The sequence below is a fragment of the Rousettus aegyptiacus genome, unplaced genomic scaffold (assembly GCF_014176215.1).
Source record: "Rousettus aegyptiacus isolate mRouAeg1 unplaced genomic scaffold, mRouAeg1.p scaffold_m13_p_11, whole genome shotgun sequence".
Lineage (NCBI taxonomy): Eukaryota > Metazoa > Chordata > Mammalia > Chiroptera > Pteropodidae > Rousettus > Rousettus aegyptiacus.
The window spans coordinates 33,589,720-33,733,898 of record NW_023416286.1 but is presented as its reverse complement, the minus strand read 5'-3'; the positions used below and the strand labels follow the sequence as shown (position 1 = coordinate 33,733,898).

At 34.4% G+C, this 144,179-nt stretch overlaps 1 protein-coding gene and 1 pseudogene across 1 annotated transcript; both read right to left on the bottom strand.

The window, feature by feature from the left end:
• Positions 1-27,529: 27,529 nt before the first annotated feature.
• On the bottom strand, positions 27,530-123,302 carry VEGFC (vascular endothelial growth factor C). Its single transcript, XM_016166031.2, has 7 exons — positions 122,675-123,302; positions 57,059-57,272; positions 55,433-55,623; positions 45,191-45,342; positions 31,523-31,629; positions 30,881-31,214; positions 27,530-28,035 (listed from the first exon to the last, which is right to left on the bottom strand). The coding sequence occupies exons 1-7, from the start codon at positions 122,822-122,824 to the stop codon at positions 27,921-27,923; spliced, it is 1,263 nt and encodes a 420-aa protein (XP_016021517.2). The 5' UTR covers positions 122,825-123,302; the 3' UTR covers positions 27,530-27,920.
• Positions 123,303-142,062: 18,760 nt separating this feature from the next.
• LOC118609783 lies at positions 142,063-142,181 on the bottom strand (annotated as a pseudogene).
• Between the last annotated feature and the right edge of the window lie 1,998 nt (positions 142,182-144,179).

The window sequence follows — 144,179 nt, the reverse complement described above, 5'->3', positions numbered from 1 at the left end:
AAAAATAGAAGACAGTAAGAAAAAAGGAAGTCCAAATACGAGATAAATTGACTCATAAAAAAAGGAATAGGTCTGAGTTTATAGGAACTAAGAAGAGCAGTTGGGGACAGGACTTTGTGGACATTATTTATAGGGTCTCCATGAGTTGAAGCTGACAAAATGGCACATTGAGGCACACACACATTACCCTATGTGATTGCATAATGCACTCTGTGTTGGGTCCTGCAAAGTATACAAATACAATCAGGGAATGAGGTATGAAAATACATATATTTATTAGCATGTCTCTATATAGTCACTAATGAAAATACAGCTTATGAGATATTATATATAGTATGATACCACGTTTAAAGTGTACACCACAACAAAAAAAAGTCTGCCAAAAATATTACATCAAAATGTTAACAATATCTCTTGATAGAATTAAAAATTTTACTCTTTTGTTTATTTTTGAGTGTTTTATAATAAAGTTATATATATTTTTTATAACCTAGTTTCATATAAGAATAGTTTTTAAGAAAATGTGGCATTACTAGAAAAGATAAGAAATCAATAAGGTAAGCAGGAATGGGACAGCCTGTCCCAAAGGGAGAATGGCACCAGGAGACTATAATGTTGGAAAAAGTGAAGGGATATTCAAAAAAGGAGGGCACAGTCCGAACTTGCCAACAAGCAGGTAGTAGTGGAAAAAAATCTTACTGGGATTCCTGTGCAGTGCTTTGAAAGTTAATGTGCAGGATTCTGCTTACAATCTGGAAGGTGACATTGTAAATGCTTAAGCAGATAATAAAATCAGAGCAGTGTTTAGGAACATTATTGTTCTTGTGGTGACTAACTTAAGCATAGTGAAAAATGGAGAGGAGAGTGAATAAAATAATTTGCAGTTATTTTTTTTTTTTTTTACTTATAAGAATGGAAGATATTTGATCATGTACATGAACTAATTTGAGAGTCAAGTTTACTTTAAGGATAAAAATAAAAAATAATATAATAAATAATTTCTAGCTGTACTATAGTCTTCCTGAATAAAAGACCTACATATTTCTCTGTGGACCCTATGAAAACAGCCTTATTTACAAAGGAGTTAGTGTCTATGTACTAGGGTCTTCCTTAAATAAAGTCTTTGTGTCATATTAACTAGTTTTAAGAACTAAGAAAAGTTCTATGTTAGTGTTTTGGTTGACAAAGTATTTTCGTGACTGGCATTTTGTATTGCTAGTGATCTGGCAATTGAAATGTAGCTCTCAACCCAAAGGAAATGTTATGTAGTTGAGTTCTTTTACTGGAAATACATTGGCTAAGTCACAGGAATGAGCAAAGAATCAAAGATAATTGGACAAAATACTCTAATAGGACAAAAATTTGCATTTATCTCTTGACAGCTAACTTTAAACTTTATCTTAATAAGCATGACTCTTCAATCCATAAACTGGCCATTTATTTATTTAAAATCATAATTCTAATATTTTAATTTACCTACATTTCCAAAAGTTAAAAAATTTCCAAGAATTTTAAAAAATTTCTTTAATTAGGGAATAAAATTTTAGAGTTCTCCTTAGTAATAGATTTTTTTAAACTATTTAGTTTTTTTTTTTTTTTTTCATTCCAAAATCCAATGATAGAAACCAGCTCTGTACTTCCAAATGTCTGGAGTAGTTTCAGATAAGTCAGTATAAATGCCAACTTTCTGGTCTGTTCTGGTCTATGGTGATTATTTTAGTGGTAGTTTTGATACTTGATGCTTTTAAATCCATTTATAAGAGAAATGCATTCTTTTTTCACTTTTGTTTTTTTGAAGAAAAGACACTTAAGCAAGGCATGTTTTTTCTGGGGTGTGTGTGTGTGTGTGTGTGTGTGTGTGTGTGTGTGTGTTTTCAGAGTTAGTGGGGGAAAAAAAACAACAGAAACATCTGTTTTCCTTCAAATCTCTGTGACTTTCCACATCCATTCTTATAACCAACAACTGATTGTAAAGTGAGTGATTTTTTCTAGGATGCTCTGTACCAAACAGGAACAAATAAACTTGGGAATATGGTATTTCTGAATCCATAAGATATGAACTTTGGATTGGCAAACAGTTTTCAGCTCTTAAACCAAAATATGACCTGGGTTAACTTATTTGAATCTTGTGTGTGCTTATCTCATTTCATCAGATTGTCTTCATGAATTTGAAGATAGTAGCATTTGGAAGACATGAGAATGACACTGAAGCATAATGGCCCAGCTGGGTCTGCAATAGAATAATTCTTCTGGAGTTTTTCAGATTTTGCTATTAATTTATTTAACCGCCCTGGGGGAGTTACTTAAATTATTCTCAAATTTTATTAGCAAAATGGAAGTGAGTGTATTTACCTACGTCATTGGAATTTTCCAAACTATGACAAATATAGGTATTAGTAACCTATTTTATAAATTAATAGAGAAAGAGATATGATTACTACCAGAATCTTCTCTTCTAAAAATTAAAATTGTTATAAAATTAATAGAACATTTCCAGGTCACATTAATTACACTTGAAATAAAATTTACCAGATATTTATTATTTTTTTGTCTTATACATATTGAATTCTCCTCCTAAATATACATTGATTTTACTAGTGTAGCCCAATTCCATACATGTTGGTACACCCAGAATTCATGTTCAAAATTCATCTTCTGGTGGCTCATTGTTTTGCCTTAATTTGAGTATTACATAAAGCAAAAGGTTGGCATGTAGTGGATGCCCAACAAAAGGATACTGATAAAAATGCTGATACCTGAGGTTCACAGGGTTTGAAGTAAACACCGTGTTTACAACCCACCTGCAATTTTATAGAGTGCAGTGAGAGTCTAGGGATTTTTTTTTGAGTGCTCTCTATGTAGAAAGCATAAAAGTACATATTTTTCCCCTTATTAGTTCATTTAATTTCTCACAAAAATCCTATGGAATGTGTGCTATTTCCTTCTTTTTCTTACAAATATAAAGCTTGAAGTTCAGTGTGATGAATGAGTATGTCATTATCAAAGCATTGGTCAAAAGCAGAAATGCAACTCAAAGTTTGCTTTCTGACTTTGAAACTCAGACCCTATTGATAGACCACAGTTTCTAAGAGTTGAAGTTGGCCATCTAAATAGGGAGGGATGAAGGTAAATTAAATAATTTTGTTGTTTTTAATAATGTGGTTCTGTTGATGTCTACTAGGTGTGGTAGGCAAAAATCTAAGATGGCTCCCATGACCTTCTACCACTGGTGTTCTCCCCTTGATTATGTGACAGTATATGACAGAAGGAATTTTTCAGATTTTAGGATTGCTAATTAGTTCACCTTAAAATAGGGAGAGTATCAGGGTAGGCCTACCCTAATCACATGAGCCTTTAGAAAATTTCTCCAGCTGGTTGCAGATGATTAAGTCATAGATATTCTAAGCATGCGAGGAATCCATGTGAGGAAAGTTAACCACTGCTGAGATGGAGGGTCCCTGGGGCAAGGACCCAAGAGTGGCCTTTAGGAGGAACTGAATCCTGCCAACAGCGTCAATGAGCTTGGAGCAGCTTCTTCGCCAGAACTTCCAGATGGAGTCCAGCCCAACCAACACCATGAATTCTGCCTTGTGAGACTTTAAGTAGAGGAGTCAGCTCTTCTGGACTTCTGGCTGAAGTTCGTAAATGGGTGCTGTTTTAAGCTGGTCGGGTTCTGGTAATTTGTTATGCAGCAATAGAGAACTAATACACTGAGTGGTCAGATTCACATTGTTTGCTCTCAACACAATTCTTAATTATGATCTTGGTTTCCTACTTGGGTAATAATATCAGTTTGTTATTGCTCTTTAATATGAGGAGATTTCCTCACATGGGAGCCTTATTCTTCATTTAAGCAGGTTGAGTTGTGCCAAATCAGAATAACGAATGGATTTTGTCACCATCTAGTTTTTCTCTTTTTAAACACCGTTTGTTTAAAAAGAAGGTCAACTTTAGTTTAATATTTCTTATATGCACAAATAGTGAGCCACGTTTTCCATAAGAGATGTAAAGGCCTACCTTGCAGTAGAGTGCCGCTTGTAAAATGCCCACGTCTGTTTGTGGAGGAAACAATTACCATAGAAAAAGCATCTTGTGGACTGTTAATAATTAAAAATGCTTTGAATCCCCTAGAATAGCTGGAAACTTTGCTATAAAGTCTTGTTTTCATTAAAATGGTTTGGGCTGAACCTTTCTTTGATAATTTAAAATTCCTTTCCACTTTCCTTTCTTCCCGCCTCCAACCCCCATGCTTAAAACATCATTGGTATTTTGGCAAATTGGGTGGACTTAAAAACAAACCACTGGCTTATATTTTGTGAAGCATCTGTCTAACAATCACACAAAAGCATGATGACAGGCAGGATTTCTCCATTAGGCTCTTGTGCACATATTTGATTTTGCCCTTCTTACTCATGAGCTGTGTATAATGAATGTAGCATCAACTGGTCTCATTATTCCTTTCCAGGAGCTTTATATCCCATCATGAAAATTCAAATTGCTGAAATCATAGAGGTGAGCATTTGTAGTACTGGTGTCTGTTCATCATTCTGACATTTCTTCAGTCACTTTTTCTTTGACTTTTGTGCTCTTTGTTCTTTGTTTGTTTTGGTTACTAGTGCTATGGAGCAAACTATTTGTATTTATTACTGTAAAATTGCAGTAATTGTGTTATATTTACTGATTGTACTTGTCAGGAATTCAGATAAGGTACAGCAGGGATAGTTTGTGCCTTACCCATAATGTCTGGGCCTTCGGAGATGAGAGTATCAAATAGCTGAGGCCTGAAATCATCTGGAAGCTTCTTCACTCACATGTCTGGTATATGGGTTGGTTCGACTCAAAGGTTGGACTCAGCTGGGACTGTTGACTAGAACATCTACTTGTGGCTTCTTGAGGTGGGTTATAATACACATGACATAGTGGCCAAGAGCACATACCAAGAGTCACTGTTCAAAGAGTGAGTATCTCAGATGACCAGAACCATACAAGGAGCATGGCAGTTATGACCCAGTCTAAAAGGTGCATGGCAGCCCTCCTATTATACTCTGTTGATTGAAACAACCCAAGCCCACCCAAATTTCAGGGGAGGAGATAGGCTGCGCTTCTTGATGGGAGAGTAGCAAAGGCCATTTTAGTGAAGCATTTTGGATAGGATATGTTTGATGGCCATCTTTAGGAAATGCAGTATGCTGTAATTGGCCCTCTGGCCACAAATATACATATCTCACAACAGGCACTGCAAAAAGTCTCATTCTATTTTGGCTTCCAGCTCAGGTTCAAGGTCCAGAATCTTGTCATCTAAACTAAGCGATATGTAGATGAGACACCTGAATGCAATTTTTCACATAGGATTTCTTCCAATCAGACCTGTGAATGAAAGAGACAGGTTATGTGTCCCTCAAAGTAGCAATATGCAATGGTCAAACTGATTTAGGATAATCATAGTAAACTTCACTATTCAGAAATAGCACCACTGTTCCATTGCAGTTCTGAAGCCCAGTAAGGGATGTGTTACTAGATTCTTAATTAAGGCTTCAACCTACAACCTGAGGGATGTTCTTGGTGGCTTTTAGATCCATCCTGGGAAATTCGTTCTACCCCCTACATTATTTTTCCTATTTCATAAGCTGTAGTCTATATTTACAGGTGAGTAGACTTTTGTGTGTTTCTTTATTTTTATCCTGTATCTTGTCTGTAAAAGTTCAGGGATTCAAACACCCTGTTTTTTTTTTTTTTCTTCCCATTTTGTATTGTCTGTCTCTTTTAGTCTCAGTGAATAGAATTTCTTTAAAAACCTTGTGGATTATTTTGTATGTGAATTTATTAATCTAATTATTTAGGCAAAATTTATATTCACAAATGTCTGAAAGATAAACATTTCTACTAAATCACTTGTGTGACATGTGTGGAATAATATCCTTAAGATTTTTAGAAACCCTACTTTTTTCTGAAACAGAAGCATTCTCTGAAAACCAGTAGAAAGCTTTTTATCTATCTGAACGTATCTAGAGGTCATGAATGTAAATCTTTCTGAGATCTTCATAAAATCAAGCCTAAGGTGGCATCTTTGCTCTGAGATATTTTTTCTTTTAGCAGTCTGGGTTTAATATTTGAACCAAACATTCTTTCTTATTTGAGAAGCTTTTTCTACCTGGAAATGTTTTCCTAAACCCTCTATACTTGCTCTTGAAAACTGAATATTGTTTGTTTTTCGAATCATCTCTCTACTCTCGCATTAAGAAGCCATATGCATCTCAGCTCTTCTCCTAAAGCCTACTTACCCAGCCACTGAGTTTGCTGGTATATTTCTTCTTTTCCACATGACCGTCAGTATGTTGCCAAGCTCTCCACCACTGCCCATCAGTTGCCTTTCTTTTGGCTTCTAGAACAGTCTCTTTCAAACTGTCGCTGACTTTTAGAGAGCTATTCTTTTCCTATGGTGGCTCTAACAAATTACCACCAGCTAGGTGGTGTAAAACAACAGAAATTTATTCTCTCACAGTTCTGGAGGACTAGTATAAAATTAATTTTACTAGGAAAAATCAAGGTGTTGACAGGACTCTCCTTACTCTAAAAACTCTAGCGTAGACTCCATTCCTTGCCTTTTCCAGCATCCGTGGCCTGTGCTGACCTTGCTCTAACCTCTGGCTGTTTTCCTGTTGCTTTCTCCTCTTTGTGTGTTAAGTTGTCCCCTGTTTCTCTCTTATAAGACACTTTCGATAGCATTCATTTTAGGCCCACCCCATCACAGATTTTTAATATAATCATATCTGCAAAGAATTTTAGATAAGGTAACATTCATAAGTCCCAGGAATGAATATGTTGGTGTCCTCTGAGGGCAATTTTTCAATTTTCCACAAGGACTTTCAGACTTTGACCCGGCACTTAGCCTTAAAAACAAATTCTGCTTGCTTTAGGTTTTGTTTTGGCAGTGCTTAATTTCTAGGCACCTAATTCTATTTCATTTACTATTACTACATAAACAAATACCTCAGACTTTGTAAAAAAATTTTTTCAATCATTTTATTGTTTTCATAGATATTGTGGTTAGGGAAGTCAGTGTACAGCAAGATGTCCAATCCATGCTCCATGATACTCGGGGCCTCTGTTGGGTTGATTTGAATGGTTTTGATTTGATTTAGAATTAAGGGGAGGGTCTGGCACCTGAGCTGGTATGGCTTGAAGGCTGTGCTCAGCAGCAAGCCCTTAACAGAGAGCCCACCTGTGGCTTCTCCATATTGTTTAGTCTTCTCACAGCATGGAAGTGAAATTTTGAGAGAGAGCATCCTCAGAGAGCATTTGGAGAGCAGAATGATTTCATTGTGCTTTACTGGTTGAATCAGCCACGGTATACCCAGACTCAAGGGGAGGAGACTCCTGATGAGGCAATTGCAAAGGGCACCGTAGCCCATGTGAGATGAAAGGGGAACCCAGCAGATTCAGCACTCACAATGAACAAGTGCTCACCCCCTTTTGTAGCTTTTATATGCAAACAGCTCCTGGGCTATGACTTAAATCTGCACTTAAGGAGACCAAAAGAAAAAAAAATACAATAGAAATACTTTTACATTTAATAACTGAGAGCTAAAAGAGTAAACTCAGAAACCAGGAGACCCAGTTTTAATGACCAAAGATATCATTTATTAGCTCTATAGTTTAGAGAAATTTGTTTCTCTAAACAAATTTCTGGGCCTTCTGGGCCTCAGTGTCCTCATTTCTAAAATGGAGATAACATTACTTACCTCATATGATATTGTATGAATTAGATTAATATATATATGCAAAGCACATAGAACAATATAAGAAATAGCAAGTACTTGACAAATAGTTTATATTAAAAACTCATTTTTTTCACTCAACATTTCTATTAAATGCCTAAGAATAAACACACACACACACACGCACAGACACAAACACCCTCCCCCACAACATACACACAAAACACATAAAACCCTTGAATCACTATCCAACAGTTCCTTGTGAAATAAAGAAAAGCTTGGTACTGTCATAAACGTGTGAGGGCTGAGCATTCATAAAAGGATTACTTGACACAATTTGAAAAGCCACTGAGGAAAAGTAAATATTTAAGAGTGAACTATATAGTTCTTTTTTAGTTCATGCCTGTGAGAAATATGTTGTGAGTTTACAGTGGGGAGCAGAAGGGACACAATCATGAATAGATGATAATCGTGTACTTGGCTATTTTAACAAAACTTACCACCATTTTGGAAATGAAAAGTAAATATTATAGTACCAGAATATTATCATATGAATGAAATTGAAGAAAAAAAACTACAGGGTAGGAAATACTGGACATGGCCAGGCCCAGAACATTCAAGTGCAAGGATGTGCTCTCTAAACACTTAGATTAAATTATTCCTTTCATAGGAAGTGACCTCAAACTTTCCTGTGTGCATGCAGTTTTGGACTGTCAAAGCTGGGTCAATAATTTTTGGTTTCTCATGACTTTTGACCTGTGGCAGCATAGGTTTGCTTAGACTCCACCACCTCCAGAATGATGTCAATGGCATCATGTTCTTTTGTGGAGGAATGATTCTCCCTTTCCCATCTCCCCCCACCACTGACTTTAATATGTATGTGTTTTTTAGCTGAGAAGTTTTCCAATTATCTCACAGAACCAACAGGTTGGTCACCTTCTTACCGTTGTAAAGATGTGGCTGCCACTCTCAGAGCGAGATAGTTAAGAAAGAGGTTTGTAACCAGAGGTAATTTTGAAACTTTTTGTCATCATAGTCATTTTATTTTTTTCCAGTTGTTATTTTCGTCCAATCAAAGATGGTAGGAGCTCTGTAGTAGCAAGTGATCTTGGCAACTTTATATCAGCTGGGGTTGGTTTTGCAGTGGGCCAGTTCCCAGGCAGTCCTCTGATTGTGTTCTGGATTTGTAGAATATCTTTCTACCAACAACTTCATTTATTTTGTTTTCATTGTTGACAAGTAAGAGTATTGTTATAGCCATGGTTATGTTTGGTGGTATGTGACCCTTAAAATGATCTTTGTGACTTTGCAGGCAAAACTCTGTGGGGTCAAAACTGAACATTGTTTTCTGTGATTTATAATGAAATGAGAGGAAGATTAGATATCTTACATAATTATTCAGGATTTGGCAGATTCTTGAACTGGATGTTAAGTGATTAGAAGAAAAAAGTCTTTTTTAAACAAAATACTACTTCCTTGCTCTGATTTTAGAGAGCTTTTGCACCCAAATCCGCTAAAATATGTATGTGAATATATCACTGTAGTCACTATATCTGAGTTTTTAGAAACTGCCTCTTATTTCTCTTAAACTTTTGAAGCAGTGGTCCCCAACCTTTTTGGCACCAGGGACCAGTGCTCCTATGAGAATCTAACACCTGAAGATCTGAGGTGGAGCTGAGGCAATGATGCGAGCTTTGGGGAGCCACTGCAAATACAGATGAAGCTTTGCTTGTTTGTCCAGCCACCACTCACTTCCTGTGTGGTCTTGTTCCCAACTGGCCACGGACCAGTACCAGTCCACAGCCCGGGGCGTGGGGACCCTTGTTCTAAAGTACATTTGACTTGCTGTCTTGACACAAAACCCTAATAATTAAAATATTTTATGCACTCCAATATTCTTTTTATCACCAGGGGGCACCTTTGATTTCTTTGGCTTCCACTTTCAGTTTTCATAACAGTCATAGAGGTAGGCACAATTGACATCTCTATCTAACTGATGAAAAGACAGATGTAGAAAGGTAAAATTATCATTTTGTCTTCAGAACATATTCTTTTAACCACTAGCTAAATTGCCAAATCTCTAAATGGGAACAATTATAACTAAAATTTTAGAATTCTAGAGAATTGTTTAAAATTGTATAAAACACAGAGTGTAATGCTTAATATATAGTAGCTGGCTCGTTAACAAAATAGCTAAAAAGAACTTTATTGAGATGAAAAGTTCCCTGGATTGAGAATGTTTTCATATCATTTAAAATGAAAGAATTGATTTGCCCTTTTTATATTAGGCCTTGAAAAGCCAACAAAAATCTTTTCCTGAGGACAGATAATACAAATGGCCAATAAGGACTTATAAAAGGGAAGCGTAGAATACCCTGCATTTTGGTAACAAGCAGGACCCAAATTTGAGTTGTTTTCTACAACAGAAGCATACTTTTCACTTGCTTATACCACTGCTCTTTCATTTCAGCCACTCTCCCAGACAGCTGACTCCTGTAGGCCTCTCAAATATCAAGGCACTTAAATGTTGTGGCTCTACCATCTTAAGACAAGTGCTTCTCCAGGACTTTTCTGGGAGAGAAAGAGAGTGGTTATAAAAGCACACAAAACTTTTCACTGACTCTGCCCAGAAATCATCCACGTGATTTCTACTTACATTTTATTGGCCAAAACTTGTTACACGGACTCAAGGGAGGGAGCTAGGAAGTGAAATACGTAAACTAAAGGGGAACTTAATATGGATGAGCACTATGATTATTTCCTATACTCTTAAACAATCTTAGCCAACATAGGGGCAAGAAAAGGGAGGTGAACTGCTATCATGTAGAGGCAACAAGGTGGGTAAGAGAGGATGGAAGTGCATTTATTTTAAAGTTGTTGCCTTATTGATGTGGGATTATGGGTCTTATTAAAGAACGTGGTTTTTATCTTGCCTTCATCTAATAGTAGAATATTTGTGACAGGGTGGAAATGACAGGGTAGAAAATGAAGTTAATAATAAATGGAGTGGATATTCGAAATGAATTTTGTTGATAATACCAACAAAAATAAGAGAAAAAGATAACAATATAAAATAAATAATTAAGGTAGAAAAATAAAACAAATTATGTCAGATATTAAACAAAATGTTAATAAATCAAACTCAGAAGACAAAACCTATATGTTGTTTTTAAGAAATAAGCTTAAAAAAGGTGGATCAAGAAATATTGAAAACAAAGAGATGATTACAAACTAAATGAAAAGATTTCAGATATTAATATCACCCAATGTAATTCTTTAAGATTAAAAGTACCTAATAGAAGAAAGAGGATATGGTATAAAACATGTCTATTTCAGTTTGACATATAAGCACATCACTCTAATGGAAAGAAATAAGTATGTTCTTCATAATTAAACAAGTAGTTGAAATCAGAGTCATTAACTTGTACGTTGATCATGTACACAGATGGGTGCTAAATACGTCTGTTCAGATAGTAATCATTTTGGAAAAGTTCTGATTCTAAGCAGGCTGATATTCTGGTGTCACGTTCTGCAACTTGGTAGATGGCTTTAAGTATAATATTTCCTATATGGAAATGGATGAATATTTAGAAGCAATATTTCAATTTATTTAATGCTATAAATGATAAAACTATACTGAATTTCCTTATTTGTCAATTGCTTGGTTTTTGAATAGTGCCTTAAATTAACTGTCAGTCCAACAAAGTTCTTGCACATCGGTGCAAGACATTCCAACATCCCAAATAAGAATGCTGTCCATCCTCTTTTTATTTGTTTTTTTCTCTTTCATTTTTAAAAAATTAAATTTATTGGGGTGATATTAGTTAATAAAATTATATAGGTTTCAAGTGTATAATTCAATAATACATTACATATGTATTACATTGTGTGTTCACCACCCAAATTTAAATTTTCTTCTCATTACCATATATTTAACTCCCTTTACCCTTATCTACCTCCCCCACTCCTTTCCCTCTGGTAACTACTAAACTTCTGTTTGTGTCTATGAGTTTTTGTTTGTCTTGTCCATTTGTTGCTTTTAGTTTTATATCCCACTTATGAGTGAAATCATATGGTTTTCAACTTTTTCTGTTTGACTTATTTTGCTTAGCATGATAATCTTAAGATTCAACCACATTGTCGCAAATGGCAGCATTTCACCTTTTTTATGGCTCAGTAATATTCCATTGTACGTATGTACCACTTCTTCTTATCCAATCATCTATCAAAGCTTTTTGGTTTGATATAGTCCCATTCATTTATTTTTGATTTTATTTCCCTTGCTTTTGAGATGAAATTAATAAAATCCTCTCTAAATCCAAGGTCCATGAGGTGAGTACCTAGGTTTTCTTCGATGCAATTTATTGTTTCAGGTCTTATATTTAGGTCTTTGATCAATTTTGAGCTAATTTTGGTGTATGATGTCAGGTGCAGACTAGTTTTATTCTTTTGCTTATGGCTTTCCAATTTTCCCAGCACCATTTATTAGAGGCATTTTTCCCTTCATTGTATGTTTTTGGCTCCTTCATTGTAAACTATTTGCCCACATATATGTTGGTTTATTTATGGGGTCTCAATTATGTTCCATTGGTCTGTATGTTTGTTTTTCTACCAATACCATGCTGTTTTGATTATTGTCGCTTTGTAGTATAATTCGAAGTCAGGCAGAGTGATACCTCTGCCCTTGTTCTTTTTTCTCAGAATTTCTTTGGCTATTCCGGGTCTTTTGTTATTCCATACAAATCTGATAATCTTTTTGTTCTATTTCTTTAATAAACACCGTTGGCATTTTGATAGGGATTACATTAAATCTGTATGTTGCTTTAGGTGCTATGGCCATTTTAACTATGTTAATTCTTCCAATTCACGATCATGGAATACCTTTCCATTTCTATGTGTGTGTCTTCTTCAATTTCTTTTAATAGTGTCTTGTAGTTTTCAGTGTATAGGTCCTTCACATCCTTTGTTAAGTTTATTCTTAAGAATTCTATTCCTTTTGTTTCAATTGCAAAAGGAATTTTTTAAAGTTCTTTTTCTGAAAGTTCATTGTTAATGTATAGAAATGCAATAGGTTTTTGTTCAATAGCTTTTTGGTGGAGTCTTTAGGATTTCCTATATAAAGAATCATGTTGTCTGCAAAAGTGACAATTTGACTTCTTTTTTCAGTAGTTCAACTGTTTTGTACTTTTTTTCTATGGCCTGAGCCAAAATTCAATTGTGATAATTTAATTTCTAATTGAATCAGACTTTGTGTCATAGTTCTATCAGACAATATATTGAAAACAGGAAATATTTAAACAAAACACTTTTTTTTTTTTAGTCTGAGGCAGCTGGGATTTTCTTTTTCAATATAATATCGAAGAGTTTACTTAGCTATGGAGAAAACATTGCAGACACTATGAAATTACATGGAAATGTTTGGTTTAATATAAATAGAACTATATGGCACAGAAGCTCATGAGGCTATGAGGAATTTAAAGATATTTTATTATTGAAAAGCAGACTATGACAACAGGCTGCACATATCAAAAAACAGTTAGAAAATATGAAGATTGACAACCTGGAGATATCCTTGAAGTACTTGATAGGGCACTAGACGAAGAAGGTGCTGTCTCAAGTACTGAAAGCGCTGCATTTCACTTGCAATAAACTTATGGGCAGAAAAATAATCAGATTTCTTTGGTGATAAAGAAAAAACTAGTGAACTATATTAAATATTGTTCAATGAATAAATAAACTAACTGAATATTTTAGTTTTTCTTAGGGATGACAGACACAAAAAAATGGTTAGAGATTTATTAAAAATTGTATTGAAAAAACTTGACAGCTTAAAACTACTTCAAGAAAATGGCTTCGTAGCAAATGGACATATTCTGAGGTTAGATGTCTCAAAAGTTTTCTCAGAAGATCAAAATACTAAAAGGAAGACAACAGGACAAGAGAGAGAAATAAAATTGGAGATTATTTCTGCTGTGGTCTGTGTTTATAACAACATTCTGGGAGAAAAATTACATGAAAGGTTGCCAGGTATAATGTTTAAGTTTACTGTTACCTACAACTTATTCTACTTGTGTTTGGAAAATGTAAATGGCTTTATAACTGGAACAACAATTTCATGGTTCAAAGAGATCAGAGGTTACATTCCTGTTTATTTATTATTTTTTATCCTGAGTAGCATAAGCTTTTAACAGACATCATTCAGCTTCCAATTGGTCACATTATTTTGAAGTCTCCTAGGGGTAAGCTAAGAGCTGCTACTTAAAAGTTTCGGAAAGAGAGTGTGGTTTCAGGAAGTAGAAAAAAAGACTAGGTAATTTAAAGTTTCAGAGAAACTTTTAAGCCTGTTAATCTTGAGCATGTACAGGAAAGTTACTGAAAAGATATAAAGTGAGAAAATACAGAAAAGGTCACTTACATGTTTACTCATACTTACACTATTAGTTTCATGTTCTAAATTTGCAAACATTTGACTTGGTGTTTTTGTTTTTATATATCTAATGAAAATCTTGAAAAGTGAGAGTAAGTTTTTGAAACATCATAGACCATAGTTTGAAACTTTTAATAATGCATGCATCTATTTAAGTTATAAAAATAATTGTTTTTTGTTCAAGCTTATGGAATTATATGACACAAACTTGGTCATTTTCACATTGTAAGTTACTATGCGAGATGAATAAATGCATATGTATTTAATGACTTCTATTAGAAATAATGATAACATATGGAAAAAATAAATATGAACCTCAGGAAAACTGATTAAATGCTTTGGAAAATCTCAGCAAAAAAGAGTTAATTTAAAAAATGTTGTTAGACTTGGGCAGCCAACTATCAATGTTTGGGGTAAATATAATTTACCCCAGAATTTTTTTTCATATTGTTTTGTAAGTGGCTTTAATTTCTTAACCCCTTTTAATAAAATAAAAACTCCAAAATGGACAAAACGTTGAAGGTATTGTATATGAAGAAAAGCAATATTCATCTCCAAAGAAAAGGTCTTGTACCTACAACAAAAGTCTAATGAATCAGTAAACATGCATAAAAAATAAAATTATATTTAAAGCATGATTATATTATGCTTAGTGATTCTCACTTTAACTTCTTAATCGATCACCAACTATGAGTTCAGATTATCTGTGATAAATCCCTTCTGTTCTGATTGATTTTAATCTTTCAACACAAATTGCATCACAAATAGACTCTAAAGACCTTCATTATTTTAATATCTTTAATTTTGGACAATGAAAGTCAAGTGCCTTATACATTCTATACCTATGAAAATTAATGCCAAGGGGCATGTTTCATTTGACAAAGAATCTCAACTGAGACTATGTTAACACCATCTTTCAGAGAGTACCATTTACTCCTTTTAACTCTCCTTTCACTAAAATTATTTTTGACTTTTACAGAGATTTTATATTTTTATCTGAAGATCAATAACCCAAAATTCCATTAAGGAGAAAGAAGTAATCTCATATTTTTCTTAGTAGAAAAATCATAAGGATTCCTCAAAGTTACCTGAGTCATGACTGACAAGTGCTGGTCTCAATTCTTCAACCATCTTTGAGCATCCCTCCCATGTATAAGTTGTAAAGACCATTGCCAAGTTAAATCATGCTTATCCTCTACATATTGAAAGACAAATTATAAGATGTGACTTCTTTCAATATCTTTGTTTCATAAACATTGTACAAGTCCCCAAGTCCCACTGCCTCTTAAGACAATGTTTCATAAACATTTATAAACATTGTCTTAAGAGGCAGTGGGACTTGGGGACAAAACACCAGCTTCCCTGGCTGGCATTTCATCACTCACTCCTCCCAACTTATGAACATTACCAAAAACTGACACATGATAAGTAATGTCTAGGAGGAGTTTACCAAAAGCAGAGGGTTGAAATGGTTAGATTTTTTTTTTTTTAAGGCTGTTGTTGGACCCAGTCTTCTGCCTTCTGACATAAAGTAATAGTCAGGTGAACCTGAACAAAATTGAAAGTCACAGTGTGACAGTTGACTGGACAGATCACCAAGGGACAAGGCAGCACTCTTCTTCTGTCAGTGCTAATTTTGAGGTGACTAGGCTGATGCTCTTCCCTTTTTCCATCTTTCTACATCATTTAAAGATTATAATTTCCAGAAAATGCCTGTCAGGCAGTTGGTGGGGTGATTAACAATAAGTCTTAAGAGAGAATCCCTGTGACTTTCGGGAGCTAAGAAAATTAAAAATTAAAAATGATTCAGACTAAAATATCACAGCAGTGATGAAGAATCAAAAACAGATTGATAAAAAAAGAGTAGTTGGTCTTGGAAGCAACCAAGAATACATAAGAAATAATACATAATACACAGCAGTGATGAAGAATCAAAAACAGATTGATAAAAAAAGAGTAGTTGGTCTTGGAAGCAACCAAGAATACATAAGAAATAATACATAATGACAGATATATAGAATAAGACACACACACAGAGAAAGAAATATTTTTTAAAAAATATTGGAGGGCAATTGACTAAATAATTTGGGCAAAAGTCAAATTAAACTATACACTAAAATAAATTTTTATTGGTTTAAAAAGTTAAATTTCATAAATGTGACCATTAAAGGACCATGTCATTGTTTTATAAAAAGATTTTTTTTTTAGAGACAAAATAATTGACATTTTAAGTCACAGATTCTCTGGCAAATTTATTTTTAAGTTCGTGTACTCTGGATAGTTTTACTGTCTATACTAAATATTCTACTATTTTAGGAATTTCATATTCTAGAAACAATGAATGTCCAGTGAAATTATCATTGGTGTTACAATTTAAAGGAGCATTCAAATATACCCACCAGGAACATCAAATGCCATTCTCGTAGGACCACGGAAGAAAAAGAGTCAAGAAAGACTTGCCCCAGGAGCATTCCACTCACTGCGAAGAGAGCACAGGTTTGATTCATATCCTGGCCTCGGTCTCCTGGTGCCTTGAAGATGTTCCTTTGTGATTAATGACACCATTTTCTTCATCATTTTCATAATTGTGAAATATCTTCTGACTACTACAAAGGGAAAGAGACTAAACATAAATAGAATGAAAAATAGCAAATAGAAAAAAACAATTTGACTTCATAAAGTGTTTGTACCTAGTTAGAGACAACATAAACTACATTACCAGGTCAAGAGCAAATAAAGAAAAAAACCTGTGCAAACAGTAGAAAATCAAAATTTAAACAGTATTATTGTTTTAAGAGTTTATAAAAACATTGATAAGTAGAGCAACTGAATAAAAATTGACAAAGACTGAACAGTATTGTCACAGAAAAGGTTTGTTAATATTTGAAAGCATATTCTCCCTCACTATGGATCAAAAGACTTACAAATGAGAACAATTTAAGATTTCTTTTTCACTCATAAATTAGCTGAAAAAAAATTAAAGATAGTAGTCAAGCTGCAATGAAACTTGAAGCTCTCTCAAAATGATAGTGAGAGTACCAAAGGCCATAATCTTTCCAGAAGGTAATATTGGGATTATGTATCAAGTTCCCTAAAAGATTAACAACTTTGACCCATAGAGCTTACAAATAGAAATTTTTTTTGAAATACGCTTTAATTTTTATCTATCTATCTATCCATCATCATCATCTATCTATCATCTATATATCATCTATGTATACAGATTTTTGGATTTCTACTATAAATGTATTTTTTTTCCAGAAATAATACTTTAAAAAAGAGACAATAGGTAAAAAAAATAATAAGTTATAACATATTTAAAAACATTTTTTTTAAATAAGATTGGCTCCTTAAAATTTAGAATTTGTGATTTCATCTCTTCTTCCCTTCCTGCTACTTTTTCTTTCAATCATATCTACCTAAAGCAAGTGCAGACTAATTTTGAAAAGAAATAGCTCGTGGAATCCGACTAATTTAATTAATCTTTCTGCAAAGGAATAAACAAATATGGGGGGGGAATGAAATAGATTATCACATTATGATATCCCTAATTCTAAAATACACATGTACGGTGAATGAGGTATTGAAGAAATGTTTACTGAGTGTTTTTTACTGCAAAATCTTCTGTTGTGGCCTTTATGTACACTGTTGCACTAAATCTGAACAACAATAAAATCAATGTAGATTAAGGAACTGAGATTTAGAGACGTCCAGTGATCCTATCCTACAGCCTTGAGGAGAATCAGGAAGCAAACTGTGCTCTTCCTACTACACTAGATGAACTTTATGCACTTTATGTTGACAAAATGAGATATGTGAAATTGTTTGGGGGGGGATTATTAAACTCTAGTTTAAACATACTGTACTGCTGTCCCTATACATAGGCATTTTCCCAAATGATAAGATCATTTAGAACTTTTGAATATACGGCCACCTTCAGACTTTGAAACACAGTCTGCAAGATTTTTGTGATAGTCTAATCAAATTTGTGTGGATGAATATTTTATTTCAAGACCAACTTATTTCACTCATGTGTGCAGAATGAGTCATTATAGAAGAGTATTTTATAGTTAGGGTAAAATAAAAGTATTATCTGAAAGTTGAATTTATTAATAACATTTAGGCTTACTTAGGATTTGCAATATATGGAGGATGGTCTATATTTTTTATTAACATTATAATAAAATTTTGTTTTACTTTTCATTTGCCTATTAGAATTTTAAAATTATATATATACATACTCTTTAGCCTGGAAATTTTTATAGCTTTATTTTTAAATTATTACCTTCCCTCCTTCAAGCTCTCAGAATTCTAAACTTTAACCTTTAACCCTTTCCAACAAACTATGCTTTGAACCACATTGACTGAGCCTTCTGTTGTCCATCTTTTAGAAAATGTACTCTGGATTTCAGGAGATCTCTAAAATAATATTTTTTCTTTTGAGGAAGAAAAGAGTAAAAAAATCAAATTTAAATCTGCTAGAAATGGATGAGAATTCCTAACATAACTATTTCTTAGTTATGGTATATTTTCTCTACCAGCTGTTTAAATAGTAGTATCTGATCTTATAAGCAAGTTATATATTAAGGACATAGTGTTGCCTCCTGTGTTCAGTTGGAAACACAGGAACAATGAGCATCGGTGGTGACATTTTCCAGATCATGTTGCCTTTAAAAAATGCAGTAAGAATTCTCTCACAGTTAATGTTTGAAAAGTGCTGACTTAAACTGAATTACTGTTTATGAGTAAAGTGCCTTTTATTAAAAATGAAGGAAATCCTTTCTAAATGATATAATTGCTTAATCGAGTAGAAATTTGAATACAAAATTTAAGTCTAACTTAATGTCATTAATATTCAATGCTTTTTAATTTTTTCACATTGGTTTTCTTTTTCTGTCTGTATTCTTTACAAAAAAAAATACTATGTTAAAACTGCCCCTTATTCTCTGAATATCTTCCTTAATCTTTTATACCTAGCCTCTTTGTATGCCTCTTTTTTACATATTAAAGGACAAAGAGTTGGCATTAATATCTTTAAGTACAAAGTTGCATGACCTAATTTGACAGAAAGTGTGATTGAATTCCAAAATGTATACAACATTGTTTTATATAATCACAGTGGCAGTAAATTCAGATTCTAAAATTTGATACTTGGCTGAATAACTGACATTTACTCAAGTGTGTGTTCTCTCAGAACTTTGTTGCAATTTGTAAATAAGGTTGAATTTCTAGACACTTTAATTCTGGTTAAAAAGAGGATTTGGCATTTGAAAGTATCAAAGATTATAGAAATTACTTCTTGGGGGCTTATTGTGGATCAAGCACTATTCTAAACATGGACATGTTTGCCAATTTTGAAATTAGCAACCAAGAAATTAAAGACTCTCTTTGAAATCAACACAGTGGCTTTGATTCTTGGTCACCTATAGAATGTCAATGCCGAGTGGGTTCATCAGCTTGCATCTTTTGCTTGGAAAATCCTAGATTTACGGTTATCTCTGGAATTCCTCCTGCCAATTTAATGACTATTTGTGAAGTTTGAAAGCATCAGGCAGTTGTTCAATATAAGCTCATTACAATATGAAGTATCTTGATGTACCTACTATATAGGCAGATAAATTTAAGACTCAATTGAGAGTAAAACCCAGCATGTACATGTAGTATCTCATCATTTTTACTTACAGTGCAGTTAAGCTATTTTTTAACCAACTCTCTCAGGTGGAGTTTCAGGTATGACTTGAATGTTCTTGAATCAATTATTCTTTCTGAAGATCTCTCTCACTTTTTCTTCAATCCAGCACTCAACACTCTTCAGGTACACTATTTGCCTTGAAATAAAGACTTTCTTTGTCCTCAAAATGTTTGATTCACATTCAATTCTTTCTTGATAATTAATATTTGAAAATAAAAGAGGAAACTGCTATGCACTGTATTGTGTCCTCTTCAATCAATATGTCGAAGCAACTTCTAACCTCAATTTTACTGAATTAGAGATAGATTTAGGGATATAATTAAAGTTAAATGAGGCCATAAGTGTGGGACTCTGATCCTATAGGCTGGTGTTCTTATATGAAGAGGAAGGGACACCAGAGGAAAGACCACGCAAGGACTCAGAAAGGAGATACGGCAGCCACCTACAAGCCCGGAAGAGAGGTTTCACCAGAAACCAACTCAGATGGCAACTTGATCGGGGGTTTCTAGCCGCCAGAACTGTGAGGAAATAAACTTCTGTAGTTTAAGTCCTTCAGTTTGTGGTATTCTGTTATGGCATCTGACCAGATGAAGACAGGGTGAAAGTGTGTTTAAAAATAAGCTGAGTTCATACCAGCCTTCTGACAAATATCAGGTGTGTATAGATGAGGACAGTTTCTGTTTGTTTGCAGATTCTAAGTCCTTGGTAAAACCGACTTGTCATAGGAGAAGAGAAAATTAAGGCATAAGAATTTGGTCAAAGAATAATGTCCCATGGTTTATGGGGAAGGGTTGGTTATAAATCCAGCCCAGTGGATGCTTCAGCCCAGTTCATGCCAATGCCTGTGAAATAAGTGTAATTTTTTAAAAACATGAATTAAAACCTACCTGGGTTTCCCTATACATTCTCCATTAAGCATTGTTTAGGCTGGGCACCAGGCATGGAGTTCAAGGACACTTCCTCTCCTGATGAGAGCACAGTGACCTTGGCTTGCTGTCAGCAACATGATGGTTCCCTGGTCAAGAAGAGGTGCTCAGTGCTATAGGATTTTGGCACAACAGCAGTCATAGTTGCACCTATGGGAGATGATGGCTTTAGCAGAGAGCAATGGGTTGTTAAAGTAATTCAGTAAGGTAAATGTCACATTTTAGAGCATTTGAAAAAAGAATTTGCAAAGGACCTTTTTAAAAAATAAAATATTTGCCCCCAATATCTTGACACAAACCAGATAAAATTAGGGCTACTAGGGTGGAATGAGGCATGAAGGTCTAGTACCCATCTTAGGACTCACATTGGTCGTTATTATAGAAGTGGAAAGACTATTCCACTAACAACCACTTGCCCTGGGTTTTTATACGGACTACACCATTACACTTCCTGTCTCAGAATAAATCTTTAATAGTTCAGGGCTGCAGACACTTTATTTGTAAAAATGAGAGGTCTACTTCTATAATCGCTAGAGATTTCTTTTAGGTCTAACTGAAATTCATGGAATTATCTTAGACACAGAGAAGAGACTGGATTTTTCAAGAGAATTCTGCAACCTCCAATATTTCTTCCTCTAGCTTGAAGCTCTAGCTTCCCCAGAGCAGTGGGAATGGGCAAATCCACACCATTTGGATGAAGTGAGACTTCTCATTCTCTTGTGTCCTGTGGGGTGAAGCACCCCAGATATGACAGGGAGAACAGAGCTTGCCATCTCATCACACACAGGCCCAATGAGTCATATAACTTGCTAGAAAAAGATCAATGAAATTCTCGCGTGATCTGAAATTCCATGTGAAAACATCTGCTTTAAATCGACAGATGAGGAAATTCTTTGTTTCTCCAGCACCTTCTCAAAAGCAATTCACTGTTATGTGAATAATGGTGAATGATGTGGCGTTCAGAGTGTGCACAAGTAGGGTAAAGTCATTTCATGTCAAATACCTTTTAGTGTCTTACTCCAGACTTTCACCATGAAAACTTCAAATAACTGTTACGGTATTTATCTCATTTACTTGGTTAATATCGTAATCCCATTTAAGTGCTGCTCAACAGATAATATAATTTTTTCCTTTGCCATCTTTGTTCACAAATTACAGAATTTTTTTCCTGTACATTTCCAGAATTTACCACACCTTACCTATTCCCGTCCCAATAGATCATCATTTTTTTCCTTAAAATTCTAGCATGCCCGCTTTTTCTCTTATTTCTCTGTCATTTTCATGTTTTTTCTATTCTTAACTGTTTTTTCATTTTCTTCCTTCCTTTTTCTTCTCTCTTATTAGCAATCCCAGATGCTAGTCTATGATCTTTATTTACTATGTGCCCTATCAGGAATGTGAGCTTCGAAAATATCAAAATTAAGAGACCCTCTCTTAAAAATGGATATCAGTTTATCAGTCCAAAGCCTGGGATAGAATCTGAGGAAGTTGGGAGTGTTTGATCTAACTTTCCCAATCCTATCTGCATCCTGTGTGCGTCTCTTTCCTGTGAGAGCATAGTATTGAGCAGCGATTGCCAAAAATATGGAGCAGAATCATCAGAGGATGTGAATAAGGAAAGAAATAATCAGGGGTTAAAGATCGTTAAAATGAGTAAGAGATAAAGAGAAAAAAGCAGTGTCCTGAAAAAAAAAAAAACTGTCAGAGAAAGGAGATATGAGGTATAAAGAATGGGGCATACTAGAAGATTCATTTGTTACACATTAGCAAGGGATCTGTTAAATCTCCACAGCAAGTATTTAAATGTATGACGTTCATACTGAGGAAATATTTTTCTTTTTCTTTTTTGAACTGAATGACCATGTCAGCTACACAGTTACATTGTGGAGATATGATAATAATCTCAAAGAAGGATTTCTATTTAATATAAATATGTACATTTGAATATGAGGAAAATTAATTTCTAAAAAGATTAAGAAAATATGCAGTTACTTAAAGTGATGAAAAAATCGAATGACTTTAACAACACACTACCAATATTGTTACAAAGTCATATAAAGTAGTGTGTGTTAAATATGCATAAATTTTTCTCCTTTTAAAACTATTTATAGGTTTGTAAAATGAAATATTTCTGATTAAGACAATTTCAAATTCTTTCTTATCCAGTCAGTCATTATTTTGTGGATTTAAAAGAAGTTTTCAAAGATGTCTCACAATCATTTCTATCAAATCAAAACAGTTATTGCTGTCGGTGTGGACAGTCATACATCACCCACCCTGCTGGGTGAGTTCATGGGCAACATCCGGCATTCTGACCTCTGTGTTCACAGATAATGCAGACACTAAGCCCGATGCGCAGTCAAGTCTGACCATCAGAACTCCAGATGGTAATAGCATTAGAAGTCAATTTATGCTTCAATGGCTTTGTCTGGATGAAATACAGTATATATGCATCTGACTGAAGTTTGAAAGCAGTGCCTGGAAGTCTTAATTTTTTGCTTTTTTTGTGAAAGTTGCTTAGTTTTGTTTTTTTCAAAAAATTTACTTTTTCCAAAAGTTGAAAGAAATTTTCCAAAGCTTGTATAATCCTCTTCAATATGATTTTGATGCTTTGAACTATCTAAATTTTTTAGAATTTAAGAAGTAGAATTAGAATTACAGTGTATGAGAGATTTTTTTTTTCTTACTTGTAATTTGTTACATGAAATGTTTTTAAAAGATCATTATTTTCTCTTAATGGGGGTCACTAATCTCAAGAATGGGGCTTTTCTGAAGTTCTTTAAAATGTTCCTTTTTTTCTTTTCCCTTTGTATGTAATTTAGTACACACTTTGTAATGTCACATGTGAGCCTTCAAAACAATTTTAATTCAACTCCCTCCTTTCACAGATAAAGAAGTTGAGCCTCAGAGGGTTTCTGTAATTTGCTCAGATACAGCAGAAAAGTCAGGATTAAGAGCCTGGTTTATAATTTCCAACATAGTGCTCCTTCTGTTATACTATGCTTTTTAAAGTTCTGAGTTGTTAGCTCTGGAATGAAGAGAAAAGAGCACGTGAAACTTTGGTTTAAATTCTTTTCAAAATGTCAAACTCTACTTACACAAGATAACAGAGTTATTTCCCACTTAAAAAAAAAACTCAATATACCAAAAATTCAAACATGAACAAATATACTAGTAATTACTTTACAAAGTATGTATCACTGACTTCCTTCAACAGTTCTCTGGGTGTATTACATGCATTTTTTTAATACAATAATTGGATGTATTCAGAACTTTCTAGAATTCATGTATATAAAAATCAGACATCAATGCTCTCTACTTCTGTAGCAGAGTGAAATATTATTTTTATATCATTCTTATTTTCAATTCAAAAGGTAAAGTCTCTAAAAAGTATCCTTTGAAAAATCTGCTTATGGAAGCTCAGTTCTTGGGGCGGGGTGTGTGTGTGTGTGTATGTATGTATGTGGTGGGTGTGAGGGGGTGGGGGGGGAACGGGACAGCAAAGTAATGTCATTAAAGTATGGGCCAAGAGACCTCGTCCAGCACTTCCTAGGTAGGTAAACATAGGACCTTAACCATGTAAGGAGTTTCATGAACTCTGGCAATATGCTAAGACAATTGTGGCCATGTGACCTCTCTTATCCTGTTGTGTCTGCTTTTTTTCTCTCACCCATTGAGTAAAATTCCATCAGAAGAGGATGTCCCCTGAGAAAGACCGGAGTGCACAGAGAACTGCATGACCCTTTCTCCTTTCCTCAGAGAAGTGCATTCTGGGTATGCCAGTCAATGCCGTATACAATCATCACTCGAACTTCTGTTTTGAGTTAGTATGGATGTGGAGAAAGAAAGTTATTTTTACAAATTCTGATACTGGGATCTGTTTCACTCAATCAGTTAGTCAATGTCAAAAGTCTCTTCTAAAAATAAAAAAGTCTGGGATGCTACATCTTATACAACTACTTACTTACCAAAATGTTTTTTCCTTGAGTCTTTTCAACTGAGTATACAGTACTAGGTTTCTAGACATAAAATTATATTTACAAACTTTCCAAGCTTCCAATGTATTAACTTGTGCTACAAACTTCCAATGTTTTCTCATCTTTATCCTTTAGATTGACTGGATTAGCATCTTGAGACTCTTGGAGAGTTTATGAACATTTTCACTGTACTTCTTTTAGCTGAATTGATTTTGCTAATACTCTAAGTAATTGTTTAGTTTTATCTCTAGCCCATTCTTAACTGGCACCACAAAAATCTCAAATATTATAATGGAGTGAAGTAAGATTTTTATGGTCCACATAAAATTGTCTGCAAGTATCTCTGGCAATGTATTGTCTTTGTTCATGTTACTTTTACTTTTGATCAAAATTATTACATCTCCAGGGATAAATTAAATGTTATTTTTCTGGCAGGCTTCATGCTTTAATTTTTGGTGTAGTGATGTTTTTGGCTTACCCGTATATTCTGAGCAACTAATTGTCAACACATAGTTTAGATTATTTTTAAGCTGATAACATAACAGTTGTTGCATCAGGTTCTAATATTCCTTACATGACCTCATGGGGCTCATTCAAAACAAGACATATGTATTTTTAATTAGCTAAAAATTTAATATATTTAAATGTATCAAAACTAAAAATGATTGACCAGAAAATAGATTACACAATGTATTGGTTCAAATATGATGAAAAATGATTGAGTTGAATTTAGCTCAATTTCATGGATGGCAACCATTATGCAACAGGATTTTGCCTCCCCATGAGGTGGAAAGATGTTATTTATTTTGACTCCATTTTTCCTTTTGTAAACCATCCCTGAATTTGTTCTACTGGAGAAATTTTGATAAAACTATAGCTGTTTTCATTTTTATTAATCTTTTCTTTTTGCTGTTTATTATCGATGATGATGATGATGATGATGATAATGATTATCATCATCATCACTGTTTGAAAATTACCTAGACCTTAGCTGGCACATAGAATGAACAATGCATGTTTTCTGCATAAAGGCTTAAGAGTCATCTTTACTAAAAAATAGGAAGATGGTGCATAAAAGTATAATGAGAGAATTTCAGAAGATTACTTTTCTCTCCAATATATGGAAAAAATCTTACTTTATGGACTAGATGTTAAAGTTGTGCAGAGCACATAACTGGAATTCAGAAAACATTGCATTATTTTATAAGTCAGTATTAAAAATACTTAGTATATTTTTTGGGCATCAACCTTCTAATTAAATATTTTTAAAGAAAACAAACTATTTTATAGCAAAACATATAGATACTAATATTTTATAGTGTACCGAGGAGTCACTTATACCATTTAAAAACGTTTTTGTTACATTAAATTTGCAAGCTTTAAGACAGGGGGCCCCACACCCAGTATTGGTCCGTGGCCTATTGGGAACAGGGCTGCACAGCAGGTGGTGAATAGCAGGTGAGCTAGCTTGCGAACCTCCATCTGTATTTGCAGCTACTCTCCAGCGCTAGCATCACCGCCTCAGCTCCACCTCAGGCCATCAGGCATTAGATTCTCATAAGGAGCATGCAACCTAGATCTCTCGCATGTGCAGTTCACATTAGGGTTTGCGCTCCTATAAGAATCTAATGCCTGATGACCTGAGGTGGAGCTGAGGCAGTGATGCCAGCGCTGGGGAGTGGCTGCAATACAGATTAACATTAGCAGAGAGGTTTGACTAAACAGAGACCGAAATAAACCAACTGCTTGCAGACTCATATCAAAACCCTATCAGTGAGTAGCAGGTGACAATTAAGCTGCATCTGGTGGCAGGCTTTATCGTGGCAAGTGAGTTGATGTACTTCAGTTGTACAGCTGCATTTAGTGGCATCTGATTCTACATTATAGTGAGTTGTATAATTATTTCATTATATATTACAATGTAATAATAATAGAAATAAAGTACACAATAAATGTAATGCACTTGAATCACCTCCAACCTTCCCCCACACCCAGGCCATGGAAAAATTGTCTTTTGGGAAACTGGTCCCTGGTGCCAAAAAGGTTGGGAACCACTGTGTTAAGAGATTTATCTTTACATAACTATAAACTTTGTTTTCTCTTTTCAGCACTAATAATTTTTATATATACGCTAGTAGCTATGTCACACTGGCAAACAATCAATTCTTTGTCAACAAGCATACCACTTACTGGGTTGTATTTATGCAGGCAAAATATTTGTTCCCAGAAAAAAGCATGCCTTTTTAAAAACGAGACAAGCACTGCAATTGTATGACTGAAATGTTTCTTTTTTAACATGTGTGGGCACTTAAATGTTATTTCGTTTATTTTACATGTGTTCACAAAAAGACTTTAGCTTGTCAGAAAAAGCTAAATATTTGGAAAAGATTCTTTTTGATTAAAATATTTTAAAGCCATTTTCATACATACTGAGGGATGTTATACCCAGTTAAAAGTCTGAATGCTCCCAGTGCACCGAATAACTTTCAGTCATATGGACATGCTAGGCAGACAATCTTATAAGATGGTACATTCTACACTGATTCATTTGGTTTTAGATTCAAAAGTGTCATATACTAAAGTGTTTATAATCATTAAATACATTAAGAGATGAATTTAAATGAAATGTAGTAGTAACTGTTATCCTTGTGAAACTTTTACAGGATCACATATTTTCATAGCAATCACAATCTGACATTCGGTTAGAGAAAAAGGGCAGGGGGAGATGAATGTTTCATAATATCGAGTTTGCTTACAGTGTAAGATGGTAATGGATTGAACTTAGCAGGTTATAATACAATTTTCATTTTATTTTAAACATATTTTGCATGATATAAAAATATTGATCACAGTGAGCTTTACCAATTGTTATTGCTATAAAAATGAATGCAGAAACAATATTTTTAGTGGAAATAAATTATATAGTCATTATTTTTTTTTTTTAAATCACAACAAAAAAACCTCGGCTGTTTGGTCATTGGCAGAAACCCAGTCTTTACAAGAGGTCTTTTGCAGATGAACTCCAGTCTATTTCTGTAAAGTTATCCACATAGTTCAGAAAACACCGACTTTTGTCTTTGTTACCATGGTCCCACAAGGTCTCTCTGTCCATAGACAGTTCTAAAGTGGCAACACAGTTTTCCATGACAGAAAAATGATGAACTGGAAAATAGTACACTCTCAGTTCATATGTGGTCTTTTCCAATATGAAGGGACACAGCGACATACTTCTTCACTAAATGACAGTCCCTGCTCACAATGCTTCAGTCGATTTGTACATGGTCGTCTGTAACAACTAGGAATACAGAGAGAAACACACTTTTGTTAAACATCACATAGATGAACTTATGCTACAGACACACTTTTGTGTTTTTCTAAATTTTAAACTAAAACAGTTACTCATTTTGTCATAAAATTGTTCTCGGGTTTATAGGTTTGTAAATTGTTAAAGTTCATGCTTAAAATTATAAAATTTGAAAGGAATGGAAAAACATGAAAAAGAAAAGTGTCTTGGTTGCTAAAATAACAAATGGAAGAATGAGATGTCAGCATTAGTTTGAAGTGCTTTCTGCTTCGTGGATGAAAGTAACACAAAACAGAAATTTTGGAAGTAACTGTTTGGTCTGATAATTTAGTGTGGTCACACAGGCATGGCAGAACTCACTAGAGTCTGAGACTTGTAGGGAACTCAGAGCTCGAAGCCATTAAACTCAGCCATTTTGGCAGGCCCGTGGTCCTCAGCAAGCAGCCCCACCCTCACTCCTGTGGCCCCGCTGGGCAAGCAGCTAGCTGTGATGTGGTTCACTCTCTTTTCTCCATCTGGGCTCCAATGCTGTCTGCCGGAAGGGAAGGAGAGGAGTAATATCATCGTGGAAGTCCCTCTCCTCCTCCCCTAGACATCTAGTTTCTAGTAATGGTAAAAGGACAAATGATCAAGTAGTCAATAACATCCGAAGCACTGTTGCCCTGATGAATGGGAGCTATCTTTGAAAAAGTTTCTGAAGTGCGAGTATGCTTAATATATGGGAATGGAAATGGGTGTCCAAGGAAAAAAATACAAGATAACCTGACATGGATATCAAAAGTGCACCAAAGAAAAACTACAGATGTGATTTCAAAATTTCATTTTTGTTCTCTAGAAAAGAAAGTTCATCTAGTTAAAATGTTATTATTGTTAATTTTACTTATAAATACAAATGCATTACTATAAGACCCCTGGTATTCCTTTACTAAAAAGGTACAATTCTCAATGATCAATGAAACTTGCTGATTAAGGCAGTGGACTAAAGTCTGCCCACCACACTTTTGGAATAAATATTAAGAGAAAATGAGGAGTATAAATATTTTCAAAATGTAAATTATTATTTTTTTCTTTTTTGCTTTAATATATGCATGAAAATTGGAATTACACACTTAGAAAAATGAACATGGGAGAGTTTCAGTAAATAGAAAGTCTTTATAAAACAATAGTATTAGGAGAAACACAATGGTAGAAATCTTTTCTACTAAGTTAATGTAAGAATTCTGGAGAAAAATATGGTGGTTGATTTAGCTATGGAAGCATAATAATTGTAAGTTTCTCAATATATATGAAGTCCACTCAGAAGGATTTAATATACAAAATGGTTTAGTAATCTTTAATAAGATTTAATGTTTATATTGTGGATTTTTGAAATATCCTAGTAGAGATATGCAAGTAAAATGGCAACATAGTTATTGCTCAAAATATTCTAAAGAGGAGTATTATAGAGTATTCTGAAATACTAATGGAAAAAGTCATCAATGGTATACATAGATTCAATGAAATCTCCTTAGGCAGTAGCTAGTAGGGACAGATCATCAGAAATATAAATTAAAATTAGACTACAAAACTCTTCAGAATCAAAAAGATGGATACCTTATATACTGAGGAAAAAAAGAATGACAAACATTAATGCAGATATAAAATTGTAAATAAATGAAGTGTAAGGTTTGAGTCATGTAAATAGTCATCTGATGAAAGAGAAGAAAGCCCAATGAAGGTGATAAAGAAAAAATGTATGAAAACTGAAAGGACACTAGGAGAGCACAATTTATGTCAGCCAAAAAAAGAGGAGAGCTTAAAGAAAAGCTACAGAAAGGACAGCTTTGGTCTTACATAAAGACCCAACTGACCATTGGATTTAGCAATTAAGAGTCTGAAGCCTATCAGGGAATTTAGGGCATAAATCCCATTACAGTTGGTTGAATACATGAGAGATGAAAGAAGTGAATGAAAACGTCAAAGGCCTAAACTTGGAGCAAATTTGAAGAGAAGGACAGAACTTGGTTGCTAAGGTATGCTCAACATCACAGAGAGATGCTACCAAAATAAAAGAAATTTAGGAACTTTTATAAATTTAGAGGAAAGAACAGCAGAGTTAAGATGTTAAAGGTATGGAAGAGAGAAGACATGACTGGTGGAGCGATGTTGAAGGAATGTGGGGGGAAATGTCAAAAGTCAGATCTGGCTTAAATAGTAGACCACCTTATTCTCGGACTGTAGAGGAAAAAGTCAGGGACTCACACTTAAAGGGTTTGAGTCCAACAGACTCCTTTTTTTCTTGGTGAAAAAGGTTTGAAGAATGAGTCTTGAGTAAACTTTGACAATATATTATGTCTCTAATTCTGTTAAATAGTTAGCATAAATATTTTTATTTCTAGATATAATTCTACGGTAAATGGTACTATCCTATCCTTTTAAGATTTTGCACATTTTCTGCACTTAGAACAGTTGTCCTAGATTACATCTGATGGCATCGTGTTTTTGGTGGGGGCAGGTGTGCACTGCCTGGTGTACTTTGAAAATGCTCCACAGATGATTGTCCGATGCACCTGTCCCCCAACCTGTGTCGACAGCCACGACCTTGGCCCTTGGGTAAAGGACTCAGAGTGTAACCTGAATTCGGATCTGGTTTGGGCCTAGGGCTCCTTTCTTGCCCTTTGGTGAGGAAACAGTCTCACACAAGTTTGGTATTAGTTAAAAAATATCAGAATTTGCCTTCCAGATCTTACTGGTTTCATGCTAATAAACGACTGTTATTTTGATTAAGAAAACTGCTTTTAGCTTAGAAAACTATTTCCAGTAAGAGAAATAAATACAATTTATGAAGATTTCCTACCTGCATGTTTGATGTTGAAATTTCTTTCCTTTTAAGAAGCATTTCTGTGGATTTTCTGTACATTCACAGGCACACTTCCCAGGGTTGAGGGGCTGATTTCTTGGGCAGGTCCTTTTACATACACATTGGCATGTGTTTTCATCAAATTCTCTGTTGGTCCCACATGAGTTGGGGAAAAGTTTGTTTTTACAGACGCACTGGCATGAGTCTCTGTCTAGTTCTTGGTGAGGCCCGCAGCTGGAAGGCTGAAGCCCCGCTTTGCAGACACATTGACAGGTCTCTTCGTCCAGTTCCTTGTTGGGTCCACAGATATCATGGAATCCATCTGCCGACTCTAGATACACACAGGCAGGACAAACTTACTACACCTTACTTGGTCCCAGGTATGGTGTGAAACAAAAGCACTGAAAAGCATCTTCCTTTCTATGTTTTTCATTACAGGGCTGCGCATAAACACGGGCATGTTCCTTTATAAAGAAGTTCAAAATAATACCGATACGAAGCAAAAAGCATCCTATTATGTAGTGACCCATTTAAAATTATGATAATCTGAATATTGGACATATGATTTTAATATTAAAATATTTGTTAATCAAATTAGAGACCCTTGGTATTTAGTCTTAAAAACATCATTCTGCTTACCGTCTTCAGCGCTAGAGGTAAAAATAAAATCCTGCTGAGTGAGGCATCTGCAGACTTGGCTATTCCATGTGTAATTTGTAGGGCAAGTCTTGTTGGCAGCCTGGCACCTTGAGGAGACACCGATAAGTTAGGCATTAGTATAATTGGAACATAGAAGGGATCATCCCTTTTCTTACCTATGTATTACACAATCAGTACATGCTTGTAAAAAATGCTCTAAAATAATGTAAGTATATATGAAATGAAATATGAGAGTTTCTTCTCAAACTACTTCTACCTACTTGTGCTGTCAAATTCTAATCCCAGAGGTGACCACTGTTAGTGGTATAGTCTTATTTCACTCCAGATCTCTACCTTTTAGAGGCATTTATTTGTATAATCCCATAGTGATCTAGTTTGTGTGAACATGGGATAAAACCTTTTATATTACTCTGAAATTATTTTTCCATTAAACAATACACTATGGACATCTTTGTATGTCATTTCATAAAGTTCCACTCCGTTACTTTTCATGGTTGCATAGTAGTCCATTAAGTGGATGTATGTATTACTATTTATTTTATTAATCTCCTACTGGTAGCTATTAAAGTTGCTTCCAATTGGCTTTTTCAAACAGTTCTACAGAAACCACCCTTATACATGTAACTGCACTGACTTATTTCTGAGGCACGGATGTCTGTAACTGTCAAGGGTCCATTAATATAAAATTCCCACTCTACACTCTACCAGAAAGGTATTAAAGAGTTATGTTTTTGCTGTTGTTCTAGTTTTCCCTCCCGGGGGCAACTTTCTCTCCGAGACAGCGGATAGGGGAACATACAGGCTTCCCTTTCCGATTCCGTCATTCCTGACAATGCTTGACTTCCTTCCTTCATCCTCCTCCCTCCTTACCTCCTCCCTCCCTCCTCCTCCTTCCTTCCTTCTTCTTCCTTCCTTCCTTCCTTCCTCCTTCCTTCCTTCCTTCCTTCCTTTCTTCATTTTAGTAAAAATTAAACAGCATGCTCTTCCTTTTCTTAGCTTTTGGTACATGGCTTTAGTGTTTCTTTTTGCAAATAAAAAAATATGTATACATTTTAGTTCATTCTGTTACACAGAAGATAGCATCCTTTAGATGTGGTTCTAAACCTTGCTTTTTATTTAACAATATTTCCTGGAGAACATTATACTTTCCTAATAATTTTAGGTATTCTCAAGAGCAAGTCTCTACACGTTAAGTATTTTTGTTATTATTTTCTTGGCTAATGATAAACTGACACCAATTCACATAAAATTTAGACAGTGTATACATTTTCTAAAATAATATCACTGTTTCTTTAAATTTACTTCCTATCCAAAATGTCAGTATTCTATCCAACAATATGAAATTGTTTAGTTATATAATAGCAATGTAATTAATCTTGGTTGAATGAAACTCATATTACTCTTCTGTAAATGAAAGTAAATCCATTGTGTCTATGTTGCCGCAATATTGATGTGGGTTAAGTAACATATTCCCAGGTTGATAAAAGTGGACACAGTGCTGTGGCAGTCCTATTAGAAAAGCATCGTTCATTTAGCTGATATGTGATTTATAGTGCCATGACTTAAGCCACTGTTTTTTCCAATTGTTAGTTGTAACACATTAGTGGATCAGAAAATCAACTACATGAGTTGGGAAATGCATTTTTAATGTAAAAATTGGGATGTAATAAAATACAAACTATTAGAGTGCATGTGATAAAGACTATTTTCTGAAATTTTATTTCAATTATATATATGCATGTAAATATTTAAAAATAAGTAGTATACATACACAAACATGTACATGCAAGTATGAATATACAACCCCTAAGACACAAAACCCCTCCTTCTTCCATGTGTGGTGTGTGTGTATGTATGTGTGTCTATGGTTGCAATGTCACATGTATTTGTCTTTAGTTGCATCCAGAAAAGTTGACAAAACACATCTCTAAGCTATTCAAATGGCAAAAAAAAAAAGTGTCACAAATAATATCCGTCTCTGGCCTAACTGAGATGGTGAATGATGACATTTCCAACTGCAGGAATATGTATAATGTGTCTGTGCTTAAGTTTAAAAATGTATGCAAAGTTGTTCATCCTAAATAGATATGAAAACAAAAACAATTTCCTATCATCTAGTGAGGAAAAAATAGATTTTTCTCTCTAATATTTCACATCTTCAAAAATATAAGTTTAGAAGCATGTACTGTGTGTAGAAAAACAAATGTAGAAATAAATGTAGAAATATATTTCTGGAAATGTTATACAAAGCAAGTTTTCCAGCTTTATAGAATTAAATAATGATTTCATATAATTTGGCTAAACTAACTCTTTAGTTTTTTCATATTCATGTTGAGTAAAAATATAATCTTCAGAATAACACTCTCAGTTATGTTATACCTCAAATGTTGTACCCACATAAACTTTATATTGACTGACTAATTATGGTTTGCTCAAGTATTTTAATTTCTAATATTCTTAAAACTTAAATTTATAGAAAAATATGACTTTAGAAGATGCTCTGTATTCCATTAAGATAACAAATGATTAAATCTAACCACATTACATTTTTTTGATAAATATCAAAATAGAATTTTGATTTCCTAAATGCCAATGGTTGATGTCATCTGAACTTCACCCACTATGATAACATTACTCAAACCTATATGATGGAAGAATATCAGTCCAGACCCTTTTTGCTTAAGATTGTTGTCAGAATAATAGCTGGAAGGGTAACTGTATTCTTTCATTATCAGAGCCACAGAGCCCTGAGAAAAAATGTTTCAAAAGTTTTATTCTAAAAGTCTTTGAATTGTTTTGTTCGCATTGAGTTTATCATGTATGGCCCTTGAATATACTTGACTATTTAGACAGATGTTGATATGCTTACAGTTTTGCAAGAGTGGTTAAGTAAAAATGTCCTTGATATTCAATGTCATTAACTTATTTAATACTATGCGTAGAAATCAGAACTGCATTCATTTTTAAGGCTTTATATAAATTATCTAAAATAAAAAGGAACACATTTAGCAGAGATATACCTGAATAAAATGGCATATACTCATCTTCCCTTATATTGATTTTTATTGACTTCACACTAATTTGTGTTCCTATCTGTGCATGTTATTGTTTGCTTATGTTCCCTTAGTCTATTGACTGGCAGAACAGTGGATAGGGGTTGGGGTTTGTTAGGGTATAAAAGGAATAGATGGAAATTAGGACTGATTAATGAAAATTCCATGGTTTCACCATTATTTCAGACTTAATAATTAATAGGCTAATTAAATAGTTGCATTAATATAAAAAATGAGCTTATAAATCTAATTTTCACTTCTTGTGCAAATATAAACCTGTCATTTATGAAAGCTCAGCCACCTTCTGAAACTTGGATATAAAATAAGAATCACACTGTTTGTTCACCAGTTGGGTAACCAAGTACAGAACTGCTTGTTTTTGAGTGAGATGTCACCAGAACAGGGGCATAGAAGCACTGGAGAACAGATAAGTCTAGAAGCCTATGTTTTCCTGTTTTTAATTTTTGAATTTGCCTGCTTGGATAGGTTGAGAGACAAAGTTGAGAGAAGTATGGTAGATTAAAAGAATGGAAATCTAGTAGTTACCATATTTACAGCTTGTCAGTTTCTATTTCTATATTTAATTTGAATTAACAGAATTAGAACAGAGAATAGATAAGGGTAAGTAATCAGGAACTCAGTAAAAATGTCCTTTAATCATAGCCACTGGTCTCATTATCTCTTAACAGCCACAATACATTAACAGAAAAACAAAACAAAACAACACAAAAAGAACAAAAAGAACGTGTGTTGACGGTATTAGAGAGTTGACATCAAAATGACTGGCTGATGTCAGGGATTGGGGGGAGTGAGAAGGGCTGAACAGGTAGAGTATGCAGGATTTGAGCACAGTGAAACATTCTGTATGGTACTGTAATTATACATTTCTTTACACATTTGTCAAAATCCATGTAATTTACAACATGATCCTAATGTAAACCATGGATTTTAGTTAATAACATATCAATATTGACTCATCAATTGTTAAAAATGTAATTCAAAATATTAATAATAAAGGAAACTAGGTGAGGATGGCGAAGAGATATATGAGAACTCTGTACCTTCTGCTCAGTTTTTTTTGTAGAAGTAAAACTGCTAAAAAGTCTATTAAAAATTTTTAGAAAAGGGGGGAGTGGATTTGGTCTAATAATATGGGAATTTATTGATAACACTCACCAATGTGTTTTGGTTGAACTTGATATTAAGCCTCACAAAATCTTTGACCTAACAGTTTCCACCTCTGGGTAACAGTACTGACATAACCCCAGCACAGAAAATGTACTAATAAATCTTCTCAGCCATACATGTTTTGCTATAATTTCTACCAGTCAATCAACGAGCCATTAGAATGCTGTGCTTTCAGTTACTGTCTTTTAGAAGGCACAAATCAGACAGTCCAAAGGTAGGTGCACTGTAGAGCAGTTACCTTCCTTTTTGATAAAAACATACTTCAGGGTCTCTTAACCGAGTTTGATGGTAAACCAATTCTTATCACTAGGTGCTCATATGAAGGTGTTAAACAATATTTAGATAAAGAACTTTATAAAAAAGAGAATGAACAGACATATGAATTAAGATTTCAACAATAAATGTATATGAACATAATGGTTTTAAACTTGCAAAGAGGATTTTTCAGGGCAGAATACAGATGCCTGTTTTAAAATACTGGGGAAAAAAAGTAGTTTCTGATTAACTGGTGCAAGCCCATCCCAATTTAATTGGAAGATATATCATCTTGATATTTCTGTTCTGATATAGTTTATTAATCATGTTATTGTTTATCTTTATTTCTGGTAAAGTATATATTTGTATTATTTTAAAATTGAAGGGAAATAATGAAAAAATGGAAGAAAAATCTTCATGGATAGTCAAGCTTCTAAGCATTCAGACTGAGGATCTGTTACGTATTAAAGTTTAAAGACACTGAGCATTGAAGTTCTAAATCAAAAGTTGCCAGGACTATAAATCCATTTGGTTTCTTGGAGAAGAGATGAGTTCTCACAAGAATGAAATATTCCTTAATAAACCTGAATAAATATAACTTCTTAGAAGCAAAAATTTTTATTTAGTTTCTTAGTGAACAATGTTAAACTTTTCATAAAAGAAATAGAAAACAATAAACAAACGAAAACACATATCAGCCTGGAGGCTAGATTTATCCATTTTTTTAATCTCTTCTTTTCCAGTCTTTCTCATGATGTGACTCTCCCCCAAAAGACTGTGATACAGCCTCTTTATCAGGCTTAAATAATATAGCCTCTATTTTTATTATCCATTTAAAAATTCAAACTATGTTGGTTATGCTGAACATTGTAATGTCACTCCTCCACCTCCAAACTCTCTACACTACCTCACTAGCTCTACAGAAAAGATGAAACTCCCAGGCTGGTGCTCAAAGCATCCAAAGCACTGCCTTAAGCACTGCATCTTCAGGGCGCTTGTCTCTCACATGTGACATCTCTCTCCTTTGATTTTTCTCTCTTCCTAATATACAGTATATTGCCTCCCCTATACTATATTATCACAGAATAAGCACGAACATTCTATTTAGTTATGTATTTATATATATATATATATATATATATATATATAAAATGAAATACTAAATACATAGCTATTTTTAAGTGGACATGAAATGACAGTAACATCTTATTTATTAGTAATACACAGCTACTTTATGAATGAAGTAGGACTACAGACATCAATGTGATTAAATCTCTAAAACAAGCTGCTGAGAGAAAAAAACTGTCACCACTTAAACATAAAACTTCTAAACACTCAAAGGTGTCCTATATAATTTCTTGTGGTATGTTAATATAGCCATATGCCATAAAAATAGAAAACATGAGTAAAAATAATACGATTTCATAGTAGCAATTACCTCTGGGGATGGGGGATGAAGAACAGTGACTGGGACTTTGGGTTGTATCTTAAATTTGAAAAAATATATTTGTTAAATTTTGCAATATGTGAGTTTGTTTTTATTGTCCTTTAGTATATATTTGAGAGTTTGTTTTTACTTAAATGAGTTAAAACTGCAGTAATGACTGTACCTCCAAAGGAATGAACTGCCTCCAAATTTAGTTTGAATCTCTGATGTGCTACATTTTTAGTTGTGTGATGCTGGAGAATGTTACTAAATCCCTCTGATTCAGTTTCTTGCGCATAATTGGGAATTTCTTTCTCTCATTCTGTTTCCTTCTTTCTCAAACACACTCTCTCTCTTTCTGTCAAGTGCATGGCAGATTACTAATAAATAAGATGTTACTTTCATTTCATGTCCTTCAGCTAAGGGAGTCAGTCCTTGTCATTCTTGAGCTTTTTCTAATATTTGATCATCAAACCACTTCATCTTCCCTTGAACTCTCATTGGCTTTTGTAATATCATCTGAATTTTGTAATATCATTCTCTCCCAGTTTTATCTCTTTTCTTTCTGAGTGTTCTTTCTCAGTCTCTTGCACAAAGAATTGTTTCTCTACGTTTACTAAATATTGATATTTCACATAGTGTCATCTGCTGCTCCTCTTCTCTGATTAAGTCTTATATTTTCCTGTATCTTCCAATTGCTGCAACTTCCAATTATATGCTGGTAGCTACCAAATGAGCATGCCCTTTGCCCTGCTAATGTCGTCTTAGCTCCATATTCGAATACCTACTAAGTGTTCATTTTGACTTCTTACAGATATCACAAATATCTGTGTAAAACTACCTGTGTAAAAACTAAATTTTCCTCTTAAAATTCACATTCCTGTTTTCTTGAGTATTATCCATGCAGTTTCACCCTCACCTTCTCCCTCTTTGTTAACCCACACATGTAGTTCCTAAGTCATATACTTTTTCTCTTTCAAATGTCTTTCCATCTCCATTTCTCTTTCCTTCTCCATTTCCACTGCCTCAGTTCCCGCCCTTATTATTTCTCCATTGGATTGTTTCAGAAGCTTCCTCTCCAATTTCTCACCTCCTGTTTGCTCCTTTAAGCCACTACTACATTACTACGAGGCTGTTCTTTCTATAATATAAAAGGTAAATATCACACCCCTAAATGAATCTTTTAGTGGTTCCTGGGAGATGAAGAAAAAGTCAATCCTTGGCATGATATATGCAATTCTGCGCACCCCACGTGGCCTCATGTGGATTCTCTCCACCTCGCACTGCTCCAGTCACGCATCCAGCATTCTCCTCTACCACACCCACTCCAGTCCTGTGTTACAGGTTCGACTTGCTCATGTGATTCTTCTAGAGTAGTGATTTTATCTATCTTTCTATTTCATAATAGTAGTACTTAGTAAGCACATAATCACTCTTTGTTGAATGACTTAATGAAGCAGAGCACAGTGTTTTATGCATGTATTCTATTACAAATATTTGTTTGTTTATACGCTGCACATGAGTTGCTTTAGTTAAGAAATTATATTATCCATTTCAAAAATATCCCACATTTCCTAATACTACACACATCAAAAACAATATAAATATCTCATAAATGAATAAAGCCTACTTTGACTAAGTAAAAAAATTCTAGGGCATCACTTCTTAATCACACATGGCTCTTCAAAAGAGGAGAGCCTCTACTTTAGAGGCCACAGAAATTCATGGAGTTCAAGCAGAAGGAAAATATAAGAGGAAATAATTGGAAAGAAAATAATCTGTAAGCACATCCATATCAATAGTGATAGCTAACCACTTCTGCTAGAGGTACTCTCTCCAACATCTGGAATTTATGACATATTTTGTTGCTACGGATATTGAAATTTTGAAGTATTTTTGTAAATACTAGAAATGCTATATGATATTTGGGAAAAGCATGCGATGAAGAGAAAGATTTGAATTTTTATCTTTTTCTGGCACTTATATTTTTAGCAGTTTAGTTTTGTGCATGCTAATTAGACTCAATTATTTCATTAGTAAAATGTTAAGAAAAAAATTGCAGCCAAGACTGGATGTTTACTTTGTGTCAGGCAGTATGCTAATATTTAATGTGAATTACTGATAATAATCATCACTGCATCCCTATGAGTTTGGTACTATTATTATCATTATTATTATTCTATTATCCTATTAAACAATAGTAGATTAACATATAATATAGTATTAGATTGTGAAAATTATGGTCCAGATGTTATACTGTATCATGTTATCTATAATATTTTAATTTATATATATATAGTTATAGATGAAATGAGGAAAATGAGTCACAAAGTTTAAAGAACTTAGCAAAATTCAAAGAGCTAATAAGCGAGAATGAATTTTCAAACCAGGAACCTGCCTGCAGTGTGCACACTTCTTAACTAGTGCCCGTAATCTCTATCATCAGTGCAGCCACCTGGCAGAACCAGTATGAGCATGAGACAATGTGTGGGAGATGCTTGGTGCACAGTAATATTTAGTAAAATGAAATAGTAATAATCTAAATACAACGTGTTGACATCCTCTTTGACCTTAAATGATCTGAGTGCTGTGAGATCAAGGGCAGCCAAACTCACCTTTGTCTTCTCTCATAATATCTAGAAACACTCTTTGTCCATTTTAGAGACTCAACAATTATTTTATGAATGATTTCTTTAATTAGTGACTTATACTTCTTCATAAATAATGTAAAACAAATGGTCTGCTACTTATTGAACTTCATAACAATGTAAACATAATACCATGCATTTGAAAAAGGCGGGCTTTGTCTTTCTCTATAATCTGAATAAAATTTCAAACTCTATATAAAGGAGTGCTGGGAAGCCCTCCGCAGTAAGGAATCATAAGAATCTTAAAGATTTGACTTAAAGTGTCACCCTAAAGAGTTCAAGTAATCTACCTTTTTAAACCCAAACTACTTTACTATAGTAAATTAAAGGGTTTTTCTTCCCTTGGCTTTTCAAAAATCAATTTTATTGGGGAATAACTTATTTACAGTAAAATTCTATTTTAAATTCATTGTCTTTTGACAAATTTATGTACTTATGCAACTATTATCATAAAATGATTTCCATCAGCTCAAAAAGTTTTCTTTGCTCCTTTCCAATAAATTCCTTCCACTTATATTTTCAGGCAATGACTGAATTGCTTTTTCTCAATCTAAATTATATTTGTCTTTTCTAGGGTTTCATGTAAATTGAATCATTCAGTATGTGTTCTTTTTAGCCTAGCTTCTTCATTCAGTTTAATGTTTTTGAAATCCCTTCCTATTGTGTGTATCAATAGTTGATTTTTTTCATATTGCTCAGTAATGCTCCACTGTATGGATAGAATATACTACATTTGTTTATCCATTCACCGTTGATGGACATTTGAGTTGTTTCCAGTTATTGGCTAATAGAGGTTACATAAACATTTGTGTACAAGTAATTATGTGGAATTATTTCTCTTGAGTAAACACTTAGGAGGAAAAGTTATGGAGCACATTGTAAGTGTGTATTTAAGTTCATAAGCCCCAGCCAAAGTGTTTTGCAAAGTAGTTGTACCAAACATTTCCACAAGTGATATCTGAGAATTCCAGTTGCACTACAACTTCTCCAACATTTGGATTTTTCAGTCTTTTTAATTTTAGCCCTTGAGATGGCTATTCCTCTTAACTCTTAACAAAAGTAATGATTTGATAACACAGCTATGTATTCATCATATATGCATTATCATTATAGGAGATTTTTATTAAATTATGGGTCACAATTAGCAATAGGTTGAGGTCAACATTTAAAAAAGAGACACAGAATAGAAAAAAGTATTAGAGTGCCTCAAATGTAATAAGGCATGCATTCATACTGGAAACAATATTATCTGTAAGTGGGTAAAAACTGGGTACTGGGGAGGAGAAATCTTAGCTCTTTCAATGGTTTTTGGTCCTCCAAAATGCATCAAAATCTTACTCTACAGTGTTTAATTTGTATTGGGCTTTACTGTCTATCACACGAGCAGCATTGGCACTGAAAGGTATCCAAAGTGTGTACAAGATAAAGGCTATAAAATTATGGTGAATGAACAGCTGTGACTGGAGGACTTTCTCAAAGTCATACACTGAGAGGGTCCTGTGTGTGCCTGTGGGGTGCCTGTGGCTGTGACTTTTGCTTGGTCCCTGGTGCTTTTGCATCTGATGTGAGCTTTGAGAATTAAGTAGAAATAGATTATATTTATTCTATTCTTTAATTCTACAAATTTATTCACATCACAAGTATGTCATACACTGAGAAGAAAAAATGTTGACATTAAAGATTATCTAGTATTTATACAGGTTAAACATTGTATTCTCATTTAAAGCAAAAGTTTAAAAAAATTATTATTTTAAAATTATTTTACTTTTGCTGAAAAAATTATCATTTTGTATGTTTTTAAATAATATATTATATTCAAATGATATTTAAAATATATTTATATGTAAATAGAAAATTATATTAAATACAAATATATTTATATACTTATATAAATTGCTACTTTACATACATACTTTGATATAGTACCAATTATATAAGTAAATTACTTTAAATGCTTCTCAGCAAATAGTCATAAAATTATGTTCTATGTTAATATCTTTTCTATTTTTATTTAATTTTTAACTATATAAATTTTACTTTGTCATTTTAAATCCAACATTGAATGAAAAGATAAGCTTTCTACTTCCTTTTTTGTATATAAAGTCCAGAAATACATAAGGCACATAATGGGATATAAATATGTCTATGGTATTAAAATGTTGTCGGGGTGGTGATAAGAAAAAACGTGTATGTAAGGATTCTTAGTAGGGGCAATAATAAAAAAAGATCGAGCAGCACTACAATGAGAAAACATTTTAAAATAATACTTTGTTTTGCTTTCATAGTTATATATGACTACAAAACTACATTTAAAGTTATATAGTTATCTACTTTAAAACTATACGTATTACACAAACAGTTGTGTGTATACTGGCCTGGAATATAAAATACCTTTCTTATTGTAGCTAGTGGTAAAAAAACACTGAAAAACACAAAGACAAGGAGAAGAATACTCAGACATGAAGCTTAATGATAACAAATCTGCCCTTTAATGTCAATTTCTTAGACACCAGACATGGTGCTTAGCACTATGTAAGCATTCAGTATTTAATTCTATCCTCTTTAAGTTTTTACATTTTATATATAAGCAAACGGAGGTTCAGAGACATGCAATACCCAACCTTTAAAAGCTAATTTGTGGCAGACCCCATTTCAGGTTGATATCTGTCTTCCTCAAAGGCCCAGGCTCTTTTTTGCTCTTTTTGTGTCTTCTTAACCTCAAACAGTGTATAGTATAGTGAATAAGTAATGATGAAAACAAGAGTAAAATATGCAAATGATATGCAATATATACAGATAAATATGTTATTTTATTTAACAAGCATTTGTTGATCAGTGTAGTATATTGTTTAGCCCTTAACTCTGCTTCATCTGTAAAATAGGTTAGTACTACTATAAACTTCATAGATGACTTTTGTGATGATTAAATGTGTGATAATGTATTTAAAGGGATGAAAGTATAGTAACAGCTCAATTAATTTTAAGTGTTATTAGCTGGATATTATGGAGGATATAAACCTACCTGAAATAGTCTCATAGTTCAGTTTCACATGCCACATTTACAAACTCCTATAAATCCATGCGAGAACAAAATAAAAGCAGTAATAGCTATGGGTATTCAAGAAGCAAAGGTGGTTGTGGTATTTGGACAAGACAACTCTAGGAGGAAGACCTTTATCTGAACTCTGAGAGTGTATTGGACTTCGGAAAGGAAGAAAAGAAAGTACCAGGGCCAGAACAGAAACAAGATATGGAGCAGGAAATGAGCTTGGTGTTCAGGGTATGAGACTTTGTGAAACACAGATTTGATGAGTAAAAGGAAACAACAGACTAAAGAAAGGCCGATACCAGAACAAAGAGGTGAGAAATCTGTGCTTAATTCTTCGAGCAGTTGAAAGTCACTGCCAGTTTCTTGTCAGATGAAGGAAATGATGGCTTTTAAAGCTTACTTGTGACATTATACAGAAGTTGGAGAAATAGTTGATACAAGAAAACTATTACTGACATCACTGCATTATATCAGAAATACATGCAGAATGAAGTGGATGAGGATGGCAGTGATGGAAATGAAATATAAGTGTAGGTTGGAGCGGATATCCCCTCTTCCCCAGAATAATCAAGTTTTCAGGATGATATAAGAACGAGAAGTAATTAATGACAACTGTGAGTTTAAGGCCTCAAAGGACATAAGATAATATTACAATGAATAATGTAGAAGTAAATGAAGGAATTTAATAAATCTTTGATTTTGTACATATTATATCTAATATAATATAAACAGTGATATGAGATAGATTTAGATAAAATATTAAATCAATAATATGGCCAGGTCTCGAACTACAATTCTGGAAACCATCAGCACAAAGATTATAACTGAAGTTCTTAGAATGAATAAGGTACCAAGGGAGACAGGTGAATAGACCTCTCTGAGCTACATGGATGAAATCTCATATACAACAGCTTCAGGTAGTGGCTGTCTCCGAATGCATCAGCATGAATTTATTCAGATGCTTGTAAGATCTTTTCTTTCTCATGTCAAGGAAGACAGATCTGTGTAGCTCAAGTTAGGCTATTGAGTTTTTCCTAAAGTGTCCCTGGAAAAGATAAGGTCTCCTATCTGCGCCACTAAGTAAAGCAGCACAAAGAGATTCAATGGGGAAAAACTGCTATTTAGTGTATCACATTTATTCTTAAATCCTGAGATGCAAGTTTTTTTTTTTTTTTTAATTTGTTATATATATGTTTGCCCATCACTTTATTTATACTTTTGTTACAAATGCTGAGTTATGTAAGTTTCATTAATATACACATTCCTTATGCACAGGATGTCCTTAAAGAATGAAGAGCTGTATCCTCTTTTAAGGGGCAGAAAGTAAAAAGTTGCTAGATCTCGGATACATAATGATTCACTACAAACTACTGGCAGAGTAAATACCTGATGCTTTATCCAGGTCATTATATGCGACCAAATAAAGCATTTGCTGCCATTTACCAAATCAAAATATAAGATGGGAAGGAAATATAAATAACACATTACTTTGCATGTTAATTTGAAGTAATAGTAAGAGAAAATTCTTTCTAGCAATTAATCAATATTCAGTCCTTGCTGAAATAAAAATACAAAAAGATATATAGAGAAAAATAACTGAGATTTAAGAAAGGCAACGGAATGCTAATAGATAAAATAATTTATTTATACTTACTTTTTGTCTTGTACCAAAATCTTATCAATGCTTAAATGTTTTTAGCTTTAACATAAAGTATGAGTTTGCACACCTGATTTCATGAATGTTATATATTAATAAGGCTAAATTAGAGATAGCATTAATATTGGTGGAAAGTGTATTATTCCACAGAAATACTTCTTTTATTACGTGAACTACTTCATCTATACAGCGGGCTTCTTTGTTTCAGTTTTTTATTTTTCTGGTGCACTATTAAATTTACCTTCTTTTGTATTTGATGTAAAGTATATTATAGCAAATTTCACAAAAGTCGTTTTAATAAATTGTGTTCACTTGAACATAATTTTATATTAGTAAAGGATGTAGAGAAAATAGATGGAATTCATACTCACTGTGGCAGGGCTGCTGGCAGGGAGCGTCTAATAATTGAGTGAACTTGTCTGTAAACATCCAGTTTAGACATGCACCGGCAGGAAGTGTGATTGGCAAAACTGATTGTTACTGGTTTGGGGCCTTGAGAGAGAGGCACTGTAATTTCAAACAACTACAAAGAAGGGACAAAAAGAAGAAAACATTATATAGATGCTATAAAGCATTTTCATGGTAAATATTGGAGTCCAAAAAGAGTGAGATTAACTCTTTATGTTCTGAATAATATATTCAGGACGTAAAGTTTTTACATTTACAACATAAAATTTTTTTTTGTTTCTAATTAGCATCCTTTATAAGAATAATAAATAGTCCATGTGCTTCTTTCAGGTCACTATTATAAAGCATATTAGAATTCTGATAACCAGCTAATGATTACAGAGCAGAGGTGTAACAGACCAATGTGTTCAAGGAAAAATAATTATTTCAGAATTCTAGGTTATTCCAGGGTTTAAAAAGTGGCACAGATATAAATTTCTTTGTGATATAAGAGCAAATCGATAGGCCACACAAACTAGAAACATTTGATTAAGTCTTATTTTATGTAAACTGAATAACAGACATAAAATACACAGATATAAAACTTTCATCCCAAATCAAACTTCTACTTCAAAGTAGTTTTATATTTATATGATATCTCTTATGAATTTATGTATAATAGAAAAACACACTCATTATTTAATAGATAAAGCTTTGTGTCTGCAAATTTGACAAAGGTATTACAAAAATAATTAAGCTTAAAATAAGGTAGGACATTTTACATGATTGTGGATCAGAGTCTCACAATTTAGTTTCTCATTCTGAATGCCCTATTTGTGGAGAACTGTAGTTCTCTTCTTCCTTCTCTCAAAACAATGTTTAAAAACATTTAAATGAAAATTTAAATTAAATGTACAAATAACTAGTATTTGTATATTCATTGAATTCCTAAGGCTCTTAAAATCTAAATTATTATCAGTAATAAAAATAAAATCCTGGCCATTGCCTGCTGGATAAGATCAGTCTGTAGTAATTTAACTACAGTTGAACCACGTGTTATTTGGTACTTTTATGGCAATTTGAGCGGTGCTAAAATGATGACATTCTCCAGAGCCTTGTGATTTGGCCCCTTGCTGTAATTTCATACCAACAGTTGAAGATCATTGGAAATATTTAGGGAACAGAATTAGTTGCAATTTTATCCATACTCAAGGGAGATTAATTGAGATGAATTTTGAAGAACGAAATGAAGAATTATCTAAATTACAAAATGCACACTTTCTTCATTTGGAATGTATTTATTATATATTCATTTAAAAGTTCAGCTACTTTCTCAGTGTAAGTGCCTTAGGAGGAGTGGGCACAGGATCCCACCCAAACCAGGCACTTTCATTAGTAATCTCACTTATAAGTTTTGTGAACTTGGAAAAGTTGTTTAACTTCTCTAAGCTGTATATTTCTTTAAAAATCAGTAAGCTGAGGATAAGATTTGACTTATTCAGGGGACTAGTATAAAAATTACATAAGCTAATATATGCAAAAGTGATATGAATGTTGATTACTATACAGATATATGTTTTAGTATTTGCATATATTCTAAAGATTCTAGGTCTTCTCCAAATGCTGTCCAATCTATATAGATAGTCTCAACATATGACTTCAACATATCCTAATATTATGATTTTGACCAGTTTCTTCTCTAAAAGACATTTGTTTACTCAGTTTGGATGAAACCTTTTATTATGTGAAATGTCACACTGGCAGAAACCCATTGCACTATGTATAACTATTTTTAAAAAGCTATTCTGCAATGTCTATAAATATTATAGTTTTTCTACTTAAGACATCTATGGACCCTACATTAAGAACCAGCATTACAGAAGAAACAAAGTGGCTTAGAAAATAGCAATTTTTAATATGCCGTTTATTTAATTTTTATGTTAAATAATTTACAAATTACTTATTTAAGTTCTACAATAGTGAAAATAGTAGGAAGATGTATAGGTCAGCTTATAAACATCTAAGAATTTATGTCTTAGCAGTTAGATATCTTGTAATTTGATATAGATTACAACTGTTGGTATGAAATCAGCAGTTAGATATATGTGTCTAAAGGTTAGAAGAGCTATTTAAAAGTCATCAGTCCTAAAGCTATAATCAAAGTCTTGGGCATTGATGAGGTTTCTTGGTGAGATCATTCGGAACAAAAAGAAAAAATGTCTAATAATAGAAACTGGGGGAACAGGGACATTTAAGGGGTGAAAAAAGGCAAATGAAGTGGTAAATATGTCTGAGAAGAAGTGTGACATGTAGAAAACTAGGAAGAGGTACCATTTAGCAAAAAAGAAAGCACAGAATGACAGGTGAGCTTCAAAAAGTTGTGTAGTCACAGGGTCAAAGTTTTCAAGGAAACCAAGTATGGTAAGGATTGAGTGGAGACAACTGGGTACCAGCAGTGGCTCTCAGGGCTATGGCAGGGCAGGAGCTGTACGGGACAGGAGCAGCAGTGGGAATGAAGAAATAAGAGGGACCCAATATGACCAGAGGGATAGAGCCCAGATATCTCTGGCCACAAGGAACACTTTTGCTTATAGACTGTAAGCAATCACTTCAGGATTTGTCCTTGTCTCAAGTGACACAAGGCTGATCAGAGCCTGAGAGTGAAGGATAAGGCGCTACTTAAGATAACAGCTATTGTTATTGTAGAAAAGTTAAGGATTTTTTTCCCACCCTTAAGCCTCAACAGCATCATTCATACTCTCAGTGATCACTGCCATTCCAGATTCCACCCCGTCATGCTTTCCAAAGAAGGAAGCGATCGCAGTGAGTATTATCAGTAAACATGGCTAGACTCAGCCATTCCTGGGTAGATAATGTCCAAAATCAGGGCCTGCCCATAAGTACCATGTGTGTATTCAGGAACTGGGGCTGTAAAGAATGCTCTAGTCAGGTGGGGATGACTTAAATGCCCATTAAAAAAGCATCTTCCTGCATAAATAAGCCTGACTCTATACTTTCAAAAGATAGAGAGATTTGTGTTGGTAAATACACTCCTTAAAGAATAAAGGGACATGAGGCATTTAAAAAAATCACCATTTAGAGCAGTGTTTTTTTTTTTTTTCTACAGGCTGAAGACATCATGTGTGTTAAAACTACAGTATAGTTTGGGAGAAAAATTACTTAGACTTTAATTAAATAAAAGAAAATAAAATTGTAATTATTGATGTTTTATTTCCAATGTTGGAGTTTACGTAGGGAACTGGCCAACTGAGTTCAGTTAATTTGATCAAAAGGAATAAATAGAGTGAAAAATTAAAAAAAAAAACAAAACCTTTATTCCCTTGAAATACTTCTTCCACCTTCAAATTTTGAGCTGTGTTTTTCAGACAGTTTCCTTAATTCTCTACTTGACTGTGTTAGTGTGGAAAAATTTTAAGGGTCAAGACAAAGGTGTTTTTGACCAATAATAAAAGTAGAAATATTTGTAATAATTGAGTTTTATTCATCTATAATTTCAGACAATTAGGAACATCTACTGAGAGTATGTTGTATGTGTGCATTAAGACATAATTGTACCTACGCTAGTTCTTGTCACACATTAAAGGGGCCTCTTCCATTTTCCAGTGTATTTCTGCACTAGTCTTAAGAGAGTACATTGACTTTTTTTCATTTAAAATGATTAAATCACATTTCTACTACTTTTTAATAAACCTAGTAAATTCTGTTTTCTTTATAGAACTATGAATTTTGTATAGCTATACTTAATCACTGTTACTAACCGAGTGCATTAAAAATAACTTTATAATATGCATATTGTATATGACATATATAATAACCTACAACATATATAACATATAATGATACTGTTAAAATTTTTAAAATATCAAAGTGTTTACCACAAATGCTGTTAGTGAGCAAGAACCTACAGTTTAACTTTCTTATGAAATTTGTGCTTGCTATTATATAAAGATCTGAATCAACACCACCACCATCATTTTCTCTTAAGAGTTAAGGTCTATCCAAACACATTAGTGTCTGAGACAACAGATTCTTTATATTTTAATAAAATAAGAATCTTTATACAATTTTCAGGCCTTTTTGTGCTTTAATATGTGTACAACAAAATTTTCTATTGTAGACTTAAAACCAGAGTGCAAAAGTTATGTAGTATGTGCAGCATGGGCTAATAATTTCATGTATATATGTATATTTGGTCAATACTGATTGACAGTCATGACAATTATAATTTGATATTTTGAACATAATTTTCTTAAAATAGTTTTATGCTATAAAATGAATTACTCTTAAATGATAAGGTGATATTAGCTTGTATCTCATTTAGGATTTAAACAACAAAATTCATTATGAAGATTGGTGCTATACTATCAGCATAGGCCTATCAAAAAGAGTTGCTGGTTTTAAAGATCTGAAGGACTTATATAAAGAGGGCATTTAAACAAGGCTGTAAAATTTTTTAAAAATTCCAATTGTGTATTCTGTAAAACTATATTCTGAAAGGAAGTGGCAATCATTTCCAACTGAGAGGTTCCCAGTTGCTATCAATTGGAATTTTTTAAAGAGAATATTTAATAGTCAATTCTCACCAACAAAAATGAACTTCAAAAAAAGCGACATTTTGAAACAATAGGTTGTTTACACCAGCATAGCAACAGTTGTAAAGCAACAATTCCTATTTCTACTTATCTAGCAGGATATTCAAGAAAAAGGTGTAGAACTTCCTTACTGAGAAGATCCTGGATTAACTAAATCTAAAGGAATGTTCGTGTGCATAAAATTGGAAACAAAAATTGCCTTCTTTTATAATAGCTTTACACCCCAAAATAAACCGGTTTCTCTTCAGTGCATAATACACGACCATATTTAATTTAAATATTCCAACCTTGAGTCCAGTGATTAAGTATGGAAACAGTCTGGAGACTATGATAAATAATTGTAAAGTCAGATAGAAACGCTATACAATATTTAAAGACATAATCTCTAAAAATTAGAAAAGGAGAAATTGAGGGTTCATTGTTGGCTTTTCAACTGCACATAACAACCACATACCAGTCATCTAGGGCCTATGGAACTTAAATTAGGTCTGGGAAGAACTTGAGACAGCAGGTCCTAACAGATTTATATCTGGCACTGAATTAATTTTAATGTATTATTATATATAAAAGGTATATACAGTGCTATGATAATAAAAACCTCAGTTCAGCAATACTGAATTATAAATACTGAACAAAATTTGTAGACATCATCACTACCCTGAATTGAAAAAAAAGTGGTATTTTTAATAGATGAATTAATTTTTTTCTTAAGGCAAATGTTATCCCTAAAGAAACTTCTGATAACTGGTACTGGTGTAGAGTTCTTTTTCCACATCTGGATAAAATCTGATTTCCAACAACTGTGCGTGCCATATATTAATTAACAAAACATTAAAAACAAATCACATTCTGCTCGTTGAATACAAATGAATGTCGTAAACTAATCTTTCAGATTGCTGCAGTGTTCTGTTTAATTAGTGGGAGAACTATCTCTATCTGTAGTGAAAAATAATATCTCTAAGTTTCTCATTCAATAGTTCCACATTTTATTTAGGTTTAAAAATTCTTTCTGTAAAGGAAAATTGTATGAGACACTCCGTTTAACTTGTATAATCTGGAGTGTTTTTGCCAACATATATACCTACATTATTCCTTTATAAAATAATTTTTAAAAACAATAGCTATTCCTTTTAAAGATGGCAACACAGATTTTTAACTAATGCTGTTCAGGATATCAGAATAAGCTAGAAGAGACCTGGCTGCCAGGCTGAGCCGGCTTCCTGAGCACTAATGAACATGGCAAAGGGGCTCTAGTTTCTTGAGCTCTAACCCTAAGATTTCCAAGAAAGCCCCCTGGATTTAGAAGTTCTCTTTCATTCCTATCTTCTGTAAAAATATATTAGGTAAACACTAACATTTAAGGAACTTTTTATTCTAAATTTTTGGCTCAAAGGCAGATGACTTCCTTCTGCTTCTACTTTGGTCATCAAATAATTGATGTTCTGCAAAATATACATACTACTTTTTGGTTATACCTCTTAAATATACAACTTCTCATAAGAAAATACACTTAAAGGATATGTTTATGAAAGAGGTCAAAAAGACATCCAATCAACTTACCTTTTCAAAGCAACTTAGGTATTAGCTACGGAGGACTTTGAAGCAGTTGTTATCGATTAGTTCACTTTGGAATGCTTGGTGCATATGGTTTTACTTTTCAACTAACGGCTGGCTTCCTCACACGTTCTGATAACATGCCCTTCACTGAGCCCCATCAAAGAATTTCTATGAAGCTTCTATAAAACTTGTAGGTTTTACATTACTTAAGGTACTTTGTCCTTAAAATTTACATGATTCCAATTGGTGACTTTTGCTGCTGAAAGATGTGTCTGGAACTCCTTTAACAAAATAAAAACTCTTTTTTTTTTCCTTCAGAAAACACAGCATTAAGTTCCTTTTATGTTTAAAAGAAATCATCACACACTCTCATTTATACTACATTGAAAATATCATAAAATAAACTTAGGAAAAGTTGTTACTTGAGTACAAGCTTTAACAAGCTGCAATAATAGTAAAAACGTTAAACACGCTGCCTTTGGGAATTTCACGCTCTCCCTTGGTTTATAACCTTTTTGATGTGCATTTTCATAAACCTTTGCACTTCTCTTTCCAACACTTTGACTACCTTTAATTACTTCATGAATGTTGATTTTCCTTGCCAAATTGTAAGCTCCATCAGTGCAGGGTCCACACATCACTGTACACCCACTATACAGCTGAGTACGAAGTGTGCTCACCACACTTGCTTGATTGAATTTAAATTAAAATTATCCTTTTGCTATAATAAAAATTTTGAGTGCATTCTTCAAGAGGGAGAAGGGTATGACATTATAAAATTAAAGGGAGAAATGGATGGGGCTGTGGCTGATGACTGAACACTGACATTCCCCTGGCACTGGTTTTCCCTCTTCTCTCCTGATCCATGAATCCTCTAAGAGGCAACAACCATACCAGGGCCTCCAACATTTATCAATGTTTCCTTCCAAATCTATGGCTAAAGATCCAAACACCACTGTAGAATTCTAGAATTTTATGACCAAGGATCTGATATCTCCACCTAAATACCACTCAGATTCTTCCAAATCAGCATACTCGAGACTCTAATTTTGATACCAAATGTGTCTCACTTAAATGTTCATTCTATTTAATGCCAAGTGTTTACTATGTAGCAACTACTGTGCTATGCCCTAGGGTGATAACCAAACACAAGCTTTGCTTTCATGGAGTTTAGAGCTTACGGACTAAAACCATCTGACAGACATAGAAAGTACTGATGCTAAAATGTCACCAAAAATGATGCTATTGGAGCATACAACATGAGTGGAAATGACATTTATGTCTAGGCCTAGGGATGAATAGAAATTAGCTAGATAGGTGGAAATATGAGATGTTCCAAACATGGGGCACAGCATTGTAGTGACTTGGAAATAAGAGATATTGGCATAATTTAAGTAGTCAAAAAAATTGGGTACTGGTTGAAAGTATTATTTGATAGGAAGAGTAGTGAAAACTGAGGGTGCAGATTTAGGCAGCAGCCAGGCCATGGAGAGCCCTGTAAACCATGTTGAAGGATTTAACCTTAAGAGGAATGCCATTCAAAATACTTAATCATTTTGAATATTTGCACTGACTGATCAGAATGGATGCCATCCTGAACAATCCAATTAGAAAAGACCAGTTTATCACTACACTAGCTGAATGCTGCTTTAGTCCCAAGAATACAAATTTTACTGAAGAGTTTTGAGCAGTATGTGATTTATTACTTAGAAAAGAAAAAAATTCTCACTGCTAAAATGTGGTAAATAGATTGTAGGGAAATAAGAATGGAGGTTTGAGAACAGTTATTAGGCTAGTCCTGGTGATTAATGAATGGCCTAGACCAGAGTGGAATCAGCAGAATGAATACTCAGGATGGATTCCAGAGATGTTAGATGGTAGATTTAACTGGAATTATTGATTAGGCTTTTAGTGAAAGGAAGAATAACTTGGATTGATTGACTAAGTGAATGGTGTCATTTACTGAGACAGAATACTGGAAAAAGAAGACTTATTTACTTGCTTGTTTATTTGTGAGGGTGTAGTGGAGATGGGGGGAAAAAAAATGGTCATAACTCCAGTCTGACACTGATCAACTTTGATGTCTGTGAGAAAGCCAAGTTACAGGTTAAGAAGGTAATAGGGAAACCACAAGAGAAGTCTGAGCCAGGGATAAAGATTTAGGATAAATCACCATGAAGAACAGAAGAGTAGGTGGGGAAACCTAAGGAGTACATAGAGTCAGAGAAGAAGGTGTCTTGGGACAGAATCCTGAAAACTAAGTATCTCGTTTCAATTAACATCAAAATTTTAATTCCGAATATCTGCAAATCTTTTTTAAAAAACTGCAATGCTAAAATGAAAACTATTTAGCTGTTATAATGATATATACATTTAAAAACACAATGCAAAAATTATTTGAAACAAAAAATCAACACAGAACTGGAAAACCACATAAATCAACAACAAAAGATAGACTTTGAATATTTTATAAGGTAAATTTTGATTTTTCACATGAATAGATGATTGAGAGGAAGTAGGTAAAATTATCAACATGATAAATTATAAAAGTAATCCAAAATTCTATGAAGCCTGGAGGTAAAAGATGAAATATAGTGAGAACTGATTCCATATGATATAAAGTAGGCAATTTTCTTATAGAAAAAAATGACATATTTGGACCAAATTCCGTTTCAGCCACATGTACCTGAAACTTAGCACTAAGTGCTTTTTAGCCCTGACACCTTATAACTTTGAAAGCCTAAACCCCTCTGTAGCCTTCAACCTGACAGAGCAGTTTGTATACTGTGTGTTTACACACTTCTCTCTGAATAATTTCACCCCAAAACCAATTAGGTGAATATGGGACTTAATTAGATGAATGTAGGGAATAAATATGCAGTGGTCACAGAAAAACCATTAATGGTTAACAGAGGCTAAGTTTATTTATTTTGCATCCTGACAATGTACTGATGTTCTGTTTTCCAAGTGTTGAGTCTACCTAAGGCACTCTTGTTGTCTATCTGGCACATGAAACATATATTTAGTAAACTGATAGTAAGAGGAATAGAATGTTGACTTTTACTCATACAAACTACAAATGGAAGAAAAGGGAAGAGACTGTTTTCTTATTTGTCAAACCTATCGACACATTTTTGAAATCTTTCAGTTTTCATTCTAAAGGTACAGTTCTGAATGGAGCCAGATCACCTATGCTATTCCAACTCTCAAAATAGATTGGAAAAGCCTTACAAGCAACCACAGTTTTGTCTTTCAGGAAGAAGTTTGCATTGGCAAACCCAGAGCTGCGGGCTAGGTTCTCCAAACACGTGCAGAGGTCGATGTCACACATCATTTTAAACAACACTCCATGGTGGGTCATCAACACCTAGACGTGGCCTCTGACAGCCATCCTCCTCTTCCACCAAAGGCCTGCAGGTCTGTGCGTCTGCTCTGAAAATTCTGCTTCCAAACTGAACCGTAAGGGAAGTTTCTTGGTTATTTATTAGAAGCTTAACATCTAATATAATGGCACTTTACAGAATGTTCCAAAGGCCCGAGATTTAGTGTTAGAATATTTCTCTTGCTTTCTAAATGAACACAATAAATATGCTCAGTGTGATGACTTATATCAATACTATATCACTGTTTCACAGATCACATACTTGTAATTATATATATTGAATATGTAATGTGTACTGTGTCTCTATAATTAGAAGTCTTAATCATTTAAAAGTAATTTATTGACAAATGAAAATGTTTATCCTCTAAGATCAACGTATGTGTGTGTAAATGTATGCGCATGTAAGTGCATGGATGTGCATACACACTTTCATATGTATATTTACTATTTTCTTCACTTGGCTTTGATACCATGTATGAAAAGAGTTCATAAAGCATCATTTACTTCCTTTGTCATATCATCAAAACCAAGAAATTGAAAACTTAATTTCCCAAAGAAAATACAAGAAACTCTGAATTGAACTAAATTACTTCAAAGGGACCAGAGCTGAAGCAAATCACTTCCAGAGTCAAGGGCTCTGCTTGAGAGGCTCCCGGGGAAGCTGAAACACCTACCGTTTTGCTGAGGTAGCCTGTGCTGGTGTTCATGCACTGTAGCCCCTCACTGTTGCAGCAGCCCCCACATCTGTAGACGGACACACATGGAGGTTTAAAGAAGGTGTTTGTAGCTGCTCCAAACTCCTTCCCCACATCTATACACACCTCACGTGGCATGCATTGAGTCTTTCTCCACTCATTATCAATACCTGTCGAGTCATAGGGAAGGCCAGAAGTTACACAGAAGCCACGAAGAGGGAAACAGCCCACAGCAGTTGGAAGTCGCTTACACTTGATTTTAGATTTTAAGATTAAAGTGTTATGCATAACTTTAAAAAAATAATTGACAGGATCCTAAATTGTCCTGGGAATTGGAACACAATATATTTAACAGAGCAGCTAAGGATAGTTTCTATAAAAACTAATTTCTACAACCATGAAACAAGCTGAATTAGGACTATGCAGAATATTATGCCAAAATTCTGCAGCACTTATGTTTAGTTTTCTTTACTCAAGAAAATGAAAATTTATATATAGATGTTTATAAGACCTGCAAAGATGAGTCATGCTCATTTGCTATAGTATGTACTATTTTTGTGGTCTCAAAGCAAATATAAACAGCATGATTTAATTTTTCTTTTAAAACTGAGATGTAAATGAGAACATGACTATGGTTTTGGACTCAATTCAAAATCATTTTCAGGCAGGCTATTTGGCAATTTTGGGTAAAGTCATAGTGGTAGCTACTTGAAATGCAAGGGTATTTTCGATAAACTGGGATCCGTATCTTAAGCTAAGTTTTTTCAGGAAAGTCAAAATTTCCTGTTTCTTTCATGTTCTCTTGGAATTCTAATTGGTTTGCTTAGAGCACTGCTGACTCTTTGAATACTGCATTACAAATGATGTACTTCCTAAATGTTCTAGTTTATGTTTCCCATATTTCCCCTAAAATAAAAATATTGGAGAAAAAGACATAAACAATTGGTTATTCAACCATGAAGCCATTTTTGTTTGGTTGGTTTTATTCTCAAAATACTTTGCAATCTCAAACTTTCATAAAAATTAATATCTAATAACTGAAGGGAATTACTTTTTAAAAGCGATCCACCAACTTATACTATGGTGGGCATTTTATGCAACGTCATAATTTTTTTGTGACACTTTATGCCAGGTCTCTCAGAGCTTTATCAAAATCCAGCTCTTAAGCCAGTTGCCTATGAAGAAACAAGGCAACAAATAGTATTTGAAAAGATGATTTGGCATGATTTAGAAATTAAGCATTCCTAAATCCACATCAGAAAGAAAATTTATGTACAGTTATTTTGTAAGATATGGAATGTTTATATGATTAAACTGGCAATGTGTAAAATATATCTATATCTAAAATTTTTCAATGGGATAGCACCTCAATTAAAAAAAATTAGTGTCGATATGCATGTACCTTTCTCTCTTTATATTTCAAGAAATTAGCTTAACTACTCACAGTAAAATCACAAAATGCTATATTTTGAAAATGACATTTTCTTTACTTCCGGCCCTTAAAGGTATTCGGTGGTACAAATGCTGAATTTAAAGAACCAGGCTGGTAACTTTCACTGTGTTGATAATATGAAGCTTATTATAGATTTCCTTCCCCATACTTACTTTTCAAGATCTCTGCATTATAATGTGCTGCAGCAAATTTTATAGTGTCTTCTGTTCTTGTTTTGACATTGGGCTGTTCTTTATTTTGTTGCCAGCCTCCTTTCCTTAACTGACACTTGTACATTTTCCAGTATTCTGGGTAGAGTACAGTCATGAGTTCATCTACACTGGACACCGACCGCAACTGGTCCTCCAGATCTTTGCCTGCATAAGCCTGTCAAAAAAACATGCAAGATCAATTACTTATTAGATTGAGAGATCTAGAAGCAGATGCACTGAAAAACTTTTAGGTTTAATGTTATATATGCTGGATCCCTATTAAAATATTATTAATTATCCCTGAATTATTTAATTTTTCATGGTATTCTTGTTTTAATTTGAATACCACAATCAAAATGAAATTGAATCCCACCATTAAAATGTAATATATACATATATATACATATATATGTGTGTATATATATATATTTAGTTTTTAAGATAAGAATTTTGTGGGATATAATATTAAAAATAATTTTGAAGTAGCTTATTTATAATTTTATAATTTTATTTATAATTATTTTACATAAACGGTGAATATCTAAGTTTGAAAGTTTATTCACGCTTGTATTATTCTCCAAAATAAATAAAGTTAAAGTGAAATCCACTCTCATGCTTTGGTTCATTTTTAGTTATCAACATCGACAAATATAATTAAGCAGGATGCTTGAAATAAGGAATCTTCATTTTACTGAAGCTATTTAAGAATTGATAATCACATGAAGAAAGGGATTTAAACAATAGCATCACAGCAAGGTTTATATATCGCAGAACCTCCAGTATTTCCAAAAAATTTGATCATAAAGATTTATTCTGGTATGAAAAAGACATGGAATAAATCACAGAGCGTTAATTCTGCTTACAAATAGTTAACTGTCTATATTAGTGCATCCAATGAAGTAAAACATTCCAAATTTTATTCAAGTAGTTATCAAACTTAAGAAAAATATATTATTTTCTAAATTATACGCTGTAATTATGGAAAAATGTGGTCCATTGTTTAACTTTATCTGAAATATGAAATACAGCCCCAAGTGTTGATTTTATATTGTCATGATTATGCCAGTTTCAAAGTCTAAATATATAATACTTTGCTCCCTGGAGGCCAGAGAGCTGTTAACAACGTAGGTAACTGCCCCTCACATCCCCCCATCAGGTTTCTTGAATGGAAAGCAAGAAACTACGTTTTAATAAATTATAGGTTTCTCTTTCTAATTTTTGAAGTACAAAATCAATATATTTGCTTTACAAATTGAAATGTTATTTAATAGAAAGTCTTTCACCACCATTTTTAATAATCAAGATATTCTGAAATAGATGATTTTTGTATTACATTTTGAGAGACATAATTTTATAGTTTTTTTTTTTTATGTTATTACAAAACTTCCTAGGGAGTAGAAGTATTCCTTTCTACTAGATAATAAAACTAGCTATAAATTTCAGGGTTTCCCCTTTCTTCATTTATTGTGTGAATTGAGCTTATCACTTAATCTCTTTAGGTCTTTTATGAAAATATAGTTTTAATCCATTGCCTTCTGGAATATATAGAGTGATTCTTGATATGCCATACAGCTATACAAAATATAATTCTTTTGAATAGATGGAGGGTGGGGATGGGGAGGAGATCTTAGCTAAAATGATAGTGATAAAAAACTCTCATAGAGTTTTCCAATTAAATGTTCATCAACTATTTGTCTCAGAAAAATCTCACATATGACACAACATTCAAGAGTCAAAAATGTTTCAGAATCTAAAAGGATGATGACTGGAGAGAAAGATTATATAAGTGCACAGGTATATCTGCTGTCAGTGCTACTTGAAGGGATATGTCATAAATGGATTTTGTTTGCCTCTGCTTGACTCACTCTCGAACACAAGGAGCAACATTGGACTGTGTGGTTGGTGAGTCCCAGTGGTTCTTTCCTCTGTAACTTAGCCAGAATTAGAGTCAGGTTGTGACCTAAGATGACTGCAAGAATCTCACATGAAACCGGCATGAGTGTTCGCTCGACCAGGAGGATATGTAATACAACACACCAGTGTTATACACTACACAATGAAAGATATGCATCAAACTCCTAAGAAAAAGGAATGTGATAAAGAGGGACTTTCGATTAAGTGTTATTGAAGTCTTAAAGCAAATCACTTTTGCGTTTTAAAATTTAGAAATAAAAAATAACTATAACAATAATTATGTATGTAAGAGCAAACATTAAGTTACCTAGAAGATCAATAGGAGAAACATACAGCATATGATTCACAATAAAGAAAATGCAATATTAAAAAATGAACAAAACATGCTAGTAGAAAATAAAAGTTATTATATTTATACTAATAGGCTGGAAAAAGGCCTTTATAAAGGTGAATGTAAAAATAAAATGTAAACTATCTGTATGGTAGAAAACACTGTAAACAAAATAAAAGACAAATAGTAAAGTTGGAAAACTATTTGCAGTATAGATGACAGATGAAAAAGGACTAACATTCTTAAAATATTGTATTAACATGTTATTGAAAAAAATAAGCAGGTACTTCAATGAAAAAATGGGCAAAGAAATTGAACTGAATATTCACAAAGAATAAATATGTTAAAATATATATTCAGTGATGGAAAAAGTGAAGAAAACTGTAATTTCTTTCATCGTGGTGGGAATATAAATTTGTACAGCTATTCATGAAAAATGTGCTATTTCAAGTTGAAGGGCCTTAAAAACAACCTCCATTTTAGACAGCAAATTCACTTTGGCATTAAGTTTCCTATCCAACTGAAATAATAATGTAATTATGCCTGATATATGTTCAAATTCATCACAAGGCTGCTAAAATAGTGCATAATAATCGATTAAATAGTATACAGTGCAAACAGAAATTAGCACGGAAAGTAATGTAATGACATTCTACAATGCTATAGATGTATAATTTAGACATGAAAAGAGGTTCATAATATATTCTATGAAAAAGGAGACAATTTATATACAGTATGCACAATGTTCTTATATGTAGTATGATCTTTTCACAGAACAAAATTTTATATATGAATAGATTATATACATGTGAGTATATAGTCTTACAAGATAAGGAGCAAAGACAATTGTTAACTTCTCTAAATTTCAGAATTATGGTAATTATTACGTTCTTCTTTGTACATTTCTGCATTTTTAATTTTAAATAATAAACATATTAACTTTTTATTACCAAAATAAAAATTTAAGAGTAATGATCTCTAAGTACATTGGCAGGCTGTACATAGTATATGCTTTTAATTCAGCTTTTCATTTACTTTTCTGTTATTGCTTCATAAAGTATAACTTTATTATTTAATTTCTAACAATCACTAGCAAAAGCTATCACAGAAAATGTAAAAAAAATACCGAGCAATTTACCTATTCCTATTATACTTTAATTATCATATTTGTGTGGAAGTAAAATGAGCTTTAGTATCAAAAGATCCAGATTTTACAGACCTTATTTAATAGAGTTGCATTAGATTTCATTACTTTAAACATCATTTTACTCTGCAAAATTAAAATATAGTTGACTTTTGAACATCATGGAGGAGGGCTTGGGGTACCAACCCCCATACAGCTGAAAATCTGTACATAATTTTTGACTCCCCTAAAACTTAGTTTTCCCTCAGCATCTGTGAGGAGTTGGTTCTAGGACTCCTCTAAATACCAGAATCTGTGGATATGCCAGTTCCCTACATAAAGTGACAGAGAACAATACATACCACAGATTAAAAACAATACAGGCATTTATTGGAAAAAATCAGTGTAGAAGTGGACCCACACAGTTCAAATCCACATTGTTTAAAGGTCAACTATAATAACATTTTCTTCAAAGTTTTTGGATGATTCAAATGGATATTTGCTATAAAAGTATATTATAAATTTTTTAGTTAGGGGTGGAGTTACTTGTCATTATAACATACCGAGGGAGCAAAAGCACAGAACAAACATTGTTTTTTAGATAAATTGAAATTTTACACAATTTTGAACTATAACTTTGAGTACCGATTCTGGGGCAGTATTTCTTTAGATCTGTCTTCTGCATTTTTGTTCTAAATGAGCACCAACCTAGAAATTGAGCCTTCTCAGCCAAGTAATAGGGTTGCTCTGTGAATCCAGAGAAAGCCGAAATCTTGGGGACAAGTACGTGCCAGCTAACCATAGCACGTTCACATTCATTCAAATTCTACTTCTGAAGAATTTTAAGAGGTCCCAGTAACCTAGAAATGAATTCTGAACCAGGGACACACCAAAATCTTTCCAGCAGAAGTGCTATCCACATGAAAGTCAGGTTTTCTCAATTCTTTCTGAAGTCTTTATATGTTAACTAATGTTTTCCAGAATGTAGAGATCATTTGCTTGAATATTAATACATTCCTTTATTTTCCAAAGAAATTCGATATGTCTTAAAACAGAAAGTGTCTTATAAATAGGTATCTATCCAACTGTAATAAAAAGCTTCAAGTACTCTAAAAATGAATCTAATTTTGCATTTTACCTTGAGGGGAACAATTAGGAGGTTCCAGTAATTACTCTTATGTCACTTCTAGTATGTGCATTTGCAAACAGCAATCAACATGACATTTAGGGCAGGATTCTGAGATGCTATGAAGACAAAGCTGAGTGTGTAATGTTAAAGGCAGGGAGCTACAATCAGGAATAAACCCTTTCCTTGATAATTCACGAAATACTTCTTACTCTAACAGGAGAAAGATGAAGCAAGATCTCTGATTCCAGAAGTCAGATGATGAGAAAGAGCTCTGGGGTTTCAGCTGTACTCAGTAATTTTCTCTAGTCATGAAAAATCATAACATGAAGTGAACCCTGGAGGCAGCATTGACAGTGGCCCCCAATCAACTCTACATTTTACATATATAGCTTGCAAAACCTCGTTTTTCTTTTGTTGCTCTGTGTTGCTGTGTTGTCTGTGGTTCAGATGCCTGTTAGGGAGAAAGCACAGGTGCATGCAGGTTGTCCTTCCTCTCAAGAACTGTGATAATCCAGAGTCAATGATTACTGGGAAGCAGTAGCAGTCAAGAAGGTTAAACATTAGTAATGGTCCTGGATTTGCCAATGAGTGAAAATGAGCTTTTAAAAAACAAGTCCAATGTCAACAGTCCCTTCAAACAATCTTAAGTTAATTGCAGTGCTTTATATAAAATTGACACTCATTTATTAGTTTTAGGAAGTTTAAAATTCATGGGGAAATGAATATGGTTGGATCATGGAAAATTTCCTCTTACCTAAAAAAAGTATATACTTTTATCAAATACTCATAACCAGAACTGAAAGAGTGGGCAAAATTCATTCAAAGAAAAGGTTTCATCACACTACAGTACTTCCATGAAGTGGCCAAAAAGGCCCATAGGCAAATCTGATTAATTGTTCAATATGTCTATATTTGGGGGGAGAGAGAGAAATAACTTAATGTTTAAAAGGAAAATAAAGGATGTTTACATTTTTCTTAAACTGTTCATACATTATCTTTAAAGTCTGGCTCAAGTAATATTTTATATTTAAAAATAATGTACATTGTTATGGATAATTTCATAAATTTAAGCAGAGGGACGATTACTTGGTCAAATTATCAGTTTAATAAGATATTTACTAAAAGTTTTAACAAGAACTATTTGTCATATTATTTATCAAATATATTATCTCTTTGCCCTAAAACAAACAACAAACAAACACATGAATCCGGAGTAGAAATCAATCTGTCGTAAGGAAGTAAAGGTACCAAGGTCAATAACTTTACACAACTGTTAGGTTTTCTTTCTTCTTTGAAAACAGGATCATATTCAATCATTAGAATAAGAGGTTGGTGAGGTTATTCTTCCCTTACAATAGCAAAGGAACTCGCTCATTCATCCCTTCTTGCTGATGAATGGCAGATGTACGGCAGATGAACTGGTGGGTCATTCTGTTTCCTTCAGCTAACTCTCAATGCTGGGCAAATTTGCAAGTTTTAAAAGTATATTCTAATTGTTTTTAAATGCCCCTTTAAAGAAAAGTTTGGGCTAATTTTGGATTCGAGAAATCATCCAATACATGATTATAAAATTCCCTTTTAAAGTTACCCTTCGGTAAAGAATCATAAATAAATATGAACAATCAAATAGTATCCTTCTAAGGAATAGATATTTGTAGATGTTTTACAGAACCTTAGCAAATCATTTTACCTAAGGTTTCAGTGAAGGTGTCAGATCAGGATTCTTTCACCCACAGGTCACCCATCATCCATGTCTACACCAACCTGATGTACCATAGATAGGTAACCCTGGAAGCAGATATTTAAATTTTAGTTTAATATTGGAAGTCTTTAATTGGAAGTTTTAATTGAATTTTGCCTAATCCTCTGAAATGTTTTATTGTAAATTTTGAAAATAATGCCATAATGAAGAATGGACTCCTTTTATAACTATTATTGAGCATAAATTATTTATTAAAAAGTCACTTTTTAGTTTATCATATATATGAATTTAAAAAATCAAATATTTATTTCATCAAAATCTAAGTTGACTATTAGAAAATATTTTAAATATGCATTTTAAATTATGTTATTTTTGAGTTAACAGTCTAAATCAATATCAAATAGACAATCGGTCATATCTGCATAATCAACACAATGGACAATAAGATTCTATACATACTGATTTCCCACACTAAATACTGAAAACCAGTTGCTTGCCTCTTATTCTTTAATAGGATTGACTTCTGTTTCCTGCAGAATGGCAAAATGATGTCCAATTTTTTTCCAGATATGATTGCAAAAACAGCACCAGGTAGATGAAGCCAAAAATAATGAGTGCATTTACTGACTACTAAGGAAATGCCAAAGAACTAAAACTTACGACTCAAATATTCCAATGTGTGCAGTGGCCCTCAACCAAGGGTGACATTTCCCCCCAGGGTCATTTGGTAATGTCTGTAGACATTTCAATTTCAGAACTGTGGGATGATGCTACTGGCTCCAGTAAGCAGAAGCCGAGAATGCTGCTAAGTGTTCTAAAATGCAAAGAACAGTCCCTACCAAAAAGAATTATCCAGGCCAACGTGTAAATAGTGATAATGTTGGCAAACACTGCAGCTGAGTTAAGAGTGGGCTCTGTCATTTATTGGCTTCCAGAAGGTTGAAAATTTACATGAACTTCACCTTGTAAAATCCCTAGCAACATCAGAATGAGTGAATGAACGGATCAAAAATACCAGCAGCAGCTGGACTTAGTAATGGTAACATTCTTAGGTAGATTTATTTACTGGCCAGGATAACATTATTTTTCTTTTTACACAGACATTTTTCAACAGCGTTCCTTTGTTTCATAACAAGAAGAGAATGTAGTAGCAGTTTAGACACAGCCTTCCTGGGTAAGGGTAAGTAAATTAAAAATGTTTCATAACCATTTACCATTGATTGATTATAATGTTTTTACTGAAGCTTCAACTAATTTCAAAAACAAATTCTACATATTTTTTAAAAAATGCTTATTCAGAAAATTAATTTGAATTAACAATATAATGGCTTATTATTTCTTTTATGTAAAATGTCTTTTCTTCTTTGATATTTTAAAGACCAATTTATATTAATGCTATTTAATACTAGAATATTAATAATGCTTCTTAAAAATCTTTAATGAATAATAATATTCACATGGAGAAGTGAACAAAATCATAAGGATGCAGTTTGATGAATTTTTATGAATTGAACAAACCCTTATAATTATACCCAGATGAAGATACAGAACACTGACCACATTCCAGAATCTTTCTGTTTTCCTTTTCAGTTATAACTCTTCAACAAATGTTACCATTTGTTACATTTCTATTTTCTACTAGCATAATTAGCATTTACTGCTTTTCAAATTGTACATAAATGATATCCTACAGCATATATTTCGTGTTGGGTCCTTTATCTCAACCTAATCTTTATGACATTCATCTTTGTTGTGAAAAGTAGTTGGTTTCACTGCTGTCTTGTTCTCCAATGTATGGATTATTGCAATTTATTTATCTAGTGTATGCTCTACATCTTTTGATGGACAAAGTATAAGTTTTGGGGATTATATAAGTAGAAACAGAATTGATGGTTCATGAGATATGAGCGTACTTAGCTTTATAGATATGGCCAAACCATTTTCCGAAGTAATTTTACCAATTTACATTCCTTAGGGTTGTGTATAAGAATTTCCTGGCTCCATATATTTGTCAATAACTGACAGTATTGGTTTTTGAATTTTAGCTATTCTGATGGGTATGTGGTAATATCTCATTGTGGTTTTAATGTATAATGCCTTAGTGACTGATAATACTGAGCACTTTTATGTTATTTGGACATTGGTTATCCTCGTTTAAGAAGAGCCTGTTAAAAGTTTCTTATTCATTTCTGTTGGCTGTCTTATTTATTATTGATTTGTAAGAGTCTTTAATGAATATGTGTGTTGAAATTATCTATGAAACTTGCATTTTCACACTCTTAATGGTTTTTTTAAATTTAGAATTAAAGTTCTTAATATTAATGATGTCTGAATTTTACTTTATGGTTAGTACTTCTGGTATATTCTTTTAAAAGTCTTTACTTACCACAAAGTCATGAAAATATCCTAAGCTATCTTCTAGAATCTTTATTATTTTATTTTTCACATACAGACCTAAAATTAACTTAGAATTGATTTTTCAGTATTGTGTAAGGGAGAGGTCAAGATTCTACTTGTTCTCATATCTAATTGGCTCTGCACCATTTACTGAAAAGCTCATACTTTCTCCATAGTACTGTACTGGTCCCCTTGCTATGAATCACATAATTATATATGTTGGGTCTGCTTCTGGACTTTTGAAATTGTTCCATTGGTCATTTTGTCTATCCTTATGCCAGTACACATTACAACAGCTTTACATTTAATCTTGATATTAATCATATTATTTGGCTTATACTTGGGATGACCTAAAATTTAATATCACTGATGTGCAAAAAATACTTGCAATTTCATTTCCATCCTCTTCTGTGACTAATTTAAATTATGTTTTTTTTTCAATAAACTTATCAAGGTACTTGATGATATTAAATAATGTAAGTCAAATGTATTGTGAAGTGTCTTGCATACAACAGGCATTCAACAATAGCTATAGTTAATAACAGTAATAGAGTCTTAACAGCAGCCAACGCATGGGCTGTAAAATGTTAGGGATAGCTACTAAACTACATAAAAAATTTAATTCTCACTCAACAGAAATGAATAAGAAGCTTAGTATTAACTCATTCACTTAAAATCTATGTTGTTTGTGAAATCTCATTTTGCCCAATCATATGTGCATGCAACTTAAAATCACATAATGCATACAACAGAGATATGTTTCTAATAAATGTCTAACGGAATTCTGAGTTTCCTAGGAGAGATCATGTTTTGCAGAGCCACACATATATGGTATAATTAATAGTAAGAGCATGTGTTTGGGGCACAGATAGATCTGTGTTTAAATCTCAGCTTCTCCATTTACTATTTGTGTGACCTTAGAGGCTCATGTCCCCATATGAAATATAAATACAGCTCAATGAAATGAGCTACTTTGAAATAAGGTATGCAAGTAGCCCAGGGATTGTTTATAGTACCTTTTGAATAAGTGTAGATAAGGATGATATTAATAAAACCCTAAGCTTATGGTTCTCTATTTATAAAATGTAGATAATAAAATGTACCTTTAAAAGCTTCTGTGTGTGTAAATAATATTTGTAAAATATACAAGAAGAAAGCTGGTACACTAGGTAGTCACTTGTCTCTAATAAGATATTTTAAATAAATAGTAAAGGGGAAAAAATTTATAATTTTATGACTTCTAGTGAATGACTATTAGGTGCCAAAGTCTGTTCTAGGCATGTTGTCTGTGAGTGAGGTCTCTCCTTTCGCTGAGTTTACATGTTAGGAATTATATGTATTTATTATACATACTTATTTTGAGAGCTGAGAATATTAATTGTAAGATTCTTAAATTTGTTATTTCCCAGGATTTGCTAATTTTAAGGGATATCTGTTTTGTAGATTGCAATTAATTCCATATAAACTTATTGCTTATGAGCGTCTGTGTCTAAAGGAGTCCAGATTATTTACTAAAGTTGAAGAGAGCAGAATTTGTTGCTATGAAACAATGTTGAGTAAAACAAAGTTGAATCATTAAACCAGAAGTACTGTGTCTGAAAACTCAAAAATTCCATTTCACATTTCTACTAACCCTTGAACTGGTAAATTTCTCTTCATAATTAAAATCTATTTGAAAATACATTTCAAAGTTAGCAAAAGCATGAATTTTTATAAATTCATTCACCCATCTATGTATTTTCTATCGTACTGATTTTGGACCACGATGACACTCTGGTTCTGGAAGAGGAGTGTGTGTGTGCATGTGTGTGCATGCATGTGTGTGTGTGTGTGTGTGTGTGTGTGTCTGTGTGTGTGTGTACTGAGTGGTTAGAGTATCCTGAGGATATATACTCAGTGAAGAGGCAAACTAGAAAAATGATGAAAGATTATTGTCATATCTAATTCACCACTAAGAATTTGGAAATTTTTTTCCGAGAGCAGTATTACTTACTCAGCTTTGGGAAAAGCACAAACACTTCCTTATCAATCCAGGTACGCCTACACCCCTAACTCCTTACATTAGGAGCAACCTTGCCCAACCTGATAAAGTCTTGAAGAACGGTCTGCCTTTAGCATTTTAACAAGTATCAGAATGATTTTTTCATAAATAATGCTCACCGCCAGTCCATTTACTCTATGCCAATTCATTCCCATGACCATTTCAAACCACCTCCCTACTTCCATTCCTCATTCCTTCATCAGTTGACAAACTTGCCTCATACTTCTTAAAGAAAAAAACAGGATGTTAAACAGCAACTCACTTACATTTACAAAATCTCCCAATCTTTCTTCCTCCTTTAGGAAAAGCTAATGAAATGCTCCTCTTCACTAGCTCCTCTCCAAAGCTAGTGATTAATTCCACAGGTACTCTGACCTTGTCTGTTGCAGTGATAGCGAGGCTCTATTTACTCCTTTTGTTAACCTCAGCCTGTCCCCCACCCCCTCCCCCATCCCCCAATTTAGCGTTCCTATTGGCACACAGACCTGCAGCTCTCTCCAATTAAAAAAATAAACACAATCACACAAACATCAACAAGCTACTGCCATTTTTCTGCTCTCCCTAATAGCTTCACCGTTTTTAAAGCGTTGTCTCCATCTCCATTATCTTTCACTTCCCAGTCACCTGTCCACACTCTAACTTGGTTTCTGCTTATTATTTGCCTGGAGCCAGAACCCCACAATGTCCATGTGAGCTCTTCTGTGCCCGATCATACTTCACCTCTGTCCTGTGGATCACCCTACTTCTGCATCGAAACTATATATGCTTTTCTCTCCCCTATCATGCTCTTCTGCTATTCCTACTCCCTTTTTGTCAGTAATATTGGCTGATTTCTCTTATACATAATCCCAAAAGTTTCCCTTACTCCTTGCTGAGGACCCTCATCCATTCCCAACACTGCAAAGGTGATCTGTGTCTGAGGACTTGAACGTGTATATCCAGAGCAAACTTTTCCTCGAAGGTATCTGCCATCAGATTTCTCACGATTCCATTCTTAATTTCTAAAATAGAATTTATAAATTTCCTCTCTAAATTCATTTCCTCCCCAGTTTTCCTCACTTTATTAAACCTTACTAACCTATTGCTCTTTTAAGGCTCTGGGAATTATACTTATCTCTCTTTGCCTTACTCCTAAATATAATCTATCAGCAAGTACTAATAATCTTACCTCTAACATATAGCAATTTTTCTCCAAGTTTACTGCTAACCTTCTAGTTTAAACTGCCAATATCTCTTGCCTGAATAATTGTATTACCTTCATAATTGATCTCAGCTGCTCTACTGACTCCCCAAACACAAATTAGAAGCAGCCGTGATAAACACTCACTGAGTGATGCCACTCGCCCATGTAATCTGCCTCAGTAGCTTCAAATAAAGTCTAGCTACAAACTCCAAGGCCCGAATGATGTGGCTTCTGTTAACACTCTAATCTTATACTATTCCACTCTCACTCACAGACTGTTGTTATCTCCAAAATTTCACGCTTTTATTTTCAAGTTTAAAACCTGAGGAAAATCTGTTTCTATTACTAGAATTATATTGTCCTGGAATTATATATACCTGATGCTTTCTCTTCAATATGGCTTCAGCTGAAATATCACAGAATCACTGCAGCTTTCTTTCTACTGTAACAAAATAGCCTGATTTACAAAATCAATTCTAACACCTTGTTTGCTTTTTTTAAATATAATATTTAGGCATTATAAACACTAGCTTATTTACTCTTTATCTTATTTACTCTTATTTATTCCCTTAAGTGCCTGTTTTGTTGGCATATGGTATTGAGTGAAGGAATAAATGAAGGAGCAGGACAGTTATAAGCAGTTTCCTGTCATTTTTCATGTCATGAAATAAGTCTGTAACTAATGCTTTCCTAAAACCAAAGAGGAACATTAGAAAAATATTTAAGGGAACTTTAACTCAAATTTGATTAAATTGCCAAACAGTAACTGTTGATAATGATGTATTTGTTTTCTTTAGGTGTTCAAGGTTTCATTGAGGAATTTTTTCCCTGTTTAGTCTCAATCTAGAAATAAGAAAATAAACCCAATTAAAAAATACAATTAAGAAAAACAGTATAATGTTTGTATTTTAACTCACTATTTCATCACATTAATATTCAAAGTCTTGAACTAGGCTAAATCAGTAGCAGATAACAATAAACAGGAAATTCACATCCCTTTAATCTGAATATTTTTCTTAATTGTATTTTCACACTCAAAAATATGGATAGGCAGATCTTAAGAAAAGTTTAAAAATCCAACCTTTTAAAAATAGAATGCAAGACAGACAGATCGGAAAGAAGGAAGGAAGGAAGGAAGGGAGGGAGGGAACATAGAGAAAGCTTGATCCAAACAGGCCTCATAAAAAGTAGCAAAGTATTTATTCATGCAAAGGTTAATTAACAAAGTATTAATGAAGACTCCATTCATTTTGAATTTTAAGTGGAAAATTTTTAAAACACTTCATTGCATTTTCTTCCTTTATGTAATGCAAGGCAATGAAAGCACATGGCCTCAGAACTGCATTCTGAAAGTCAATAGTTTGGGGCATGAACAGGAAGGAATGAGTTCTATTACAACCGAAACATTATACCTCTAACTCTTTCCCCCCCCCCTTTTTCCCCCCATACCATGGAAATGTTAACAAATTGATTGCAGAACTCTATAAGGCTGCCATTGATATTTTCTTTTCCTCAGACTCTGGAATCTAATGTCCAGGACGTTGGAGAATCATCTTCCTTTGTCTACATCTATAGCTCCGATATGCAGAGCCTTACTAGATTGTCACCTACCCTATGTGGCCCCAACCATTTATTAGCTAAAAAAAATTAACAGTTTACGATTATCCCTATTTCATCTGAGTGAAAGTCCTGCCACAGTACAAATTAAAGGTGAAATGGATAGAGGGGAAAAGGTGGTTGCAAAAGATCTTAAGAAAAAAGGTACCAAATGAAAAAGCAAAATCTGGAACCACACGGTCCATAGAAAATTTGGGAGTAGAGACCAAAGTTCAGAATCAGTCATATCACAAGCATTTAATTTGTATGTCCTTCACCTTTGTGATGTTAAAATATCACTGATATAACTTTCTGATGTGACAATTCTTATATCAGTTAATGAGCAATAGCAGCCATGGGTCATGACAAGCATATAATAAAATAATATAAAAACTTTTCCTCTAATTGGTTTTAGTTTTTCTTAGATAACTGATGTTTGTTCATATATCTTGTCAGTTTATTAATAATATTTACTAACATCAAAGCTAAAACCAATGAGTAATCACTACACACACTTACAAGAATGGCCGTAATCCAAAGAATAATAAATCAAGTATTTGTAAGGAAGTGGAGAAACTGGAATCTTCATATGTAGTTCATATGAATGTAAAATATGTACTATTTGGAAGCTAGTTTGACAGTTTCTTAAAAAATTATACACACACTTATATGGCTCAGGAATTCCACTGCTAGTGAAATGTCCACATAGAGACTTGCATGTGACTGTTTAGTCTCATTATTCACAATAGCCCAAAAATGGAAAAAGTTTTAATAATCTATTAATTGACTAAATGGATAAGCAAAATGTGTTATATTAATACAACGAAATACATATTCAGCAATTAAAAGGAATAAACTACTACGATATGGATGAATCTCAAAAAATTATGCCAAGTTAAAGAAGCCAGACATAAAAGACAAAGTATTGTATAATCTCACATATAAGCAATTTCTAGAAAATGCAAAAGTGTAGAAAATGAACATAGATTGGGAATTTCCTAAACCTGGAGATGGGAGCAGGGACTGGCTACATGAACACAAGGGAACTTTCTGAGATAGCAAAAATATTAGAGAACTAGATCATGGTGACTGCTGTATATCTATACGTCATTATCTAATTACAGTGAGCACATTTTAAGGTTTGTAAATTACACTGCGATAAAGCTATAGGAAATGATATTCTTCAACAAAATGGAGGAATAAACTGAGGAAGAGAAAGACATACATCAAGGAAATTGGCACTCTCATACTGCAAAAACATGAAGAGCTGAACATAGGGCTTGGAGCTAACTAGTTGCTGGTGACAGAGAGACAGAGACCTCCTGGAGAGAGAAAAGGAAAATTTTAAATTTATAGATTAACAGCTAGGTTCTGTTACCAATTTTCAGTGGAGTTTTATGATTATTTTGATAAGTCTGGGGACTATTTGTGGTAGAGAAAAGCAAACAAAAATAAATATCAGCTCCAAGAAACCCATAAAAACTTGTATAAGAAAAAAGTTATTTACTCAACAGTAAATGATACAGTCACAATAAAATAAACAACGAATATATATTTACTGCAAATCTGGATATGCCATACCTCCTTTAAGATGATGGATGGATATGAATTGTGTATATGGACTAGGAGAAGGTAGAAGGGAATGAGTGTGTGTGTGTGTGTGTGTGTGTTGGGGTGGGGGAAGGATAAAAGGAAGGAAAAAACAAGAGATATAGGCCAAATTCTTATCTTCTATAATAACAAACCAAGAGATAAAATCTAGATGCAAAAAAATCAAGAAAGTACCAAAAATATAAGATGAAGGTGACTACTGAAAGCAACCATTAAAAGACTTGAAGAAGGTTATCTCTGGAGCACAGGACTTAATGATAGGAAAGGCTGTGGGAGGGGACAGTTTTTTATTTGTAACCCTGTGATACGATTTTAATTAGTCCCATGTACCATTTAATAAAAGTATTGAAATTTCAATAATTCAGTTGGTTGAAATGCATAACACAATATTTTAGCATATATAATTGCACTACAGCAGAAACATTTTAATATCTTCCATAATTAAGATCCAACTTTTTAACAATTTCTTTCCCTGTTACCTATCATGAGTCTGTGCCAAACAATTCTCATTGTCCATATGAGTAACTAGCTTCTTATTGCAATCTGTCTCCTCAAATAACTTCTTGCCTCTTCTCATTCATCAAAATGGTACCCATTATTCAAGACCACATTTACATAGTAACTTCATCTCGAATTTTTCTTCAGCCACTTAAGCAATATTTTAAAATTCATAATTTGGCTCTTGATTATTTGCTCTTTTAATATGTAGCAATTGCCATCATCATTATTCAACAAGTTCTTGCTGTGTTATCCTTGTGTGCGAGAAACTATTGTTTGTGGACATGGAGACTGATAAACAAATTTGAGGACTATACCCAAGAATTTCTAAAACAAACATAATGTTTATAGTTTTAACTAAAAATAACCACTTTTATGGGTTTTCAAAGCCTCCTGTGAATTCAGTGTTGACTAACTGCTTTGGGGAAAACTGAGCAAGAGGAATTTGTGAACTATAAGAACCTCATAAAATTGCAAAAGTTAAGTGGGATAAACCTAAAAGAGTGTAAAAGTATTTGAAAAGAAAACATTTAGAATTAACATATGTTTTTGTGTGTACATATATATACGTATTGACTACAAATTATATACTCATATACAAAGTTTAGGATTTCATTTATAAAATGGCTATGGAGGAATATTTACCTAATCTTTATAATTGTGGTTTTGCAATAATAATTTTAAGAAAATATTAAAGACAATAATAATTTTATGACTTTGTAAAAAGGAGAAGTTTAATAAATATAATTTGAAAAACATTCAGTTTTGTTTTTACTTCAAATGACTGGCACGGCAACTATTTCTTATTTTGCTGAAGTGTCATCTATAGCAGTTGAAGAGATCATCCCCTGCTTTGAAAACATTTCCAGTTGCTTCCTCTGTAATGGAATTTTGCTGTTTGTTCTCAATCTATTGGGAATCTTTTTTCCTTGCAGTACACAGGTCTCTCTTCTCTTGGAGCTCTTTCCCACATCACTTAATAATTATAAATAGATTCAAGTATAACTTTTGAATCTCCAACTTCTATTAATATTTTTCAACATTAGTCTTTTGGGTATAAATGAAAATTGATGTTCCTTCAGATACTTTTCAAACATCATTCGCTTTAATCAGCATTCTTACTCATACTTTTAGGATGGTATATGACATACACTGTCCTATACCTACATTATATATGATTGCTTTGCAATCTTGTTATTTTACCATGGTAAGATTAGTGACTGCATGTTTTTAACAGTTTAAATTTTGACAAAATAACATAATTGAGAACAATGCAAATTAGTCCATCTTTTGGATATAAAAAGATAGAATTCTGACTCTTAGTTCCTTGACTTGGTTCTACTGTTTATACATTATAAATCAGGAGAGAGAAAGAAACAAAATATCAGTAGATATACATCACAACTACCTTTTCATTTTTCAGCACTAGATATTTTGGACAGAGGCTCTTAGAACAAATCTTCCCAGAAATTCTTGTCTTTGCCTATAATTTTGCCCACTTTGATGCACAGGAAGAAATCAATGAAGGAAGAGGCTGTGAATATCACACTTGAAAGCTTTCAGATGCAAACTGCTGAATGGTGACACTCTGAACAGAATGCTGCAAGGTTTAATTTTAGATGACCTAACACTGACCTTCAAGTGTGAGGGGACATTGGGTCAAGTAGCATCAGGCCTTCTGTCCGACAGAGGTGTCCGCCATTTGCATCATTTTCAAAATTACTATTTGAAGGACTATGAAATTATTTCAATAAGGTATGTAAAATCCTTTCTCATAATCTTTTGAATCTATCATATGTAAACTGGCATATTTAAATAGCCTTCTATAATATCTGAAGTAGCAAAATCTTTGGAAACTAACTGGCCTTAATTGAGATAAGTGTGCCTAGTCCTTCAAAAATCGATTTACAACCATTGTTTCTTACTACAAAAAGGCATCAGCTCCACCTTGGAGCATCATCTCCTCCATAGAAACTCATGTCTTCATTTTTTAAGTAGAGAATTTTGTAAGGGCTTTAGGCCTGAAAATTATTTCTTGAATAAGGAGAAAAATATGAGAATAATTTGCACCTAAATCACTAACAAAAAACTAAAATGCTGCATGCTTTTAGACAATGATAATTTTAAATTTCACTATTTGTTGAAGTTCATCCATATTTCATGAGGTGACCATATTTTGTATAATTATCCTATATTTAAATTTTGTGGTGTTTTCTCTTGGTTTATATTTAAATATCTATTAGTCTGTTTATGCATTCAATATAAAAGTTAAAAGCTGAGTTCTTGGATCTAGCCTCAGAGGTAAAAACTCAGCTGCCTATACATTATTTAATCTCACTGTGCCTTAATTAATTCTTCTGTAAAGAGGATATAACAAACACATCTGCCTTAAGACTTCTTGTGATAATGAAAAGAGATAATGTGTACACAGAATTTGGTATAATTCTTAGCATACATAATGACATTACGTAAGTGTGGAACTATTTTCTCTGAGGCTCTAGGAGATGTATCATTTTAAAGTTAAATTTATAGGTGTATAAAAAATGAAATATTCTATCTTAGGTATAAATATTCATTTCAATGAGTCTATCTCTTGTGACTTTTAAAATGTTTCTTCATTTAAAAATTAAGTATTTCATAATTGTTTCAATGTTTTTCTTATTTATAAATAGGGTACTGATCACTAAATTAGAAACAATTCTTAGCTAAACACATCGAGATAGGAGGAAATTGTAGACTAAATATTTGTCAATGAGCTACTCAGTAAAGCATAACTCATTTTATTTTTAAGGATGCATTTTAAAATAATGATCTTTCTAATTCAACCAATGATAATAAATACTTTTGAAAAAGTATCCTTTAATTAAATATAGAATGTATCAGTGTATAAATTTTAAATGCTTATACAAGACATGCACTATTTACAAACTTGAACAGCAACATTAATCAGAAGACCACTCATTTTGTCACATTAACTAATAAATGCCATAAAATAAAATGCAAACCAACATTTAAAAAGAATTGTAAACTACCATGAAAATTCAAAAATATGTTTTGTTAAAAGATGAAGCAACTATTATAAAGAAAGTTTGTTTGAAAAACCTTCTAAAAGTAGCCTATAATTACTCATTTAACATAAAAATGTTAAATTTGGAATGTTTTTCAGATCAATATAAATTAATCCAGAACTTATTCAATGTTTCTAAAAAACAATTCGTCTTCTATTATTCATATGGTTCATGTAATGCTTATAATTAAAAAATATTTTTAAAAGGAGAAATATCTTTCTTAACTTGATAATGGCCCCAAATACAATATAAATTTGTTTACTGAACAGAATAATAATAAAAATAGTCTAGTTATACAATTCCTATAGGGTAACTTTGCTTTTTTTCCTAATAAAACTCTTCTTGGAAAATCACAGGAATTCTTCATAATTTATTTTGTAACATTGTATTCCTTAGTGACTATTTTAAAATAATCTGATTCTCATTACATATAATTACCAAATTTAATTTAAAATTTATTTATGTATCTTTAGAAGCTGCTGATGAAGAAAGCAGAAAATGAGCAAAAAACATTTTGCAAACTTTGAGAGAGGTACTGTTCCACATTCTTTAGTTGCTGAATAAAAGTTTATTGGTTATGAGGATGAAAATAAATTAAACAAAAGATTTTCTAATGTCCACTTGACAGACTACAATGCTAGATCCAGGCAAAAGGTGGGAATAAACTACAGCTTGGAATTATGAGAGGAAGGTTTTAAAATATTTTTAAAAATGAAATAAAAAAGATAAGTAATGGGGTGAAACTTTGGAATCTAAATGCCAGGCTGAGGTGAGGTTGTGTTTTGTAACATCAGGAACTTGGATAGACAGACAACTCTGGAAAAATTTTGCGTGAAGTTAGCTCTGGACCTAACTGCCTCTGAATGTGGCTGAAATAAAGTTTTCAAGAGTTTAAAATCACCATGTGGAACAACTTATCAAAACACATCAGGCACTGAGGTTTTGGTAAATACCACATTTAAATTACGTGATGACTTGGCAGTTTCCACACTGATTAATGGCACTAACCATTTGACTATGAGGCTGGACCTGAAGGTTTCTTAATCTTGTGCAGGAAATGTAAATGAGCCCAAGGCCAGGGTTAGTGTTTCTTTGCTTATAAGTTGTTTGGGGGGTGTTGCCCTCAGAGACTATGAAAAGAACTCGGAACACGCCAAAACCATGGGTTTGAAATTGTTTTCAGAACACACACACACACACACACACACACAAAATATTTTATAACTACATAGACACTTTGATCAAAACCAGCCTTCTCTAATAATTGGAATAGTTACAGCATTTACTAGACTTTGTTCCAAATGGCTTTGGCTGTCATTATATTTGGCATCATTTAGATTACTCAGAAGAAACTACTACAGATCACGGAGACATTTTCAAAAATAAGTATTCCAAAAATGTCTGAAGCAAAAATGAACTTCTTATTTGTTCTAAGTTCGGGTAATTTTTTTTCATTGCACCTTTAACAGTTAGTTATATACAGTAGGGTCTCAATACTTATTGATTTAAATGAATAACTCAGTGATGAATAGCAAGCAATGAATAGCAAGTACTAACAAATGTTTGTTGTATGAAGTTATTGATTCAATAATTAAAGAGGTCAATAAGAATTCCCTGAATTTGAGAGAGAAATCAGAAAAAAGGGAAGCTGAAGAACATGAATTTAGCATTACATTCATAATCTATCAATGTCATCAGTCAATATCTCTTAAGTGTGTGCTAGCTTGTGTTTACCCCACTGAAGAGTTTTAAGTACTCGTTTTGAAACTCAAAGCTCCATTTGGATGTTATGTCTTTATGTAAAATCGTCATCCTATAGTAATTGGAAAGTTACTGAACACAGGAAAGGTTGTGTTTATTTGACTTAAATCCTAACATGGGAAATACTTCCTAGCATGGAAATGTCTTTTTTTTTTTTTCCTTTAAAAAAAAAAAAAAAAGCAAACGCTAATTCTAGTTGATTTAATTGTTGGAGTAATGACTTAGTTTATATAAATCACTTTAGTTGAAAACATTTGACAGTGATTAATCCTGAATACTCATTGCTGTGAATTCATTGACTCTGGCCATAAAGTCACTGGTTATATGACTATTTTAGTGAACAAAATTATACAATACCAGCCTCTACTTTATAAAAATACTTTACTGTGAATGAGTAACCCTGTGATGCATGAGGCTTTGAGCTCTGGAGAATTCAGGACAGCATATGCACAATTTAAGGAGAAAAAAAATACCTTATTTTCTTAAAGTGCATAGGCTAACATTTCCTCATGAAATATCAAGGTCCTTTTCTACTTTAAAATTTAGGGTCCAAGGTGAGGGAGTGTAATCAGCCTACAGGTATAAAGTTCAATAAGAAAATACTTCTTTGTTCAGAGCCTTAGGGTCAAATATGATGTTTAGCAGGACAGACTTTAGCATCTCTATCCCAATATATTTTGCTAATACTCACATAATGATAATAAAGTTGTTGAGGAGGAGGGTAATCGAGAACCATGAGCTCATAACAGTGATGGTTAGTCTTGTAATTGCTGATGATGATCGGAGTTTGTGCTAGCTTTTAAAAAATATATTATTTTCCCTATGTTAGTACTTCAAGGTAGATAATAGTAACCTTATTTTATAGATGAGGAAACTGAGGCCTAGAGAAGTTAAATAACTTACAAAGGTTATATAGTGAGTGGGTAGTAAAGATAAGACACAAATCCATATTCCCATGACTCCATAGCCTTTGCTATTTGCACTATATTCTACTTTTTCTACATAATTCTAGAAAACCCTAAACTTTATACTTTTACAATCTCCAGTTGTAGCACAGCCTTGAAAACTGGGTACCAGTCGTACCTTTTGTCTCTGAATCCTTCCCCTGAAAACCACTTTTCTCCCAGTCCAGCTATTGGGAAAATAGATAGACTCTGATAAGCACCAGTAGGTAGGACCAAGGTTTTACAGACAGATAGCCCTGAGTCAAACACTGGCAGTTATCCTTGAGGAATTCTGAATGTCATCTTTTCCTTGACTCCCTGGGGAAGCTTTATCATTTCCCTTGAGTCACCCGGTTGCTCATTACTTGCTTGAACAGCCACTGATTCCATCCCCACTATACCGGTGATTCTAAAGCTTCTGTTAAAATTATACATATATATTTCCTTTTTGCTGAAAATATTAACTCCTAGGTTAACGAGAGGTTAATATAGGAGTGGCTCCTACAGATAGTGATTTATTAGCTCTTCATCACTAGACAAGCACAGCCTATGGTCTGGATTTCTGGACCACTTTTTCAACAGTACCCCCTATACGATGTGCTCAGCCTGAACCTGCAGGAACTGTGGAGTTTTCTCTCCTCTCTGTTGCCTGCCTACAGAAATAGCCAGATGCAGTTCCAGGAATGACCATGTTAGACAACGTATAATGTAGCAAACTTCCTGGCCTAACAGCAGCAACTAGTGTGGAAAAGGCTGAGTGTTTTTAGGTATTTACAAATTCATCACAGGCTTGAAAAAGTCTGGATATTTTAGATACAAATTTATCACGAGCCCAAAATGTAATATTCTGCAAAGCTAATTTGGAGCTCTCTTGAGTCTGTCCTGGGCAGACCACAGGTAGAGCACTGTGTTCACCTGCAGACACCTCAAATTAAGACAGATGAGCATGATCCAGATGAAAGCAACAGTGACAGTAAGAACACTGAAAGTTAGGCCACGTGAGGGGGTTTTGTTAAAGTGCTAGAGACGGCAGCATGGGAAATATAAATTCAAAGGAAGATATGATTCCTCTTTGCAAATAGTCATTGTAGTGACATGTGGACAACTTGTTTTCTGTTATCAGAGGACAATGCTAGAACCAGTATCTGAAGGTAAATTTGTAGTGCATTCTAAGAAATAAGTTTCTAACTTCTAATAGGATTTTCTATTAATGCAAAGTAAAGTAGTGAGGTCAACATCATACAGAAGCAAAGTAACTTGTGATGGAAGTAGAAATGGTATGGAAGATACCTGGCTAGAGAAGATGCAAAAAAATATTAATTCCAGATGATGATACCATAGAGCATTTTCTCTTTATTAGTAACTAGCTTTTTTTCACCATTTATATGAATGAGACAAGTAACATGTTTCTTTGGCTCACCAAAATAACATCCTTCCCCCAGCTAAATCTGTGCTACCCTTCTCTTTGACTTGAGAAAATTATTCCATGCTAGGACAATAAGTTCACAATTATGGAAATTCGAGACATATAAAGAAAATAGAGGAGGCAGTAGTCTTTGGAATTGAACAACCTGAATATAAACATGTCAAAGAGAAAGATGTGAAAGTTTACTGCCAAGATCCATGACCAGCCACTAATCTTCTAGACTCTTGGCTTTGTAGTTCTTACTTTATTCTCTAAACTATACCAGTATCAATTTTTTCTTTAAGGAAAAAAATTACTTTTAAGAATTTACTAACTTAAGAGTTAGTAAAACTTATTTTCTATTACTTTTGAAAATCCCCCACTCGCCCTGATAATCTTCATATTTTATTGATTTATTTTCTTTCTTGGTGCTTATATTTCTTCTATTTCAGAAAGATGCTCAAGTTACAAAAACTGGTTAGTTGATTCTGTGACTTCTATTAAAGCAACCAAGATGAGGTTGGTTACAATATTAAAGTTCTCAATAGCATACAAAAATATTATTAAACCACTACTGAAATGTCAAGGAAGCACAAAAATTATCAATGGTCATCATCCATCAGTTATTCAAATAAAGCCACTAAGGTTGGGCAGATGGCAGCTGTTGATAAACTTTTGTTTACTTAATTTATTAACCAGATGCAGAAATTTACTTATTGCTTACGAGCTCAGAGACAACTGAGGCATGCACTTAATATGTGGATAAGGAGATAAACAGCATGACTTGACTGTGCATCATGCTGCATGACAATGAATGCTGAATAAGTGACATGCTTTTGATTCATGGTTCTCATTTCATAATTCAAAGCTTTTATATCATGAAAATATGTCATGGGATTGAATCCTGTGACATCGTGTATGAAATTCAACTGCATGGTGATATAAGCTTTGAAAACAGAATCATAAGGAAATGAGGTACATGTAAAAACTAATCAAGACAGATACAAATTGAATTTATGAACTGAATATCTTCTTCTTTACTAGGAGTTGTATTAAAATAAACTGATTTGAATCATTTGTACATAAATGATGATGCAAACCTATTATCAATAATTAACAGTAAAAATAAAAAATAAATTAGATAAAAATAAACCTACTGTTTTCGTTTGTTTCTTTCTTTGTTTAAGAAATATCACAATCTTCATTCAAAAAGTCTAAAGAATGTTATTGCAAATTCTGGGTAGGAGCAAAGATTGGGCTTGTTAAGTACATCATACAAATAAGAATCATGTTCTGCTTTATTAAGCAGATTATAAGGAAGGAAAATGGAATAGAGGTCAGAAGGGAGAAAGAAGCTGGTGTAGACCAAACAATATTTACTTTGCTTATAGAAACCTTGAGTATAGCCTAATTAGTAAAACAATTCCTTTGGAATTGGCAAAGTCTTTTTATATATGTATTGAGATATTTAATATGTAAACCAAAAATCCTGGACATTTTAGACTATACTAAGACTGCGCCAAAATTGCTTTTGTATGAATCCTATTATTAAGTGATGGGTTACATTATGATATGATGACATATGTAAAATTTGTTTTAAAATAAGAAAATGTTTTCTGTGTTTTAATAACAGCTCTTAGATAATTATTGAGGTGGCAAATGATTGCTTTATTATAATAAATAACAAAGCAAATCGACATTGGAGATAGAGCATGATTCTGGAATAAATGAAGACCTCAATCTAGGTATGAACTTTACAAGGTTACATGCTAGATAATCTGTTATACTTGGGGCTGTTACCTAACTTCATTAAGTCTCTGTTTCTTCAACCATAAAGTGAGAACAATAATATCTATATATTTGGGTGGTTTGTGAATTAAATGTAAAAAAGGAATTAGTACAGTGTCTATATATTTAGGTATTTAGATAATAGTACCTGAAGTGTTCATTGAAAGAAGGAAGAAATAAAGGAGGGAGAAAGGAATGGAAAAAGAGAAAGGAAAGAAAGAAAGGAGGAAGGGGAAAGAAGAGAAAGAACAACTAGATGAATAAAGTTCACATTTCATTTGTCTTTCCACTTCAGTTTCCTCATCTAGAAAATATCACTTACAAGATAAGCCCTATTTAACTTATACTTCATAAAGTTTAACACAAAATTATTATTAAATACAATAATGTTATTTTTTAAAGTTTCCATTAAATCATGTTAAATCATGGTCCTTTCTTGGGAGGGTTATTTCAGTATCTTCAATATTAAACTGGAGGTTCCCACACAATTAATGGAGAAGTTCCTTGAAATTGTAAAGCATTAAACACGCAGAAAATGTTAGACTGCCCAGACTCCTGTATATGCTAGAAAATATGGGAGATGATTTATATGGAAAAAAAAATAATAAAAATAAGAGGCCAGGAGGGTAAACCTTCCTCTCGTGGTGTTGTGGCTTTTATATAGCTCATACTGGCACTTGTAATGAACTCCTGACTTTCCATAATCAGAGTGTAATAGAGACAAGATCTTCTGGCTCTAAAGATACTGATGCTGCCAACAATCATCTTCCCTTCATGCTGACACTTCATGGCAGCTTAAAGTCATTTAGCTATGGAGGTATGACATGCAAAGGGAATCATTCTGTCTTTAGTCAGTTCAATAGTTTTGCAAAGATGAAGACACCCTCTAATAAAAGTTTTCCATGTAAGATGTAAATGTGTACATTTTATACAACTAAAAAGGGTGCTTCTCACATGTAACTAAGAAACATGACTTTCTCAAAGACTAGGACTTGGATAATAAAAACTGAGCAAGTATAGCAAAAGGGCTCCGACTTCCAGCTATGCCACTTACTTGCTAGATTAGTGACATAGAAGTCTGAAATTCCTCATTTATAAAACGAAAATACTACCTGTGGTCTGATGTTATTTTAAAGACCAAAACTACAATGCATGCCGTACAGTTTGTTCAATAAATGAATTACAGTACAATTTATTGGTGGAAGGCAGGAACTAAATGCATGGAGACAGGTCCAAAACAGCTATTGGCACTGCTAGCAACAAACTAAGATCCACAAGGAGAAAGTTTGACATACCCTGGCTTTCCCTGCCTCTCTTCCACCTCCAGCCGGATCCTGCTGAAATGCTGTGACAGGCTGCAATTGTAGCATTCTTAAGGGCTGTTTGATGGCAGTGTGGTTTAAAAATCAAACAGCCGATTGCTTATTATTATTTATTATTATTTTGTTCGGGGCTTATTTTTGGTAGGGGCAGGTAATAGCAGGGGGTGTCAAAGAATGATGTTTAAACTACAGGATAAGAACCCCGAACATCAACGCTTTATCTTTAGGGCTTAAGAAGAGAGAAGTCAGTAATCACTTCTGGAATTCATTAGCTGTGTGGATTCCTCACCCGTGAGTCCATGGCAGCCTGGAGAATGGTTACAAAGCTGCTCAGCTGGCAGCTCTTTTGGTGACTAGCAGCTAAGATGACCCTTTCATCAGAGGCGTTTGTTCTTTTCCGTGCCCCAAAGAATGTTTGCTAATATTAAGACAATTGCAAAGGAAAACTCAGGATACTACTTTGCCAAAGTTTTAGAAAAGCTGGAGTCAGAATACAATTTTATAACTTCTCTGAAGCAGATGACACAGAGTTCAATATTTGATAGTCCACTAAAGTCTTTTTTCCACATAAATGAGCTGTGTTAAAACATTTCTAATTAAAGGATGGAAAGATACAATTTAAAAATATATAATAGAAAAAGAGCAATGACATTTTTCACTCTCAGTAAGTAGTCAATCTTTTAATAGAGTTATGGCTTCTTCATTGTAAATATAAACTTGCTAATTTGATTCAGAAACATTGAGAAACCTATAAATTAACTAGAATAACATGGCATAATTTATATCTTTTGAATCTCTCATTCTTGAGATTAACTCTTTGGCACTACTTTTGCTAACAAAGCCAAATAAGACTGCATGCATTCTTTTGTAGCCTAGAATATACTTTCACATGGATTATCAAAATGGATTCTTATAACAAACTCCTGAGAGAAACAAGAATATATTATTGTCACCACATTCCAGATGATAAACTTAAAGCTGAGAAATTAAACACTGACTGAGATCAAAGAGAGAGTAATTAGGCAGAATTCCAAACCAACTCTGCTTTCTCAAATTCCAAATTCTTTCCAAAGTTCATTTTATATATATATATATATATATATATATATATATACATACACATATATATACACAGACACACACACATGAAAATTGCTATGATTTTGTTTTGTTCTTTTTTTAAAATAGTGACAAACAATGTTATATTAGTTTCAGGTGTACAACACAGTAATTCTAGCCATTTGTAACAACACGGAAGGACCTAGGTGGCATTATGCTAAGTAAAATAAGTCGGACAAAGACAAATACTATATGATTTCACTTATTGTGGAATGTAAAAAACAAATGAACAAACAAAACAACACAGAAACAGTCTCATAGATACAGAGAACAAACTGATGGTTGCCAGAGGGGAAGGTGACAGCGGAATGGGTGAAAAGGTAAAGAGAAACCAGACACACGAACTTCCAGGTATAAAGTAAGTAAGTCATGGGGATGCGACGTACAGCACAGGGAATACAGTCACTAGTATCATAATAACTTTGTAAGGTGACAACTGCTATGATTTTTGAAATACTTGGGGTGGCCTTTCAGCGATGTCTTTGATTAGGTAGCCTATTATTTTCCTATCACTGGGGGGAGGGGTAAATTACCACCAACTTAGTTGCTTAAAACAATGCAAACGTATTATCTTACAATTCTGGAAGTAAGAAGTCCCAAGTGCTCTCACTAGGCTAAAATCAGTGTTGGCAGTGCTGTCTTCCTTTTCAGAGACGCTAGAAGATAATCCAATGGCCTTTTCCAGCTTTTGGAAGCTGCCCACATTCCATGGCTCATGTCCCCATTCCATCTCCAAAGCCAGGAATGGCCGGGGGAGTCTTTTTCACACCACCACACTCTGAATCTGCCTTCTCCTTCCACTTATCAAGGCTCTCTTATGATTACATTGGGCCACTCGGATAATCCAGGATAATCATCTTTCCATCTCCAGGTGCTTAATCGCACCTGAAAAGTCCCCGGTGCTACATGAAGTAACATATTCTCAAGTTCCAGGGATCACAATGTGGGTATCTTTGGGAGCCATTTTTCTGCCTACCACAAAGGAAGGTTTGAGTTATCAAAAAAATATGTTCTTGTATCAGTGGGAAATGGGGGTGGATAAACATATAGGGAAACAGAAATGTTTGTTAGGATATCTACTGATATCTTGTACTAAAGAGGACTGTAATATAAATAAGTAACTTTGTAAAATATACCTATAATTTCTAAAACACAGACTGTCATATGGTCTCCAGCAACATATGCGTTCAGAGAGAAACACAGATTCAATTAAGAGTATTATCTGTATATTCTATCTTTTAGTAATATTGAAAATTTTTGTTTTCACTTAGTACTTTTCATCTTTTGGTCCCAATTCATAAAGATCTATACATTCACAAATGCATGGAAATTACCACATGTATATGAATGGCTTAGAAGACTGTTAATACTCTGCCTATATATCCATGTCCTTACTATTTCAAGTAAATACCAGTCCAACTTCCATCTACATCTGTATTTTACTGCTGGCTGCGTGCTCTGACAGCCAGAACTCCTTCTGCCCCTTCTGTGGCATGCTGAGATTCTGCTCCCTAGAGAAGCCCTCGGTCAAAGATTAAAAGACCTGGGTATGCACATATAAACAGCCCAGCTCCCTTTCCCCTTGGTTAGGGTAACTTTGAGGTGCATGTTCTACACTGATTCCCAGAGTTCCAGTGGAATCAAACTTCAGATACTCATCAAGGTAGTTTGCTTGATAATGTCCCATTTATTGAGTACTCTCCTATACTGTTTCATCTTATTATTTTCTTGCCAGTGCACCCTGGGATCATCTTCCAAATAAATTCCTTGCTTCAAATCCCCATCTCAAAGTCTACTTCTAGAGAAATCCAAGTTGAGAGAGCCAGAAATAGCACGATTCCATCAATACACACATACTCATAGTCATATAACCATGAATACCCAACCCATAAGTTCATATTTCTATGATGAATGTATTACTGGATTGTCGTATGGCCAGTCTAAAATCATTAGGTTGTTTATTCAGCTAAAGAGATGTATTATGTATCCAGTTAACTTGTGCATGATTTATTGTTTAAATATCATATTCCTGTGCCAAAGATTATTTTGCAGATATGTTCCTTTACATTTTAACTTACTAGAAAAATTAAGCACACTGGGACATATTGTAGTATGAAGGTTAAAAACCATGGGTAAAGTTTTAATGTCTGAAAGAGCTGAGTTCAAATTCTGACTCTGTCACTGAACTCATTGGGTAATCCTGGACAAGGTGCTTACCTCCCAAATCCTTGATTTTTCAAATCTGTTAAATTATAACACCAGAATTAAACTTGTAAAAATATTCTGAGAATCATGATATAATATTTCCTTATTAATAAAATGTACTAAGTGCTTATAGACATTTTTGGAATGTCAGACATTATTCTAGGTTCTGAGAGTTCAACTACAAACAAAACACTTCAAAGCCCCTGAAGTTTCTAGTAGAGAGAATCAACTGCAAAATAAAATAATAAAAAAGAAAATTAGGCAGTGATAACTATAAACTGAGAGTCATAATAGAAACTAGGTGGCTACTTTAGAACAGATAGGTAAGGAAGGGAGGTCTCTAAAGAATTGGTATTGAAGCTGGGATTTCGACAACAAAAAAAGGAGACAGCCATGCTCTTCTAGAGGAGAACATTCCACGCTCTACGGAAAGAATGTGTTTACATGGCAGAGGAAAAAAAAGTGGGGATCTTGCCTTTTGAAAAGAGAGGGTGCGGCACAGTGTAGTGAGGATGAAGTCAGAGACAGTCAGGGCCAGAGCGTGATAGTTCTTATTTATAGTCCATGCTGGGGAGTTTGGATTTTAATCTAAATGTTATGGGAAGAAGCCATTGGCAGTTTGAGACTGAGGAATGATAGTATCTCACAATTTTGAAAACACATCCTGGCTGCCGCAGGCAGATTAGATTCAAAGATATAAAGTGTGGAAACAGACGGGAGAATTAGGTTCTATTACAATAATCAAAACAAGGGATGATGACAGCTTAAGTTAGAAAGGTAGCAGCTGAAATGCAGTGAAATAGTTTTGGGAAACACTGCAGAGGAAGAGAAGTTGACTTGCAGATAGATTAACTTGCTGATTGTTGAACAGTTTAGATAATAAGATAAAATGAAAATCCAGTCTATTTTTCTTAATTATACCTTTAGTTCCTCATGCAATGTCCAGCACATATTAAGCACTCAGCAAATGGTAGCTAAGATGATAAGCCTTGGTGGATAGAACAGAAAATTTACAGAGTGCCTGGTAAAATGAGAAATAAATGGAGAGATTATGTTAATAGGCATTAGAAATAATGACATGGATAGAAAAATTACTCTTTAATGCTACTTTTTTTTTTTTCTGAGCACCATTTATAATCCATACCTACATAGTAAATGTTAAGGATTATATATGTTCATACATATGTACCAGTCTTGAAGGTAACATATATTAAATGCCAAATGAATGGAATAGGAAATAATAGCCATGCAGGAGTTCAAAAGACACAGGATCTCTGGATCAATATAGAAATAACATTATCCACTTCTAATCTAAGTCATGCCATGCCATGCACAGGACCGCATGGGACAGTTTGATCTGTTAACAGTTTAAATAGACAATAATAGAAAGCAAGATTCATACTATTAACATAATAATATTAGTAAAATCACAGAAAATTAAATTGTAATGTAAATTTTAAAGTACGCATCACCAAGCCTAAAGGATTTGAAGGAGTATCAAGCAATTTTTTTCAATTTAATATTTCATATTTTATGCCCTTTATTAACATTTCTTGTGATTATTCATCATTTTTGAGTTTGTTTAAATTCTTCCTTCTAGTTAAATATATCTTCTGCTAGTTTTATTATTTTCAACAGGGTTCAATTCTTTTTTCATACATTTCATTCCAATATGATTATTCCTATTTAAAGAGCAATGGTCGTCTTTATCTATCTGAAAATTAATCTAATTATAGCTTCCGTATCTTCTTAGAAAATATTATTTCATTATATTTAATATATTGCCTTTTCTTTAATTTCCATAAAAACTGAACTTTTTCTGTAGCTCATAAATCTGAAATTATATATTCTATATCTTGGCAGTATCTTTTGTAAATTACTCATGCAATAACATACATCTGTTTATAATCAGATTATGTGCAAAAACTCTTTGTTTTTAACCTTTAGGAGGGAAGTAAATGTGTTAGACATGGTCCCATGAGAGTGAGAAAAAAAATTCTCAAATGATAGTTATTGGTAGAAGGAAGGAAAGCTTCATTAACTAGTAGCAAATAATACACAAATATTTATTTGAGGCCTCATTTTTAGAAAACAAATAAGCTAACTACCTAAGTTTTTCTTATTAAGATTTATTCCTCATCATTCTGAGACGCCACCCTTTAGTCATCATGCTGATCTGAAATACTAAATGAATATCCAGCAGTTAAATTTATTTCCCACTAGTAAATTCATACATAGATGAACAAGTACCAAGTATCAATCATACAGGACATGCTAAGACATGCACATCCTTTTAGTATTGGCAGCTGGTGCTAGAAAACCTCCTTCTTGCTGACTAAAGTTAAATTAAATGTGGTTATCAATCTTAATCCATGTCTGGGAGGATATAATGTACATTAGTTAGTAGCTTCCCGAAAACACCATTCTGGACTTGTTGATATTTCTTGTTTTGGGTAACTTGTCCCCAGAAAATGGGCTCCTTTTCAAACCTAGTTGTTAGAGGCTATCCTATTACATTCAAATACCAGACTTTACTTCTATCCAAGCTGCCCGCCTCTTTTCTCCTTGGATTTTCAGGTCCTAATCTCTTTATGCACTATCACATGGCCATTCCTAGAACAGACCCTTGTTTGTTTGTTTTTTATGTATCTATTCTTGACAGGCCCTTACTGGGCACTACCCTAGCTTTTCTGAGCTCATCCCACCCCATCCAAGCTCAGTGATTGCAGAGTCAAGATCAGTCATTTTCAATCCATTACCATTGAATATTTTAAATGTACTAGGAGATTTTCCCCTTCAATGACCAGAAGATTTTCTGAAACGCTAAGAAACTCTCTCTAGAAGGACAATTTTCATTATTATGAAAATTAGTTTCCTTCCTAAAAAAGGAAAAAAACAGTAAAAAGTCACAACTGAGTTGTAAAAATTTATAAATAATCAAAAAGCTAAAATAACATCTCACTAAGGTAAAAACTCAATAACTATACTCTGCTGGTTTGTTGAAATTTAGAATTATTGAGATAAATTTTCCTCAATTTATATTTAAAAATTAAATTTAATAAGCTTCCCTTTGGAAAGCCTTCTTAGAACTGGTAGTTTTGGGTTCAGTCAATTCCTTTAGGAGAGTGGAGAAAAAGAGGAAAAATCTAAGCATTAGGATATTTTGAACATTACTTTAAAATGAGTGGCATATTGAAACAGTTCATATTGATATCTGGTTTTTTGTTCTGTTTTAGTTTTGCTTTACAGTCTTAGATATAACATATATAAATGGTGACTTGAGTTCATATTTCTAAGTCCATTCTGCCAAGATTCTCTTTGATGTAAAAATAGAGAGGGGGGGGGTTCTAATTGCATAAACAAGGAACAGAAAGCTGAAAGAATTCAAAAGTCTTTTAGCTATATCTAGAACCTAATATGTTCGACCTAAAAGGCATGCAAATATCCTCTAATAAAATCCACCTCAACTTCTACTATGGGGTAATTTTCATTCATTTATAAGGATGGGGATTAGAGAAAAATTATCAGTTGTGAAAGAATACAACAATTTCAAAAAATTCACTTTGAAAATTAGAATAACTTTTTAAAAAACTAGTTCATAACACAGGAACTTATTTAAAAATTTCACAAAGGAAAACAAAAAAAAAAACAAATGAGAAAAGTTGAAACTGAGGTAAGTATTGGACTGCTTAATTCACAATTGCTAGAGGCACACTGAAAAAATCAGTGAAGTAAAAATAAGCTTTGCAAATTCAGAATTTGGAGGAAAAGAGTAAACTTATAAAAATAGTAAGAAAAAATTAGAAATATTAAAAATAATTTCAGGAGATTCAATATATATGATAGGAATTCCATGTAAAATAAGAGGAGTTAGAGAAGTATTATTTAAAGAATATTAAAGATAATAATAAGATTATTAACAATAATTCCAAGTTCATGAAAGCTTTGTGGCAGAATGTTCACTTTTTACCAGTCTGAGGACCAGTCAAAATATATGAGAGCTGAATAATTTATAGACGTGTCCCAGTGGAATTTTTAAACTCCAAAGCTAAGAAGAGTTTTCCATAATAAATAAGCAAATAAAAAAAAGTTAAAAACATCCAAAATTGGAAATAGCATAATTATAAAGATAAAATTCTATTTTTAGATTTCTGTTTGATAACATAAATGTCAAAGAGTAACTGAAGAATGTTCCCAGAACTTTTTACTGTTGTTGTTGGTAGGGAGGGTAAAGTATGGGATACTGTATGCTATGAATTCTACTGCAAGTTACTTTGTCATTTCTGTGAGAACAAAGAATAGAAAAATATCCTTACATGTATAAGGATTCAAAAATATAATCCACATATTCCAATTTTTTAACATTTGTTTCAAAAACATTCAGCTGACTCAAAAATAATTGAGATAAAGAACTTATAAAATAATTTATAGTGCACTCATAAATAATTTCACAGGGAACTGAGTCTAAATACATAACAATGGGGCTGTAACCACATGTACCATGTGGTTATAAAATGCATTTACATGTAAGTTACATGTGTACAACATACATGTGCAATGTGGTTGTAAAACTATATTTGAATTTTCATGAAGACGTCGTAAATTATAAAATACAGTAATTTAATTAAAATATTCTAAGTCCTGATTCTCCAGTTATATCACCAAAACCAAACATGCTTATTGGAGTGGGGAAATACACCAAATATTTGACTTTATTTGCCAGTGAGATAAATTTAATTACAGGGAATGTTAAAAGGAACTAGATTAAGATATTTTTTAAAACTCAAAAGGTAAAACATTAGTTTCACTTAAGAAGGCATATCTTCCAAATTACTAGAGAAAATGTGTAAAGAAAAAAGAATTACATGGAAAAATGAAAACAGGTAACACCAAGGAGGACACAAATAAATATAAATGTGGTATGCAGTCATTAAAATCATATCCTTAAAAATAGTTTAGGATGTGAAAAATAGAGAATATTACATTTTAAAGTTGAGCTATAAAATAATATTTTAAGCATAATTTTATTTTCTCTGAATATAGCTTGGAAAAGTATAGAGCAAAGAATGGAAGATTCTGATGGTAATGTTATAGATAATTATTTTAATATATCTCTGTCTAAAATTACCTACAAAGATCTTATAAATTTTCTGTATTTAGGAAAATAATTCAAAATAAAGGCAATTTTTAATTGAATTTTATATATACATTTCAATGAGGTTACTAACCAATAGGCTTTTGTCTAATAGCCAGTCCTCCCAAATAAACAATTTCTTCAAGCAAAACTACCTTTTAGTGATTGGAGGATTTCATCAGAGGTTTTTAGGTTATACTGATATATTTTTTAATAAATTTTATTAGCCAACTGACTGAAGACTCCCAGAGTAGCAGGTGAGAAGGAAATGTAACAAGAATTCCACTCTTTTTACTGTTTCCTTTTACTGTTTCCTTTTCTTATCCAACACACCCTCTCACAAATCTACTCTATAACTTTTTTCATACAACCTAAAACTGTTCTTTGAAACAAGCAATGAATTAGTCCTTTCTCTAACCAATTTTTTCCCAAGCATGCAGTTTGAAAAAGTCCTATTTATTCCTCCAGAAATATGCCATTCATTAATAATATGCTATTCCAAATCAAAGAATTATTTTTTAAAGAAATGAACAAACAGCATATTGAGGCAATTCTGAATGGCATCAATCTCAGTGAGGATGTCATTTATTATTTACTCATGTTACCAAAAGCAGTTATGCACATGGTAAAATCACTCGAAGGCAGTGTAAAGACATTTGCACGCCTCAAATCAGACTCAATAAGCAAGGTCAGAGATCCCAGGAATTTAAGATGATTTGTTCCCTAAAGTGAAAAGTTCTGTATGCTCCCACTATCAATCTAAACTAAATAATGTTATGATTACTGATCTTTTATGGAATTGTCCTACAATTGTTAGAAAGTGAAATGACACAAGTGATAAGAAAATACATTAACCTCTCCTTCCTATACCTTTTTACATATTGGCAAACATTTTAATATAAGTATTTTTAACCTAGTAAAAGTTAATACAAAAGCAGCTGGCATATAAACTCTTTAGTGACTACATGCACATGTGAGTATTCTGGGGAGCAAATACAATAGTTTTTATAGGTGCTCCCTAAAAAACAGAAAAACTATGTCACAGATTTATTAAGATAATAGGAATTTGTAATGTTGCAAATTGCATCAAGGACAACAATAAATTATTTTATGTGTGTGTGTGTGTGTGTAGTCTCTGATTTTGTCAACCAGCTTCCCTGTACACATCATATACAGCCCATATAACACTTGAGAAATAAACATATGTGTAGCATTTATGTTAACTATATCTTACGGGAAACAAAAATAATAGAAAGGGGAGTGTTTGTAGGCTCAGTACAGGGAAATGGAGGGATCAAAGAGGAGAGAGAAAGGTATAGAATATAAAATGAGATGACATAGTGTACTAGAATTCAGTTATAGTTGGAGGAAGTCACAAGTCTGGTACCAAAATCTAGTCAGAGACAGGTCAGAAAGCGCTAAAGAGTAAGCCCAGCTGTCTCTGACCAATCTATTAGTTTTATTTAGAATAAATTTATTCATTATGACTAAACAATTGCCCATTCTTCTGTGCCAGCCAAGCTCAGGGAGGAAGTGAAAATCTATTTCACCTTGTTCCCATGACTAAAGGTGCCACAGCCGTGCAGCCGGCACCACTGCAGTAGATGTCAAGTGCAGACTCAGAACTCGAACACGAGTCCTTCAAGTACCCAGGTCCTTCGGACAATCCTAAAATTTCTTATATAACATGAATTAGTTACTTCTAACAGTTTGGTAAAAGGGATTCCTTCTGAAAAAATGCATCCATCTATCTAACTACATACATACATATGTATGTGTGCAAATGTGTGTGTATCTGTATGTATGTATCTCCACATACAGTAAACATCTACTAAGAAAGTAAAGATCCTAGGAAGCCAAAAAATGTAGTGGAAGAGAAAAATGAGAGGCTAAGCAAGCACTCAAGTCACATTCACTCTGGGAACAGGAATTTTGGCTGGTGACCTTGGGCTGTCACAGGAGACAGAACCCAGAAGTCTTGTACAGTGGGGAGCCTAGTAATGAATCCCTGTCTAAAGCTAGAACCCTTTGAGTCTACAGTGATTTCCCAAAACCATGGGCAAACTAGAAAAAAAATTCACATCTATAGGAGACAGCAAGGAAATTTGCCATCTCAAAATGTGTTCTGGGTGAAAGGAGGGAAGAAATCTCCTCCTTTCACAAGATAGTTCTTATCCTGGTCTGCCTGTGTGTTTAAAACAGCCTTAAGCCAAAAGCACCTTTGAAAGTAATCTGTATTTATAGTGTCTTCAGGTGCCTACCACAAAACACAAATTTGCTCTAGAGACATTCATCTTCAATCTACTCAAGTACAGTTCCAAGGAAAAGAGTCCAAAGTTAAATATCAGAAAACATACCATTTCTATTCATAGGAAAATACATATTTGGGATAGAGCATGTACAATATAATCTTACTACTTTGAAAAATGGGGGAAAATGAAGGAGCTTCAGCTACAAAACATTGACATATATGAATCACAGAGACTTGGTGTTAAGTGGACAAAGCAAGTTGCAAAGGAATGCATAAACATCATTCCAATTACATGAAGTTCAAAAGTGAGCAAAACTCAACAACATATTTATAAGGAGCACACGTATTCAACCCTCAAAAGAACTGGCGATATTCTATCTTTAACTTGAGTGGTGGGACACTCATATTCGTGTTATTGTAAATCTTAAATATACATTATAGTCTTTCAAATCATTCAGTATTTAATAGAAACATCTTTAAATGAGTGTGTAAATATTAATCCATTGGGAGTAAACTGTCATTTGTAATTTCAGAAATGCATGATTTAACCTTCAATCATGTGGCTTCTGTATTATTTTAGTAATCTGTTAAATTTACTATGTATTGGTTACTGTAATAAATTTGAACATTTTTTCCAAGTACTCCTCACAAATCTTACAAAGTACATAGGCCTAGGAATTTGGAGAAAAACAATCTGATTTTATGATTACAAATGATAAAACTAAGCTTTCGGTGAATAAATATCTCAAATACAGAAAGTGAAATTTAAACTACAGGCCTATCCAAAAATTTTGTTCACTTAGTGACTAACCCATGCTAACTATTAAGATGGCTTATTTAGGGAATTACACTTCTAATACGGTGGAGCAGCTTGTGACAAAACAGTGCTCCTGCTGAGAGCTAGAAATATGAGATAAAATTATAAATAACAAACACCTATTTGATGATATAACTTTAGGGGCAGCTAAGGCTTTAGTGGCCAAGAGCTTAAGTAGGAGAAAAAAAAAATCTCTGAAAGGTGAGATTACATTTTGAGAGCTATTTTTTTCCCCTTGAATAATATGCTAGCCCTTGGGTAGGAGAGAGGCTAGGACTAGGCAAAGAACAACAAAGAGTTTTTTTAAAAAATAATACTCCTGCAATTCTATCAGTCTGGAGAGACACAACACTGCAGTTTAGGGGTGCAGAGGCAGTCAGGATTTGAGAGGCTTGAGTCCTAGGGAGAAGGTAAGACAAGAGAAACTAGATTGACATAGTTTTCCTCTTGAAGCATTGGTTAAATTTTGATACTGTCCAAGGCAAGAAGCACAACAGCTAAGCAAAACTCTGAAAAAGTACAAAGATGTTTTCAGCAGTATCAGTGCTGAGGAAACAAAAATTGTAATTTGGGATCCACAGAGGAGGAAGGATGGCAAAAACCTACAGGTTCACAGATGGATTTCCTGAATAACAGTTCCCTAGGAACACGAGTGAACCAGAGCAGACTGCCCATACAAAGACAGCAGACAAGCCTGTGGCCCGTCATACTCTGACTGAACTGGGTGATTTGTCCTCATTTTACCTGACTACCAGAGCATACAATAAACCTACTCTGTAAGAAAACAGCATAATTCAGACAGTTAAAAGTTTTCATATACAAAATCAAGCACTCATTCAAAAATTTCAGTCATACTTACAAAAATGACTAACAAAAAAACAAAAAACATAGACAATAAAAAAAAAAACAGATGAGCCAGATATTGAAACAGGAATTATAAAATACTGTGATTAATATGTTTAAGAAAACAGAAGGAAAGATGCAGAATATTATCAAAGGAGCAAAATTTATTTTAAAAACCTGAGAAATTTGAGAACCACAAAATGTAATAACTGCAAATATATCTCAATAGATTGGATTCATGGAATTAGGACAAAAAAGAGGATTAGTGACTCAGGAGATAGGTCAGTAGAATAATTCCAGAGGAAACTAATATAACAGACACAGACAATACAGAGGAGACAGTGAAGAGGTCTAACATACACTCAATTGGAGGATAGAGACTACAGGGTAGAAGAATGTCTGAAGAAACACTAGTCTGGGAATTTTCAAAATAATAAAAAACATCAAGCTACAGATTCGAGAATTGTTATGAACTCCAAGCTGATTAAATACAAAGGAAGCTACACTGAAAAATGTAATAGAACTACTGAAATCCAAAGACAGAAACCTTTAAAGCCAAAACCAAAAATCATTCTTGTTCAAAAGAATAATAATGACCGTGGAAACAATGAAAATCAGAAGATAGTGGGAAAAACTATAAAATATGGAAAGGAAATAATTGCCAACCTAGCGTACTGTACCCAGAAAACAAGACAATGAAATGTGAAATCAAATACCCTTTGCAATAGCTTCAAAAATGTCAAATACCTAGGTACCATTAAGAAAGAATACAAGGCCTCTACACAAAAAGAAAAACTTAAAAGTTCTTATAAAAATAAGAGACAGGACCTAAATAAAAGGCTCAAAATTGTTAATGTGCCAGTTTTACCCAAATTGACTTTTAGATTCAATGCAATCCCAACATATAGAACAAAGGCAATATTTAAAAAGTTGTAAGTATGTGTGCCTGTATCAAGACTTTTTGTGAAACTACAGAATCTAGGACAGTGTGATACCGATCAAAGATAAATAGGGTAAAATAATAAAACAGACAACCTAGAAAGGACCTATATGTATAGAGAGGTCACTTATGGCATGGGTAACACTGTAGAACATTGGAAAAAGATGCTGAGATAGAGATCCAAATGGAAAAAAATCAATCCTCATTCATACTCTCCTCCCTACCCAAATATCAGTTCCAGGTTGATTATAAATCTAAATGTGAAAGGTAAAACAATAAAGCTTCTAGAAGACTATCTTCATGACACCGAGTTGACAAAGATTTCTTAAACAAGATAAAAAAGTATTAACCATAAAGGAAAAAGAAGAAACATTACATAAAAATTTTAAAAATCCAGCAATTAAAAAAAAAGAAAGAAAAAAAGGCGAGTAGGAGATGGAAAAAGATATTCGCGATGTATATATCTCACAAAAGTCTGATATCTAAAACATGTAATGAAATTCTAAAAATCAATAAAAAAAAAACAACAACAAGATATATAGCTAAAAAGTCCCTGTAAGAATAAGGCGTTAGGACTTCCCACTGTTGCTAGTCTCTGGGGGCTTCATAAACACTGACACCTCTATAAAATGGATTGGTCATTACATTTTTTTCAATTAAAACATTTCCAGTAGCCTGATAGATATTCCTTTGCAGAGATTTTAGCTTTTAGTTTGTGCGAAATAGGGAGTTATTCCAGGGCCTTAAATAGGAGAGAGCAGTAATGTGACTTACATTCTAAATGGATCTCTCTGTTGGCTCTGGTGAGAATACTCTATGAGGGGGTTAAACCTGGAACCAGTGAGACCAATGACCCAACCGCCGCTGTGATCCAGGTAGGAGACAATGGTAGCTTTCACATCAGAGAAGTGGCAGTAGATGTGGTGAGAAGAGGTTAGATTCTGGATATACTTCAAAGGCTTACCCAAAAGGACTGGCTTGCCTGATGAATTTGGATATAGGGTATGAAAGAAAGAAGTCACAGATTGCCCCATGGACTATGACATGACCAATTCAACTTGCTGCCATTAACTAAATTAGGGAAGGCTGTGGATAGAGCAGATTTGATCAGGGGAGGAGATCAGAAGTTCAATTTTGGAAAATGTTTAGTTGAAATGTCTGTTAGCCATCTGAGTAGAAATGACAAATAGGAAGTAGAAAACAGAGTTGGTTACATGCTAAAGTTGAGAAGAAAGATATGGATCAAAGGCATAAATTTGGAACTATGTAGAACCACGGACTGAGTTACATCACCAAGAAAGTGAGTGGACATCAGAAGAATAGAGGACAGTGGGTAGAGCCCTGGGCACTTCAATATTAAAAGCTCAGGAAGACGAAAAGCCAGCAGCGAAGAAAGAGCAACTGGTGAGGCAAAGAAAACCAGTGACAACTGTGTCTCAAGGAGAAGGAATGATCAACTGCTGCAAATGTTGCTACATTAAGTGACGGGGCATATTGTTTTCTGTGTATTATGATGTTTTGACATTTTAAACCTAGAAGAGACTGCCAATTCTACAGATAGAGAAGAGCTTGGTTGGGAGCATGCCACTGATATGTAAACAAAGCATCTAGAGCTAGACTTCCTTTATCTGGCACAGATACTCCAAGAGGCAATATTCCTCTGTCTTAGTCACCCCAAGGCCAGGTACCAGGTAACGAGAGACCACTCCTGTAGCTTAGAGCCCTCTGAAATTATTCAAATTTCCAATCCTAAACTGTTCACCCTCCTTGCTTTTCCTTCCCTTAGAGGCCCCAATAAAGCCTGTAGCCACAGCTTTCCCCTTGCTCCTGCCTTCTGCCTCCTCACCCAAACCTTCCCTTGTGACCCTGCATTGTATGCAGTGACCCCTTTCTGTATGAGACTTTGTGTGTGTGTGTGCGCGCTTCTCTTGGGTCTCCTCATGTGGCCACACCTGAATGATCATCTCATAAAAGAACACAGAACAAGTTCTGATCATTGCACACTGGCTTTAGCAAAATGGAGGTCACTGCTTTCTTGAAAAGAGCAATGTGATATTTATATTTATTTAATATGTATTTAGCTAGCAGATGTTACATTAATAAATGGATGTATAGGTAAATTTTATTTCATCTATGGGCATTTGATCTCAAAACCTCAAGTAACAACCTTCAATTAAAGGCAAGTGTGTGAACCACAGTGATGAAGTTAATGATTCTGACTGGCCCTAGAGAGGGAACTAATGCTTTATCAGTAGCTAATAAGAGGCAGTGTTTTGAATGAATCTCTTACAATGCTGAAGGTATACACTATTTCCCCCAATTTATAGTCAATAAACTAACTCAGAAGCATTAAGGTCATATAGTTCTTAAGGTACAGTGTTAATTCAAATCCAGTTCTGACCCCAAATCCATGCTGTTTCAACTTACCTATGCTCTCTAATAATAAAATATGATAAAGTAATTAAAGATTGCATTTTTGAGTTATCTGACAATCAAATCTGGCCCCTGTAGTCCCTAAAAATAGTATTTTCTGGTAATCCATGCTAAAAGGAAATTAATAAAACATATTTCTACAAAGCTTGGGAAGAAATGTCTATTTGTTAGAAATGTTTCCAGGCAACTTAAAAAAAAATCTGATAGTGAACATATGATCTTGAAAACAGTAATTCTGAAAAACAAAATTCAACTAGGTTAAATATTCAAACTTGCACTTGTAACTGGATCTTACTCCTCTTTTTTTCATTAAACTGAAAATATTTAGAAAAGTTAAACTAACAAAAAGCAGGTTAACTTCTCTCATAGCTACCTAATGAATTCAATCAGTATTACTGCTTAAAATTAATAGACTATAAAAAAAACTTCTTGTCAGTAAAAATTTTTTCTAAACACACTTAGCAAGTGTATTTGGCTACCCATAAAGTCTCTTTTCAGACCCGGCGAGTCATTTCCAATGCAAAAGGATAAATCCAAATACTAGCAACACTGTTATTGTGGAAACAGTTCAACGTATTAGTCACTAGAATGACTTTCTAAATATATTTAGCAGGTTTACTGGCTATATATGAAGTCTTTTTTCAAACTTGACATGTTATTTCCAGTGACCTGAATAGGATATTTCCTTGAGAAAGCAGAACAGAATACAGTCTCAAAGCAGACTTTCCAAACAGAATTAAAATAGTATCTAATATATTTTCAATTTTAAAATTATCTATTATAGTATACCCTGGAACACTGCCCCTGAAAAATAACAGCTCCTATTTTACCAACACTCTCCTGAGTTGTTTTAAAGTGATTAGGATATAGAGTTCAATAAAAGCTATGAGAATTCCATATATTAAGATCTGTTATATAATCTTGTTTTTCCATATGATGAGCAACTTCTCCACTCCCTCAATCATCCAGAGTGCCTGATTCTGATTTGATTGCTGAGGTACCCACGAGACTATCCATTCCTACTCTTCCTCTGCCCTAATACAACAGACTCTCATCTTTCATTTAAATAATAGTGCAAAATAACCAATAAACATGTAAAATGTACCTTTTTAAATAAAATTTACTTTTTAAAAAAGAATCAGTGCTTGAAATCAAGTTAAATTCTAATGTCGACTACTGTGACATATCAGCATATGTAACTACAGCCATAAGGCACATTAAAAAGAACAATTCGAAACATTAATGGCAAGTAATTCAGTTGCAAGGGAAAATTTTTGAAATAAGATAAACTGGGCAAATTCTATTAGTGTATAAAATGATGCTCTATGGAAATTAAACAAGGTGATACTCCTAAGAGCTGTTTTCCTCACTATTTAAAATGTCTTTTCATGTCAAATTTCCATTGTTTGATACATGGCCAACTTATTGACAAAAATGTGTTTAACATATTCATATGAATACAATTTTGAATAAAAAATTAGTAGGGTAAAATACTAAGGATAATGGGAAAATTACAGAAATGTTTCCAATAGCATCAGAAATGCACTAAATACATTTTCATGAGCTGTTTCCCATTGTTCTTTCTCAGTGAATAAATACATAAGACACATGAGGAGGGACACACGTAAAGTTTCTCGTATCTGGCAGAAATGCTCCACCTGAGAGCAGTGGCTGCTGTTTTTTCTCTGTGAGGACACCGAAGGCTGAATATATACCATGGGTTTTAGTGGTAGTGTGAAGAAATTTTAATTATCCATCTCCCTCTTATGATCTGTTTTTGTCATTATCACATGGTGTGCAATCTTTAAATCGACACGGTAAAGTCAGGCTTGTAGTATTCTCTGTTATCAGAGTAGCATGTGATCTCACAATAGCTGTTACCCAATTTCTATATAGACACTTGTGTGAAGAAAAGAATGGAAATCTCCATCAATACCAAACTGGTTTCACAAGGGGTACAGCTCTTTGGAGAGGAAGTAATGAGCGTGTTGACTGAAGAAAGCCCTATTACAGTTAACACATTAAGCAATGGAAATGAATCCATCAGAAGGAAGTAAAATACAAGAATTTTGTTTCTAACTTTACAGAAAATACAGTGTAAAAGGAAAGTCAATATACTAAATAAAAATTTAAAGTTTTAAAAAATATTATATTTACTTAATTTTGTATTATTTAATTTGTCTTATACTGAAATCTTATCTGAATATTTTTCAAGAGCACTAGCTTTCCCAAGATTTTCCCTTCTCTGTTACTACACTTACTTTCCACAATAAAATTAGCAAGTTTAAATTCTCATGTTCTATAAGTGTTTCTTATAAGAACGATCTCTCCAAACTAGATTTTAAATCTTTTGAATTAAAAACATTAATCTCTCCTGCATAAACAAGGAATGCACCAAGCTTGTAAACCTGAGGGGAAAAGATGGAAAATTTTGGGAAAAAAAATCTAGAAATCATTGACACAATGTTATAAACACTGCTACTCAAAATTCATTCTCCTTTTCTTCCATGCGAAGAGAGTTCCAATATTGTTTGAAGTTACATGTATTTTATTTCACAGCTTCCCTTGCAGCTAGATGTGTAAGTGAAAATCTACTAGGGATTTATGATAAAGCTGTTGCTTTCCTGTTAAGGCAGCAGCCTCCTGTCTCCTTATTCTTCCTTCCTTGAACTCAGACATAATTCTGGAGAGGAATCGGCCTTGTCGTAACTATGAGAGGACAAAAACCTGGGAGTTCAGGGCATTTATAGCAAATCAGAGCTCTAGGATGCACCAGCCCTTAAGGGACTACTAGGGAGAAAAATAAATTCATTTGCTTAAGCCTTTATAGCTAGATTTTGACTAATGCTCTCAAAGTAGTTAGTGAGATCACCAGAGGCTGAAATAAAATTATTTTATGCTATAGCAATAGCTACAAAAAATAAACAACAAACAAAAAACTCCCTAGAACCAAAGAACAGAAGTATAAGAGAAACCTTAGGGAAAGGAAACAAAAGAGAAAATAAAAGAAAATTTTTTAAAAAGTTCAGACAACTGCAAATAGTAGCAGCTGTAAATACAGTAGAAAGAGCAACTGGAAGTAGCAGTAATTCTTGTTTTAATTATAGCAATTCATTAAGAGGAGGTTATGTTTAATATACTTTAATCAACACCATAAAAATTTGAGTTATACTTAAAAATGTGAAATCCTTAGGGGTCCATGAAATTCACCTATGAAGACAACCTCATTTCTTTAGAATACTGAATAAGTGACAAATGGCGTGTACTCTGTGGAATTTACCTGTTCACAGCACATTGCTAGGAAAAAAAAAATCAATGACACATATGGTACAGTTGATATATTACATGCTGTTACTTACAAATCTTGAATATTTTATGTCAAAACTACTTAATATATAATTTAGCATATTATTTTTAGTAGAGTGAAATTGCATGTTTAAAAAATTCTGGTTGATATCACTGAATTATTAAACTGAATGATAACTGCAAAAATTAACTTTATGAGTATTAGGTTTTAAATATGATAAAAGTAATATATAGTTAATAACTTTAGAAGCCAGAATCAAAGAATTCTTTCTTTTTTTATTAAATTTATTGAGGTAACATTTGTTAATAACATTATATCAATTTCAGGTGTACAACTTTATGACATCCATGTATTCTATTGTGTGCTCGCCATCTGAAGCCTAGTCTCACGTTATCATGTATTTCTGTTTGGGACTAAACAACTGTGTTTAGTTATGCCAAGTAGTCTATATGTGCTGGGCTTGTCCAATGTTTATGTTTGTGGCAAAAACAAACAAACAAACAAACACACAAAAACCCAACAACTTTGCATATATAAAGTGGTTACAGTATGTAAAACAGAAAAATATAAAACTGAAAATTTAAACGTCAAAGAATTAAGAAATGGAAAAAAAAAGATGACCAAGTCTAGAAATGAAAACGATTTCCCTATATAAACTCAGTAAGTAAAACTATACTTCATGGTCCAGATTATGTCTTGAAGAAATACATCAGAACACATGCTTTACTTAATGTTGCTTCCTGCACATGACACATCCTGATTTGTATTCTCTAGATTGTCAGGGAAGACTCTCCTTGAAATCAATTGGTGTAGCCATGGATTTGAGTCAAGATTTAAATAACTAACATGGTCAAAGTGCCTTGAGTATAGGGAGAGCCCTGCACAAATAGTATTGCCTCAGAGACAGTCAAACAATCCACCACATGGGGAATAACGTGGCAGAAGTGAATTTAAGACATTTACCTTGGAGAGGAGGAAATAGATCCACAGCTCCAGAGGGAAGTGAGTAACCCTCGGGGAAAAGAATCCTCAAGTATAAAATCCTTAATCGTTCCTAGTTACTACAGGTTGGCCTGTGGGCTCCAGCTCTAAAATTTTACAGCTGAAGAAAAAAAAAAAAAACCTAACTGAAGGAGAAATGTGTTTATAAATAAACTATTATTAAAATAAATAACTTAAACTAAGATTATATATCTCTTATTTATTATTTGATATTAAATTCTGCCCCCAAATGTTAACTTGAAACTCTATTGGTATAAAGGATTGTGCACATTCATATTTTGTGTTAGAGCATTTCTTAAGAATGACTACTCTGTATATTAGACAATCACAGTTTTGGAATCACCTCTAAACATTCCTCTGAGTTTTATAATTGTAATTAAAACAGTTCATATGGCATCTGTAAGCACTTGTCGACAGATGAGAAGATAGGCATATATTCCATATATTGTATTTCTAGCTATTTTAAATTTAAATTAGCATTCTTTCCTAATTCCCATGTTGATCCTATGATGACAAATTCAGGCTTTAAAACCTAGAATCGAGTACAAGAGTCCAGGTGCCTAATTATTCATTAATCTGAATGAAAATATGAAAATACTTTTTTGTTTCTACATTTTTTCCTGCTGCCATTTTCAAAACAAAGTTGGTCAGGGGTCACTCCCAAGCTATTAACACTTTTAACACCAAAACACCAAAAAGGGACAAAAGATAAAGCCTTCCTAAGAAACAATTTTTATTTATTTGAAATGTGGCTACTTCTTAAAGTAGTTACAAAATATAAACATAATATTTAAAAAGAATCCATCAGGCAGGCAAAGGATGTTGGACATAAAGATTATATCCAATTTGGATATGAGTATTTTAACTCTAGGGGAAACAGAGTTAAAATAGTAAAGAATAGTAAAAATTTAGAAAGTCACTCTATACTCACTAGCCGACATTAATAATTATAAAAATTTTAGTTCACAAAAGTCTAAAAGTATTTTTTCGATAAGCATAGTCTTTTTTTTTTTAATTACAGGGGATTTTCTGAGTTCCAGAGAAGACAATAAAACAGGAAGAAAGACAGTTCCTTACCAGAAAAGCAAGTTTTGCCATAAATCTCTACCATATCGTCTTATATTTGACTTGTTAGAACTATCCTATTGTAATACTAGCTGCAAAGAAAACTGGGAAATAAGCTTTCTTCTAACTGACTACACAAGACTTCAGACACAGTTTGGTTTCAACTACACTTAAAATTCCCATTTAATCCTTTGAATTACACTAAGAAAATGAATAGGAAACAGCAGAGCTAAGGCAAGATCGCAAGGCACAAGACACAACATATGATCAGGTCTGCAACAAGACAAAAAGCAGTACTTCTGTGCTCTGAAATATTTCACAGGTTTTGCCAAAGCCACAGACTAACCTTACAAGAGCTGAAGCAAGAAAGATAGGGGAATATGGAAGGATAGAATCATTTCTGCCTGATCCTGATCCCCAGTGGACCAAATCCTAGCTCCAGGACTGTCTTTATTAAATAAAATGTGATGTTATGACCCAATGTTTATGGCAAAAATAGAAAATTATTAACAGCTTTTGTTTTATTTCATTTGGTTTTGTCTTTTTGTGTATATCAGAATGAACAACTTAGATTTATTAAGTTATAAAAGTTTCATAAAGTGTTACTTTTTATAGTTTTTAGATTATTTATCTTTTTAATCAATGTCTTACATTATGAATAAACCTAGTTACAGTTCTTCGTTTCATTCAAAAATATTTTGAATGAAACTTCGATACTTATTATTTGACATTACTGGATAAGGAGGTGCTGTAATTTCATTGAATTTTAAAAACCACGGCATGGGCTTTGTAATAGCTTTTTCACTGGTTAAGTAAATAGTTGTTATTTTTTGCTTAAGTCTAAGTTCTTGTTATATTTATGTCCCATTAAAAAATTAATCCATATTATACATATGAAACTTTAAAATATATAAAACAGTTTACATCTTGAAATTTTATACAGTTATTTTCCTCAGATTTTATCTAATACTCTAAACACTGGTACACTTGAGGCAATAACTACTTGATGAACAAAGTAATAAATATTATAAAGTGACAGATACAAATATAAAAGTCTTGGTATATGTAAGATACCTATTTTATAGTTAGAATGTGCCTAGAAATATAGTTCTTTGCTTATTCTGCCTGAAGTTATAATCGAAGTCTAAGTAATGCTTCAAATCTAAGAACTTGATGTCTTTTCTGTTTATAGTTAAAACAAAATAAATTTTTATTTTGCCTTCAATTATAATCATCAAAATACTGAACTTCAATCAGAATGACACATAAATAGAAAAAAAAAAAAACACAAAAACAAAAACCACTGGGGAAAAGAGACAATATGACTTCCAAAACCTATGGTCTAGTTGTGGCCAGCTCAGTTCCCTCATGGTGGATATATTTTTGCTGGTTAGCTTTAATGGCTAAAACATGCTGAAAGTTACAAAGAATTTTTTATTGATGTTTGCTCACATAATTAAAAGCAAAAAAGACAATGCTAAAAATAAAGAAAAACATATTTAGAAAAAAGTAAATAAGTTAATAGCACCCTCTTCTAAAAAAGAATGCTAGTGGTGAGAAAATTGTTCCCTATGATGCCCTAAATAAAAGTATTCTTTCTCTAAAAATTAAAGACAGCAATATCAAATTATTAAGCACTATGACGTTATTCTAATCAAATTGATTCAAGTAGAAATTACCTTATTAAATAATTTTGACTAAATCATCTTGCCCTGAAAGCAAATTATTTTGTTAAGCAAGACTTATAAGAGCTTTTGTAAACTATATTCATTTCTTAATTACCAGTCTCACTGAATAGATGTCGTTTTAATTAAACAAGACCCAGATGTATTTTAACCATGCTTCAACTCCTGCTGCAAAACATTTGCTTTGATCCAAAACATCCTCTGTTCTACATGCATAAGAACTTAACCTTCTCAATTTCCTAAGTGTCTCATGTTCAAATAGTCTTTCTGTCCTCATAAACTCTAGATGAATCACTAAAAAGTGTCTGAATTTAAGCTGTAATGATGGAATAAATCAGTTCAACAATAACAACAACGACTACAACAAAAGAACCAATGAGAGCTTGGAAAAAAATCTGGTTCTTCAAACTAAATGCACATACTATATATATAGCATATACTTCTGAATTTATGGATGCAGTATATATACTAAATTTTTCAAGCCATAAACCAGGTAACATTACAATGAAATCAAAGCCACCATAATTTAAAGTGTAATTTATGCATCGAAACAGCGAGAAGATATATTGAGATGAAAAGACAACAGAGTCTTTGGAACCCGATTTTCCAAAAGAATTTAAGTTCAAATTTACTCAGAGAAAATCTAATCTTAATATGAATGTTACATTTTTGTAGAATGACATTTTATATTGCAGTACATGGTGGTATAAACAATAAATAATTATTGGCAATGGTGAACATAGGTATTTTATAATGAGCAAAGTTGTTTGAAGTGTGGTTAAAAAATATTTTAACTGCAAAATATTACACTAGAGTAAAAAACTAAAATAAAGGGAAAGAAAAGAATGTGAAATTTATAAAGAAGAGTTTGTGTTATTGAAGAAGATACAAATAAATGGAAGTATATATCATGCTCATGGGTGGAAAGAATCAACATCATTAAAATGACTGTACCACCCAAAGCAATCTATAGATTCTATGCAATTCCTATCAAAATACTGATGACATTTTTCAAAGAACTAGAAAAAATAACCCAAAAATGTATATGGAACCATAAAAGATAATGAATAGCTATGGCAATCTTGAGAAAGAAGAACAGAGCTAGAAGTATCACACTACCTAATATTAAACTATACTACAAAGTTATAGTAATCAAAACAGCATGGAACTAGCATAAAAACAGACACACAGATCAATGGAACAGAGTAGAGAGCCAAGAAATAAATCCATACCTATATGTTCATTTAATCTATGACAAAGGAGGCAAAAATATACAATGGGGATAAAGAGAGTCTTTTCAACAAATGGTGTTAGGAAAATTGAACAGATACATGAAAAAAAAAAAAATAGCAACAACATGTATGGACCTACAGGGTATTCCACTGAGTGAAATAAGTCAGATAGAGAAAGAGAAATACCATATGATTTCACATATGCAGAATCTAAGGAACAAAAGAAATGAAAAAAAAAACTAAATGAAAACAAACTTACGGATACAGAGGACAAAATGTAGATTACCAGAGGGGTGAGAGGTTTGGGGGCTGGATGGAAAAGGTGAAGAGATGAAGAAATACAAATTAATAGTTATGGAATAGTCATGGGGATTTAGACTAGAGCACAGGGTATACAGTCAATGCTGTAATAGTTGTGTAGTGCCAGATGGGTGCTAGCATAATCAGGGGAATTGCTTCATGGTTTGTATAAATGTCAAACTTTTTAAAACTTAAAAGAGAAAAAAGTTAATATATGAGAAAAAAAAGAAGAGTTTGTAACGTGTCTGAAACTTTGGTTTATAAAGAATGTTACCTAGCTTCCAGTCAAGATGGCGGCGTAGGTAAATGCTGTGCTTACCTCCTCTCACAACCACAACAAAATTACAACTAAACTACAGAACAGTCATAACTGAAAGTCCCCTAAGTCTAGCTGAACAGAATTCTTACAAGTGGGGACACACATAAGAGGCCACCTTGAGACTGGAGGTGGGGCAGAGATAAGTAATGGGCTCGTCCCACCTGCCTAAGGTGGTCAAGAATCAGGGTTATCTCAATTGCAGAGGTCCTCCCGAAGGAGCGAGGGGTCCCAGCCTCACACTGGGCTCCACAGCCCAGGGTTCCAGTACAAGGAAGGTTAAGTGTCCACAATTTCTGACTGTGAAAACCAGTAAAGATTGTGGCTGAATGAGCTGGAGGGCCATTGAAGTCGCAGACATTCCTCTTAAGGGGCCTGCATACAGATTTACTTAGTGAGAGTCTCACTTCTTTTGAGTTCTAGCACTGGGGACAGCAGCTCGAAAAGCTCCAGGGACACATAGGGAGTAAATGAATTGTCTGGTGTCTGGGTAAGGGCTGGAGGGGCAGCTATATCCCAGACAGAAATGCTAGCAGAATCCACTGTTTCTTTATTGCGCCCTCATCCTGGTGTGCAGATGCAGGCAGCTGCATCTGAGTCTCCATCACCTTGGCTAACACTGGTTGCCTTGCCCTGGTGATTCCCTGAGACCCTGCCCCAGTGGACTTACCAGCCTATGCAAGTCGCTCTCAGTAGATTTCCATTCAAACTGCCAGTCTTGGCTCATGCTGCGGACTTTCCTAAAATCTCTCAAAGTTCACAAAATCCAAACAAGCAGCATCTGATCTCTGTGTGCCCCATACCTCTTGTTGGGCCTTGGGTTTGTGGTTAGCCTCTCCTAAGCACCTGTGAGCCCACCATGGGTGTTGACCATCTGCGGATTATTTGGTGGCTCATGCAAGTGGCTGAGGCAGGGCATAGAACTGAGTCTAAACACCACCAGGCCCACATTCAAGGACAACACACCCTAAGGGTAAACTGGGCAAGCATCAAACCTGGTAAAGGAAATCCTACACTGTAGGGCCAGCCACTGCACAACAGCTCCTTCTTTGTAGTCATGGCTAGTCCTCACAACCAATCAGCCCAAGGGTCAATCCCTCCTACTGATGTGCAAACAGTAACCAAGGCTCAACTACAGCAGAGAGCACACACAACTCACACAAGGCACATACCTGGATCACCTGGCTCAGGTGACTAGGGCAACTGTGTTACTGGGTCCACAAGACATCTACTACATAAGACCACTCTGCTAAGACAGAGAGACATAGGAGCTCTACCTAATACATAGAAACAAACACAGGGAGGTAGCCAAAACAGAAAGACAAAGAAACATGTCCCAAATGAAAGAACAGAACAAAGCTCCAGAAAAAGAACTACACAAAATGGAGAGAAACAATCTGCTAGATGCAGAGTTCAAAACACTGGTTATAAGAATGCTCAATGAACTTAGTGGAAAAATAGATGAACTCAGTGAAGACTTTAATGGAGAAATAGAAAACACAAAAAAGAACCAGTCAGAAGTGAAGACTATGATAACTGAAATGAATACCTTAGGAGGAATCAACAGTGGATTAGATGAAGCAGAGGATCAAACCAATAATTTAGAAGATAGAGTAGCAGAAAATACCCACTCAGAACAGCAATAAGAAAAAAGAATCCCCCCTCCAAAATGAGGATAGTTTAAGGGGCCTCTGGACAACATCAAGCATACTGACATTCTCGTCATAGAGGTACCAGAAAGAGGAAAGAAAGCGAGGAATTGAAAACCTATTTGAAGAAATAACAATTGAAAACTTCCCTAATCTGGCAAACAAAACAGACATACAAGCCAAAGAAGCATGGAGAGTTCCAAACAAGATGGCCTGCACCAAGACACATCATCATGAAAATGCCAAAGGTTAAGACAAAGGAAGAATTTTAAATGCGGCAAGAGAACTGCACTTAATTACCTAAAAGGCAACTTCCATAAGACTGTCAGGTTATGTCTCAACAGAAACTTTGCAGGCCAAAAGGGATTGGCAGGAAATATTCAAAGTGATGAAAGTGAGGACCTACAACCAAGAGTACTCTACTCGGCAAAGCTATCATTTAGGATCAAAGAACAGATAAAGAGCTTCCCAGGCAAGAAAAAGGTAAAAGAGTTCCTCGCCACCAAGCCAGTATTATAGGAAATGTTGGAGGAACTCCTTTAAGTAGAAGAAAAAATGAAAAAAAAAAAAAAGATCAAATATATGAATAAGTAAATGGTAATAACTACATATTTATCAGCAATTACTTTAAGTGTAAATGGATTAAATGCTCCAATCAAAAGATAGGGTGGCTGAATGGATAAGAAAACAAGACCCTGTCTACATGAGACTGACTTCCAATCAAAAGACACCCACACACTGAAAGTAAAGAAATGGAGAAAGATGTTTCATGAAAGTGGAAACAAACAAAAAGCTGGGGTAGCAATACTTATACAAGACAAAACAGACTTTAAAACAAAGGCTATAACAAGAGACAAAGAAGGATCCAGTTATCTCACTTGGAAGAAACCTAAATCGCTACTTTGAAAGAACATGAGAATCTACTGGTTCATTGCAATGTTACCTACAATAGACAAGATATTAAGGTTACCTGGGTGTCCATCAATGGATGAACAGACAAAGAAGAGGTAATATATATATATATATATATAAAATCAGCCGTAAAAAAAAAAAAAATGAAATCTTGCCACCTGCAACAACACGGATGGACCCAGTGGGTATTGTGCTGAGTGGAATAAGTCAGACATAGAAAGACAAATGCTATATGATTTCACTTATATGTGGAATCTAAAAAAATAAAAAAAAACAAAAGAATCAAAACAGAAACAAACTCACAGATACACAGAACATTTTAATGGTTGTCGGGCGGGAGGGAGTTTGGGAGTGTGTGAAATAGGTAGGGGAAGGGATTAAGAATTACAAATAGGCAGTTACAAAATAGTTATGAGGATGTAAAATATAGCATGTGGAATATAATCAATAATGTAATAACTACTTATGGTACTAAATAAATAGGTAATAAATTTATTGGAATGACCACTTTATAAGTTATATAAATGTCTAATCACAATACAGTACATTTGAAAATAATATAATAACTAATTGAAAAATAAAAAATATTATAAATAAATAAAGCATATTTAAATGCAAAAAAAAAAGGTGTTGTCATACCTATCAGCACCTAGGGACATGGTCATCAAGTAGAATACTTTGCTTTGGAGTCAGACATTCTTTAAATCAGGAGTCCTTTTAACCTTCAAGAGAGACCATGATTCTGGAATTCCTGCACATTTTTCTGACTGCACACTGGACAGGATTAACTCATGTCATGGGAAAGCCAAGCACCCACATAGAAGAAAAAAAAATGTTCTCTTTGGATTTAATTAACTATATTATAACATTTTAGGTTCCAAAAACCAGAAACTGTTTGAAAAGTGTGAACTTAAAAAAGATAGAAAATAATGTTCCAATCTACTACCAGTGAAAATCATGCGGCTTCAGAAATTCGTGTACCATTAGGTCCAAATGAAAACCATAACAACAAGTATTGAAATCATATTTAGGATATTTTGGTGACACTGCATTAAAAATTGAAATTTTACATGTAAATATACTTAACTGGGACTCCTTAAAGTTTAGAATAATGGCAAATGACTGCTCGACATTTTACAGAGATATCTGGTAAAACTCATTTATAACCCATTCACTAAACAAGTATTTCATACTTATGTGTAACACACAGTGCATATAGTATAGCATATTGATCATCTGAATATCAAAGATTTAATTTTGGCACATAAAGATTTTTGTTTATAAGTTACCATTCAATTTTTGAACAGAAAGTAAATTTATATTAGTCTAAATCAGCCCTGGGAAGAGGAAAACCATGTCCCACCCTAAGCGAGCAGAACCTATCTGAGACAAATAGGCATATGTGCTCTCCTCCCTCCCACCACATTGCAGGCACTTTACAGAGGTGTAACACAGTTAAAATCAACGTGAAGAGCAACTTTAATTTTAAAAACTGGCATATGAATGCAAAATTTGAATTCTAGGTATTTTCCGCGAGAGGAAGCTTGAGGGTCCTTAGTGTGACTTGAGTTAGTCGTGCTATGATTACCCCCAGTTAGACTGCAGAAGAGACTGTACTGTCAAGTAAGCACGACACAAAAAGGTAACTGATTTTAAATATTTTCCTCTTTAATTCACTACCTTAGGTGTCACAATATGCTGTATTACAGTAATATAAATATGCTATGTTCATGTGGCCACGACAACACAAGGTGTGTTTTCTAGAGCAGAACAGCATTTATCTCCAACAGACAGAGCAGGCCTCATTGCTGCCAATGTTTAGGAGGGAAAAAAATATAATTTGCACTAAAATTTATGACATCATTATTTGCTTAATCTGTGTATCTTAAGCAGCTTCAAATTACCTAATTTTAAGTGTGATGGTCATGACTCATGAAGAATTTTGGCCTTGATAAAATTCTAATCTGTCATGGATGGACACCAAAATTAAAAGAAAGATGTAGGATTCGAAGAGAACAAACAATGAATCACTATGATCCTAAAACTGAAATCTGGCTTTGAGACAAAAGAATCAGTTTGCTTTTTTAGGGAAGTCATAAATATCATGACCCATAAGCAAACATAAATCTAAATAAGTGATCCATTTTTCAAAGCATAAACTTGGAAGAGAACTTTAAAAAGATAAAGTAACTAAATATATACAACAGACACAAACAACAACAAAAAAAATAAAAATATTCTGTGTAGGCAAAGACATTATAGTAAAGTAAACTTTAATGGTTTAAAAGAGCCTCACATCTGGCATTTGATATTAACTGGCTAGTTTCAAGAAATTAAGTGAGAGGAAATGACTGTCCCTTTTACGGATTATAGGACTCCGATCACAGGATTCATGGCAGCTCTGTGGTCACTCCAGTTAAAAGAAAGTCAAGGCCATTTTCTTAAAGATTTTAGTCTGATTAAATTTACCAAATTTACCCACTTTTTGTTTTGTGGGAGGGATGGTGGACATTGGGGGGAAAAGAAGATCACATGTAAGTGTATATGAAGAAAAGAGAAATACACTATTTTCTTGAAGAAAAATTATAAGGCATTATCAGCACAAGGTATTTACTTTTGCCATTTCAGAGAAAGGCACCAAGGCTTTGAACACTAGCTGGCTGAGAAGGAGATAAGCAGTCAGCTTCCTATATTCCCAGCTAGCTCCCAGGAGGGAGGAAGTGGGTCTGTCTCCAAGTGGCACCCATCATATATGCAAGAATCTTCTCCAACAACCACAATATCAAATTATGCTTTTATTGATGTCTGGAGGGAGGGGGCATTTTTCACCCTATCCAAGTATTTTAGCAAGTTGGAGGCAAAAGTATTATTAATTTCATGAACAATTCCTCTACACATAAAAAGATATTCAATAAACAATGTTATTTTAATCTTGCTTCTGACCTCCAAAAATAAACATAGCACTTCTATTTAGAAAAAGAAATTAGTGTGAGAATGAGAAATTACTGTGAAGAAAATCACTTTACATTAAAATTTAAACTCAGAAATAATAGCACCTAAATATAAAGCTTCTTTTTATATAATTATATACGGTTTAATCCTGAAATAAAAATATGAAAATGACTTAAAGATCATACTAGTATCTGCATATAGATTTATATGGATAATGTACATGGGTATGTATAGACTTGTATAGAGAGTGTATTATCAAATTCTTTTTTTATCTACACATTGGCTGAATATCTATTTAGTGTTCAACCCTTTGTTCCAGATTCAGTCAGGAAAAAATTCTCTGTTTAGAAACATGGTATCTGATAAACATTCCTAAAATATTCCAACTAACATTTGTATTGGAATCCTAAGGAAGTGAATACTTTAAGATGTTATTGAATAAAAAATATGTTGTTAGCTCCTGAAGAGCAAAAAGCTGAGTCTGCCACTTATTTTTAATTTCTTCTTCCTTTCTATTTCAAGGTGATCCCCACCCTCATCCCCATTCCCCACCATCACCACAAGGGTTCAGCACCAAGAACTTCGTAGTGATTACTGACTGCCTGGCAAACCTGCAAAAAGAACCATCACACAAAATCAACCATTGTGAGCAAATTAGGGCATTCAAGTAAACCAGACTCACCCTAGGAGATGGAAAAAGTATCTACTCCGTGATCCATCTCAGTGACAGCACAGACTTTGCTGGTTGCCATTTTGGAAGAATTCCCCAGCAGAGCAGTGCAATCACATTTTTCTAAACAAATCTACACAAATTTAACTCCTGCCCATAACATCCTACCATTACATTTTCTTAATATTGTATTCAGTGAAAGTATATTTTCATCTCTTAGATATCCTGGGATGATTGCACTGTAAATTTAGAATGCATATTTATATTTCTCCTGTGCCAATTTATAATATAAAGACATAAGATGTTTACACATTAAAGTAGCAGCATTAGCCTGTTCCATTAATAGAGACTTAAACTTGAAAGTATTTAAGCTTGGAAGTATTCAGGATGAGTTCATGTAAGATTACATGGCATTATAAAAATCCTGTGTATACCAAAGTCCCTTTTCTTCCAATGACATAAGCATCTCAAAGAGGACAATCACCCTTTATTTCTTGACTTGATGATCCATGGCCAGGGTTGTTACCCTCAAGGATAGAAACAAATCAAATCACACTGGAGAGGTGAAAACATATCATAAGCAGAACTACAACACACAGCCTCCCTACACTTAGTGATTAAATACACAGGATTTCCTCCAACTATCTTAAAATCAATATTATATCCGGCTTCCACATTTTAGAAATCAGGAATATTGATGGGAAGCATACAATAAAAAACATGTAATCAATGAGGTAGAAAGTGCTAAAGAATCACTCTGAAGAATATCACAATTACTTCATATGCTTAGGACACAGTATTCATTTACATTTCTGGTATTTTTCTGATGATGAAGCCTATCTATTTAACAAAAATGGACAGAATGCTTACTATGTGCCAGTCATAGTTTTAATGAATATAAATGTTCTTTATTTCTCCAAATAACCTTATGAGATAGGCATTAATTACTGTCTTCATTTTACATATAAGGAAGTACAGAGAAGTAAAATAACTTGCCCCAGGTCACACAGTGGCAGAGGAAGGATGTAAAATCACATAGCTAGAATGTGAATACTGAAACTCATATTCCAATGCCTTTGCTCTTCTCTACTGCACTGCTCATTATATCATTGAAGCAAGTGATAGTTATATGAGTGAAACAAAAAGAAATATTCTAGGAATTATCAGAGGAAGCGTAAAGCAAAGTGCATGGGTTCTGTAATCAGAAAAAGAACTAGCTTTGTTTCTACCCTTCACCGCTTATAAGTGTATGCATTACTATTGCATAAAAGGTGGAAAAATAGTAATTTGGGGACCAAGTTTTAAGGTAAAATTAATTACAATATAAATAATTAATTAAAAATCTTTACAAGTACAGAAATTGCAAAACACATCTTTCTGATCTATTCCAAACTATTTGTCTTCCCCTCCACTTGTCCAAACAAGGACAACGTTGAAGGTGAACTTGTTGTGAAGTCAACCTCTTAAACTCTGAAGCATTGTCATTACACAAAGCTGCACATCTGCCAACTTCCTCTTTCAGTATATCCATTTCAGTATATCCATTTTCTAACAGGTATCTTAGAGTTTAAGTAAATTTTCTGCCACACTAAAACACACTTAAAACAGGAGCTATGAAGTAATTACACAATTTATTTGATAGTTCATTTCTGTCCCCTCTTTCTAATCTTACTGTTAGCAAGAATACTTGTAAGTATATTTTTAAAAGAAGGGATTGCTAGGACATTTTAGAGTTATCTCTGTTTTCTCTTAATTGCCATCTGACCTACAATTATGTGTATAAACTATGGAGAATCTAATCTCATATGCTGTGATATTTTTCTATATTCTCTTTTAATGGATTGTCTAAATATTTAGCTAGGCAAATACATGAGCCTCGGTTAGTTGTTTGAAGAACCATTAAGAGGTGAGTGTGGTGAATGTGTGTGTGTGTGTGTGTGTAAGCATGACCTCTGTTTACATTGCTTGCTCTGTTTGGAATGTGGCCGTAATAGCAAAGATGTCTGTTATTAATATATGTTATAAATGTTTCCAGATAGTAAATACCATGATGGGTGTTTACATAAGTCAGAAGTGGTCATCACTGTCATCATCAGAAATCAGGACCATATAGAGGAGATCAACAACCATACACAGGTGGCCAAAGGATGAGAAGAGCACAGTCACTGCCGGCCACTCCAAGGAAGCCTGCAGCTGCAAATGGCTTCAGGGAAACTTTGCCCAGCTTCTTATACCCTTGTTTTTAGACACATCTGCACAACGATACTGCATCAAGCTCCTTTAAACCCCATTTTCAGCATATCACTGAAGAATCTTCAGCAGCTCCTCTCTAGTCCCTCGATTTCCTTTCTAGGTGGTCACTGAGGCAGTGACGGAGGATGGCCTTTAGAAAAGAATGACTCTACAGCCCAGTCTCTTACCATAGCCCTTGGGACTGCATGAACTTCAGACCCCAGAAGTTTTCAGGAAACTCAGTACATATACATTTTAATACTCACCCTCCACCCCCAGGAGAGTCTATGGCAGCATCTCATAAAAAAATGAAAAAATAAAAAAAAAAAACATTACTCTTTCTTCAGTGAAGGTTAGAAATAGTCAAACTTAGAGGATAAAGACTATAAATAGCTTTATATCAGATCAGATCAGAGTTATAGAACCAAATAATTTATGAAAATGAGCTTTTGGATTTAGGCTTGCAGAAAAGGAATCATAAATCTCTTTTAACACTGGAAAGCCACTAGGATACTATCAGCAGAAGGGAACAGTAAGAATCCACCAGCAAAATGTATTTTAAGCCAGATATTTGATTGATTCTGTGATGGATGCCCAATAAAGCAAACTGAATAACAATCTCTTCTCTCTACAATAAACTACAAACCCCAAAAAGAAGTAAATCAACTGAGTATAGGAACCACCCAAATTATTTCTGTGAGTAAATTTTGGAAGAAAAAAATTACACAAATATAAAGTATTTACAGTAAGTTTTAGAATTACATTATAAATCAAACGAACTATCATCTTATTGTTTAAAGCTCTTTGCTACATCTTTTCTTCTAATGTAAAAAATCATGATACCTTAATTCACAATTTATACAAATCTGAAGTTACAAAAATGTCTTTTGCAATAAAACATAGGCCTCTGTCCTATTTATAGAGTGCATATCTATCAGGATTACTGTATCTGGTGAAAGGTGAAACAGCATAGGCTTGGAAGTCGGTGGAGGTGTGCTGCCTCTGCCAACTAAAGTCCATTCTTTTCAAATCCAACTATTTGTGAAAGGTCATTTGGCATAGGTACGATCACAGCCTTTCATTGAAGTTATGTTAGTGCAACTCACAAAAACTGTTTAATTATTGTCAGGGAATCCTGTTAGGTCTCTAGCTATGCAGCCATCATTATAACACTACTATAGATTAGGCCATTTATGACCTATCCTTAGTCAGAGGGGCATCATGTGGTAAACCCTGGAAGAAAGTCCAAGTTTATTTCAAGATTGTCCTATTGTGGGGAATTGGGACATAAATAAACGCAGCAAGGGGCCCTCACTACAGAGTAATCGTACTCCCTGTCTTCTTGCACACTGCTACAACTTATAGGAAAAAAGGAGTACAGCTCAGGGTCTTTAGGAAACCCTGAAGGCTCAAACCTGTTATCACGTTTCTCTAAAAGGTGCACTATGCTACAAAAGTTTTAAAAAAAGAATTTTCAAAGAAAACAGCTGTATTCCTGCGTCTGGTTAAGTCATTTGAGTCTTAGGTTCATTACCTTTAATGAAATATAATAAACATCTGTCTCAAGGAGGTGTAATGAAAAAGAAAATGAAGTTAACTTATAAAGCGCTTAGCATGATGCATGGCACACTTAGCACTTGGGATGGCGCAGATATAACCTAATTATAATGGAAACACCTTCTCTCAATATACAGAGGTATGCATGGTATCTAGAGGATGATCTGAACTTATAAAGGCCCTATGGCTGCCAGAGGTGACAGTGCTAGGGGCAAAGGAAACTCTCATTCCTCTCACACTGGCTCTTGTGTCCCAAAATATCCGTGTGAGAACTGGGAAACGGCACTCCAGGTTGGATCAATGCTGAGAACAGGAAGTCAAGAGACCCCTCTCTAGAGCCCCATGTCAAGGAAGAACTCTCCCAAATCCACCACCCTCCACCTTCTTCAGATCAGCTTAGGAGAGAGCATGATGTGCCACTGATACCAGTAACAAACTGCTTTCTGTAATGCAATTTTGATGATTACTGTCTCAAGAACAAATGACTGCCAAGCAGGTGTTCACAGTTTAGAAGGAAGAACACAAAGAAGTAGAAACCGAAATGAAAGATGAATTGAGCTTTTTATGTCCAAAGCCATAAATCCCCAGCATCATTCAGAGTGGTGTCAGAAATTTCTAAAAAGACAGGAGGGTGATGAAGCACCTAATCATATCCTCCACAGAAAATTAACACAATAGCTACAGAGTCACCGTTAAAGCATCAGATACATTGGAAAAGGGGACGAGAATCCAATTCTTCAGTTAAAAATCTCTGCTCTCCTCAGAAGGGACTCTTACATGAATTGATAACAGAGTGATGTAAAGAGAGGAAGATCGTTCAAAGATTTTCACTTTCACAAACATTTCGCATTTCCCTAATAGTGAATCTCCTTTCTAAAGATCAATGGTTGGTTGTTGCAAAAAAGTATGAGAATTTGAAGTACATCAGAGAAATGCCCTAGGTACTACAAGAAGAAGCACAGATGCTGCTGCAAGCAAATGGCTAAATATTACAGCCACATTTATGGCCTATTTTACTTGAAGAAAATTTACCTTTTCATTTCTAATGCAGGGTAACGGGAAATTCATACTGTTAATTTTCCTCTAGGAATTGTAATAATAGTTGTCACATGCTTAAATACTTTCGTCATATTATACAGCTTAAATCCTGTTGATTCTAGACAATTAGTTTCTTTTAATGGGATGTAAATTTGTAAAGCTTAATTTGCTTCTCTAAAGATTCCTAAATTTAGTAAAATCTTGAAATAATTTAGGAAATAATGCCTCCATCATCCGTGTCATCCATCCACAAAAACCAGCCACTTCTCTTCTCTGAAATGCCTTAATCCTACAAGTAGAACCAACATTGTCCTATGATTAAGATACTGATGCCAAGGTTAATTTTTCCCACTCCTTTATCTTTCATATTAATCGGTTACCCTTGACCCACAGCATGATGATTAAATTCCTTAAACCAGCTCAGGCCACGTACCATGGGACCCCATCCATCTTTACAAATTGATTCTTACTTAAGAAGCTTCACTGTCACCCTACAGAATCCCTCATCTCCAGTCAAACAGTTCGATTTGCCTTCTCACCTTTTCTTCCTCAGAGATCCCTGAGCTTGATGGAGCAGATGTGCTGGAAATTCTCACCCAAGTTACAACTCAAGTTCTGCCTTATGTCAAGGCACCCAGACCAACGAGGCCTCACAGATGACTCTCTTGGTCAAATTCGCTTATGTCTCTTAAGATGCCCCACATTTAACAGATTAACTTGCAAACTCAACAATTATATAACAAAGATGACAAAACCAACAAAGTTAGTCATTGTTACACACCATCAATCAGTGTGTCTAATGCTATCATTGTGCATGAGAATGACTTAGAATGCTAGTTAAAAATGTATATTCCTAGACCGAAGCCTAGAGATATGGCTGATATCAAGTAAGGAAAAAAAAGAAAAAAACAATTTAAAACCTCTAGAGAATTCTGGTGCATTTAGCACACAGATGGTATTTGGAAAACATCACCACTGATTAATTTGAAACAATAAATAAAAGAAACAAACGCCTACAAAAGTATGTCAAATTATAAAAGATGGTGAAAGAAAATTTGGCATGTTGCAAATTAGTTGCCATTATTAGGAAGCTTTTTGTGCTAGTCACCAAAAACCATATGTGCTTTAAAAATAGTTATTCTCATTAAGATGAGTAATGTTAATATTAAGCTAATGTAGTTCTTTTGCATTTAAATTGTAAATGTAGAAATATTTGAAGTTATCTGTATAACACAGAAAATAAGATAAGTTATATTTGTTTATTCGATAATATTTGATCCTTTAGATTATTTAATTGACACAAGATTGTAAATCTTTAAACTTTCCTTTATTGAGTTTGATCTTTAACAAAGGCATTTCCCGTATAAGATATGCTCTGCTTGCATTTATTTCTCTAAAAACATAAGGATCTAGGTATTTATACTCCAGTCCAACCTACCTTATAGAATGGAAGTTGTTAGTATATTTCATGATATAAAGTAATTCTTCCTTTTTGTTGTTGTTCTTGTAAACCAACTTTTCTCTTAAAATCAAAGTCCTCAACTCCAACCAACCAGAGTAAACTCTATCTAATTTCCTGTTGGCAAATGATTGTAGTTAGCGATCTAGTGCTTTTCCTAGGTTTTGTAGTTTTCTTTAGTTTGATGATAATTTTAAATATTTCCTCTTTTTTCCCATCATGCTCAGTTAATTTTAATTATATGATAAAGAATACTTTGCTTGCCTTACTTTTCTGCTGTTGACTTGCTTGCACTAACATCCTTCTGAGAAACACTTTGGGATTTTTTAGTAAGTCATATGGCCACAGATAATTAGAAAGAGGACCCTAATAAATTCAAACATAAGCTGAGAAATAAGGAGATCTTGATTTCCTTTGTGATTTTACTTCCAGCTTTTTGTATAGCTTTGGGAGTGGGGTGAAGGATTGGATGGCTCACCTTGGTTCATAGCTTGTGAGCTGTTTCGTATTTTTTAAATATTAAAAAAGACTTCTTAAGTTTAAATTATCAAAAATTTGCATTTATTAGAGATTATGCATATTTAGCACCTTGTTTTTACCTTCTGAAATCTCTTCTTAGAGTTTACCTTAATTCAGAGAAAATTAGCCATCAACTCTAGCTCTCTAGAGTTTACATCTAAAGGAAGTCCTTGTTTAGGCCACTAGGGAGAGACATGGAGTCTTTTGACCATGTCTCTTGGCAGTACCATGGCAAGGACACAGCAGTTTCACTGAGGGCATTAATGACACATGCCCTGTCAAGCCTCTACCCAACCAGTGAACATTTTGTGCAGGAATAATACACTGCCTGTGGTCTATGAAACTCAAAAAGACTAAAAGTGATGTTTCATCACATGAAGAGGAATTCGTATAACACATACAAAATATCAACTCATATTCACCATACAGAACACACAAGATGATTAAATATGAAAAGCAAACAAAAAAGGCATAAGATTTTCATGGCAAAGGGAAAATGCGATTATCTCACCAATAAAGACAATCTTGAAAATTAAATATATATTACCTTTTCTCTTCAAACTGTACGCCTACACATAGCACACTTATATAAACACAGATGCGTGTGCACACAAGGGCACTGCGTTCAGGACAGATCCAGCAGTAAGTGACTCTCATACAGGCTCTTAACTTATCAGGAAAGACTTCTCATTTTACCTCCTACTTCACACTCTCTTCCTGTAAATCAAAGTGAGTTATCGTAGGCAATACTTTTAATAGTTTGACTTTGCAGAAACGAAGTGAATAGATATGGTGAAATCCAAGGCATTGAAATTACAGGAAGTGTCAATGGGTCTCATGCTACATTTCTGTGGCATTTAAGGACAGGAAGACTTTCTCATGACAAGAGTTACACCTACATAAATATCTGCATTAAAAATTATTTTACAAATCACATAATGCACTGTTCTGCAATTTAACACATATCTTTACTCAAAAGGTTTTTTGTTCCTTGACACCTGTATCGAATTCCATATTCTGATTTTTAAAATATTTTCCCTAAATTTAGAGATAAAAGTAGTGTGGTTTTAAAAAATTAGTCTTCTCAATCTTAAAACGTATTTCAAAATATAACTGCGAAAGGAATTTAATTTTTACACATTTAGTATATGTTAATCAATAAAGTCAACTCTAAGTTGACAACTTCCCGTCTTGCCATCAGTTCAAATAAAGCGTTGCAAGTCCAGTTCCAAGAAGGGAACCACAAGTGTTTGAAGGGAGACTTCCCACAGTATGTCGAATATGAACTTCCTCAGGAGCTCAAAAACTCTGAGACCTAGTATCCACCCTTATGTCATATCTGAACTTTTTAGGTAAATATACACTCTTTAGAGTGTAAGAAGCAGGCACAAATACGTAACTCTTTGAAAATCAGAATGTCTCAAAAGTGTCTTGGCAACGTTTTTAGGCGGAGTTAAAATGCCGCTTATTTAAAAAAAAAAAATCCACCTTTTCAGTATTTTACGATCGGATTTTAGAAATGCAAAGCTTATAAAGTTGTAAAGTCACGCCTGATTGTGATCTACACGAAATCCTGTGGCATCTCAAGTTTGACCAACTTTTCTCAAGTGACTCTGCAGTCTTAAGTCCTCCAGCCCGGTTACCAAATTCCTTTACGTTTCTCTCAAGTCGCACTCAGCGCCTAGCGCTCCGCATAATGGGACACTCTAGGAAAATACGCCTGGGGCTGCCTGGTCTTAAGAGTCGCAGAGTTGTGTGACTCCCACCAGCCGGCGCGGAAAGAGCCTCGGGACGCGAGTGAACTTCGGCTCCATAGAGCCGCGCTCCTGCATAGGTTCAAGACCCGCTAGGCGCACCGCGGGGGTTGCTCTCAAATACGTTACGCGATCCCTGTCACTAGCCACCTCCACCGGCCCTTCAGTCCTGCAACTTACTTTCCGTGAAAAAAGAGAGAGAAAAGTTATCTCCCAGGAAGCTTGCACTCAGCTCAGAAATTTTGTTTCCACCGTACACAAGGTGACACGGAACACACACTGCTCAGCGAGGTTCTGGGTCCTCGGGGTCCTCGGCGGCCCGACCCCCGCGGTCCCCCCACAGCCCAGCCCGGAACGTGCAGCCCGCACCCACCTTGGCCTCGCCCGCGTCCGGCTCCGCGTCCGAGGAGAAGCCGAGATCCGACTCGAAGGCAGCGGCGGCGGCGGGCGCCTCGCGCGGACCCGGGAGCAGCGCGGCGGCCAGCAGGGAACACGCCAGAGAGAAGCCGCGCAGCCAGTGCATGGTGGAAGGACCCGGGCGCGGCGGGGCTGGGCGCGCGGGCGCCCGGCGCGGCTGCTCCCTGCTCGCCCTCTCCCCGCACAGCCCCGCGCTGACCCCCGAGGGCGAGCCGCAGGCGGCGGGAGCGCGTCCGGGCTCGGCGTTCCCGACGTCGCACGTCGCTGTCCCAGCCAGTGCCGGCGGGAGGCGACGGGGTCAGGTACAAGCCTCACAGGAAACCGGACATCCGAGCTCCCCGCACTCGGGGCCAGCGAGGTGAGGCCGGGGCGAGGGCGGACGGCTCCTCGGTCCGCGTTTCTGCTTTTGCTTTTCGGGAAGAGGGGGGCAAAGCCGAAACACCCCGCGATGTTCGGCCCCTCCAACCCCCCAGGGCCCGCGTCCCCTCCTCCCCGCCCTTCCCCGAAGTAGAGCGAGCCGGGCGGCCGCGGCGGCGGGCGGCGGGGCCGGGGAGCGCGGCGGCGGCAGCGCGGCGGGCGCAGGGCAGGGCATGGCTGATGCGCCCTCTGCCTGCGCTTATGTGAGAGAAAGGGCCGAGGGAGGGCGCGTGCCGGGCCGCGCTGCCCTCCCCTTCGCTTTCCCTCGGAAGCACGCTCCCTCGAGCTCCCGGCGCCCTCGCCTCCTCCCTGGCGCCCCACCTTCCACCCACGCCTGTCTCTTCCATCCCTCCCTCCCCTCCCGCGGCCCGCGGCCGGAGCAGCAAGTTCGGTCCCAGGGCTGGCGGTCCACGGGCCCAGCTTTGAGAAGACGTGACCACTCTGGGCAAGAGTGGCAGGGGGCGAAAGTAGGATTACGGGGGAGGAGGGAGCCACCCTTTGTCTTCCGCAGCCCCGGGCGCCTGTCCGACTCCCGCACGCCTGGCGCTCAGCGCCTTGCTCAAGGTTTGGGAATCACCCGGGAGTGCTAAAAGGTCCAAGAGCAAGTCATCATAATGGCGGAGACCCCGCCGGGACCTTGGAATCAGCTGCGGCTGATTAACTTAATGTTGGTCTGTTAACTTAATGTTGCCGGGTGAAGCAAGAACTACAGAAGTCCTCAGAGTGCAGTGCGGGCCATTGGGATGAATGCTAATGATCCCTTGAGGATCTCAAACTTCTGGCAGATGGAGAAGAATAGGCAGAATCTTCATGGACAGTAAAAAGACACAGTGTCAGTGTCTGCAAGAAGTTGGGTTTAAAAGAGAAAGAAGCTGATAAAGAGAGACATGTGTTCAACATATTGTAGGAAGTGACATCTGCAGAAAAGTGACTGCATTTCCCCATGGGAAAATCACGCTGGAGTTGTGCTGGTGTTGATTGACCTGGTGTGGTCTCCCTCCTGGGCGCAGAGTGGACAGGTTGCAGAGGACCAGGCTTGCGCGGTGTGAGGGGGGATTTCCAACAGTGTACAGATATGAAAAGTCTCCCCTGGACTCCTGAGCTACTTTTAGATATGCAGATCATAAAATCTTAGATCGAGAGAGATTATCTGATTCAACTCTACAAGTTCTGAACTCCTTTCACCAACCATTTGTTTAAATATTTCCAGGGACAGGGAGCTAGCTCTCTGCTCCTGTGGCTTCCCCATTCTCTTTTTGATGGCCAGCGTTACTGATTTTCCTCCCATTGCTTTTGACTTCTGGACTTTACACAAGCAATCTAACTTCCATGTGTGAGTTCTTCAAATATTTTGAAAATATCTGTTATGTTCTCCCTATGCTCGCTTTCCTCTCAGAGAAATATCCTTTTTTAAATGACAGCTCCAAGTTCCCACATCAACCATAATCTAATTTTTCCATGTTCTTCATTTAGCATACTACTCACAACATGACTCAGTACTTAAAGTGTTCCAACAAGCATGAAGAAAGGGTCTTCTTTGTCCAGACATTCTGCATTTGTTGATGCAGCTTCAGATCAAGTTTATTTTCTGGCAGCCAAATCACAGTGTTGACTCACATTACACTTAAATTCAACTAAATTCCTCAAGAACTTTTCATGTGCACTGCTGTTAAGTCACATCTACATTACCCTACATTTGTGAACTTGGTTTAGTGTGCCCAGGATTTGAACTTGACATTTATCTTTATTAAATCTATCCTCTCAGAGTCAGTCCATAATCACAGCTTGTTGAAATGTTTTGGGATGCTGATGCTATCAGTATTTTATTCCTCCTGCTGTCTAACTGCTATATGCATATTCGATCAGTTTGCCATATTTGTCTTCAGATACTGTGAAAAGCTGCTAAAAAGGAAGAGCTAAGGACAGACTAGGATAAGATTTAAGTAGAAGCTGGAGCTTCTTTTTAACTATTTCCTGTTTCGGTGTTTCTTAACTTTGATTTCATTTGGAATACCAAAAGGAGATTTCAAGAGGTTAAGAAGTACAAATTGGAAGTTTCAAAATATTCATAGGAGTATAAAGTACAGCATAGAGAATATAGTCAATAATATTGTAATAGCTATGTATGGTGCCATGTGGGTACTAGACTTACAGGGCCAGAGGATCACTTAGTAAATTTTATAAATGTCTAACCACTATGCTATACACCTGACACTACTAATATAATATTGAATGTCAACTGTAATCACACACACATACATACACAAACACACATACTTTAGTGCACCATCAGAGATTCTAGTTTAATTGGTTTGAGGTAAGATACGGACTTCAGGATCCTTTGGGGCCTAGCAAAGACTGCAAAATCATTAAGATCAAAAGATATAAAAATATATCATATTAGTTGTGTTATTTTATTTGAAATACAGCAGTTAGCACATATAGACTTAGTTTTTTTTCTCTCTCAAAAATGTTATCTTTCTACTGCTGTTATTATTTTAAATGAAGAAATGCTGACAAAAAGTGAACATGACTTAGTTAAAAGGTAGACCACTTATATCAGTGCAATTTAGTTGTTCCTTCTAGGAAACTTTACTCTAGGAAAGATAAATTAAAAACTAGTGATTAAATTACTGTTTGCCTCAGGAAATGCCCACAAATCAATATATTGAAAACAATGCTCTCGCTCTGGCAAAAAGCCTGCTTATCAATAACAGCTTACCTATCAAGACCCTCAATTACCTGTACTAACCAATCTTAAACCCCTAAACCATGAACTTTACCCAATCTTACCCAATCCCCCACTTTGAAAGATTTCTGATTTAATAGGCCTGAGACACTGCTGTAACTCTCCAAATGATGCTCTCCCTTACGGCAGTGAGTGCTCCTAAATGAAACTTTTGTTTTTTAAAAGGTTTTCTGGTGATATTTTGGGGATTCAGTGACCTGCCAGTCCCACTGATAACCAACTGCTATCTCCCCTACTGCCAAAGTCAGGACCCTCAATTCAGAAACAGGAGGAACCACTAAGGCCCACAGTAATGGGGTAAGTCTTATATTAGATCTCAGTTCCAATTTCTTTTTATCAAGCTACCAAATGCTAAGTGTATTTTGTCCCCTAAGATTTCCTTTTAGGGATCTTTGGATTATTTGATCAGATTTGAAAATAAGTATGCCTGGCGGAAAGCTGCCTTGTTACTAGCAACATTGCTTTTTGTCACTATTTTTTTTTTTAATTTTCTATTGGTAGTTGATAGCAGGAAGCTCATGTACAACCCTTACATTTTCCAAGAACTTCAGATTTTTCAGATTTGCCATTGGAGAGTGTCTAGCCAGTAGGTTGGGGAGCCCAAGGACATAAGGTGAATCAAACCACTGATTTGACTGACCATCATCCGACTTTCATGTGTTTCTCTCAGACTAAACCCAAATTTGTGTCTTCTGCAAGCTAGATTCCTGCCTCTTACATTTATTTACACACTAATCCATGTGAATCTCTTTCTAAATGATGTAATTTTACCAACGATAGTTTGGAATTTCAGTGGCCATTTTTGGAAACTTTTCATAAGAACAAAATTGTTCATTGGAGAAGTGTCTTAGAATGGAAAAGGAGTAAAATTGTGAACATTCAACGATCTGCGTTTTTTTAAATAATTTTTTTATTTTTCAATTATTGTTGGCACACAATATTATATTAGTTTCAGATACACTGCATAGTAATTAGACATTTATATAACTTACAGGCGATCATTCTGATAAATCTAGTACCCATCTGACACCATACAGAATTATTACAATATTATTGGCTATATTCCTTACACTATAGTTTACATCCCCATGACTATTTTGTAACTACCAATTTGTACTTAATCCCTTCTCTTGTTTCAGCCAACCCCCTCCCGTCTGGCAACCATCAGATTGTTCTCTATATCTATGAGTTTGTTTCTATTATGTTTGTTAATTTTGTTTTTTAAATTCACATGTCAATGAAATCATATGGCATTTGTTTTTCTCTAACTTACTCCACTAAACGCAATAACCTCTAGGTCCACTTATGTTGTAGCAGATGGCAAGGTTTCATTCTTTTTTAATAGCTGAGTTATATTTCATTGTACATGTGTACCACACCTTCTTATCCATTCATCCATTGATGGACAGCAAGGTATCCTCCATATCTTATCTATTGTAAATAACCCTGCAATGAACATATGGATTCAGATGTCCCTTCAAAGTAGTGTTTAGGTATCTTTGGATAAATACCTTGAAGTGAGATAACTGGATTTTTCTTTGTCTCTTGTTATACCCTTGGTTTTAAGTCTGTTTTGTCTTGTGTAAGTATTGCTACCCCAGCTTTTTTTTTTTTCCACTTTCATGAAATATCTTTTTTCTATTTCTTTACTTTCAGTGTGTGTGCATTTTTTGATTGGAAGTCAGTCTCATGTAGGCAGGGTCTTGTTTTCTTATCCATTCAGCCACCCTATCTTTTGATTGGAGCATTTAATCCATTTACACTTAAAGTAATTGCTGATAAATATGTAGTTATTACCACTTTCTTATTCATATATTTGATCTTCTTTCCCTTTTTAATTCTTCTTAAGGGAGTTCCTCCAACATTTCCTATAATACTGGCTTCATGGTGATGAACTCTTTTACCTTTTTCTTGCCTGGGAAGTTCTTTGTTTCTAAATGATAGCTTTGCCAGGTAGGGTAACCTTGGTTGTAGCTCCTCACTTTTCATCACTTTGACTGTTTCCTGCCAGTCTCTTCTGGCCTGCAAAGTTTCTGTTTCTGTTGAGACATCAGCTGACAGTCTTATGGAAGCTCCCTTATAGGTAATTAAGTGCTTTTCTCTTGCTGCTTTTAATATTCTCCCTTTGTCTTTAAACTTTGACATTTTAATAATAATGAGTCTTAGCGTGGACCTTTTTAGGTTCATCTTGCTTGAAATTCTCTAGCTCCTTGGCATGTATGTCTATTTCCTTTGAAGTGTTCTGTCATTATTTCTTCGAATAGGTTTTCAATTTCTTGTTCTCTCTCCTCTTTCTGGTACCCCTATGATGAGAATGTTGGTATGCTTGATGTTGTCTCCGAGGCCCCTTAAACTATCCTCATTTATTTTGGATTCTTTTTTCTTGTTACTTTTCTGATTGTGTGTTTTCTGCTACTCTATCTTCTAAATTGTTGATTTGATCCTCTGCTTCATCTAATTTATTCTTGATTCCTCTTAAGGTATCCATTTCAGTTACTCTTCATTTCTGACTGGTTCTTTTTATGTTTTCTATTTCCATTTTTATGTTTACTATTTCTTTGTTAAAATTCCCACTAAGTTTATAAACTCTTCCTCTAAGTTCATTGAGCATTCTTATAACCAGTGTTTTGAACTCCGCATCTGGCAGATTGTTTGTTTCCATTCCGTTTAGTTCTTTTTCTGGAGTTTTGTTCTGTTCTTTCATTTGAGACATATTTCTTCACCTTTCCATTTTGGCTGCCTCTTTGTGTTTGTTTCTATGTATTAGGTAGGGCTACTATGTCCCCGCAGAGTGGTATTACATAGCAGGTATCCTGTGGGGCCCAGTGACATAGTTGCCCTGGACACCTGAGTCAGATGATCCAGGTATGTGCCTTGTATGGGTTGTATGTGCCCTCCTGTTGCATTTGAACCTTGGTTGCTGTTTGCATGTCAATGGGAGAGATTAACCCTTGGCTGATTTGGTTGTAAGGCCTGGCCAGTGACTCTAGTGAAGGAGATGCTGTGCAGGGGCCAATCCTACAGAGCATGATTTGCTTTAGCAGAGCTCTGATACCTGCCCAGTCTGCTCTTTGGGTGTGTTGTCCTTGGTTGTGGCTCCTAGTGGTGCTCAGGTCAGTCGTATGTTCTGTCTCAGCCACCTAGCATGAGCCACCAAGCAATCTGTAGATGGCTAACATCTGTGCTAGGCTTTAAGGTGCGTAGGAGAGGCTAAGCTGTAAACTGAGGCCAGATACTCAGCAAGAGGTATGGGAGACACAGAGGTCAGATGCTGCTTGTTTGTGTTTTGTGAACCTTTGAGAGATTTTAGGAGAGTCTGCAGCATGAGCCAAGATAGGCCATTTGTATGGAAAAGCCACTGGAAGAAGTTTGGGTGGGCCCACAAGATGGGTGGGGTAGGGTCTCAGGGAATTATTAGGGTGGGGCTGATGGTGTCAGCTAGGTTGTTGGAGACTTAGATGTGGTGCTCCTGTGTCTGTATGATGGGAGTGAGAAGGGCTCAACAAAGGAACAAGGAATTCTGCCAGCACTTCTAGGGGAAAGCTGCCCCTCCAGCCCTTGCCCTGAAGCCAGACAATTTTGTTACTCTTAATATGTCTCTGGTGCCTTTCAAACTTCTGCTCTGTTGCTAGAACTCAGAGTGAGTGAGTTTGTCAACAAGGAAGTCTGTGCGTGGACCCTTTAAGGGGAGCTCCTGGGACTTTGGTGGCCCTCCATTTCTCTCAGCCATAATTCCACTGATTTTCACCCCAGAAGTTTTGAGAACTTCTCTTCCCAACACTGGAACCCTGGGCTGGAAAGTCTGGTTTGGGACTGGGACTCTTGCTCCTCAGGAGGGATCTCCGCAGCCAAAATATCCCTCCCAATGTTTAACCACTGCATGCCAGTGTAGGACCAGCCCATTCTGCAGCTCCACCCCTCCTGCCAATCTTGACGTGGCTTCTTCTGCATATTCTTAGTTGTAGGACTTTACAGCTGGACTTCAGGTGATTTTTTATGATCGTTGTTCTGCAGTTTGGTTGTAATTTTCATGTGATCATGAGAGAAGACAAGCAAAGCTTGCCTACTCTGACATCTTGACCAGAAAAATCAATATTTTTTTTGATTGATATGATATAGCTTGTAAGAGATTTCATTTTTCATAATTGCTTCTCTAAATATTCTGTGGAATAGGCAAATGAAAAATGCACGAGGCTATTTCTCTTTCATATCTGCCTACATCACAACTTGAACCTAAAAGCTTTTATCTTCCTATTCTTCTTCTTACATTCTGTGTCCCTTTATTATCTCTACTCCAACATTCTTTCTAATTTCCCTTTCCTTCTAGTCAGCCAGAAACTGAAAGCCGAACTTGCTCTGAAAGTTAAACCAAATCAGAATAAGACCCCTATGGTGGATCTTAAGCTCTGGTCGTGGTCTGAACTGAGAGTATTTTTAAAAGACTTTCTTTCCAAAGCCTGTGTAAGGCAGAAATTTAGAGAGTGATTTGCAATAGTTCTAGAAGCAAGGATTCTAGAAACATCAATTTGTTTATGTGTTATTAGGAACCTTAGATGCATTAAAATTAAATAGAAAAGACACTGTAAATATGCTGAGTATAATTTGAGATCCCCAATTCCATATTGAAACAAGAACAATTTAGAAAAACTAAATATTAGACAACATTTTTTGAGACCATACCCCCAAACAAACAAAAAAAATGAATACTTTGGAGACTTAGGAATAGGCTCTTTAACATGTTTAGAAAATACCTAAATATAGATATTGGAGTAGATATGACCACTGCTCTTTCCTTACTTTCTCTGAATGGGCTTAAGTCAGAAACAGAGAATTTAACATACAATCAAATACTAGAATGAAATATAGTCCTGTTGCCAGACTTTTAAACCCTTGATGAGTAAAACTAAAGGGGAAAAAAAGGATGTGGAAATCAGTGAAGCTTCATGAATTGTGTGTCAAGCGTTTAATTTTCCATTGACCCTATAATTCCCAAAGAATCTTACTGAGGAATATTCTTTGTGACACAACACCTATATTGGGGTATGAAAAGAGTTATTGAAAAACATCACATGAGTATAATCTCTATCATCTTCAAAATGATTGCTTGGTGTCACCAGAAGCCTTCAGTTGGAACCTTAATGAACAAAATTACCCCAAGTATGACAAATTGATCACTGTACTTTATCAACATTGGTGAAAAAATTTATATTAAGGTTGCCAAGGATGTCTCTGGGTGCATGTTCCATCTGCACCAGATTAATCCTGGTAAAACTGTAAAAATGGGCATAGACAAGAACTCAAATCTAGGGGTACCTTTGAACACTTACAGATGGGCTCAGACAATTACACCTTACCATGGAGTTTGAATATCCTAGTAATATATGCTAATTTTCAAGGCGGATCAAAACTTTGTTTACCGGAAAGGTATGGCTCTGACTGTAGCAAAAACATTACTTGACTTTGTATTTTCAACCTGAGAAATTCCAACCTCTCTCTTCACTAATAGAGGCACTCATTGTATTGGAATAGTTGATAGAGAACTTTGCAAAGCCTTGCTATTCATTTAGAAATGTTATTGTCCCTATCACTCTCAATCCTCATGAAAAGTAGAGAAAGTCAATGGTATGTTTAAACTGGAATGAGCACTCATTGACTCTCATCATAACAGCACATCGTAGACCTTTATTTAAGGTTGCATATTTCACCCCCAGTTTTGGACTCTGACTTTCTTCGGGCAGATTTAGCAGAACACCACAAGGGATTCATGCAATTTTATCAGTCTTATCACCAACAAGTATGAGTTGCATTTTATTCATATTCTTCCAAACAGCCTCTACATGACCTAAAAAAAAGAGAGACTTCATCTTCTGGAAAAGACATCATTAAAAAAAAAAAAAAAAAGCCTGGGACCCACATGGAAAAGAGCTCTCACATAATTTTGACCCCTAGAACAGCAGTTAAACTCAAGAAAGTAAATACTCATATTTGTATTTGCTTGGTAAAAAAACACAAGGTTTAACCCACTGACAACAGGATTGATATTCCTATAGAAAATTTAAAATTATGGGTTCTTCAAAATTTTTTAGAAGTAGATGATCTTTGGATGGAGAGAGTGTCCACCATAGATCTTTGTGTCAAAATGTCAAGACAAAGCTAGCTTCCACCCAAGACATACAGAACTAGATTTAGATGACTATGACTATGCTTGAATCTGCATGCTTTTTTTCCTCTTTAGCTGTTTCCTTTCATGACTGTAGGCATAAAGTTCTGGATAGTTGACCAACAGTTGTTATTTCTTAACCAGTGAGAAGTCAAAGTCTCTAACTTTAATACTGTTTAATACTGTTTTCTCTATCTTTAGTCAAAACTTGCTATGACTCAAATACTGGGAGAAATGTATTCATGATTTGTCCAAAAAAAACAATAAAGCTCTGTGTTTTGCATACATTTCCCTATGAGTGCTAACTATTTGTGCCAGTCCTTTGTTTTGAAATATTTGGTTTCATTCGCAATTAGACGCAACCACTAATTAGCTTGTTATGTGGAAGAGAACACAACAGGACAGGTAACCCAAATCAAAACTCCTTAGAAAGAAATGCTTCTGCTTCCACTGAAACCACACTCAAAGACCATTTCTCAGAGATAACGTCTGTAAACAAACTTTCCTGGAGGAAAGATTCAGAAAGGGAACAAGGAACAGATGGTTTGTATTTAAGACCTGTCTCACATTTACAGACCTTACGAAGAAGGCTTACCTTAGAGGTAACTCTCGATTGCCTATCAGATCAACCCCAAGTGACCTTTGGTGAACTTATCTTCACTGCATGGGGTTTATGTGACTGCTAAATCAGTTAATATATGTAAAGAACTTAAAATAATACTTGGCAGTTTAACAATCTCGATAAATTTTGGATACAGCACAAATAATAATTATAGATCACCATATAGTTGTGTTATTCCTGTCTGATATATTTGTTTTTTATTTCTTCCTTACATTTGTTATATTTTTTCTGTTTTTAACCTTGTATTTAAATAATTTTTCAAATGGATTTAAAATTCTAGCATGTACTATCTTTTGTTAAGCATGTTGAAATGTTATTTTATTGTATTTCTCTATCAAATATTGCTACCAAGAAATCTGAGAACAATAATAGTTTACAGCTGTATAGTGCCTATTATGTGTCTGGCTATATTTTTATGGTTTTACATATATTTAAAGTATTTAGTACCTTCAGCAATCTGATGACATAGAAATTGTTATGATCTGTATTATATAAATGAAGAAACTGAGCTATAGAGATGGTAAATATCTTGTGTAATGTTTTAGAGCTAGTGTTTAACAGATTCAAAGCAGTCTAGTTCCAGAGTCCAGCAGATTAAGTGCTACCCTCTGCTGCCTCTTTATTAATGTTGAGATGATGCTTTTCCTTAGATAATCTGCCTTTTCTTGTTGTAGAATTTTAGAATGTTTTCCTTTTCTTTGACATTATTAAATTTTAGTATAACATATCTATAGTGATTTATTTGTAACCACTTTGGCACACTTTGGGTCCTTTCAATCTGAGTGCCTGTAGGTATGTGTGTGTGTGTCATTTCTGTGAAATTATGGGTCATGTCTTCAAATAATTTATATAAACTGTTTTCTCCTTATGATTTTTGGGACATATATACAGAAATTGACATTTTACCTTTATTCTCATGTGTTAACTTTTGTATTCAGTCCGTCTATTAATCTTTTCCTAATGCATACTAGAATTTCCCCCTGATTTCGAACTTAATTTTCACTGTTTATATCAATGATTTTTCTTTCTCTCTGTGCATATGTACAGATATAACTTTCCCAACAATACACATTATGTAATTCAGTTTTTGACATTTCCTTATGATTATTACCAGGATTATTGAAATTCTACCATTCACCAATTGTGATTACACATCCAAATTCTGCCTCCAGCCTCTCCCGTTTTCTCTCTTCCACTTCAAACCCACATGAAGTGTACAAGTATTCCAGCTCATCCTTTTACCCACAGGCTTTACTCTATAAATTTCTTCATCCTTGCCATTAGTCTTTCAAAAATCCATAACTGCTTATGTTTCTCTTATGCTTAAATCCCAGCAACTGCTCCTTATTATCAACAAGGTGAAACACATGCGTGTTTGCATGGGTATTTTCTCCATAGACTGCTCTCCACCCTCCCCAGCATGCTCTGTCTTCTAATGATATTAAATCACTTGGAATTCTTTGAATTAGCTTTGCCTTCGTTAATGTCTAGCACATTTTTAAGTCCTAATAAGTGTTTCTTTAATGAATAAATGTGACTACCATTTAGTATGTTAAAAATAAACAGTGAGATTTCAGCTTTTACTAATGGTGGAGTGGGTTGGTCAGACTAAGCCAGCTGCAGGTAACGGTTATAAAATCTGTTCCACTGCTTAACTCCCTCAAAACCCCCAACTATTTGAAGTCACTGAGAGAGTTTCCAAAATGGAGGAATGTCTATTCTTGAAAGACAGTCTGAAACAGACCTGCACTACAAGAAATACTAAGAGAAGCTTGTCAGGATGGAAGAAAATTACACAACAGATAGTCACTTGGATCTAAAGGAAGGAATAAAGATCACCAGAATTGTAAATATGTAGTCAAATATTTAAAAATTTAAAAATACGTGAACACATATAATTTATTAATTTCTTTAACAAAGCAGTAATTATAACATATTGAGGGATTTGTGTTGTGAATAGTTGTACCAGCTATAACAATGGCACGAAGAGCAAATATAACATTACTATACTATAGCAAGATTTCTTTATTTCTTTATTTTATATGAAATAGTACGATAATAACACTAAGTAACTTGTGTTCATTTAAAGGTACATATTATAAACTCTAGAGGATCCACTTTAAAAATTTTCCCCCAAAGAAATCAAATAATGAGGAACAAAAAAACAAATAAGAACAAAAGGAAACAAATAGTACAATGTCAGACCTAAATCAAGTCATAGTGACAATTATATTAAATATAAATGAACACTCCAATAAAGATTTTTAGATTGAATAAAGAAGCAATACCCAACTATATGTTGTCTATAAGAGACATGCTTTAATTAAAAGAACACAAACAGGTTGAAAGTTAGAATTTGGGAGAAGATATGACATGTAGACTCTAATAATAAGAAAGCTGGAGTGGCTTATTATATGTGGGGGGAAATCAATTTCTAGACAAGTTTTACCAGAGGTAAAGAGGGACATTGACAATAGTAAAAGGATCAGTGCATTAGGAAAATTTAAAAGTTATAAATATGTATGATCCTAAAATGAGAGCTTCAAATTACTGATGGGCCAAAACAAAAGTAGACAAACTCACAATTATTGTTGAAGACTCCAGCACCCCTATTTAATAAAACAAGTAGACACAGGAATCAGTAATGATATACGAGATGCAAATGACATCATTAGATATGTTGGTTAATTGACATTATTAATTAATTATGTTGGGGTGTGTGTGTGTGTGTGTGTGTGTGTGTGGGTGTATTTTTTTTCCCCAACAACTCCGGAACACAAATTCTTTTCAAGTGAATATGGAACATTCACCAAGATAGACCATATCCTGAAGCCCTAAAAATTAAATTAAAAAATCGTCCAACACATACATTTCAAAAGACTGAAATCTGATAAAGTATGTTCTTTGAGCATAATGGAATTAGATTCGAAATCATTAGTAGACAATATCTAAAAAGTAGGAAAGACCAAAATTTTTAAATTTTTGAAAATTTAAAAAAGAATACATTGAAAAATAATTCATGTGGATCAAAGAAGAAATTAAAGGAGTAATTAGGAAATTATTTCTCATTAGGAGAATAGATAAACCAAATATAGTATATCCATACAATGAAATTCTTAGCATTAAAAATGAATTATCAATACATGGAACAGCATGAATGATTGTCTAGGCCTGCTTTGAATGAAGAGCTGGTGTAAAATAATTTAGAAAAAATAAATTCTGTGATTCCATTTATGTAAAATTCAAGAACAATATAAAGAAGAAAATCAGAACACTGGCCTTGGGAATGGGGAATCATAATTGAGAGGAATATACAGACATTTTCTGAGGAGATGGAAATGTTCTATAATGTGATGGGTTTGGACTACAAAGCTGTATTTGTCAAAATTTTACTGCTAAAATTTCAATGCCTTTTGTATATATAATTCATACCCAAAATAAAACTATAAGAAAAATAGTAATAGTTATTATTCTTATCCATAAAGTAATTGTCATTGTTATTATTGTTAATGTTATTGTATGGGAAGTGGGAAATCAATCAAAATATAGATGAAAGAATGATAGACTTTATATGATTATTGAAATCGTGTAATGGTAAGTGGATATTGTTCTGTTTACTTTGTATGTGTACGATATTTTCTATAATTAAAATATTAGACAACATATAAACAGTGAAATCTCAGACTTCTTTTTAGCACCATTCAGTAATTAGATCATGAGAAAGGTATTCTCAGTATTAACACAAGGGAACATTAAAGACGTTTTCCTCATAAATCTCTTCTGTGGGTCCAGGCATTTTTCTGTTTTGTTTTAGGAAGCTGTTTTTGTTGCTAGTGAGTTGAGGTAAAAATATCAAGAATAACAACAAAAAACTAAATTAATAATCTAATGATTAACTACCCAAAATTATTATGATAAAATATTCCAAAATAGACCACATACACATTATATACAAATCCACCCAATATTTCATAAAGCTAATCTGGCCCTTGGAAAAGCTCTGGAGTAAGTTGTTTTTATTACATTTTTTTCCCCATTTTACAGAGACTAGTATATGGTACAGAAATATAACCATTGTGAATGGTTATGTCTAGAAGTATTAAATTTGTCATTGTCACTTCAGCCCTCTGGAGGTCTCATTCTATTATGAAAGTGAATTAGATTACATTGACTTTCTTGTTCCTCACAATTCATAACAATTGCTGCCCAGCGTATAATTCTGTTAAAGATGATGTCAAATTGAATATATAATTCCAGTTTGCTAAATTTAAGAGTATGTTTTATGGTTTTTGATTTCTAATTGTTCATCTTATACTAAGCCACGGTCACTACTTGATACCTTATAACTAAGAACTAAATTGTAACTTACTTACTAATGACCAACCTTAAGTAAAATAGGCATGAGATAGAGTCAAAAAAATAAATTGGCATGTAACAGAACCAGAAAAAAATTAATGGGTCATCATTTTCGTAACAGATTGTGAGTCACGATAATTATTTATAACTTACTTGTTCTGTGTTTTATTTTTACTTTGCCCTCAGATAGCACCCCAGCTGGCCAGGATTCATTACCAGATGGTATGACCTAAACACCTTTATTCCAGCAAATTCTGAGCACTTTTTGGTCCTCCCCGTATGGGGTTGCAATAGTCTTCAATGAACTTTTTCTTTTCTTTTTTTTTTTTTTTTTAAGACTTTATTGGTGGGGAGGATAGTTTTAGTCTCGCAATAAAACTAAGAGGAATGTACAGAGATTTCTCATAAACACTTGTCCCCTCGTATGCATAGCCTCCCCCATTATCAACATCACTCATCAGAATGGTACTTTTTTTTTTTTTTTTTTTTTTTGCCAAGGATGAACCTCCATTGGCACATCATAATTATTCAAAGTGTATAGTTTACCTTAGGGTTCACCCTTGGCGTTATACATTCTGTGAGTTTGAACAAATGTGCAATCACATGTACCCATCATTATAGTATCATACAGAGTACTTTCACTGCCCTAAAAATCTTCTATGCTTTGCCTATTCATCCTCCCCACATCCCCACCCCTGGAAACCACTAACCACCCCCCCTTTTTTTCAGAATTTTGCTTTTTCCAGAATGTCGTGTAGTTGGAATCATACAGTATGTAGCCTTTCAGATTGGCTTCTTTCACTTAGTAATATGTATTTAAGATTCCTCCATGTCTTAATGGCTTGATAGCTCATTACTTTTTAGTGCTGAATAATATTCCATTTTCTGGATATACCACAGCTTATTTATCCTCCTAAGGAACATCTTAGTTTGTTCCAAATTTTGGCAGTTATGAATAAAGCTGCTATAAACATCTGAGTGCAGGTTTTTGTATAGGCATAAGTTTTCAGCTCCTTTGGGTAAATAGCAAGGAATACTATTTCTAGATCATATGATAAGAGTATGTTTCAATGAACTTCTTACCCTCAGATACAGTATTACTAAGAGGTGCCTGCCCTAGAACTTCAATATTCAAAGGGTGGTTCTCCAACCCAGCGGTCCCCAGCCTTTTGGCACCAGGGACCGGTGCTCCTATGAGATTCTAATGCCCAATGATCTGAGGTGGAGCTGAGGTGGTGATGCTAGCGCTAGTGAGTGGCTATAAATGCAGATGAGGCTTAGCTTGCTCTCCTGCTGCTCACTTCTTGCTGTGTGGTCCAGGGATGAGGGGAAGGTGGGAGTGGTGGGAGACAGTGAGGAACCCCTGCTCCAACCAACATCCTGAGCATCATCTACAAGCTTGTTAGAGATTTGGGGCCAGATGCCCTAAACCATGCCCATTCAATCTAACTATGCATTTTAAGCAGGTTCCGCAGGTGGTTTATACATGTTAACTTTTTAAACACTGCCCTTAGAGAATTATTGGAGTTCTTCATATAGAGTTTTGTGCCTCTATTATGCAGCAGCAAGCCTACTTCCCCTCCATAACCCTTATGCATTGTCATCAACATGGTATCTCCTAGTGGACACTTTTGCTTTCTACTTCTGAGACACCTTATCAACATAGGAGATAGGAGAGCTTCAGGTCTGAGGCAGAGTGGCAACTCTAGGGGGAGAGAATTGACGGGTTGATAAGCCCTCAGATGTCCCCACTACTGCTATAGGCATTTGACATCTCTTTTGCTTAAGGCAATATTGTTGAACCTACACTCTGTAGAATATGAGGACCCGTTGGAGGGTCCTCGCAGCTGGCCTTGAATGTCAAAGGCAGAGTGAAGGCTGGACTCCAGATCCATAATGCCTCAATCTGGGCGGCTCCTTCTGTGCCCATCTGATATATCATAGATCCTTGAAGCTTTCTTTGGAAAAAAGAAAAACAGTTTTTGCTGAATAAAAAAAAGTTAAAAATCTCTGGCTTGACACAAAACCAGAAGCCATTAAGTTAATACAGTTCTCAGGAGAAGTAACATATTAATCCATTATCACTTATTGCTTCCGGGAAATATTCAATTCATCAGATTGGTTACTGAGAGAGATCAGGGTGCTGAAAAGTTAGTCTGGAAAGTTAATTTTTAATGGTAAAAGGCATGGCAAGACTGACCAAACTTTAATAATACGGAAACTGGATAATTAGAGAATTATTGGCAGGGGAAGCTAAGGGAAAGAAATAGATTGATCAAGGGGACTGTGTGTGTGCGTGCGCACGTGTGTGTACATAGATGTAGATAAAAATTAAATTTGTCTTGTCTTGGATTCAATAAATAGTATCACATAGTACGTTCTTTTAAAAGAACCACAGCAGGAATTTTTCTTCAGGCTTACTATTAGGAAAACACATTGTTTGCCAAAGTAACTGGTTTATTCTTATCTTATAGTCACTATGAATATTTCATCAGATTGTGTTTCCCTCTTTTCTCTGCCTGCTATAAAGCTCATTGCCAAATATTTGACCTACCTCAGGCAGTGATGAAATAAAATTTGTATTATTGGCCAGGCTTTTCCTCAGCTTCATATTGTTTCACTACTATTTTCTCTCTGTTCCCTGGCCCTCTTTGTCCCAGTCTTAAACTGGTGCTATATATCACTTTAAATTTTTACTGTGCCTTATTTTATCACTGTTTATTTGTAAAGATTAATTATGTCACCACAATGAAAAAGGTGACTATGTCAAAGAAAATATTCTATGAAATATTTTTAGAAACCATGTTTGCTTTTAATATGGAAATGGACATATAAAGAAAAAACAAGTTTGTGTGATTAAAAAGAGGGTACTGTTCTATTCTTTGTGAATATGAGTCATGACTAATAATTGTGGGAGTTGTTTTAAAAGACTGGCTGTTTTGGAGATTGCAGCTTAAAATCAGCTGACGTCCCAAATCAGACACATGAATTCTATTATATTAAGTTCATTTGGGAGCTTGGGGAGCCGTATATAATGTATTATTTATGAATTTATTTTTTATTTAGAATTTTAAATTAATATGTAAAATTATCTGTAACGGAAGGTATGAACCCAGCTTGATGTCCTCTTCTTAGGTACAAAAGGATCTAAGTATAAATTTATTTGGGAACGAAGAAGCAGGAGAGCAGGTCAGTAGAACAGTGTTAATTGTGGTTTCAGCATTAGATTTTATAATCCCACACCAATTCAAACCCAGAATCAGGGAAGGAGTGGGGCTGTGGCTTATTCACAATATTTGGTCCTAGCCAGCACTCATCTACTTTTAATAACTTCATGTTTTCATTATATCATAAGGCTCTATATCAAAACCATAGGAAAAAACAAAGCTCGCTCTGGCTTTTTATATATCAGCACTCAGTAAGAAGAAAGGATAGAATTATTATCTGAATCATTTACGTTTCTAGATTAGCCTCGTTCATGGAAGTATAATGTAAGCCACATATGTGAGCCACAAAGGTAATTTTAGATTTTCTTGTAACCATCTTTTAAAAAGTGAAAGATATTTTATTTTACCCAAAATATACAAAACATCTCTATTTCAACATGAAATTAATATAAAATTATTAAGTTGGATGCTTATTTCACAGCCTTTTTAATGTACTAAGTCTTCAACACCTGGTGTGTCACAGATATTAACAGTGTGTCACAGATATTAGCACATCTCAGTTTGAATTAACTACATTTCAAGTACTTAGTAGCCATGTGAAGCTAGTGGCTACTGTAATGGACAGAACAGTTCTAGACCATTATTCTGCTGCCCCAGTGGTAAACCCACATCATCTAGCAATATTTCTTTTCCTAACTGCCATCTACTATTTCCAAAGGAGGTCCATAATGATTAAGGACTTTGTATAACAATTCAGTTTCATCTTTCACTCTAACTCTGAATTAGATATGTGATTTCAATGTTTATATGGGCAAGCAACTTACATTCTAATATTCAGTTCCTTGATCTCTTCAAATCAAACTCGTTTCATCTCTCTTCAGCTTCCATCATCCTCTCTTAGGACAACACCATGGAATTTGCATTCTAATGAAACCATTACACCCCTAAAGTCTTATACTTCCGATGTGCCTCTCTCAGACCACAGCCTCCCATCATTGCTACTTGGCCATCCCCTCATCTCTGCTCTTTGGTCACATGGAGGGCACAGCCCTCAAACCTTCCAGTTTTTCCCTTTAGCACTTCTTTTCTGCCCAGTCATATTTATTTACTAACAATGGTACAAGTTCAAAGAGCCAGGTCTAAGGATGGTCCAAGGAGCATGTCTTGCAGAACTAAAAGTTGCCTCCAGAAATGTGATATTCCCTCAGAATGGACGCTTTGTCTGTTTTCTTTGTTTCCTCTTTACTAAGAGACCTACCCCTATACTATTTTACTCCGAAGGTGCTCAGATATATCTACATGCTAGGAATAGCTCAACTTAGGTTTTATCTTCCATGTGTCTCCATACACCCTTGCTGTGTGATTTCATCAGCTCCTTCGGTTTACATAGCATGCACCCTGCTAGCTCCAGTAACAGCATTTGCAGTCCTGTCATATCTCTTCAGCTCACGTATTTCTTGTTTCTCATTTGGTTTCTCCAGATGTTGTTGCCTACTCCCAGCTCTTGCATTTTCTCCCTTGCTTAATGCCTTTACTATCAAGGAGCTGGCCTTTGACAACTTTATTCCTTCACCCTGACCTTGTGCCTTATTACCAGTTTCAACTCCCTCTCTATCAAGATGAGGTCCCACATGAGAAGTCTCAGTTATCTTTCCTGCCTACCAATCTCTGTTGAGATTTCCTGAAAAGGAAAAGGAAGTGAGATCTTGATTCCTTCTTTTATAGTCAGTTCCTTGTTCTTTTGCAAAGATTCCTTACTCATTTCCAGTAAATCTTTTTTTTTTTTTTTTTTTTTTTTGCAAGGCAACCCTTGGTTGACCTCACAGATTCCAAGGACCTTGTCAGCTTCCAATTCCATATTTGTTATTTTTTACACCTGCAGCACCTGGTCTTCCTAGGTGTTCTCCCATCCAAGTACTAACCAGGCCCGACCCTGCTTAGCTTCCTAGATCAGACAGGATCAGGCTTGTACAGGGTGGCATAGCCATAGACCTCATTCCCAGTAAATCTTGAATTGCTCTGTATACTAAAGAGTGAGGCAGTCAGCAACTTTGTCAATGCCAAAAGTTTATTTCTTTGGGCTGATCGATTTACCTACCAGTGTTCTTTTTATATGCAGTTGATTAAAAATTTTATTCTCTGTTCTTGGAAACTATACACTGTATAGTATACACTATATTGTCCATTAGTGGGCATGACTTCTATTCAGACAGATTTGAGTATTATTTGACATTTGGTTTTTCTTATTGAATTAAAATAAATATTCTAAAATAAGATACAGGGTCTTATCTCTAAGAAAGTATGTGATGTGATGTCCTGCCTTCTAAGTGACTATTATATTTTACTTTTTGTATTTATATACACTGAGGAATGGATAAATTGTCACCTGCAGTTAACCACAAGGATGAATTTTATCTAATAGCTCTAGAGAGATTTTAGAGCATTTCCCCCGAACCACAATCAAGTGTTGTTAGTGGTGCTGGACCTACCAGTTACATTCACATTGGGTCACTCCCCACTTGTGTAGCAAAACAATGAAACCATAAGACAAAGAATGAACAGAAATTCCTGTAGCATTTCCTCCTAGAGTTTATAAAGGCAAAGAAAAAGTGGAATTCTCTAAAACTGTCACCAATGAAAAATCTGAGCTTAATTTTGTTTAGTAAAGAACGGGAGAGGAAGGCTAATCTTGTTTTCTAGACACTTAACTCTCCTAGGCTTTTTTACTTCACGTTTTTGCCTGAGAGTCTCTTAAAGAGAAAATCATATTTCAAAGTGACTCTTTAGTGATACAAACACAATTCTGAATACATCAGTGTCACAGTAATTGTGTTCAAAATTAACGATAAGCTGAGCATGCACTGAATGCCTTTCTTCAAAACGGCATTAATACTCATAAGGCACACAATTTTAGTGACATATTCACTGGTATTTTATCTACAGCTATGACAAGACAACCATGTTAAATAGAAATATAAAAAGATACATAAATGATAAAAATAGGAAACATAGACTTTTCTTAAACTTTTATGGGCATCAGAAATGTTCCATGAAAATTTAGATTCAGCTCTCTTTTGCTTTTAGTTAAATATCAAATCAATGGGCTAATCATTTCATTACAGACTGGTGGATTTTTATATCACAGATTAGTGTTTTCTCTTCCCTGGTTGCTAGGTCCATACCACCAGACTTGTTAACAGTCAGCCAGCCAACCTGGGACTCAAATTTCATTGAGCACATTTTCTCTTCCAAATCGCGTATCACTCTACACAATGTGGATAAAGAACATTTTAATGTTATTGTAAGATAAACTCCATTGTTACCTTAAAGTTGATTGATAAGGTAGAATAAGCAATTAATTTAAGAGCGTATTAAGACCTATTTTATCAAAGATCAGATTCTTTGGATTAAACATAACTGAACTTGAATCAGAGCTCTGCCTGTCCCTTGTTCTGTGAATTTAAGTGTGTTATTTGTTTCTTCTCTTTAGAAAGTGGAGGGAAAGCACTAAACTCTGAAACCAGCTGACCATTGCTGTGGACTGCATGTTTGTGCCCTCTCAAAAGTCTAATAGCTCTAGCAGAGAATGTTGAAATCCTAATCCCCAAATGGTAATGGTATTAGGAGGTGGGGCTTTTGGGAGCAAGTTAGGTCATAAAGTTGAAGGCCTCATGAATGGGATTAGTGACCTTATAAAAGAGATCTCAGAGAGCTTGATAATGTTAGGACATAGCAAGTAGGAACCAGGAAGCAGTACCTCACCAGACATTGAATGCAATGCTCCTGTGCCTTGATCTTGGACTTCCCAGGCTCCAGACCGGTGAGAAATAAATGTCAGTTATTTATAAGCCACTTAGGTAATGGCATTTTGTTATAGCAGTCTGGAGGGTAGAGACAACTGCTTATAAAATTTTTTTACACTGTAACCAAGGTGCTTTTTAAAAATAAAAATCAGATTTTTATTGGCTTGTTTAGAACACATCAGTTAGT

Excerpts from the sequence above, each read along its gene's own strand:
- VEGFC (XM_016166031.2), bottom strand. The coding sequence starts at position 122,824 with ATGCACTGGCTGCGCGGCTTCTCTCTGGCGTGTTCCCTGCTGGCCGCC. Across the intron at positions 55,624-57,058 it reads TAATGCAGAGATCTTGAAAA|GTATTGATAATGAGTGGAGA; the intron begins GTAAGTATGGGG and ends ATGACTCGACAG. Across the intron at positions 31,630-45,190 it reads CTGCCAGCAGCCCTGCCACA|GTGCCAGGCTGCCAACAAGA; the intron begins GTGAGTATGAAT and ends TGTCTCCTCAAG.